This window comes from Lynx rufus, unplaced genomic scaffold (genome assembly GCF_022079265.1).
Source record: "Lynx rufus isolate CCGP_SWC_20201006 ecotype Redwood Valley unplaced genomic scaffold, mLynRuf1.p SCAF_7, whole genome shotgun sequence".
Lineage (NCBI taxonomy): Eukaryota > Metazoa > Chordata > Mammalia > Carnivora > Felidae > Lynx > Lynx rufus.
The window spans coordinates 44,165,192-44,309,370 of record NW_025814889.1 but is presented as its reverse complement, the minus strand read 5'-3'; the positions used below and the strand labels follow the sequence as shown (position 1 = coordinate 44,309,370).

At 40.5% G+C, this 144,179-nt stretch overlaps 4 protein-coding genes across 5 annotated transcripts in view; 1 reads left to right on the top strand and 3 right to left on the bottom strand.

The window, feature by feature from the left end:
- KLRD1 (killer cell lectin like receptor D1) overlaps window positions 1–2,925 on the bottom strand; it is a 5,698-nt gene extending 2,773 nt beyond the window's left edge. The window contains exons 1-3 of the mRNA XM_047067109.1: window positions 2,722–2,925; window positions 1,322–1,414; window positions 834–896 (exon numbers count right to left, since the gene is read on the bottom strand). Coding sequence (XP_046923065.1) covers window positions 834–896; window positions 1,322–1,414; window positions 2,722–2,728 — 163 coding nt within the window. The 5' untranslated portion in view covers window positions 2,729–2,925. The remainder of the gene's footprint in view (window positions 1–833; window positions 897–1,321; window positions 1,415–2,721) is intronic.
- Window positions 2,926–80,267: 77,342 nt separating this feature from the next.
- GABARAPL1 (GABA type A receptor associated protein like 1) lies at window positions 80,268–89,021 on the bottom strand. Its single transcript, XM_047066156.1, has 4 exons — window positions 88,677–89,021; window positions 83,609–83,687; window positions 82,466–82,584; window positions 80,268–81,591 (listed from the first exon to the last, which is right to left on the bottom strand). Exons 1-4 carry the CDS (start codon window positions 88,764–88,766, stop codon window positions 81,526–81,528), a joined length of 354 nt encoding a protein of 117 aa, XP_046922112.1. The 5' UTR covers window positions 88,767–89,021; the 3' UTR covers window positions 80,268–81,525.
- Window positions 89,022–102,797: 13,776 nt separating this feature from the next.
- On the bottom strand, window positions 102,798–114,113 carry TMEM52B (transmembrane protein 52B). 2 transcript variants are annotated; one of them, XM_047067048.1, is made up of 5 exons: window positions 113,825–114,113; window positions 111,682–111,725; window positions 109,069–109,107; window positions 108,364–108,530; window positions 102,798–106,910 (listed from the first exon to the last, which is right to left on the bottom strand). In XM_047067048.1, the coding sequence occupies exons 1-5, from the start codon at window positions 113,876–113,878 to the stop codon at window positions 106,669–106,671; spliced, it is 546 nt and encodes a 181-aa protein (XP_046923004.1). In that variant the 5' UTR covers window positions 113,879–114,113; the 3' UTR covers window positions 102,798–106,668. The 2 variants fall into 2 exon arrangements, with proteins under 2 accessions (XP_046923004.1, XP_046923003.1); XM_047067047.1 differs by lacking the exons at window positions 109,069–109,107; window positions 111,682–111,725; window positions 113,825–114,113 and having other exon boundaries at window positions 108,364–108,885.
- Window positions 114,114–122,778: 8,665 nt separating this feature from the next.
- On the top strand, window positions 122,779–135,378 carry OLR1 (oxidized low density lipoprotein receptor 1). Its single transcript, XM_047066484.1, has 6 exons — window positions 122,779–122,946; window positions 125,953–126,054; window positions 127,737–127,982; window positions 131,541–131,680; window positions 131,986–132,101; window positions 132,589–135,378. The coding sequence occupies exons 1-6, from the start codon at window positions 122,901–122,903 to the stop codon at window positions 132,731–132,733; spliced, it is 795 nt and encodes a 264-aa protein (XP_046922440.1). The 5' UTR covers window positions 122,779–122,900; the 3' UTR covers window positions 132,734–135,378.
- The last annotated feature ends 8,801 nt before the right edge of the window (window positions 135,379–144,179 follow it).

Genomic DNA, 144,179 nt, shown 5'->3' with positions numbered 1-144,179 from the left:
GGACAAACTTCCAGTTAGAAGGTGAATAAGTCCGGGGGATCTAATGCACAGAGTTAAGGTCATAGTTAGAAATACTGTATTATATACTTGTAAGTTGCTAAAAAAAAAAAAGTGCATTGTGAATGTTTTCGCCACAAAAAAAGAAATGGTAATTATGTGACATGATAGAGGTACTACTTAATGTTATGGTAGTAACATATTGCAACATATGTGTGTATCCGATCAATTTCTCCTATACTTTCACCTTACACAACGTGATATGTCAGAATCTCATTAGGGATGCAAAAATGCGAAGGGAAGAAAAAAAAAGGTAAATTAAGTGTTACATGATCACAGAAGATGGTGAGACAGTTTGGAGAGCGTTTGGAAAAAATACCTAAAAAATTGGATTTTGAGCTGGCTTTCCCTGGATCAGTAGGGACTAAAATTGCAGAAACATGTGCACTCTATTGTGAGTCAGGTAAGAAGCAGAAGCAAAGTCAAAGAGATGTAAAAGTATGGGTTATGAGCAAACCGGCAGGCGATTAGGATTAACTGTAGTATTTTCTGTAATCTAGTTTTGATTTGTTACAGCACTAATGTAACATGGGCACTTAAATAGGAAAAAAAATGTCATTTAGGTTAATATGTTCCTTATTGCTTAAATAGGTAAAGTATGCACATTCAATGTAATTTAACAGTTTTTACATTAGAGAATAATGAAATGTGACTATCCTACAATTATCAGGCGAACTCGTATTACTAAGTGTACATCATGTTCTGTGTGAGAAAAACAAGAAACTGCTTATTCTATCCTCTACCAACACTAAGGTTTTCCAAAGTATGAAACCTACCTTTCTGGATTTCTGTGGTTAGTCCTGGAGACATTATTGGCTGACTACTTTGTTTAGTAAGCACTGTAAGAAATGATTAGACATTTACTTCTTTAGATGCAAGTTTATGAAATAATGACATATTACACATTAATAAATGAATAAATAAAATTATTAATAAAATTTAAAAAATGAAGCCTTTTAGTTAAATGTTTCATCACAGTTGTGGTCTTTATAAAAACTTGTCTGGAAAAACTTACAATTTTTCAGGGCGCCTGGGTGGCTCAGTCAGTTAAGCATCCGACTTCAGCTCAGGTCATGATCTCATGGCTGGTGAGTTCCAGCCCCGCGTCAGGCTCTGTGCTGACAGCTCGATGCCTGGAGCCTGCTTCGGATTCTGTGTCTCCCCCTCTCTCGCTCTGCCCTTCCCCCACTCACACTCGCTCCCTCTCTCTCTCTCAAAAAAAAATAAACATTTAAAAAATTAATAAAAAAAAAAGAAAACTTACAATGTTTCAGCAAAATCCCCGTAGTAGCCATCAAGGAAAGGCAGATTACTCCTAAGATGCCGGAAATCAAATTCCATGGATTGATCTGAGAAGCTGTGGTAAAGGAGAGGTCCAATGATGACTCAAAAAACAAACCCGGGAGGTGAAGTTCTTAAAAGCAACACAGGGAGAGAGACTCCAAGAAGTTCTTTCATTTGGTAGCCCAATCATCTTGCCAATGAAACAGGAGAATGAGAATATCGCATTCAGAACTCCAGCCAATAGCAACAGCTTTACGTGGTGTAATTTATTCTTTAGCGAGATTATCTGTTAACTCTTCTCCTTTACCAGTCCTGTCTCAGTAAAGTGGATTTACAATTTATTTCCTAATTCAGCAAAGAAGCTTAGGCATTTGGGGTAAGAAGAAATCAAGTAGCATCACGTTGTGTTCTATGGGCTTACGTAACAGATGCTTGTGTTGCTTTTCTCGACAAAACCCACAAGATAATAGGAGTCCCGTTAAGTAGGTGAGAAAACTTAAGATCCATTAATAATGCTATTTGTCTCGAGGTATAAAAGCGGGTATGTATCTAAGTCAGAAAGCCAATGAAAGCTTGGCTAGACCCAGCGTCTTTTACCCAGCATACTTGATCACCCCCACCATAGGACTTGGAAATGTGCCCTTCTATTCATCTCAATGTGTTCTCTGCCGAAGAACTATCTGGCTGCTTGCAGCTTTGTAGAGATTTTTATAGGTAAGGGAACACAGGAGCCTTCTGGACCTAGGCTGGGGAAGGGGGTTCCCCAACCAATGCATGGGTAATACTTCAGTGACCTGGATTCACTTCACCGTACATTAAATTATGATATATAAACAACCATTTTTTTTTTTTTTGCAACAACATTACACTTTCTCCTACCAAAACTTACTTGCTTCTGGGCATTGTAGGCTAAAACAATTTAAAATTGGGAGACTTGGCATTAACATTAGCATCCTCTCGAAGAGTATTGTCACTAACAAACAGTCCAATGTGCCAAACTATTAATCTAGGTGATTTGAGGTGTCACAACCTCAACACTTTAACAAGTGTTAAAAGAACACTTGTAAGCATTGTCCTTAATATGTGGCATTTTCTAGTTACTTCTGCACCAGCGTTATGTGGCTCATAATTTATCAGTTCACATTAGAGTTTAGAGCTATCCCTGTCAGAAGCCACTCTTTAAACCTGCTGGAAAAGCTCCAAAAAAATCATTTCTAAGTTACAGGTGAAGAATCAGAACTGGAAAGTGCTGATACCTGGAAAGCCTAAAAACATCCACTTTTTTCCCTAAAAGCACTGCCCTGATATTAGCCATGTCCATGAGACACCCTTTCTGGCTAATTTCATTTTTAAAAATGCGATGACTTGGGCCTCACATACCTGCCATAAGGAATGTTCCAGTGTCGACGCTGGCAAAGCACAGTTTGTGCTTAATCAAGAAGAATGGTGTTGTGTTGGTTCACGGAGCCGAGCTGGAAGCTAAAGAATTCAAAAGTCATGTATGAAGAAACTTAACAGAAAAAAAGAAAAGAAAATGATATATTCGGGCAGTTCTTGAATCTTCTATTGGTGAATGCATAGTATGAACAAGAAGCAGTAAAGTCACCTCTAAAATGTTTCCGGAAACACAACACAGGAAATTCTCACCATACGCGTGTAATGCAAACGCTTTGACTATTAGAAAAGAAATGAGAGGGATTTTTTTCTAAACATATGAACATCAAAGACGTCTTTAAAAATCATTTGGAAAATGGGAAATCTGGGGTTTTCATCCTTTGAGCATACTGGTAATCTGGGTCCAGATGAATTGTTATACTGTTTCCTTTGTTTTCTTGTCTCAAATGTCATACCCTGAGGCTTTACCTTTAGTAAAATGCTATGAAATGCAAATTGCCTTGGTGTTACCTCAGGTTAAACTCAAAAAAAAGACTTCAGAAGAGCAGCAGAACCACCAGACATGTAACAGATTATGGGAGAAAACAGAGCCATCCTCCGGAAAACAGGTGCTAAGTGAATGTCTGACCTAAGACGGTAGGGAGTCCATAATGCGCTAGTTAGAAACACAGTCAAACGTGTAAAGTAAATCCCAGTCCCTGCGGCCCCAAATACACAAACTGTCACCTATTTATTTCTGCCTATCCAGCTCTGGGCACACCGCGTGTTGAGTAAAGTAAATGAATGCCACCAGACTCAGCTATTTAACCTCCTGCTCCCAGATCATTTTCTGTTGTAATAAATGAGTAATCACATGACTCATTTCTCTCCCTCTCCCTCTAACTCTCTCGCTCTCTTTGCCCATCCTCTTATGGATTATGAATCACTGCCAAACTGTACTCATCTTACGAGACATCAGCACACAAAGGTATTAAGCAATGCTTCCTAAGTCGTTAGACATCCCATCCTGGGACATCTGAATTCAACAGAACTTTGTGGGTGAAGCACTTGGGCATGTCCTACAGTTTGTATGGTCAGCACGAGTTTCAAATGAAGCCATAAGAAGAACTTCTTTCTTAAAAGGATGGACTATTTTTGCGTTCATACCTCTAATATGGTTCCACATGTTATTTCAGAGATGTCAAAAAACTACATTATTTTAAACAAATGGTAGAAATGAGTTAAAATTGTTCTGATTCAAACAAGAGTTTAACTGATTGTTGAATAAAACAATGGATGGGGATGAAATTCTCTTCTATTTTAAAGCCACGTAATAAAGTTATGATTGCCTATTTTATCTCCAATCACCTAAAATCCAAAACATGAACCTAATAACTTTATTTAAATGAAACATCACATGGTAAGAACATTGAATCCATGTTTTTGTTCATGATTAAAGCCATTTTATTTTCACAGAAACACAGGTGTGTGTATTTTATTATTTATTAAAGATCTATTTTTATTCGTTGTAAATTTTCCTGAGAGTTTCATAACCTGTCTCCAGAAACGTGAATTTTAGGCCATTCATGAAATTTGTTAAGATACCTTCTGTCAGTTTTATAATGAGTATTTTAGGGTACAATAAATAACCAGATAATTTATCCAAAAGTCCGTTCAGTGGGGCTCCTGGGTGGCTCAGTTGGTTCAGAATGTGACTCCTGATTTAGGCTCAGTGAGTGATCCCTGAGTTGTGGGATGAGTGCTGCATCTCAGCGGGGAGCCTCCTTAAGATTATCTCTCTCTTGGGGCGCCTGGGTGGCGCAGTCGGTTAAGCGTCCGACTTCAGTCAGGTCACGATCTCACGGTCCGTGAGTTCGAGCCCCGCGTCGGGCTCTGGGCTGATGGCTCAGAGCCTGGAGCCTGTTTCCGATTCTGTGTCTCCCTCTCTCTCTGCCCCTCCCCTGTTCATGCTCTGTCTCTCTCTGTCCCAAAAATAAATAAACGTTAAAAAAAAAAAAAAAAAAAAAAAAAAAAAAAAAGATTATCTCTCTCTATGGGATGCCTGGGTGGCTCAGTCGGTTAAGCATCCAACTCTTGACTTTGGCTCACGTCATGATCTCACCATTCTTAAGTTCAAGCCCTGAGTTGGGCTCTGCACTGACAGCACAGAGCCTGCTTGGGATTCTCTCTCCCTCTCTCTCTGCCCCTCCCTTGCTCATTCTCTCTCTCTCTCTCAAAATAAATAAATAAACATTAAAAAAGGCTTTATAGTCTCTGTCTCTCCCCCTCTGCCACTCTCCCTCCCTCGCACATTCTCTCTCTCTCTCTCTCAAATAAAAAAGAAAATAAAAAAGAACTTGAAAGTTCACTCAATGTCTAACAATCAAATTGAAAGTGTTCAGCTTAATTTTGAAGTATTCTTCAATATCTCCCAAAGGAAAATGTGTGATACTTCATTTGAGAAAATACTGATTCGTCTCACTCTCTAACTGAAATACACTAAGATTATGACAATCAGAGGAGACCCCAGTTCCCTCTCATTTGTGCTTCATTCTGAAGGAGGTAGCCCTTTAAATGTATTCCCAGTCCACTCTGGAACAGAACAGAGAAAGGAGACAACTTCAGAAAGAAAACACTCTTATCAAAATTGAAATTTGAGCATGATCTTGTAGGATAAATTGGACTTGGAAATACAGCACTGTGGCTACTGCAAAGTGAGAAATAGATAACAGACATGCCTCCAACCAAAACCCAAATAAGACAGAAAAAGTCCAACACACGTATTTTCTTCCCATCTTTTCAAAATAAAATTTAACATCCCTGTTGGAAAGAAATAAAAACAAAATTCCTAATTAAATATCAGTCGCTGCACCTGCAACTACAACCTCCATCAAGAAATAAAACATTTCCTCCACCCTCACGATCTTTCCTCACTTAGACTTGTTGCTACTCTCTTTATCCTTCCAGATATTACCACCAGCTTGACCTCCAAGACTATTTTGACCTCTAAGGTGAACTAACTGATCATTTGGTTTTTTTCTGGTTTTGAAATGTACATAACTGAACACTACAATCTAAACTCTTTTGTGTCTAGCTTGTTTTCCTCACGTTCTCGAGAGAGTCATCCAAGGACTCCTTTCCATCTTGTTGACACTGACTGGGCCAGGTGCAAACTACCCCAGCTAGTGGATAAGACACATCGGTTGATTTAAACCAGTTGGGGTCCAGTTTGAATACCGGAGTGGGGTCAACTTTACTCAAAACAAAATGAATAGTGGTGATTCATTTAAAGGAAATTTGAGAAGGTAAATTTCAAAAGATGAAATTTGGGAAATCGTTGTCCCCTGTCAATATGTTTTGTTGGTTTTTTGTTTCATTTCCTTCTTTTGCCCCTTGGAATAGGTCTTTGTGAATGAGTCCACCACTGATCAACACGTGAAAGTTCACTCTGAAGCCCAGTGAAAAGATGAGCGAACTTCTCATGTACTAATTGTAAGCAACTCAAGTCCAGATTTATCAAGAATCCGTGTTTACCAGATGAGTAATGACTTCGATGAGCTTTGATCGAAAACAGCACATCCACCATCTCTGAATTTACTGTTCCTTATATGTAATGAATGTTTTGTTCAAGAATATAACAGAATTTAACTTTAGTGAGAGGACAACGTAGCTGAGACCTAAGAAAGAAAGGGAAATGAAGGTGGCTAGTGCTAATATCAAAACAATAAATATACTATCTTCTCTTAACCTCTTTTTTTTTTTCACTTTTTATTTTGCAATGAATGTCGATTGACAAAAACTTGCCAAATTAATACAGTACAGCCAGTTCCCTTGGACCTTTGACTCAGTTTCCCCCATAACAATATCTCACATAATTAGAGTACAGTATCAAAGCCAAGGCATTGACATTCATGCAGTCCATAAACTATTCAGTTTTCACCAGTTTTATATGCACTTATTTGCGTCAGTGTGTGTGTATGGGTATAGCTGCATGCAATTTTGTCTTGTGTATAAATTTGTGCAACCACCATCATATAATCTCTGTTTTCATGTTTTAGAAAATAATTACCACCATTTATTTTGTTACTGTGAAGTTTGGTTGTTAAAGAAAAGGCAAGGTAAATGACTAGAACTTTTCCTTCGTTTACCAATTTTCATTTTTTTATTAAAGATTTTTTTAGCGTTGATTCTTTTTTTTTTTTTTTTTTTTTGAGAGGCAGAGAGAGACAGTATGAGTGGGGAAAGGACAGAGAAAGAGGGAGACACAGAATCCGAAGCAGGCTCCAGGCTCTGAGCTGTCAGCACAGAGCCTGACGTGGGGCTCGAACTCATGAACAGTGAGATCGTGACCTGAGCTGAAGTCGGACGCTCAACTGACTGAGCCACCCAGGCGCCCCAACCAATTTTCATTTTAATGAGTTGATTTAGTAGGGGAAAATTTTAACATTTATTGAGCACATATCACATGCCTATTCTAGTGTTTAATTGAATGTCTTATTAAGTGTATGAGGACACATTTACCAGGACCAGTATATTTAATCCTGGTGAAATATTTTGGCCTTCTACTATTTTATTGATGTAGAAATTTATTAATACATCAGAAATTCTGTTTTATCCAGTCTTTTCTTCAATGTAAAGATCACACAAGTATACCTAGAAATAGGAAATCATTTAAATTTCTCCCACCTTTGAATATTTTTGTCCTAGAGTTAAAGATTCTGACGTTTTTAAATTTGACTAGCCAGATTCTTACTGGTCATTCAGTTCTACTAATAGAAATTTCCTAAGAGTTGACCAAGATTATTCTTTATAGGGTCTTGCTCTGGCCTTCTCCAAGTAATAGAGATGATCATCTTGTAGCTCCATTAAGCGAGGAAATATTTGCCATTAGTAGAAATGATTATTTTCCAGTTATTATTTAATGCATTGTTTTCATTTGATCTCCGGTTTGTTACCTAGTATCTGTGCGATTATATTATGGATTTTAGATACTGTATTTATTGTTTTGACAGGTGAGTTATGATTTTACAGTTGCAATTTAACTGACAGTTACAAATCCAGTTACAGATATTGACCAAAGATGTTACACCAGAATGTTTCCCCTTTCTTCCCATGAAGTAAAAGAAATAGGGATGCCTGGGTGGCTCAGTCAGTTAAGTGTCTGACCCTTGATTTCAGCTCAGGTCATGGTCTCTTGGTTCTCGGGATCGAGCCCTGTGTCCAGTTCTGCATGGCTCTGCGCTGACCGCGTGGAGCCTGTTTGGGATTCTCTTTCTCCTCTCCCTCTGCCCCTCCCCGCTCTCAGAAATAAATAAATAAACATTTAAAAAATAGATAAACAAGCAACAAAACCAAAGCAGCAACCAACTCTGCATCTGGTTGAGGATGAGTTTACTCAGATTCAAATGAAAGAAACAGAACGCTGTTTTGGATATAGTGAAATTTTGGATATAGTGAAAGTTTTGGATATAGTGTTTAGATCTTTCTCTGCATTAGGCACTGCCTAATAGCTGTTTTATAAAGTAAGATGTCTACATGGGAGAAGCAGCATTCAGAATAATGTCCTATCTGGTAACATATATTTTGGATCAAACATCAGCATGCTGTGATTATTAAGGGCAGGGAGGGATTTGTGAAACCAGAATGAAAAAATATATACAATTTGTTGCCAAATTTCTTAATTTCCACCTTTAAAGTACATCTCTCTTATTAATAAGTCCCACCACCAGAGACTTGAGTGTAAGACCTCACGTGAAAGTTGCACGGAGCTTGTCGGCTGCAGCTGTGGCTTGTCAACCCTCATGTGGATGGAAATAGTTTCTCTGTGGTGAGCCTGTTGGGTGGGTCTTGAGGTTGTCTGAAGTAACACACCAAAGGCGACAAGTTGGTTACTTCTAAAGTCTAAAACTGAAGTATTTTTACAGGCAGGGAGCCTCCTTCTTGACCTTTAGACAAAAATATCTGCGTCGTTAAGCCCTATGGTCGGTATCTGTTGATGAAACTTGGTTATAAAAGAAAAGACAGGGGAAGTAAAAGAATCCCCTCAGAATAGTAAGACATATGAGTACCAGGCAGGGGATTACTCAGATGGGGACAAATCTGTCAGTCTGCAGACCTCACCTTGTAACTTTTGTAAAAATACCTACAGGTTTTAGATACTACAATGTTGTTTTGATAAGTAAGTTATCATTTTACAGTTGCAATTGAACTGATAGCTACAAATTAAATTATGCATATTGACCAAAGATGTGACACAAGAATGTCCCACAGTTTGTGAGATGAAGACGCCCATCCCCCACTGTCACGCAGCATGGGGTCTGCTTAAGATTCTCTCTCTCTCCTTCTCTGTCTGCCCCTCCCCTGCTCACTTTCTCTCTCTCTCTCTCAAAACAAAAACAAAAACAAGTACATAGTTTAGGTGGCATATAAATTCGGCAAGAAAAGAAAAGAAGAAAGGAAGAAAAGAAAGAAGAAAGGAAGAAAGAAAAATTATGGGGTTGGCACAGAAACTGTTACAGAAACTGTTAGACTCAGTCTCCAACCTTTCTAACATTCTGGTTTTTCTATTTGTATCATTTTCCTCATTCCTTAATAACACCAATGATTAGGATACCTAACACTTTAGTTTTCCTTCAAATTCGCAAAATTTTCATAATATGTTGCATATAATTTTTATATTTAATGATTATCCATAAAACAGTCAAATTTTTTTTCAATTTACTGTATGCCAGACTAGGTATTTTGCATCACCTATCATATTTAACCTTCATAAACCCTGTGTTATTGGTTGCATCATTTATTAAATTACATAGTTGAAAACACAGAGATTATCAAGGGAAATAGGTTCCAGGTTAATTAGCTGAGCTGAGATTCACTAAGCTTTGTGTACCTCGAATAGATCAAAATGTAGAGTCACTGCATAATTGTAAGATGATGTGTATTATTTTGCCTCGACTGTCCTAGTTATTTTGAATCTTCAATTTTTAGGTACCTAAATAACCACAGATGTATATATATTATATGTTATTATATAATGATAACATATGTTTGTGTATGTGTATAAATAATGTTTAATAATATATTTAATAACATTTATCAAATATAAAGATATGTAAATACATGCACGCACACATACTTGACTATGTACCGTTTTTTGTTTTTTGTTTTTTTGTTTTTTTTTCAACGTTTATTTATTTTTGGGACAGAGAGAGACAGAGCATGAACGGGGGAGGGGCAGAGAGAGAGGGAGACACAGAATCGGAAACAGGCTCCAGGCTCCGAGCCATCAGCCCAGAGCCTGATGCGGGGCTCGAACTCCCGGACCGCGAGATCGTGACCTGGCTGAAGTCGGACGCTTAACCGACTGCGCCACCCAGGCGCCCCTGTACCGTTTGTTTTTATGCAGGTAAAACCTAGATTTCAACAGATCATTAAACTAAGTTGTCACCAAAACATTGTGTAACCTTTTATAGCTTTTAGCTATATGTTTTGTTTTCTGGTTTCCCTTCTTTCATGCCTTCTATCTTCTAAGAAACATATATATTTATAATATATATATATATATACACACACTAATGTCCATTTGTGAATTTAATGATACTTTCAGATATAAATAATTCACTTGAAGGGAATATTGGTACCAAGGTGGATGGCTGTTTTTAAATCTTTTGAATTTGTTTGAAGTTAGATTTCAGAGGAAAAAAAAAAAAAAGATTTTACCCTGCTCCCTCTTTCTACTGTGTGTGTGTGTGTGTGTGTGTGTGTGTGTGTGTGGTGGGAGAGGTGACAAATATGATACGACCAAAAAGACATAAGTGCAAAGTAAACAGTATAACTTGTCAGTAACAGATATTCACTATATGTGAATATCATGTTTACAGTGTCCCAGGCAGACAGAGTGATGTGAATAGATCTTATCTCTAATTTTGAGATCTCTGTCTAATCAGAAGGGTAGAAAATTATAACACAACTTATTAATAACATAAGAAGATGCATCCAGCATGCTAAAAGACAGTAGAGTTTAGGTCTGGTAAGTCTGCTTCATGCCATGAACTAGAAAATATAAATTATGTCTCGGTTGAGAAAAACTTGATCAGTGATAAAGAATTTGATTTTTTTCCTGTAACCTTAAGATAATCAAGAATTCTTACATTATATATACTACATTTTACGATTTACTTGCGTAATACGAACTGTTCCTGGTTAAAGGCACATTCAGAGAGCTGGAAGTTTAAAAAGACACAGAAATGGCCTGTATTCTGTTTACTTTCTCCCAAGCCATTTAAATGTGGCTCATTCTCTTAGTCTCTGCAGTGGCTGTCAGGAGAAGAGAGGCCGTGTTCAGTGTTGTTATTCCGTTATGCAAACTGTAAGAATGTAGATCAACACGCTGAGGCACCCAAGAACAGTATGACATCTTAGCTGTTTACTTGATTGTATCTTTAAGATGGAGGTAGGGGTAGAGCGGTGTGGGAAGACGCCCCCTCCCCCCCTCCCTGCACTGAATACTCCCGGGCCTCCACAGTTGAGGTGTAACTATTCATTCGGCTCCTCTACTCAAATGGGCCTTGAGCTGTTACTAGGAAATGTGTGATCCAATCCCAGAAGGGCTTCCTTGTATTTAATACCTATACCGAGAATGCCTAAAATTCAGTCAAGAATCCTGAACTATTATTTTCATTAGAGAAGGCCAAGTAGATTTTAGTTTGTTCCCCAAACAGATGAGTCTACCTTTAATCAGAAAGATCCTGTGCTCAATCTTTCTGACAGGTACCCAAAAATTTTCTGATGTGTTACTTGTAACAAAGTATCAGTTACCAAAAACAAAAAAGGAATGATTTGGGGGGGAGGGTGGGCTATGATTGATATGTTTCTTAAGTTTTACATTAAGTTTTACATTAAGCTAAACAGACAAAATATCCTTCTAAGGAGCAAAAAATTGTAGCCACAAGGATGGCAAGGTTTCACTCAGGAGTATTTCCTATAGGGGCGCCTGGGTGGCGCAGTCAGTTGGGCGTCCGACTTCAGCCAGGTCACGATCTCGCGGTCCGTGAGTTCGAGCCCGGCGTCAGGCTCAGGACTGATGGCCCGGAGCCTGGAGCCTGTTTCCGATTCTGTGTCTCCCTCTCTCTCTGCCCCTCCCCCGTTCATGCTCTGTCTCTCTCTGTCCCAAAAATAAATTAAAAAACGTTGAAAAAAAATTTAAAAAAGAGTATTGCCTATAGGTATAGTAAAGAACTGATTAGGACAACCTATCCATACCTGAAATACAAAGAAAGGAAAAGTTACTCACACTTTAACCCCTCCCTGCTTCCCAGACTCAGATAAGTTCACATACTTCTAAAAGAGATCTATCAGGTCCCTCTGGAAAGGCCAGTCTTTGGTCTTTCACCCTAACTCTATGCTCAAGAAGAGCCTAGAAGTCACTATTGTAGCACTAAAAGAAATTTCAGGAAAGATAGGAGAATGTCTGCATATGAATAAGAACTGAGCCAGCATCCCATAATTTTAGAGCTGCAATACACTGAAAGCATAGAAAAACACGAGCAAAGAGTGGCTTTTCTGATATGTGTGAATACCAGACGCCATCTTAAAGCACAAAAATGTTCTCAAATTACTGTCCTTATAATTGTATATGGTGTTCATCCATCTTGCTGAGCTGTTCTTGGGAAGCATGCAGTGAAAAGCAGGCAATGTCTTTAGTAGGTGCCCCTTTTATTTTATTTTAACTTTTTAACGTTAGTTATTATTTTTTTTTTCAACGTTTATTTATTTTTGGGACAGAGAGAGACAGAGCATGAACGGGGGAGGGGCAGAGAGAGAGGGAGACACAGAATCAGAAACAGGCTCCAGGCACCGAGCCATCAGCCCAGAGCCTGACGCGGGGCTCGAACTCACGGACCACAAGATCGTGACCTGGCTGAAGTCGGACGCTTAACCGACTGCGCCACCCAGGCGCCCCAACGTTAGTTATTTTTGAGAGAGAGAGACAGAGACAGAGCGTGAGAGGGGGAAGAGCAGAGAGAGAGGGAGACACAGAATCCGAAGCAGGCTCAAGGCTCGGAACTGTCAGCATAGAGCCCGATGTGGGGCTCAAACCCACAAACTGTCAGATCATGACCTGAGCTGAACTTGGACGCTTAACCGACGGAGCCACCCAGCTCCACCCAGCACCTACTGGGGCGCCACTTTTCAATTTATCCACATCCTGGTGGTGACAACAATGCACTTAGTTCAGGTTGCAGTGGCCAGCCTAATTGGAGCCATGGTGGCCCCTTCTCATTGAGGACATGAAAGTCTTCAGTCAAGCAAAGAACACAGGAGTATTCAGTCAGGCACCAACTGAAGTCCTGAAGTAAACTTTCAGGATCCCCCTTTGTTCTACTTCTTCCCTTAAGACTTGTATGGTTTGAGAAGGATAAATCTGTCTGCTTGTGGATGTGGTATTTGTTGATTCCTCCAACTATTTCCATAGCTGAGATTTCAAGCAAATTTATTATCTCGAATCTCTACTTTTTTCAGTAGATCCTCTGCTTCATGATTTGTAGCCCCAAGTTATATTCCCATACTTATCTATCATTGGCCATCCCATTCCCATGAATGCTTACCATTTTTCACCCAAAGGAAGATGTACCCCACTTCCAAAGTGGATGCAAAACACTCGTTCCACTTCCAAAAGGCCGTATGTTGGAAACCAGTATTTTCCATCCCATGTTGGGCACCGATTGTGCAGTAATGAACAGACACCACAAGTGACACAAGATGCAACTCAAGGAATAGTAGGATGCACATGGTGGCCCAGACTCTGCTCATCCTATAGAGAGGCGTGCTTGACCCAGTACAACCAAAGCTGCTGTAGATAGGGCTACAGGAAAGCAATCGTGATCTCGTTCAGATTCATATGTTTATAAAGAGGTTGAAAATGTTGGGAAGAATTTGACTAAGCCAGAGTCACAAGATCCTACAGTAGGCTAACACTCAGAGAAATATTAATGCTAAGGGGATAAAAGTCAACAGTAAAACAAAACAAAACAAAACATCTTTTATCACAGATGCAAAACATATGCATTAAATAACTAAAGAAATGGGACAAAAGGTTCCAATAAAACATTTTGGGTAAACAAATTGGGATTGATTTTGATTATAGATTTCCTCTCACAGATCAAATTATGTCATTTTGAATATTTTTCAGTTCCAAATTTAACCTCCGATATGTAACAAACACTGATTTGGTCCTTAAAAAATTCCTGAAGGACTAAAGCAATAACTAGTTAATGAATTGTTTATAGACTAAAATGTTGGCTCTTGGGATACCCGAGTGCCTCAGTCAGTTGAGCGTCCAACTCTCGATTTCGGCTCAGGGCATGATCTTTCGGTTCCATGAGTTCGAGCCCTGCGTCGGGCTCTGCACTGACAGCGGGAAGCCTGCTTGGGATACTCTCCCTCTCTGTCCCTCCCCCATTCTCACTGTCTCTGTCTCTCTCAAGAAATAAATAAACTTAAAAAAAAAAACTCTATAAAAATATTGATTCTTAGGAGAAGGAAACATTAGAATTTTTCATGCGCAGGATCAAAATAAATTAATTAAACGCATTTGGATTCAGGAAGGAACAGTGAGGAAAATGCTAAAGGGCAAGTTAGAAGACAAGAACTTCACAGTTGCACAACCAACCATGACGTGATTCAACAAGCCGGCTCTCTAGGTATCAAATTGCGACACATCTAGAGCGAGGGTGAAATCGGAATCAGTGCTTTTCATGATAGTACCTTTTAGAGCAGAATGTTATATAAACCAAACCTTAGGTAGAGACGTAAACCAATAAAATGCACCAAACCCAGAAGTATTATTATTGAGGCCGGGGGTGGGGGGCCTCCCATCTCACTCTCCCCATCTTAGGTTGCTACCTTTAAAAAATTAGAAGCAAGTTATTTAGATGATCAAGCACCCATTCTAACATTCCAAGTCTATACCTTTCTTATTGAGGTATAATGAACATCCGGTGTTTATATTAGTTTCAGGTGTACAATATAGTGACTCAATGCTTGTATACATTTCTCAGTGCTGAATACAGTAAGCGTACTCTTAATCCCCTTCACCTGTTTCACCCATCCTCCCCCAGCTTCCCCTCCGACAATCCCTTGTTTGTTCTCTATATTTAAGAGTCTGCTGTTTGAGTTTGTCTCTCTTTTTTTTCTTTGTTTTGTTCCTTCAATTCTACCTGTGAGTGAAATTATTTATTGGTTTTAATACAATGTAGATCTGGGTGAGCTGTATTTCTATTGCCAGATTTTTCTTGATTTTTTTTTTCCTGAACCAGACCAATCCAGTAAAAGTAAAACCTTTTTTGACCGAGTTAAATTCTGTAAAAAAATCAGAACCCGTAAGATTATAAGCATCAAGCTTGGAATGGTTTACTATCTTTGCATCTCTGGAACCTAACATTAATGGGCCACAGCAGATGTTCAGTTTTAGTTTTCACATTTTTGACTCATGGCTGAATTGATTATTAATACGTGTGGCAGATTGTTATAATGTGACCTCTAAATTATATCTTCTTGTATCCGTTTCCTTGCGTTGTCCCCTTCCGTTTTGAATATGAACTGACCTTGTTAGTTGCTTTGACCAATCGAATGTGGTAGACAAGATGTTTCTCAAGGTCTCTAACCAAACTCTTAAGAGGCCCGGATTTTTTTCTCTCTTGTGAAGAACTGCGTTGCCATGTAAAGCAATCTGGGCTATCATGTTGGCAAGCCCACATGGTGAGAGTGGTTATGGAAGATGAATGACCGTGAAGGGAAAGAAGTCTTCAAGAATAAAGACCAAGGAGAGATAGGCCTCGGCTTTGCAGTCATCCTACGTGAAGGGCAAGACATGATTAACGCCATCATGGAGGCTTCCTCCCTCCTAATAGCAGCTCCATGAATGAGCCCCGCCAACATCATATAAAACATACAGAACAGAGAGAAAGGCAATCCCAGCTGGGACCTGCCCAGTCAACTCACAGGAACATGAGAAACAAAATATGTGTTGCTCTAAGTCATTAAATTTTAGTGTGGTTTTGCACACAGCAATAGATAACAGAAAGAGTATGAGACAAGCAAGAAGGTTCAAAGGCTCTCACAAAGAAAAAAAGAATTTACCTACTTCAAATCTTTGCATTGTTTCATTCCACTGTTTTCTCTAAGAGTTGTATGTTCTTTCATTCCTTCACATATATCATTTTTTTAAGTTTATTTCTTTATTTTGAGAGACAAGGAGAGACAGAGAGAGAGAGCGGGCGATTTGGGGAGGGACAGAGAGAGAGGGAGAGAGAATCCCAAGCAGGCTCCACACCGTCAGTGCAGAACCCGATGCAGGACTTGAACCCATGGAACTCGAGATCATGATCTGAGCCGAAATCAAGAGCCAGACGCTTACCCAACGGAGCCACCCAGGTGCCTCTCCTTTGCATATAACGCTCTTACCTATGTTACCTAAAACATTTCAAAGAGCTCTATCACCTTTTATCTAGTCAGGAAACTTGAGTTTTATTTCTATTTTAATTAAAATGTTAATTTTAGGACATCCTTAGTTTTCAGTCAAATCACACATATAAAAATATATTCAAAAAGTAGCCTTATTAAATTGTATGCAAAACCTAGTGAAATGTTAAATTTAAAACAAAGATTATGGGAGAAGTCATTATTTGGAATTGCTAACAGATCTGATTCATTAATCACAGATTTTCTTTAATTTATCTTCATATCTAAAATGTCTTCTTGATTATTAATTTCTTGATTATAATTATTAATTATAAATTTTCTTTCTTGATTATATAATTATTAATTATTAATTATTAATGTCCCCTTTAGTCCTGACTTTAGTATTTTCTTTGTCCTGTGTGATGTTTCATTTTCATACGATCACTATCATATATATATTTTCTTCTTTTTGTTTACAATTTTATTCTATTCTATCTCCCTTTATTTTATTTTTTACAATCTAATAAATTTTCTCTAAATTTCAATGGTAGATTGACTACTTGTTTAAAACTATATGAAAAATTAATGATTAGAAAAAGCATAGGTTAAAATCGGTTATGTTTAAAATGGCGGCAGTTTTCTAAAAATAACATTTCACATCCATTTTTCTTGGAAATGGAAAAGTAAAAGATGAATTTGGATGATTTTAAATTGTAATTTTTGTTTCTTTCCATCCCTCCTTTCACTGTTTTCAGACTTCATTAAAATTAAAAGATAATTGAATGACACAAGATAATGTATCACGACAGCTTGCATGGGCAATATGTACATTTTTTAATAGAAGAATAGAAACACTTTTATGATAACATGCGAGTTCTGACTAGAGAAACTATAGTTTGAGATAAAAGATTATTCTTCCCACATGATCTGTGTGTCAGTTTATAATTAATGAATCCAAGCTGTTTTTTCTTTTTTCTTAAATGAGGTACACTAATTACAGGTAAAATTCTGTATTCAAACTACTCGTTGAATTGGATTGGCCTAAGCCAACACAGCCAGTAGAACAGTGTGAATAACACAGATTCACAGGCTTAGCCTTGGAATATGAAAGATCTATATTCAAAGCTAAGCTCTATCACTTCCTAGCTTGGTGAGTTAAATAAATAGCAACTACTCAGCCAGAATTTCACAATTTCTAAAATTACGATGCTCAACTTACTGCTTTGGGGATGAGTAAATAAAATGATGAGTGTAAATTACAACATACAGAATAATTAATGCTGAACTACAGAAGATAGATGGTATCTTATGATTACTATTAATAGATGAAAAGGACAAGATAAATGCAGATATCATACAGAATATAAAATAGAAAGACCACTAATTCCTCCGTTCCATTGCAGAATGTGGAGTTCTGTAGATTGCTGTTATCACAAGATTTCTGCCTATCAGATAAAGAGTAGAGGTTTTCCCCCTGCATGCTGGTCATTTCCCTTTCTGCAACCGTCAACGGTCGTCTGGAAAACAAACCATTCTGGAGTCGTTCAAAGCGGATGTCATGTTGGATTTATGCTCACTGCTGTGAATACCATTTGTCATAACATATCTTGAAGTTGCAAGAAATACTGACAATAGAGAGGACACTAAACTATATGTAGGCAAAAAAAATAAGCAAGATTCTGAGCTGGTTCAGAGTCAGACAAGGAGGATTCAGAACGGGAGCTAGAGAATGAGAATCAAGGAGAAGGAGGAGGAGGAAAGCACAGTTCGCTTTTGTCACTCTAGCTGTTGTCTAGATTTGGAATCAGTCTTTTTTCTGGACACAAGAGAAGTAATAAGGAAACTCAAGGACCAGGATAGGAGCTTAGTATCTCCTACTTTTTTTGATTGAAAAGTGGCCCATTGATGTGGTTTGATTTTTGCTGTTATTGATATTTCCTCTAAATGGATTTAAAATTTGTTAAAATAAATGTTTATTTATAAAATAATAATGTCCATAACAAAAGTATAAATAATGCTTAGAAGTACTAAAAAACTGGGGCTCCTGGGTGGCCCAATCTGTTGGGCATCCAACTTTGGCTCGGGTCATGATCTCACAGTTGTGAGTTCAAGCCCCGTGTCGGTCTCTGTGCTGACAACTCAGAGCCTGGAACCTGCTTCGGATTCTGTGTCTCCCTCTCTCTCTGCTACTCCCCTGCTCATGCTCTGTCTCAAAAATGAATAAAAACCTTTAAAAAAATTTTTTAAGTACTAAAAAACTGAAACAAGCTAGAACAAAAGTATTCTGATAATTTCCTGATAATAACCCTCCTGTGGAGACTCATACGATGTTACAGTTTATTACTGATGATAGTTGGAGTTTGACAATATTCTATCAGTTTTCTATAGCTTCCAGAGTTGTGTAATAATTTGAAGACAGTGAAAGGCATATACATATTTTTAAATATTAAAATTATATTTATTTATGCTCTCTTAATTTACCTTTATCTCATCTTCATTATCTTATCCTATCTTACCTTATCCATATACTATAGATTTGTTCTAAACTATATGGCACATATAGATGTTTTTTAAAAATAAATATATTATGCTAACAAATGTGTTTATTTTTGTCACTTTAAAATAAAAAATGGATAAGTATGACCGTATAAAGTTGTGTTATACGTGTTCATGATCTCAACTGAAACTAATATATTATATATGCTTCAATAATAAAAATTTGAAGAAAAAGAAAATCCAATTTTTCTGAATACAATATAGATTAATAGCTGGTTGATTCTATAAACATCACCTCCAAAAACAAAAGTTTTGCTGGTAGAGGGAAGAAATAACATCCAAGTGGCACTACCAATTACTACAGTAGTATTTTTAGCAGTCTGGAGGTCAGTACATGTTACTGAAAGAAGGAAAGTCAAAAATCCAAGTATTTGACTGCAAAAGAGGGAGGTAGTCTGACTTATAGTCACATCACATTCAATTTATCAGCCATGACACATTTGAAGTACTGTGTAGAAAATAAAATTGATGATATAAAATAAAATAATAAAATAAAAATAAAATAAAATAAAAACACCAACAAACACTATGTGCCATGCACCCTTCTAAGTACTTCGTAAATAACTCATTTGATAACTGTATTGATCTCAGACATATTTTTCCATTCCCTCAGTAGCTCTTTGATCTAACTTCAAACTTGTGTCCTATCCTGCATTATCCATCGTAGTCTCTCCCGGGTTTTTAATCATCTATAAAAACCCATGAGGTTTATCATATGAACAGAACTGTACATAAACAGTTATGGCAGGCCTAGAACCTAAAATATACAAAAAGACAAATTATTTTCAATTAAGAAACCGCTATAGCTTCTTCTGTGTGACAGATTGTTAAATTCTGTTCATACAGTTCTAAGTATGCAGTAAAGGGGGTGAGGAAGGGAAGTTCACATGCATATTATTGAACTCTGACTCTAAAATAGTGCCTGCCTTGTCCCAGAAACAATGACATGAGAGCAGGGACTGTATCTGTTTTGGTCAGTTCTGTATCTACAGGTCCCAGAATTATGCCTAAGCCACAGCAGATTTCTTTTAAGTTTATTTTATTTATTTATTTGTTTGTTTGTTTATTTATTTATTTATTATTTATTTTGAGTGAGTGAGAGAGAGAAAACATGCAGAAGGGGTACAGAGAGAGAGAGAGAGAGAGAGAATTCCAAGCAGGCTCCCTCAGCATGGAGCCCGACGCAGGGCTCAAACTCAGGAACCATGAGATCATGACCTGAGCCAAAGTCTGCCGCTTAACTGACTGAGCCACCCGGGCTCCCATCACAGCAGACTTTTTAAAAGTAACTATCTGCTTAATAAACAAGTGTATGAATACAGAAATAGAATCAGGTGATAAGTAAATGTAGAAAAATTGCATGACATTTAACAATCAACTGAGGTCTGAATCAACAGAATCGTCTCAGCGTGGAAATTATGGCATCAGTGGAAGAATCTAATGTGAACAAGGGACCCAGAGAATCTGGAAAAATAACGCACAGCTAAATGAGGCGACAATACAAAGGTAGGATATTTAGCATTCAAAACCAATCTCTCATTGATCCCAGTCAGACGATCCTTTTCTTCCCTTCCTCAACCTGCTAAATGTTAAGGTGTCAAAAGTTAGTAGTTTCAAGTGTCTGGTTCTTTTTTTGTTTTTTTTGTTACACCTGTAAACTCGAATGGGTTATAGAACCCCTTTAATATTCATTTTCATCATCTGCAAAGGCAAAACGCAATGAAATCATTTATTAAAAATGTATTGTAAGAATGGCTTAGTGTATAAACATAAAAATACTTTTCACATCTAATAAGGGCTCAAAACTAGGATATACTTATATATTATCATATATAATATATGTAATATACAATATGTGTGTATATATAATGTATAATGTGTGTATATATATTTATACATATACATATACATATACATATACATATACATATACATATACATATAATGGACAGCGACCGTTAATTAGATTAAGTTTGGAGATCAAAGTTTATTGAGAAGGATGTCTGAATTCAGATATGACCCTGGCTCTTTTGGTCAGACTTCATCATCAGCTCAGTGTATTTACGGTGCAGAATATTTCCAACCGCAGACTTGCTGCTGCTTGAAATAACATTTAACGCCTACACTAGCCTCGATATGACCGTACAACCTTGGGGATGGTGAATGGATATTGGGCAGAAGAAATAGCCTGTCTGATAAAAAGAACAAGTAGGTACTACAAAAGATACTGGGAAATGAAACAGTGCAAGCCTGGGTATGGAGATTATTATCACATTAATGTCATTATCTGTGTCATTATCGTTTAGTCAATCGTGGCCACAGGAAATGGCACTAAATTCAGAATTATGACAGCATTTACCCCCTAAGAAAGGAGGAAGGAAGAGGAAAGGGCCAAACACAAAGAAAAATAACATGAAGATCAGAAATCATTTATTAGACTAAATACCGGGATTATATTGTACATGAAGTCTTTCTTTTTTTTTTTTAAACCTAGAATTTTCTTCTGATAGAATGCTACTGGTCGCATATATTGTAGATGGAAAAGGTGCATAAGTAAGGACACAAAAAACCAACACTTAAGCTGCTATGGAGAAATAATATGTTAAATAACACAGTACAAAATAAATAACAAAATTAAATAACAAAATTAAGTAACACAGTACAAAAGTTATTGGGGGGGCACCTGGGTGGCTCAGTTGGTTAAGCGTCCACCTTCAGCCTAGGTCATGATCTCGCCGTTCCAGAGTTCGAGCCCCATGTTGGGCTCTGTATTGACAACTCAGAGCCTGGAGCCTGTTTCAGATCTGTGTCTCCCTCTCTGTCTCTGTTCCTCCCCTGCTCGTACTCTTTCTCTCTTTCTCTCGCTCTCAAAAATCAATAAACATTAAAAAAAAGTCTAAAATTTGAAAAGAAGTTATTGGGGTGCCTGTTTATATAAAATTTTGTGGAAACAATTGTTTCTCTCTGAGTTCCTCCTGAACCATTATCACGACAAAACAGTGATTGGAACAGAAAGTTTCCAAACCAGATAGCCAATTTACATGAGAGGAAAAGAAAGTCAGTATATGGCAAAAAGAAGTCCAGGAGAAAAGGAAAATCTGTCATGATTTTGCCGAGTGTTTTAAGAAGAAGCAACCCATTCTTAGCAATCAGTAACAAGACATCGCACTTAAATGTCCATTTTAGCAAGGGCATGATCTAAAGGTAAATACTTATTTCATAAATGGTAATAAAATCTTTTTGAAAATGAGCAAAGGTCATTCTAATTCAGGTTAACACACGACATCACTCTCATGGTATACCGACAACACTAAAATAGCCAAAAGAGAGAGAGAGAGAGAGAGACAGAGAGACAGAGAGACAGAGAGACAGAGAGAAATCAAGCAGAATAGATCAAGGGTTGTTATTTTTTATACAGTAGCTTCTCACCGTGTCCTTAAAGCATTAGAACTGAAAATTAAGTGATGTGTAAAATACAAATGCAGTCCCTAATTCTGTATCCAAATTCCTTGGAAAGAAATGTATTTTAAGAGCCACGGTTTTGTCTTTTACAGTATAATTTGTGCATAAGCACATATAAAGTAGCAATACCAGTGGAATTTGGTGGTTCACAGCCAACATGTCCACAGCAAAACATATAAAACAAAAACCATAATCAACTTAGTTCAGGTTTGTGGGGCCAAACTAATAAAAAATATTTTGTTTGATAGATATTTGGTTTGTAGCCTTGTTGATAAATGAGTGGGAACTTGGATCTCTCATGTCAGCATACGCATTAAAGGCTGCTCAATTTTTTCCTCAAAAACTTTTTTTCTCAAATTCTTTCCCTTCTGGCGCCTGAATGGCTTAGTCGGTTGAGCATCTGACTCTCGATCTCAGCTCAGGTCATGATCTCACAGTGTGTGAGTTTGAGCCCCACATTGGACTCTGCTCTGATGGCCCGCTTAGGATTCTGTCTCTCCTTTTCTCTGCCCCTCCCCTGCTTGTGCGCGCATGCTCTCTCTCTCTCTCAAAATAACTAAACATAAAAAATAAAATAAAATAAATAAAATAAAATCCTTTCCCTTCTTACCAGACCCTGCCATATGCAGTTCCATAGTGATAATTTATCTGAGAGATCCTACCCACATGTTACAGTAAGGAGACTGACATAGATTGGACAAGATATACTTACTGTCTTTACAGAACATTGTGCTAACAAGTCCTACTGTTATTTGGATGTGAGAAGCCTCTGTCCCCAAATACTGTGATTCTATGCCTAGGTAGATCTGGTGTCATCCAGATCCGGGTCAATCATTTTCTTCTTTGTCCTCTTTGGCCTTTCCTTGCTGTGCTCATATCTCAGGGTGCTGATTCCTGAAGAATGCATGTCACAGTTCCATGGCTAACTCAGTTGCAGTTAGGTTCAGTCAATGGAAGAAACTGGCTTGATGTTGGGAAGGTAGGAAGGGGCGGGGGGGTGGGAAGAAGCCTGGTGTTTTCTTTCTTTTCTCTCAGGCTTTATCTCTTGCCATGGCTTCACTACATGTGCTATGTGGTTTTAACTTCTGCCAAACAACAATTGTCTCCTCTCCCCGGCTCCCACCAGGCACCGTCCACTGATGGAAGAATGGAAGCCACCAACCATGATGGCTTCCAGTTGTCCTCATGTGCCTCTGGGGAACCCTCCTCCTCTTTCGGTCCCTCCAGCTCTAGGAACAGTACCAGCTTTTTTGTTTTGATCATCTCTGTGTTGTCTTCTTTCTCCTGTTATCTTTTAGGCTCTCTGACTGCCGTGTAAATATTTGCCCTTATTAAATCCCCTCCATTTAACGATCTGGCCTAGGTTTCATTCACCTCCTGGACCGTCACCAGTGCACTGCCCAACTTCAAGTAAGATCCAAATGGGTTGCCGCACCTTCGCTTCCTGGACTGTTCCTCGGCTTTCCTTTCCTGCCTCATTCATTGGCTGCCCCAGTCACAGTGCCTTCTCGCTCTCCCTCAACGCACGCAATCTCACATCTCAGAGCCTCTACGTTGTTTGTATGGTTCCTTGCCCAAATATTTCAGAGATGCGCCCCTTGGTTTCCTTCAGGCCTACTCAAATGTCACCCCTGTAGGGTATGACCGCCTCTCTGACCACGCTTTCTAAATTTGTGCCTACGTCATTCCATATGATCTACAATATTTTTGCAGCAGCTAAATTAGCCAAAGTTCCTTCATTGGACCAACAACTGAAATTCAAAATCGAACGCCACTCACTGTTTTAAGTGCGTTCTTAGAGGTAAATTTTATGTTAAGTGTATTTTTATTGAATGTCTCTACCTCTGTAGACACTTTAGAGACAGGTAGTTCCTTGATTATGTAATACTGACATTTATGAAGATTATAGACAATGTTAGAGCAAATAGTTTGATTTTAATAAGCGTAATAAACAAAATGGGGACATAAAACCATCAGAGGAGTTGATTCTCGAATTGGCAGGAACGTGGGAAGATTAGAATCATAAGAGATTATAGATTGTTAATATTTTTAAAAATTGTTTAATGTCTATTTATTCTGGAAAGAGAGAGAGGGACAGACAGAGCATGAGCAGGGGAGGGACAGAGAGAGAGAGAGGGAGATACAGAATCTGAAGCAAGATCCAGGCTCTGAGCTGTCAGCACAGAGCCTGACGCAGGCTCAAACTCACAAACATAAAGATCATGACCCGAGCCAAAGTCAGACGCTTAACTGAATGAGCCACCCAGGCGCCCCTAGATTAGTAATATTTTTATAGCTAAAAAAGGCCCATATTTATGTGCTAATCAGTGTCACCCAGGGTTCCAAAATCCTGTTCATACAAGCAAAATAAGTAAAATAATACGGATGCTGCCTGTGTAAATTTAGGATCAAAGTTGCTCTCAATTTCCTTTAAACTTGATATGTAGTTTTGTTCTTTACCTGCTCCTTTGGCGTCTCCAATAATGTGAGAAATTCTCAGCTAATTGCATCTTGCAGTTATCATCAGTCACCAGAACATGCTATTTCAGCAATTCAAATTTTCATTTCTGTACAATAACAAAATTACAGAGGGGTGCCTGGATGGGTCAGTTGGTGAAGCGTCTGACTCTTGATCTTAGCTCAGGTCATGATCTCACGGTTCGTGAGTTCGAGCCCCACATAGGGCTTTGCCCTGACAGCGCGAAGCCTGCTTGGGATTTGCTCTCTCCCTCTCTCCCTGCTTCTCCTCCTCCACTTGTTATCTCTCTGTCTCTTTCTCTCTCTCTCTCTAAAATAAACAAATTCAAAAAAATTTTAATAACAAAATTATGGGATAGAATGCGAATTTAAAATTCCTCTCCTTACAGCTTCCACTAAACTCGACTGGAAAATCAGCACAGAATAAATGGTGTATCTGACTTCTCTCTTCGTCTCTAGCGCAGTCTCAGGGAGTTCCCAAAGAAACCCCCGTGAAGCCCTGTACTTGAGGCTCCTATGACATGGGCCATTAGCCTCCACTGCATTGTGGTCCCGTTCTGACTCTTCCCTGCAACTGAAGACACGGCTAGACATCCAAAGGAGTTTTATGGGGTTAATATCAAGGTTGCAGCAGGGCTGAGTGTATCTTGCCTCATGAAGCATCTCAAGTCTACTGGCATTTATGGCCTACAGTTGCACCCCTCCAATTTCTGCTTCTCTGATTACCTCGCCTTCCCTCCTGTACTCAAAACCCCCTCTGCCTCCCTCTTCTACAAATACTTGTGATTACATTTCACGCCCACCTGGAAAATCCAACATAGTCTCTCCGTCTCAAGATTCTTACCTGCATCACCTCTGCGCGGTCCTTTTGCCGTAGAAGGTGCTATTGATAGTTGGCAGTGATTGTGACCTGGAGATTTGGGGGGCCGTTATTCAGACTACCACCAAACCCAAGATGCCCCCAGGTTGCCTCCTGCCCCTCCCTGGGGTCTTTTAGCCCACAGAAAACACTCAGTTTGTCCCAGTATTGCAGACACGCCCCGTGTCCTCAATGGATCTGAAACATAGGCTACTCTATGTCACATAAGCTACTTCAGTGACATGATGCTAATATCTTTTATTCAAAACCTCACACCCACATCCATTCTCCATGGGTTTTTTTTTGGGGGGGGGGTTGTTTTTGCTTTTGCTTTTGTTTTTTGCTGCATTCTATGTTCCTAGGAGCTGAACCCTAACAACTGCATCACTCGGGCATCCTTGCCCTGGCTTCTGGCCAGTTTCAGTCACTGGAGACATTGGCAGGAGATCCGAAGGTGAGAGGAGACAGTAGACAAATTATTTAATTCTTCAGTTTCCTCCTTGGCTACTCAGGTCCTGGTTAATGGCTGACATCGGTTCTTGTGAACTCCTGGCATCCCTCTGACCCTCAAAAGTGAAGCCCCATGTGATCATTATCTGATGCCTACGCAGTATTGCCTAGGATATGCATAGGTAAAGAATCTATGTATTGATTCATTGAGGAAGCAAAACTGAGTCCTGATAAAGTGCTCTGTGGTAGTTTTCTAGAATATTGGCGGCTAAAAAACATTTTCCATATAATTACTACATAAATAAACAATCTGTCTTTTGATATGGCATATGTGGTGTTTCTTTTCTTCAGAAAGCATACGAGATCTTCTTTAGTGTTTAACCCAGTGGGTATTTTTAGTTTATGCACCATGCATCTGGTCAATACGCTGTAAACACTAAAGCCATTGATGACACATCTACTCAGTGTCCACTCCTGCGTACAGAACATTTCCAACCACAGTGTTGCTAGCACTTGACAAGGTATTTAGCACCTAAACCACGGCTGATGTTTTTGTAATGACTGTTGGGTATTTAGCACCTAAACCACAGTTGGTGTTTTTGTAATGACTCTTGGGGATCTTAAGGGAGATTATGGGAAAGAAGAATAAAATTTCTGTTGACAAATAAGATTCTGTGTAAAACCTGTGTAACTAGCCAAGAAGCAGTAGATTTAGCTTCAAGGAAGAGAAGGAAATCAAGACTGGGAGTTACAAGTTTCGATTGGGGATCACTACCACTGTAACTGTCATGTTAGCATCATTTTTTAAAAGTTTTTTTAATGTTTATTTTTCAGAGAAAGAGAGAGAGAGAGTGAGTGGGGGAGGGACAGAGAGAGAGGGAGACACAGAATCTGAAACAGGCTCCAGGCTCATCAGCACAGAGCCCGACGCGGGACTCGAACTCACAAACTGTGAGATCATGACCTGAGCCGAAGCCAGACGCTTAACCGACTGAGCCACCCAGGCGCCCCTCATGTTAGCATCATTATGAGTGAGATGCGCATCATCACATCTAACAACATTAGCCTCAGAATCATGGCATGATTTTTCTCTGAAAGAGACTGGAGGGAGGAATGAAGAGACACCAAAGTGAAATAACATGAGGCTAGAAAAATCTTTGATATAATGAGAATGAGATGTAACATGAAGATGAGAGAAATCTGTGATGCAAATCCTACATATGACAATGTAAATGTCAGAGTCATGGTCCAAATGTGTATTTCTTGGAAATCTCTTCTCACTTGGGGCTATTTAGGTAACATAGTTTGGAAACAGAAATAGCAAGCGAGAAAATGCATGTAAGAACCCGTCATACTCTCAATTTATATAAAGCCCTATCTTTTATCTTGAACTTTCTAAAAGAAAATAAATTGTGACGGATGAGAAAGTTTTCAGAAAATGAATTCAGGCTTTCATATTAGAGAAACAGGAAGCTAAGCTAGACGGTGATAAAAATAATTTCTGAAATAATAAGTAAACTAGCCATGGTTTGTTTAATATGTTGAAAGAAGCGATTCATTTTTAGCAATCAGTAACAATGGCAGTTTTAGGAAAAACATAATTTAAAACCAAGGACTTGCTTTGCCAATAGTGCTGAGAGTTTATAAACCCACGGTTGTCCCGAATGAAACACAGCCTGAATGGGATGCACAAGAGAAGCAACAATGTCAGAAAATAAAGAGGAATTAAAGCATCACCATTTCAGGCATTGTTCTTAAATGCCTATCATGTGGACCAAGAGGAGGTAAGAAAGATAGACTCAGGCATTTCCTTTGTGTATGTTTGAGGAGGACGTACCAACGTTTAATGGTACAGGATACCTGTGGAAGGTAGATAGCACGGAGATCTATCAAATACTTCAAATAGTAGTCATTCTGAATGACTTTACGATCAAGTGTGCACCGTGGTCAAATCGCAAATGGTCTGGAAAGCTAAAACCTTGACGCGGATTATTTTCAAATTTTAGCCCAAACCGGTGTGGCCAGAGTTGGCCAATCAGGCTGCAACAGTAACACTGTTGTCTAGAAAAGTGATGACAGCGACGAGGTACTACTGGTAAGTCCAACTGGAGGTCAGATACCCGAAGTAAGTTAATCTCCCAGGAGTGGGTGGGGCAATGCCCTTTGTGTTGCCGAGTCCTCCAACAGAAAGCAATAGGATCGATTTCGCCCCACGGGTTACCAGTCTGGCATAGCAAGAGTTGTCCATGCTTCGGAAACAGAGTCCTACACTTCGCGCCGGTCTGTGATGTCCCTATGTTGTATCCAGTATGAAGACGGATCGAGGCAGCAATGGCAGCAATCAGACAGTGCAGATTTAATCAACAGCTTGATTTTGATCATTCTTATCAGAAAATATGTGCATCTGCATGAGAGACCCAGACAATTAAATCAGTGGCTGTAGATTCTTTCTAGTTTATGGCCCGAAAGGAGGAATGACTTAAGGGTCCCCCAGGGGTATGTTTACAAATCTAGACCATACATATAGGCCACTGGCAACAATCCATCCATGAGTCAATAGAAAACAAAATAAAATTTGTCCAGAGGAATAGTAACTAGTACAAAGAGAATGACTTTGAATTCTGCCAACTGAGTGTAACGACCATGTCATTGAGTGTAACGACCATGTCAGCTTTCAGTTCTGTGTAGACCACACCATGCCAATATAGGCACATCGGTATCAGATTTCAAATAGCTAAGGCATCAGTGAGCGAGATCTAGTGTTTGGGGAACCTCTTGAGTGTGACTCAAGAGACACACTGAGTTCATCGCTTGTCTTCAGGTGATGAAGTTGGGGACAAATTTTCCACCAAAAAGCTAGGTGTAACTTTTTCAATTAAAGAGAAGACACTGGGGCGCCTAGGTGGCTCAGTCAGTTGAGCATGGGACTTCGGCTCAGGTCATGATCTCCCGGTTCGTGGGTTGAAGCCCCGCGGGGGGCTCTGTGATGACAGCTGGGAGCCTGGAGCCGGCTTCGGATTCTGTGTCTCTGTGTCTCTCTGCCCCTCCCCCGCTCACGCTCTGCCTTTCTATCTCTCGAAATAAACATTAAAAAAGAAAAGAAGAGAAGAGGGAAGAAAAAAGAAAAGAAAAGGAAAGAAAAGGAAAAAGAAGAAAAGGAAAGAAAAGGAAAGAAAAGAAAAGAAGAAAAGGAAAGAAAGGAAAAGGAAAGAAAAGAAAAGAAAAGAAAAAGAGAAGAGAAGAGAGAAGAGAAGGAAAGAAAAGAAAAGAAAAGAAGGAAAGAAAAGAAAAGGAAAGTAAAGAAAAGGAAAGAAAAGAAAAAAGAGAAGGAAAGAAAAGAAAAGAAAAAAGAAAAGAAAAGAAAAGAAAAGAAAAGAAAAGAAAAGAAAAGAAAAGAAAAGAAAAGAAAAGAAAAAAAGAAACGAATAAAGAGAAGACACTTCTGGAACCAGGCTATCTGTGTTCTTGAATATAACATTTCCATTTGAGAAGGAAGGCTTGTTGTGCTCTTCTCACACTGCTAGTGTTGAGTGACCCCAAAATAGGACTGTCAAGCCAAGGAGTCACAAGACCCCATGAATCAAATGTCCAATTTCCACGAGAAAAATTTATTTGAAGCAAATTAATAGCTGTTTTTCCAAAGGAATGCAAAGGGTAGCTATGCTAGGGAGACGATCACTCTACATTCACAAAGGACACCTTCAGATGGAGGCTTCCTCCTTTTGCTAAAAGGTTACGTTCAGCAAAACCATCGGTTGTAGAAAGTTGTTCTTCTACATTAAGGTCATGAGGCCATGAAGGCAGCATCCTACACCTGGCTGGATTGCTTCCGGCAAGCACTCAAAGCACGTTGAGATGCAGGGTAACCCATCAAGTAGAATGCCCAATACTTTCTCCAACCCAGGAAGATGTCGGGCCTTGTTATTGGAGGGGGGAGCAGAGATGAAGAGACGGCAACGTTTCTTTGACTTCTAGACAAATTAAGTATTGTGAACCAACCCACGTTGCCCCGAGAAACTTTGCTGAGCCAATTTTTGAATTTTCTGGGGGTTTATCGGTACCCCTTTCACTCCCCCAACGCTGGCAGAGGTATGAGACCACTGTAGCCAGGACTCTTTATGCCCAGTCTTCTGACTTGCCCACCGCGAGAGCATCATCTATGTGGTGGATGCTTTGGATGTTGATGGGTAAAGACATTCCTTATAGATCTTGATTTATACCTCACCCCCATACTCACTGATGCATACGCTAGGTGCCAGGGAGTCTGTCCCTCTAGGACATCTCTACAGCGGTCTCTTCCGCTCACAGGAATCCTTCTGGCAGTGACGGGATGGAGAAGTATAAGCGTAAAATACATCAATTCCCACTACGCCTTCACAAGGAGAAGCGACAAAAACAGTATATTGAATTGGCCCCAACGTCCCCACCTCCAAGATCTCGTTAACCTTGCTTTCCCACTGGGAATCCTGCCAAACTCCACCAGCTGCACCTAGGCTCTAGCCTTTCTAAGATCTGGTGTAATCGCATCTTTGAATGTTTAATTTTCTCATACATACAGGAATCCATAATGATTAGCGTTTGCTGCGGTTATGCATAGATATGTGAGGTTTTATTTTACTTACATATTTTTAAATTTTTTTCTTTTTACTTAGCTTACTGACTCTGTGCTTGTGCCTTCAACACTGTCACAATGATTTTTCTGCTCCTCCAAAAGCAAAGCCCACTTGATCCTGTCATGAACACTTTTAGCACAGCACATATGGAATCATCCAAGGCCATGCTGACATGTTTCTTTTTGCTGGTTTTTTTTTTTTTTTTTTTTGGTCTTGGTTTTGGTTTTTGAGAGAGAGGGAAAGCGTGAGCGGGGAGGGGCAGAGAGAGAGGGGGAGAGATAGAGAATCCCGAGAAGGCTCTATGCTCTCAGGCTGTCAGCACAGAGCCCAACATGGGGCTCAAACCCACAAACCATGAGATCATGGCCTGAGCCAAAACCAAGAGTCAGATGCTTAAGCAACTGAGCCACCCAGGTGTCCCGACATGTTTTTTTCATTCTAGACCACCTCATAAGAACTTTAGGTCCCACAGCACAAAATCTTCAAAGTCAGCCTTGGCACATGCCACAGGTGGATTTGGTGTTTTCCCAACCTTCTTGGTATAAAGGTAAATGACTCTATTCCCAGGGGTTTGGGACAGCCTAGTTTTGTTAGAGGCTGTATAGTCAGACAACCTCCTATGGTATGTCAAACACCGGACATGAATGCTGTAGGCACTGTCCCCTTTAATTTGTCTTCTTATTTGCTTTTAGTTTTGGTGTTTGTCTTCCTCTGACGGGTTTATTTCGCTTAGCGTTATACTGTCTAGACCCATCCACGTTGCTGCAAATGGCAAGATTTTACTCTTTCCTACAGCTGAATAATATTCTATTTTCTGTGTAAACCACATCCTCTTTATATTGCAAATGGCAATATTTCATTCTTTTCATTCTTTTTATGGCTAAAGAATAGTCCATTATATATATATGTGTATATATATATGTATATATATATACATATATATACATATATATATATTATATATATACGGTCATTATATGTGAAGGTCACCTGTTCTTTATCCATTCATCTAATGATGGATACTTGGGCTCTTTCCATAGTTTGGTTATTGTTGATCGTGCTGCTATAAACATAGGGATGCCTATATCCTCTCATATTAGTGTTTTTGGCTTCCTTGGGTAAATACCCAGTATTATAATTACTGGATCCTAGGGCAGTTCTATTTTTAATTTTTTAAGGAATCTCCATACTGTTTTCCACAGTGGCTGCACCAGTGCATTCCCACCAACAGTGCAAGAGGGTTCCTTGTTCTCCACTTCCTCACCAACACCTATTTTTTCTTGTTTTGGGGTTTTTTTTTAATTTATTTTTTATTTTTTTGTTTATTTTTTTTACTTTAGCCATTCTGGCAGGTGTGAGGTGATATCTCATTGTGGTTTTGATCTGCATTTCCCTGATGATGAGTGATGTTTAGGATCTTTTCATGCCTCTGTTGCCCATCTGTCTTCCTTGGAGAAATGTCTGTTCACGTCTCTGCCTGTCTTTTAATCAGATTATTTGTGTTTTGGGTGTTGAGGTTTAGAAGTTCTTTGCATATTTGGGACAAGAACCCTTTATTAGAGATGCCATTTGCATATATCTTCTCCCATTCAGTAGACTGTGTTTTAGGTTTGTTGTTTCTTTTGCTGTGCAGGAGCTTTTTACTTCGATGCAGTCCCAATAGTTTATTTCTGCTTTTTTTCCCTTGTCTCGAGAGACATATCTGAAAAGCTGTTGCTACAGCCGATGTCAAAGAAATTACTACCAGTGTCCTCTTTCAGGACTTTTATGGTGTTTTTTGTTTGTTTGTTTGTTTGTTTGTTTGTTTGTTTTTAGAAAGAGATAGAGTGCATGTGAGTAGGGGAGAAGGGCAGAGGGAGAGAGAGAATCCCAAGCAGGCTCCACACTGAGCATGGAGCCCAATGCATGGCTCAATCTCACGACCCTGGGATCATGACCTGAGCAGAAATCAAGAATCAGATGCACAACCGACTCGGCTACCCACGTGCTTCTAGAGTTCTCTGTGTGTAGTATGTCATCTGCAAATAGTGAAAGTTTTACTTCTTTCTTACCAGTTTGGAGACCTTTTACTTCTTTTTGTTGTCTGATTGCTGTGGCTATGACTTCCAGTACTATGTTGAATAAAAGTGGTGAGAGTAAACATCCTTGTCTCATTCCTGACCTCAGGGGAAAAGCCCCCCCTTTTTTTTCCTGTTGAGTATGATGTTCACTGTGCATTTTTCATAAAAGGTCTTTATTATATTGAGGTATATTTCCTCTAGACCCACTTTGTTGAGGGATTTACATCATGAATGGATGCTGTTCTTTGTCAAATGCTTTTTCTGCATCTATTGAAATGATCACATGGTTTTCATACTTTATGTTATTGATGTGATGCATCACATCGATTGATTTGCAAATATTGAACCACCTTGCACCCCAGGAAGAAATCCCACTTGATCGTGCTAAATGATTTTTTAAATGTATTGTGGGATTCAGTTTTCTAAAATTTTGTTGCGGATTTTTGCATCTATGCTCATCAGAGATATCGGCCTGTAGTCTTTTTTTCTTGTGGGGTCCTCATCTGGTTTTGGTATCAGGGTAATGTTGATTTCATAGAACAAATTTAGAACTTTTCTTTCCTCTTCTATTTTTTGGAAAAGTTTGAGAAGAATAGGTAGTAAGTCTTCTTTAAATGTTTGCTAAGATTTACCTGTAAAGTCATTTGTTTCTGGAATTTTGTTTGTTGGCAGTTTTTTTTTCATTACTGACTCAGTTTCGTTGCTGGCATTAAGTCTGTTCAAGTTCTCTATTTTTTCCTGTTTCTGTTTTGGTAGGTTTCTAGGAAGTTATCCATTCCTTTTACGTTGCTCAGTTTGTTGGCATATGATTTTTCATATGTTCTTACAAGCCTCTGTATTTCTGTGATGTTGATTGTTATTTCTCCTCTTTCAAGTCTCATTTTGTTTATTTCAGATCTCTCTGTCTCTCTCTCTCTCTGACTCTCTGTGTTTGTTTCTGTGTGCTAGGAAAGTCAGCTACGTCTGTTTGTTCTCAAAAGTAGTGGGCAGGGGCGCCTCGGTGGCTCGGTCGGTTAAGCGTCCAACTTCGGCTCAGGTCATGATCTCACGCGGTCCGTGAGTTTGAGCCCCGCGTCGGGCTCTGTGCTGACAGCTCAGAGCCTGGAGCCTGTTTCAGATTCTGTGTCTCCCTCTCTCTCTGCCCCTCCCCTGTTCATGCACTGTCTCTCTCTGTCTGAAAAAATAAATAAACGTTAAAAAAAACAAAATTTTAAAAGTAGTGGGCAGTACGCACTTTTAACAAGTTGGTGCCACTCCTTTGACAGAAGGAATGTGCCTCCACCTTCAATGCCAAGCTGGCGGGGGCACTCAACAAAGCACTTAGCAACGCAGTGCAGATCGAGCCCAGTTTTAACAAGGTGCACACATCCTCTGCAGGAGGGAACCAGCCACCCTCAGTGCCAGGACAAGGCCTCGCAAAGCGCGTGGTGGGAGAGGAGGTGTTGGCAAGATCCGAGATCTTCTGAGGGAGGGGATTCACATAACCAACCACACAGCAAACTTGTTTGACTGGGGCGGGTTTGGGTGCAAGCAAATTAGGTTTGGTTCCCCGCAGGTGGCTGTGGGCATACACTGGGGAGCAGGGGAAGGAAATGGCACTTACCAGCTCCTTTGTTCCCGGAGAAGTCTCCCAGCAAAATCTTTCCCTCTGGGACATGCTCTGTGATTGTACATATCTCTCCCTCCCATATCCCCGGGCTTTTATGCTCTTTCTCTGCTGACTGTTACGCTCTCTCTAAGGGTGAAGATTCACTTTCCTGTCCCCTTTTGGGCTCTCCCAGAGCACAACTTGCTGGTTTTTAAAGTTCCAGGCTCTAAGTCCCGTCTGTTGTAAGAACTCGTGGAATTCAGCTCTGGTTTTCAGAGCCAAACACTATAGAGAGTGTTTTGCCCGCGCAGACTCCCCAGTGTGCGGATCTGTTTTTCTTCCTTCTCTATGCCCATGAGTTCATTTAACTTCTCGCCTGGTCCCCATCCTTCCCACCCTCTTTGATATGGCCCCTTCTCTACATGTGAGCTTAGGGTCCTCCTACTCTGCTGTCTTCCCCAGAAGTTCTGTTGGGTTCTGATAAAAGCAAATGAGTCAGACATTAACAGACAATATTCCACTCTAAGTATAACTGTAAAAGATCATTTTAACAATTCCCATATATTTGTTTATCTACATTAGATTCTCAATTTAAATCCAATCCTTTTAAATCTAGTTTATCATTTAAAAAAAATCTTTAAGTCTCTTTCTTTAGAAGCTACAAATGATACATACTTCAGAGTGGTTATCAAAATTCATTGTATATTACAAAATATTGTAATTTGTACAATACAGAACAATTGCAAAAATTGTAATTAAGAAATGGACCTCAGCCTCTCGAAAAATGCAAACTAACGTTAGTGCTGGAGAGTTGACTAGGTAACACCTTGCAATCCAGAAGACATAGTTTTTGTTAAACAAATTCTGGATCAAGAATTATTCTTAGGAGGTGCCTAGGTGGCTCAATCGGTTAAGCGACCGACTTCTCCTCAGGTCATGATCTCATGGTTCATTTGTTCAAGCCTCAGGTCATGATCTCATGGTTCATTGGTTCAAGCCCCACATTGGGCTCTGTGCTGACAGCTCAGAGCCTGAAACCTGCTTTGGATTCTGTGTCTCCCTCTCTCTGCCCTTGCCCTACTCACACTCTGTCTCTCTCTCAAAAAATTAAAAAAAAAAAAATTTGTTTAAAGAATTATGCTTAGCTTGTGAAAAATGCTTCATGTCTGTTACTTCTCAGCCTGCTACCTTTAGTGAAAACATATTTTAAAATAACCAATAGTCACATCAATGATAGCTTTGAGATTATTGGCAAACTCATGATTTACATTATACTGAAGTTGTCAAAGTAACATTATATCAAAAAATATTTTTTTTAAAAAATGTTTTTTAATGTTTATTTATTTTTGAGAGAGACAGAGACAGACTGCAAGTGGGTTAGGGGCAGAGAGAGAGGGAGACACAGAATCCGAAGCAGGCTCCAGGCTCCGAGCTGTCAGCACAGAGCCCGACTCGGGGCTCGAACTCAGTGAACTGTGAGATCATGACCTGAGCCAAAGTCAGACGCTCAACCGACTGAACCACCCAGCCGCCCTTATTTTTTCAATTAAAAGCACAATTCTAGCTCTGCTTTGGATTCCATGTACCTGATGTATTTATTGTCTGCTATTGCCATGGAGGTTAACTAATTCTCTGAACCTCTAGTTGGTTGTCAGGAAAAATGATGTTCTAATATGCTGTGGCTTTTGGAAGGGAATTAAATTAGTGAATTTAGTAAGAGATCATATTTAGGAATCTAGTCGATGGGAATTAAGGATCTTCACTGTTTTGAAATGGGCATTTGTTTGCTAAATCTGGCAACCATAACTATGGTCTTAGGATAAGAGTGAATTTAAACTAAATCAGCTTCCCCCAGATCACCAAAAAGAAAACATCCTTTTAAAAAAAAAAAAAAGTTTATTTATTTTTGAGAGACAGAGAACGAGTAGAGGAGGGGCAGAGAGGGAGACACAGAATCTGAAGCAGGCTCCAGGCTCTGAGCCGTCAGCACAGAACCCGACAGGGGCTTGAACCGGCAAAACACGAGATCATGACCTGAGCCGAAGTTGGACTCCCACGTGCCCCAGAAAATTTCCTTCTTGAAATAGTTTCCCTGAAGCCAGGCTTCAGCACTTCTCTGGTCAAAAGGATCAGCAGGCCAAGACTTTCTCTTGTGTGTTTCTTTTTCTTTCTTTCTTTCTTTCTTTTTTCAGTTTATGAGATATAATTTATATATAACATCATATAAGTTTAAGATTTACAACATAATAATCATAGTAATTTGTTGTATGTATATTATGAAGTGACTACAGTAAGTTCAGCCAATATCAATCACTTCACACAGTTACAATTTTTTTGTCTTAGAATGAGAACTTTTAACATCTACTCTCCACAAATATATAATACAGCACTGTTAACTATAGTCATAATGGTATGCATTATATCCCCAGAATTTGTCTTATAACTGGAAGTTTATATATTTTGACCACTTCACCCATGATCCTACTCACAGCACCTCACTTTTGGCAACAGCAAACCTGATCTCTGTTTTCACGAATCTGCTTTTTGTGGTGTTGGTTGGTTGGTTTGTTAGATTTCACATATAAGTGAGATCACACAGTATTTGCCTTACACTCTTTGACTTATTTCACTCAGCATAACCCCTCCAGTTCCGTTCATGTTATCTCAGTTGGTGAGATTTTCTTCTTTCAAGTAGCTGAACAGTATTAGATTACAGATATATGCCACATTTTACTTATTGATGGATGTTGTTGTTCTATGTCTTAGTTATTGTAAATAAGGCTGCAATGAACGGGGAGATATCTCTTTAGGACAGTGATTTCATTCCCGTTAGAGAGATACCCAGAAGAAGAATTGCTGGATGATATGGTAGTTCTTTTTAATTTTTTGAAAAGTTTCCATACTGTTTTCCATAATGACTCTACCAATTTACATTACCAACAACAATGCAGAGGAGCTTTGTTTTCTCCACATTCTCAATTCTCCTCAGCATTTCTTATGGCTTATGGTTTTGATTATAGCCATTCTTATAGGTGTGAGGTGATATCTTGTGGTTTTGATTTGCCTTTCCCTGATAATGAATAATGGGGATCACTTTTTCACTTGCCTATTGTCCATTTGAATATTTTTTGGGGGGGAAATGTTCATTCAAGTCCTTTGTCCATTATTTAATTGAATTATTTGGGTTTGTTTGCTATTGAGTTCTATGAGTTCCTTATATATTTTGGGTAGTCACCCCTAATGAAGATATGTTTTGTTAATATTTTCTCCCATTCAATAGATTCTTTTTTCATTTGGGGGATTATTTCTTTTGCTGTGCAGAATCTTTATGGTTTGATGTAATCCCACTTATTTCCTTTTGCTTTTATTGATTCTGCTTTGTTGTCCTATCCAATCTTTGCCAAAATCCATGTAAAGTGTATTTTATCAGATATTAAGAGCCATAATTCCTTTAATTCGATTGCATGCATCATGCATTTTTTCATCTTTAATTTTCAACCATTTCATCTTTATCTATTAAATGGGGCTTTTATAAATAACACATATTTATTTATTTATTTTTTTAATTTGTCAGTGTTTATTTATTTTTGAGAGGGAGAGAGTGTGTGAGCAGGGGAGGGGCAGAGAGAGAGGGGGACACAGAATCTGAAGCAGGCTCCAGGCTCTGAGCTGTCAGCACAGACAGCACAGTCAGCATGGGGCTTAAAGTCTCCAGCAGGGAGATCATGACCTGAGCCAAAGTCCGAAGCTCAACCTACTGAGCCACCCAGGCGCCCCTAGTGTTTTGTTTTGTTTTTTTAAAGCCATGTGATAATCTTTATCTTTTTACTGGAGCATCTAGAACATTCACATTTATTGATGATATATTTTATTTTTATCAGTATCATAATTTTGTGCTTTCTACTTGTCCTATTTATTCCTGGGCTTCCCCCCTTCCCTTCTAGCTTATTTTGTACTTATTCATTTTTCTCAATCCACGTTTTATTCCGTAATTTCTGAAGTTATTTTTTCCATCCTGTCAGCATTTACTCTAGAACTTAATGCATGCATACTCAGATTATCAATGTCTGAAACTGATCATTATCTTTATACTCTTCCAAAACAATGTAAGACCCAAGAACAGTCTATGGTCTCCCAAATTATATGCTTTAGCTATGAAGTTTAGATCTATTTATCACAGATGAGGGCAGGGACCCTGTGGTTACTGTGGTATGAATATATCAGAACATACATTAGCTGAAAATAAAATTTCACGTATGCACACTATGTTTTTTTTTCCAATGACCAAAATAAAATATGTTCAACAGTAACACAAAAATGGAAAACCACATACGTAAACCAAAAATCTATCAAGTTAGTCACTTAAATATTATTACATTACAATCTTAAATTACCAGGTTAAGCACTTATTATTGTATTAGAAACACATGCATAACATTTATTTTCTTTAAATATAATATAAAATCATATTATGAAATATTTTGTGCCTCTTCCCCACTTACTATATTATGGAATATTGTCCATATCAGTTAGTGCAGAATTTTCTCATTTATATTTAATGACTACAAGCTTTACTGTAAAAATACATTATAATTTATTTAATTATTTAATTTATTGATAGTCAAATTATTCCTTTTACTTTTTTAAACAAACCTACGTTGGTCACTTGAAAAATTAGAGAGCTATGAATAATTATGTTAACAGTAGTTATATTGAGGAAACAAGGTTGGGTATTATTTTGTTTTTAAAATTTCTTAAACATTTTTTAATGTTTATTTATTTGTTTTGAGAGAGAGCAAGAGAGAGCAAACATGAGTGGGGGAGGGGCAGAGAGAGCGGAGAGGGAAAACTCCAGGCAGGCTCCACACTGTTCAGTGCAGAGCCCCATGCTGGTCTCAAACTCACGAACCATGAGATCATGACCTGAGGTCAAAGTCAGACACTTAACCCACTGAGCCAGTCCAGGCGTCCCTCATTTTCATTTTCTAGAGGATATGTTCTAATATCTTTTTCAATTATTTACAATGAGAATGGATACTTATAACTATAAAAAAGGTATTTCTAAAAATCAGTGTCTGTTACAATTGTATTCAAATACAATATATCACTTACTCACATAAATGTTTTAGTCTTTATTGTTTATCCATTGTTTTTGAAAAATAAGGCAGAGAAGAAATTATTATGGTTGATAGAATTTTAAACGTTATCTTTGGGAATGAAGAAGTGCTTCACAATACAAATAATAATAAAATAATTTAAAAGAATAAAATTACAAGGAAGTGCTTCATTATGCATAGAAGAATAACAAATTTAATCCATGGGGACTGGATTTACACTGCCTTTATTTTCTCAAGTGGAGAAAGTAGTTTACATATTAAGCTTTGAGTAAACATCCTGTTTGATGATGCAATATTAAGAGATCTGTTTTCTGGATTCTGTCTCATTCTAACCCTCTGCTCATCATCTGACCCATGCAATCTAATCTAAACTATGGAACCAGAGACATCGGCACAGTCCAGCCCCTGTCTTGGTGAAGATCATCCTTGGCCACTGGACTTTGATGAAATAAATACAGGTAAAATCAGATATGGCTGTTATTGCTAAGTAATCCCTTTATTTAATGAGAAAGTAATACTATAAACAACAAAGTTCCTAGCCAGAGACTTTCAGATGAAGAGTTGAAAATCTTTCTCTATATGAATCAACTTCAGATTTTCTAATTGGAGATGATTTAAATTTCAGACAATCATCATTTAGTAAGTCAATATTTGCTAGGGGGTGAGAGGTAGAAAAATGTTACTGACTTGGTGGCTGGTGCACTGAAGGAGTACACGCAATATACTGCTAAGAGAATTCATCTCCTTAATGAGAATTAGATGAGTTTTTTTTCATGCTCTTTTCATTAAGATTAAACGCAAGTATAGGAAGGGGCAAGATAGACATTTCAATTAAGTTTTATATTTCTACCGTAGCTTCTGCAACCAGTGTTACTCCTGATGCTATTGCCCATTATATTCTTACTATTACGACTTCTACAATAAGACCTATTAAATGATTATTGTTCTAGACACTATGCTATTGACTTTATATACACTAACTTAATCTCTGCAATATACCTGTGAATGAATACTGCTGTTAGCCTTATTTTATAAAGAAACTAAGACATAACAAAGGAAAAAGAACTTGTCATAGCTCACAAAGCAGTTACATGATTGAGCCAATTTTAAAACTTTCTCCTAAGCATAAAACAGGGCAAATTTTGTTAATAATTTTTGGCATATTTTCAGCTATATGTTTACATACAAACAGTCTTTATGCATTTTTCTTGCATATTTTCTAGGGTTTTGTGACCAAAGTGTAACTTACTCAGATGTCAAAGCTTATAGACCTTCAAATGTTGAGAAGAGAAAAACAACTAAGAATAAGAATTTGAAGACAAATGGTAAAAACAAAACCAAAAAAAAAAAACCATTTAAAATTCTAGATTTTCCTTTTTGCTTGAATATTTTAATGAATCAATCATACAACAAATCATCCTGGAAAAACCTCTGAATCAGAATTCATCTCTCACATCAACACCTTTTAAATGGTCCTAGTGACCAGAAGTGTTACATTAAGACCAAACAATAATGAACCGATGATGACCACAAAGGCTTAGAATGATGTACCATAGCCATAGAATATATATCTTCCCGATTTTCTTGCAGTGTCCCTTTTATAGTATTTCTATAAACAAAATAGAGCTTGTGAGATATCTCTGTCCAGGCCAACAGCTAACGTAGGAGTTTTATTCTTAACCTCGTTCTACTACAAAGGGAAAGAAGTTATTTTTTAAAAACTTTGGGTAGGGAGGCACCTGGATTTCTCACTCGGTTAAGTGCCAGACTCTTGATCTCAGCTCATGTCTTGATCTCGGATCATAAGTTCAAGACTTACATTGGGGCAAAAATAAATTTAAAATATAAAATATAAATAAATATAAAAAATAAAATTGGGGTGGGGTGATGAATAAAATCCCTAGTAGGATTTGTGAAGTACTCTTCTGTAGTCTTTAAAAGACTTCTTTAATAGTGCAACTTGTTAGTCCACAACTCGTTGCTACATAAATATAAATACATACATACATACATGCATACATACATAAATTCCTTGCTGTACCCAAATCTGCAAAATAATTTGGGGAGTTCCCCTCTCAGGCTGGGAAATAGTTTTCCACAATGCGGTGCTCTTATAAACTTCAATTTCAGTCCAAGTCAAGTGAATTGAATATTCCTGACCAAAATTCTTTCTGGTTCCAGAATCTTGTTTCCATTGATCATCATAGTAGCTTACTTCTCTCTCTTTGGACAGAGACTGCATGGTGCCTTGTTGCAATGTTATTTGTCTTCATTTATTTAATTTTTCTGGTATTAGCTGCGGTGATGACAGCTAAGGGTGAGTATGTTTCAGAATCATTTTTATTAATTTGTTTGAAATTACTAGAATATAATTTTTAAAGGCCTTTAAACTGATGGCAAGAATTTCCTGAAGGAATTTTACTATGTTGTATATTTTAATATATAAGAGTATTTTATCAATTCAGTAATTTATTGAATTATCAATAGCAAAGGCCCAAGTGATCTTATCAAAGATGTCAGTGGATAGCTGGGTATTTTAATAAGAATGGGAAATAATAGGGGCGCCTGGGTGGCTCAGTCGGTTGAGCGTCCGACTTCAGCTCAGGTCACGATCTCACGGTTCGTGAGTTCGAGCCCCGCGTCAGGCTCTGGGCTGATGGCTCAGAGCCTGGAGCCTGCTTCTGATTCTGTGTCTCCCTCTCTCTCTGCCCCTCCCCCATTCATGCTCTGTCTCTCTCTGTCTCAAAAATAAACATTAAAAAAAATTTTTTTTAAAAGAATGGGAAATAATAGCATCATTCTGCTAATGTTTAGATTATTATAGTCTTCATATTGTTATTGACATCAGATTCACCAACTGTGAGATGTAATAAAAAGTGAAAATAGCTATAGAATTTATCTGTCAAGGCAATTAAAAATGAACTGTAAGGGCATCAGGTCAAGTAATTTGAAAGAGAATTTAACATAGGAAAGAAACAATGGTGTGTAGGTATTCATCAAAAAATAAAGCAAAATGATCAGGATATTGGGCTTAGCTTACACATTTTTTGAAGTCAATGTCATTACATTATTATATATATATATATATAGCTTATATATATATATAGCTTATATATATATATAGCTTATATATATATATATATAACTTTTAAATATATATATATTATATATGTATCTTTTAAAAGAGTAAATCTAGGGGCACCTGGGTGGCTCAGTCGATTGAGCGTCTGACTTCAGCTCAGGTCATGATCTCGCGGTCTGTGGGTTCGAGCCCCGCGTCGGGCTCTGTGCTGACAGCTCAGAGCCTGGAGCCTGCTTCCGATTCTGTGTCTCCCTCTCTCTCTGACCCTCCCCCATTCATGCTCTGTCTCTCTCTGTCTCAAAAATAAATAAACATTAAAAAAATTTTTTTTAAATAATAAAAAAAAAATAATAAAAGAGTAAATCTATACAGCAGTACTGCTAGCAGACCAGAAATGTGAAAATTTTAATCAAATTAGGAAATAAAATGAATTAGATTTAAGTTAGAGAAAACAACAACTCAAAATGCCTATCAAATACATTTATTCAAAAACCATAATTACATCGAAAGCAATTATAATCTCAAAGTGAATTGTTTCAGAATAGAGCAGAATGTATACTTTTTAATAATAAACATTTAAAAACTTGTCTAAATGTACAATTTGCTGCAAAAACACATGGTGATAAAAAGACTCAAGACAATGTAGAGGAACTGAATAAAATAACTATATTCTAGAACTATATTCTATGTTCTATGGGTAAATAAATTAATCAAAGATGTACCTCCAAATAGATACCTGACTGACAATTTTCTAAGGATGAACTTGAAAATAATCTTAGTAACTAATCTAACTTCTAATCAAAGTGCTTGTAAACTAGCAAAAAAGAAAATTTTCACCCAAATCAGGAAGAGAAGCATAGCACATTCAGGAAGATATTTTAGGACAGCACCCTTTACAAACATAGAAGGAAAATCCTACATACAACAGCTAACATAGTACATTATTATACTAAAAGGATGCTACGCAGTGACCAAATTCTGGTTAAAATCAGGGATGGGTTTGTACATTTATCAAAAGATTTGTCATATTGAGGAGAAAAAGAAATAACTACAAGTAGAAGGAATTATATTTGACTTGGTTTATAAGGATCTTTAGCAAATAACATTTTTCAGAACAAGAAATTAGGCTCATTTGCAATAGAATCGGGAAGACAAGCATGACTGATAGAACTACTATTGCTCAACATTTCTCTGGATGTCCTGGCAAAAGAAGACCAATCATGCAGAAACACCTATTTAGGTATAATGTAAATGTTACCAATTAAATACCAAAATTATCTGCAGATGATGTGTTTTCTTGCCCCGATACTACAAGAAAATCTATTGACAAAAATCACAATAAAAGAACACTTCAATGAGGAAACTTGATACAACGTTAACGTAGTGTTACCGTGTGTACCAGCAAGAGTTAACATCCACTGTCTCGGTCCTTATTTAAATCTCTTTCTATCATTTCTTCTGAGGTATCTTTTTTAAAATAGCCTACCACAGGGTGCCTGGGTGGCTCAGTCGGTTAAGCAGCTGACTTCGGCTCAGGTCATGATCTCACAGTTCGTAAGTTCTAGCCCTGCGTCGGGCTCTGTGCTGACAGCTCAGAGCCTGGAGCCTGCTTCACATTCTGTGTCTCCCTCTCTCTCTGCCCCTTCCTTGCTCATGCTGTGTCTCTCTCTGTCTCAAAAATAAATAAACATTAAATTTTTTTTTTAATAAAATAAATAAATAAATAAATAAAATAGCCTACCACACTATATTTCCAAACAGGCTCTATCTTCCCAGCCTTGATTCTTACCAACGTCAAGGAAAAAGTCAGATGCTTTAATATTGTTGGCCTTTCTCAGCACTCAATGTTAATTATCTCAACTTAGTGAATTACACACTTGTCTACAATGGCATCACTACCTATCTCACCCAAAACTACCTCTGTCTCCCTCACTCCCTCTCCCTCCTCTCTTTCTACATTACTAGCCCCCAAGCGATCTTCTTCTAATTTCCAGAGTAACCTCCTCAAAATGTAAGTTTTATAAACTCATCCTATTTTTACTGTTAGCTTCTTAAAACCTTAAGTGCAATATAATTGAAAAACCCTTAACCTGGTTTATAAAGTCCTTTCTTACTCTATCCGTGGATCTCTACCCCAGCGAGTACCACATACTTTCTCACTCTCTAGGCTCCACAGTTCACTAAATGACTCCTGATTAAAGTTATCATCATACAGATAGGGATAATTTTAAGAATGGGAGCAGATGCTGTTAATAATTATTCTGGGACAACAAACATGAATCAGGACTTCTCTGGGCAAATTGATATGAATTGTAACTTTATCCAAGATCCCTCCGATTACAGAGGATATGCATAAACTATTCCATTTTATCCTAAACCCCCTTACTGCTACAGGTTGGTTTTTTTGGGGGGAGGGGGGCAGGTGGGGAGGGGGTAATCCAAGAGTAACCAATTATCTCAGAATAATAAATTTTCTTTTATAATTAGGCCAACTTTATTACAGTGTCTTACATACCACTCATTTGTAGCATCTTTCATAGTCTTACCTGTATATCTGTGTGGTTATTTATTCAACGTCTGTCCCACTAGATTGTTAGCTTCAGTAGAACAGAGCTCATGTCTGTATTTTCTTTACATTTTATCCTTTGCTTTTGAGTAGTATGTTAACACATTATAGGTACTTAGTGAATATTTCTGACTAAATAAATCTATACACCTAAAAATGTATATGGCTTATATGAAGAGATTATACCACTTCATTAAAAAGCATAAAGAAAAGCATTAGTAAATGTACCTTTGTAGGAAGACTAATACTGTGAAGATGATAATACTCTCCTAAATTCATCTAAGATTTATGTGATTCCAATGCAAGTATATTTTCATGATAAATAAATTAATTATAAATTATACGTAGAAGCAAAAATGTATGAGATTAACACAATACATACTGAAATATATTGGCAAGAGAAGCATGTATCTAGCCTTGTCAGGTGTCAAACGAGTCTATAAAGCTATAAAGTCTAAGTAACAATATAGTACTGGTAAAAAAAAATAAATATATCAAAATAAGAAAAAACAACCTAATAAAATCATATGCATGATAGTATCTGTGGTATATATCCATGGAATATAGTAGGCTCTTCAAATGACAGATGTTAAATAACAATAGGTTTGGGTTAATATATGGACAGCGAACACTATCATACCCATTTGTTGTATCAAATTATCAACTTTCTTTAAAAAACTAAGGATGAATTATATGTATATACATAGAAATACATACACATATATAAATTCACATAAGAAGCCAGAAATATAATCATCTGTTAACATGGAAACAATTGTTACTATAAAAGTGAGCAATAACCTGTTAATATGGAAGATGGTAACATAAAGAGTATTTAGACATGAAAATAATTTGAAAACAACCAGAAGGATATATATATAAAGCTATTTACAGCAATTCTCTTTGCTGAAGTAAGTGGCATTGGAGGGACTACGAAAGGGAATCTGTTCTACTTTTTACAGTGTATACACCCTTTTTTTTTTGTAAAATAAATAAATTCACATGTTATTTGTGTAAAAGAGAAAATAATTTTAAAAAAGCATTATATTCTAGAAATAAAGAAGCTGTATTTGTATATGGTAGACCTAGTAGTAAATATCAAAATAAAGTATAACCTACGATTCTGATGGGTACTCCTGTATGAGACTGTACTGTTACAGCCTATTTTAAAATTATCACTGGGGCACCTGGGTGGCTCAGTTGGTTAGGCGTCCGACTTCGGCTCAGGTCATGATCTCACGGTCCGTGAGTTCAAGCCCCGCGTCAGGCTTTGTGCTGACAGCTCAGAGCCTGGAGCCTGTTTCGGATTCTGTGTCTCCCTCTCTCTCTGACCCTCCCCCGTTCATGCTGTCTCTCCCTGTCTCAAAAATAAATAAACATTAAAAAAAAATTTTTTTTTTAAATAAAAATAAAATTATCACTAAGTACAGAAGACTAGTTTATTGCAAGGACCAAGCTGTGCTTTGTATCAATTACACATAGAATTTTGATTACCATACCCTGGAAAAGTCATGAAAACACCAATATAATTTACGTATAGAATACTTACTTGTGAATGAAATAAATAAAATAAATTGGTGAAATCTCCTAGAAATCACAAGCTTTTTCTTCTGTTTTACTATTAGCAAACTTTGTCTTAATAAGAGAGAAGAGAGAAGCAGTTGAACCAGTAAAAGCGTTTTCTTATGTCAAATAGCTAATCTTATCCGTGAATTACCCATCAGAAGGAAGATCTTCCTGGGTATTAAGGCTTTAGTATAAATGAACAAGGCAGGAATAAACATACGACAGAAATGGAGGGGAAACTTTGCAAACAAACAAGAAGGTGCTTGGCAGAAAATTTAGTTAAGCATGGTTTGCTTATTCAATGATATGTTAAAATTTAGCTTAATCATGTGACTTCTCATTTTAAACAAGATAGAAAAGCTGTAGGTCTGTATTCAACTAACATCAGATCAGTGATTAGCAGCATCCTTCACAGGAAAATATGTTTAAAATATGGAATAATCCAGTTCAGGAAACAAAGATGGAAGACGGAAGTTTGAGGGAATGAAAAGCTGATGCTAATGCTTTCTTCTTTACCATTAGTACAACAAAAATACTCAACTTCAATACTCTACGTGGTATGATGACGGAACGACCCAATAATATTTATTACATTGATTCCCATGAGTCCAGCAATACTTTTGGGATTCAGACTGGAGTGATACGGTCCGGAGAACTTAAAGTCATGGTGATATGAGTCTGAGCTGGACCAAGTCGAAATCCTATGTCCAACACGCTTCATGATTTTGTCACTGAACTGGGATCGGATCTTGGTAAAGCAGGCATGCAGAAAGATTTTCTCTACAATATGTGTGAAGTTTTCAAAATCTCTTAGAAGTAACCATAAGCCATTCAGACTAAAATGAATTTAAGCTAGGGACATTCCATTCACTCATTGTTTTTTTTTAAGTTTATTTATTTATTTTGAGGGAGAGAGAGAGAGAAAGGCGGGGAGGGGCAGAGGGAGAGGAGAGAAAATCCCAAGCAGGTTCCACGCTGTCAGGGTGGACAGGGGACTCAATTTCAGAACCATGAAATCATGACCTGAGCCAAGATCAAGAGTCAGATACTTGAGGCGGAGATGGAGACAGTGTGGAATATTATAATAGCTCAATATAAAAATAATGAAAATCTGAATAGGAAAAAAGATTATTGTACTGTAAAGAAGAGAACAGCTATATAGAGACCAATGGAGAGAGAGAATAGACAGTACTTTGTGATTGACAGGCTATGTACCATGTCGAAGGTGTTTGCTTTGAACACGGCTTAGTCATTGCATCCTGACTGTCCAGGTTTGCTAACTGCTTAGAATGGCATCAATCCGATGTCCAAACTTACGATTATCAAAGCACCAGTCGTTAACTCAGAAATATCTGTTGAAAGTAAAAGTTCATACTTAAAAACAAAAAGTTTACTTACCTACTTGAGAGCGAGAGAGCAAGCCTGAGCAGGGGAGGAGCAGAAACAGAGAATTCCAAGCAGGCTCCACGCTATAAGCGAACAGCCAGACGCAAGGCTCGATCTCAGGAACTGCAAGACCGTGACGTGAGCCGACCTCAAGTCAGTTGCTTACCTAACTGAGCCACCCAGGCACCCCTAAAAGTCCATACTTTAGTATCAGTTACTTGCCGATGATAATTTACAATTCATTCCTCAGCTGGCCATAAAAAATGAATGGAGAAGTTGTATTGAAGACATTTTAGGTTTCTCGTGCATTCGCGACCCTGTTTGAAAATGATAATAGTCTTAAAATATATTTTCCTTTGCCAATTTTATGAATTTCAGCTCGTTGTCTGGAAGAGGTTCTGATATCATATGAAAACGAAACTGCACATTGCAAAGTCATATAACAAAGCAGAGGTATGTATGTATCGGATTGCAATGGGAATCTTGGCATCACATAGAGCTGTTTAAATCTAGATGTACGTGCACAATTAATAAATATCAGATCAAAGTTAGATCGCTATGGCATACTTATCAGAAAAAAAAAATCTCCGCTAACTCTTGAAATTAAGGAAGATAATTGAAAACAATAATGCAAAAATTACAATCCATTCAGCGAGCATGGGTGATAATGTTATCTTCGTGCGTGTATTTTTTGCTTGTCAAGGTAACTGGTCTTTCTCTGAAGACAACTGGTATTTTACTTCTGCTGAAAATACCATCTTGGCAGCAGGGAAATTGTTCTGGAACATTGAGTGCCAATCTTACCGAGACAAATAGCAAGGAAGAGGCGGAAATGTATGGCATGATATTCATTCCCATGTTTTCTTAAGCAGAAGATAACTATAAATAGACTTTTTAATATCTTGTGTTCTTTCAAGCGTGCCAGACTCAACATATTATAAGCGGAGATCTCAATCAAACTGAAAACATTAAAAAATGGACTGAAGATGATTCTGTGATTTTAAAACTTTAAATATATTTGCATATCAAACTATGTACTGATGTACAAAAATTATTTAGTAAATAAAGGGGTGGAGGGGATCACATAAGACATACAAACTAAAGGGAGTCTGCTCAGAAATAGCTCATATTTATTGATTGCTCCTACTATTCCTGGTAATAGTTGCGTGATTACATATTGTTAAAGCATGTACTGCCCCAATAATCCTATGAGACAGTGCTATCATTGATGTTGTCATATTAATGAGGCCCAGAGAGGATGAGAAAAATTTCCAAGATTATGTAGCAAGTAAGAATTAGAAGCAAGATGTAAGCCATGAAAGTTTTACTCTGGAGATCATGAGCATTAACATTAGGCGATGCTAACCCCGGAACGGTAAATCATATTGAAGCAAGTTGGAAGACTATCACTTTTGTTGGCAACAGGCAGAGTCGCTCAAACAAGCAGATTTACATTTTTCTCCCCTGTATGTTATCTTTCAGAAAGAAACAAATAAGAAAAAGAACTTTCAAGAATAAAATATCATAACAGCTGCTCATGAGGAGTGACATTTTCAGGCTAATTATTCTTTGGAATTTTGAAGACCAAAGGCCTCGTAGAAGGGATTCTCCCTCTAGTAGACTCTAGCGAACCTAAAGAATACAGGTCTCCTTCATTTTTTATTCTCCTCTAATATGCTGTTGTTGCCTTTACATCGTGTCTCCTTTTGCCCTGCCTTCAAGTTGTTACTGCCTTTAATAAAGACTTCAATCGATATCTGTGGTGGTAAATTTGTGGCCTACACGCGGACAGTTTCTTTTTTAATTTTTTTTCTAATGTTTATTGATTTTTGAGACAGAGAGAGACAGAGCATGAACGGGGGAGGGTCAGAGAGAGAGGGAGACACAGAATCTGAAGCGGGTTCCAGACTCTGAGCTGTCAGCACAGAGCCTGACGCGGGGCTCGAACTCATGGACCGTGAGATCATGACCTGAGCTGAAGTCGGAAGCTTAACTGACTGAGCCACCCAGGCGCCCCCACGCTGACAGTTTCTATACGGCGCTCTTGGAAGGCACTCTCGGAACTGCAACACTCTTCCCTCCTGAGGCTGAACTCGACTTTGAGTGATTTTGGACAAGGCACACCTGGAAGCCTTCCCCAAGGGCATGGCACTCCCCTCCTCCACACACCATGCTTTACACCAAACGTGTATATGCAGATCATCAGCGCATCTTTTAGGAAAAGCATGTAAAACCAAACGTATGTAAAGATTAAGGAGTTTGCTAAGGTAATGTCTCCTAATGGTCTATTGCCTCACAGTTTGCTTTTTTTTTTTTAATTTTTTTTTTTCGACGTTTATTTATTTTTTTGGGACACAGAGAGACAGAGCATGAACGGGGGAGGGGCAGAGAGAGAGGGAGACACAGAATGGGAAACAGGCTCCAGGCTCCGAGCCATCAGCCCAGAGCCCGACGCGGGGCTCGAACTCACGGACCGCGAGATCGTGACCTGGCTGAAGTCGGACGCCCAACCGACTGCGCCACCCAGGCGCCCCTCACAGTTTGCTTTTTGTAAATCACAGTTTACCCGTAACTTAGCGTGGAAGAGATCACGTCTGGGAATGTTCCAGAACTGACAGAGGCCATCAAGTGACATACGGACAAAGCCTAATGAACCTCAGGAGGGTGAACAAAGTGAAAACCGAGTTATGTGTATCATGTGAATTCCTGAAAACCAAAACCAGGGAAAAGAAGTTGAAAGGCAGCCAGAGAAGAACAGAATTTACCTTCAAACGAGCAATTGATCACTAACCTATAAAAAGACAAAGAAAACATGAAAGCCATATATTTACTAAAAGACAATTGTCATACTAAAATTATATTCCCAGAGAAAATATGTTAAATATATAAGAATCATACGAGTGTTGGTGTGCCTGGGTGTCTCAGTTGGTTAAGCGTCCGACTTCAGCTCAGGTCATGATCTCACAGTCTGTGAGTTCAAGCCCCGTGTCAGGCTCTGTGCTGACAGCTCAGAGCCTGAAGCCTGCTTCAGATTCTGTGACTCCTTCTCTCTCTGCCCCTCCCCTGCCATGCTCTCTCTCTCTCTCTCTCTCTCTCTCAAAAATAAATAAACATTTAAAAAAAGAATCATATGAGCGCATAATCATATTTCATAGGTGAAAAGAAGATAATTAAAGATACATAGAGAAAAAAAGAATTTATTACCCTAGGTCTGCACTAAGGATATAAACTATAACGTTCATTAGGTGTAAGAAAATTATTCCAAATGGAACCTCAAAGATTCAAGATAAAGACCAATGAAATAGGTTCATGTGGGTATAGGTCAAAACAGTGTTTATATAAAACCATAATATTAAAGTCTATGGTTTAAAATTGTGTAAAATTACAGTACACTGTATGTGTAGCAATTAAACCAAAAGGGGGATAAAAAGAGTTGAAAGGCCCTAAGTTTATTACAATGTCCAGGAAGAGGTAAAGCAACTATTTATATTGGACATTAATAAGCCAAGGACGCATGTTGGGATTTTCAGGACAACCACTAAAACAACAAAATATTATGTAACTATGAATATAGTGAAGGAATATATCTCAATTAATGGAATAATAATTTAATGGAATAACTTCATTAGAATTATATTCAGTGAAGTCAGTAAAAGAAGAGATTTTTCATATGATTAATATCAGATTCATAGCAGATTAATGTTTCTGATACATTTTTAGACAAAGATGCAGGAGTTCAAACAAGAACTTCAGCCTTATTTCTTGGGTCCTTTCAGGGTATCCAGGGGCCCATAGAGTACTGAGGGTGGATATTGGAGAATGAGAATGAATGATGCCAAATGTTAAACCGAAAGCATCTTCAAGGGCCTCTGAGTCACAATTTTCTTATGTTTCCCTTTTGTTGTCAACTAGTCTGGCTCACAGACTGTTTATTTACCTCTGTTCATGGGGCCTTTTCCTGAAAACTATTTAGGTTTCCTTGACTTCTTTATAGTTCTTACTGAATCACTTATCCCAGGGCACTCTGAGATATTTTATATATATATTATATTATATTATATTATATATAATATATATTATATTTTATATATATATATATCATTTGGTAACCCATGACATTCTTTTCAATCTCTTTTTCTAGAAAAATAGTCATGTGGTTTTGTGAGGAAACCATATTAAGAAGCTTCATCTTTATGCTATTCGGTCTCAACTGAAGGCCTAAAATAAATTTCAAAGGTCTCTTTTGCCCTGTTGCCTCCCCTTGAGACATACCTGTTTCTGCAAAGTCTAGTTTGTCTCCATGTGGAAGGTAGTACAGTAAAACCTTGGATTGCGAGGAACCTGTGCTGTGAATGTTCTGCAAGACGAGCAAACATTTCTAATCAATTTTACTTGATCAACAAGCAATGTCTTGCAATGCAAGTAGCATGTAATGCCAAATGTCACATGATCACAACTGAGCCAATGGTTCTTGAAATTGGCTTTGCTATACAAGGCTTTGAATCACAAGCATGTTTCTGGAACGAATTAGGCTCGCAAACCAAGGTCTTACTGTAATTGATTCTTCCAACCATTTCAATAGCTGATATTTCAAGCGTATTTATTACCTCACTTTCTATTTTCAATAAATCCACTGCACCAGGATTCTGTAGTCCCCAGAGATAATCCCCATTATCACTTTATCATCAACTGTCTTATTTAGGCTGAATCTTCCCACCATTGTTCCCTCAAAAGAAGATGCTCTCACCCCAAAGTGGCTGGACACAATTTGCTCCGCTTTCAAAAGGTTATTATCTTGGGAAAGAGTAGTTTATGTCCAGTAATGGGGACAAACTGTCTAGTGATAGGACAAATATCACAAATGACACATGAAACCAGGCACAAGAAAACCAAGGGTAACACATGGTACCACAGACTTTGGCCAGACCAAAGAAAGATGAGCTTGGGCTGAGCATAACTGAACACACTATTGACTGCATAGCAGGGAAGGACTCCTGATTTCCTCAGGATTCATGTCAGGGACCATCTACCTGAGCTAAATTCACTAAGTCATCCAGCAAGTTAATAAGTTTGTCTCTCTACAGCCATAAAAATACTTGTCATGTAAGGTAGAGGAAGTGAAGATTTAAAAAGTATTTTGGTGACAGATACAAAACATATACCTCATAAAAAATGGGAAAGAGTTGGAGTGATGTCAACAAAATAGCAAGCTAGAAAGTTCCAGGCTCTTGTTTTCCCCATAAAAATAAATGAAAAAAAAATGGTTATAGACTGGCTAAAATAACTTTGTAGGTGCTCTGGGAAACAGTCAAAGATCCACAGCCGCCAACAGAATGTCCAATCAAGGAAAAGCCACATTCAAACCAGTAGGAAATTTTGTCCCCCAGTCTCCCTAACATGGCACGGCCTTGGTCTGGTGGAGATGGCAACCGAGATGTCGAGCTCAAAATTTGAACCCTTGGACTGCACAGTGGTTCAGTCAGTTGAGCATCTGACACTTGATTTCAGCTTAGGTCATAATCCCAGGATCATAGGATCGAGCCCCTCATCGGGCTCCATTCTGTGTGTGGAGTCTGCTTGGGATTCTCTCTCTCTCCCTCTCTGCCTCTTCCCCACTCATGTTCTCTCTCTCTCTCTCTCCCTCTCTCTCTCTTTCTTTCTCAAAATAAATAAATAAATATTGAAAAGGCAAAAGAAAGAAAGAAAGAAAGAAAGTGAGAGGAAGGAAGGAAGAAAGAGGAAGGAAGGAAGGAAGAAAGGAAGGAAGGAAAGAAGAGAGAGGAAGGAAGGAAGAAAGGAAGGAAGGAAGGAAGGAAGGGAGAGAGGGAGGGAGATGGACAAGAGATAGCAAGCATTGGCAAAGATATGGAGGACTTTGTTGGTGCACTGTTGGTGGGAATACAAATTGGTGCAGCCATTGTGGAAAATACTATGGAGTTTACTTTAAAAATTAAACATAAAACTATCAGGTGATCTATCAATTCCACTTCTGAGTATATATGTGAAGGAAATGAAATCACTACCTCAAAGAGATATATACAGGGGCGCCTGGGTGGCGCAGTCGGTTGAGCGTCCGACTTCAGCCAGGTCACGATCTCGCGGTCTGGGAGTTCGAGCCCCGCGTCAGGCTCTGGGCTGATGGCTCGGAGCCTGGAGCCTGTTTCCGATTCTGTGTCTCCCTCTCTCTCTGCCCTCCCCCGTTCATGCTCTGTCTCTCTCTGTCCCAAAAATGGAAAATAAACGTTGAAAAAAAAAAAATTTAAAAGAGATATATACATACAATGTGTGTGTGTATGTGTGTGTGTGTGTGTGTGTGTGTGTGTGTATATATATATATATACACACACACATACATGGTATATTCCATACAATGAAATATTGTTCAGCCTTTAAAATTTTGTTAATGTTTACTTATTTGGGGGGGGATGGTCAGATAGAGAGGGAGACACAGAATCCGAAGCAGGCTCCAGACTCTGAGCTGTCAGCACAGAGCCTGACTTGGAGCTCAAACTCATGAACCGCGAAATCATGATCTGAGCTGAAGTCAGATGCTTAACCGACTGAGCCACCCAGGCACCCTCACTGTTCAGCCTTTAAAAAAGGAGGAAATCTTGCCATACGCAAAAGCATGGATGAACCTGGAAGACATTGTGCTAAGGGAAGTAAGCCAGACACAAAAGGACAAATACCGCATGATTCCACTGATATAAGGCACATAAGAGTCAAGCTCATAGAAACAGAGAATAGAATGGTAGTCACCAAGGGCTGCACGGAGGGACAGATGGCGGGTTGCTATTCAACAGGTATGAGGTTTTAGTCACGCCATAAGAATAAGATCCAGAGATCTGCTGCACGACATTGTGCTATAGCTTAAACTTTGTCCAGAGGGTAGATATCATACTAAGTGTTCTTACCACAATAAAAAATATGAAGTAAAATAAAAATTTCCAGAGCAATTAAAAAAAGGATTGTGGAGGGGCGCCTGGGTGGCTCACTCAGTTAAGTGTCTGACTTCCATTCAGGTCATGATCTCGCACTCCGTGAGTTCGAGCCCCACGTCGGGCTCTGTGCTGACAGCTCAGAGCCTGGATCCTGCTTCAGATTGTGTGTCTCCTCTCTCTGCTCCTTCACCTCTCATGCTCTGTCTCTCTCTCTCTCAAAAATAAATAAACATTAAAAAAAATAATTTAAAAAAAGGATTGTGGCATTGTGGGTAAGGAATGAGCGGACTTGCAGCTCTCATTCAGCATACGGAATAAAGTATTCTTAATTCTTTCTTTATAATACATGAAAAGTAAAAGTGGCTACACTATATATATATATATATTATATATATATAATATATATAATATATAATATATATAATATATATAATATATAATATATATAATATATATATGGTAACACAACAATAATGGCATTCTAGTAGAGCTTGTGTTTCAAATAAAAGAAATTTGCCATCTTCAATAAGAAAATATATTTAAATATCATAATTCATTTCATACAATAAAATATACATACACAAAATAAAATCTTAAAATAGTTTGTTGCATCAGTAAAGTAAATGTCATCAGAATTGTTCTCAACACAACAGTGTCCTCTGTGCTGCTAAGAACAAAAGTCTTGCAGCATTTCTTAAAAGGGTGCCATCTACTGTCTCTAAAGATTTTCTTCCTAGCTTCTGATGCTCATTATGCAGGCTTTATGCCAATAATTCCTTGATCTGTGAAAATTATGTCAAAACTGTCTGTAAAAATTATACAGAAAGAAAGAAGTCTTACATTCCATTCTTGAATGATGCTTAAGCAGTCTGTTGACTAAAATATTCAGGGCACACAATGTACTTAAGTCCTCTGCAGGAAGGACACAATCGCCAGCAATGATGAAGGTCAGGTGTATGCACATAAACAAAGACAGGGCACCTGTCTTCTGACCCACAGTGATTATTAGACTCTGTATATTTTAAGAAGCATCCTGAAATGAGAGATGTTATCTTAGACTTACTGATACAGATTAATGAGAGGAAAATATGAACATGAAGCAAAATACATTATAAAAATAAATAAGTACAATAAATTTTAAAGAAGCAAAATACTATGTCAAGTCTAACATGTAAGTCAATTATCTAATAAAATTACACACAAATTGTGTTTTTGATGACAAGTGTGAGAAAGAGTAAACTTCGGTTTTTGAATTAATTGAACCATGAAATAGGGCAAAAGGAAGTGGGCACACCCACTTGGATAAGAAGTTTAAAAAAAAATGTGAACATTAGCTAGCTAACTGGCATTTCAATAAGTTGTTCTGATTCCTTAAATGACATTAGAAATATAAAAATCTCAGGAAGATAAGAGCTAAACAAATTTCAAATGCAGTTGCTATCAAATGCAACAGAAATATGTAAAAAATTATTATGGAAGATATTATTGACATAAAGAGATGATAATTCTCAACTTAATGAGCTATTGAAGATACATTTCAATCCAAGTCCCTGTTCCAATTCAGAGTCATACATATGTGAAATACAGTTAGATGCAGAAAAAAGAAACAAAGAAAAACTTTCATCAAGATTTTCTCTTTTTTTTGTTTAATGTGTATTTATTTTTGAGAGGCAGAGTGCGTGTGGGTGAGGGGCAGAGAGAGAGGGAGACAGAATTTGAAGCAGATTCCAGGATCTGAGCCCAAGAGCAGAGCCCAACACGGGGCTCGAACTCACAAGCTGTGAGATCGTGACCTGAGCCGAAGTTGGACGCTTAACTGACTGAGCCACCCAGGCACCCCATATCAACATTTTCTTTAAAAAAAATTTTGTACATTCTATGAATGATTTGATAAATGACATGCTCTTTCTGTATTCCATTTGGTGAGTAGTTTTATTACACACACTTGCAGAATAAAAGGAAATATAACTTTTTGATTTGTCTACTGAATAATATTGCACGCCAATATATATTCCTATGCCTATTGATAAATATTTTCGTATGACTCCCTTCATACTTGCAAGAAAGCATACACAACAAAGGCCCAATAAATTCCCAAAAGACAGAGAAGGCCTTAGTATTGTAGCCACTGTATGAAATCTAAACATGAAAGAAATAATAGCAGGGGTAACTGGTCTACTGGTCAAGCTGGATGACTGTTTGCATAATAGAGTTGGTTCCATAAGTGAATCCGCTGTATTTAAAGGGCCAAGGACAGCGTATATAGTATACAGATAGATAATTTCCAATTTTTCTTTCCTCTGTCCTTTTCTTTCTTTCTGTGTTTTTCTGTACTTTTACACGTTCTGTCATGAGACTATGTTCGTATTAACTTCACAAACTGTAATCTTCATTAAATACCACCAAATGTACTTTTTGGATATCTAAAACCTTTAGTGCAAATTCAACTTAGTACATGGCATGAAAGGCTTTTCTCAACAGGCCACAGATTGTTTCTACATTATTTTTGAAGCAGTCAGGGACAAGTTCAAGATGGTGGCATAGGAAGATCCTGAACTCACCTCCTCCCACAGACACACCAAATCTACAGCTACATATGGAACATTTCCCCCTGAAAAAGAACTAAAACTTAGCTGAGGGTCTGGCTTCCAATCAGCCAGAAACTAGGTACTAACTGAGATCCCTCCCCTGGGAACACTGACAGGTCTTAGCACCATCCTCAACAACAGGAACCTATCAAGAATAAATCAGGCTGGGGAAGCCTGGGTGGCTCAGTCAGTTAAGCGTCGGACTTCGGCTCAGATCATGATGTCACAGTTTGTGAGTTTGAGCCCCACATCGGGCCCTGTGCTGACAGCTCGGAGCCTGGAGCCTCCTTTAGATTCTGTGTCTCCTTCTCTCTCTGCCCCTCCCCAACTTGTGTTCTGTCTCTCTATGTCTCTTAAAAAATAAATAAACGTAAAAAAAATTTTTTTTTAAAAAAGAATAAATCAGGTTCTCAGAGAATCACAAAGTTTCGAGAGACAATCAAGAGCTAGGGTAAGGTTGAACAATAAGGTTCACTTCCTACTCAAGACCACTCCTTCCAGACTGGGAGAGTCTCGACTGGAGAGTGAAGACTGGGAAAGTTTCACCTAATATATGGAAACAAACACAGGGAATCAAACAAAATGAGGAAATGGGAATATGCCCCAAACAAAAGAACAAGACAAAACTTCGGAAAAGACCTCAGTGGAACAGAGATAAGTAATCTACATGATAAAGAATTCAAGGTTACGGTCATAAAGATGCTCACTGAACTTGGAAAAGAATGGATGAACACAGTGATAACTTCTACAAAGAGATAGAAAATATAAGAAAACACCAAACAGAAGTCACGGAGCTAAAGAATGTAATAACTGGGGCGCCTGGGTGGCTCAGTCAGTTGGGCATCCGACTTCAGCTCAGGTCATGACCTCGCGGTCTGTGAGTTCGAGCCCCATGTTGGACTCTGTGCTGACAGCTCGGAGCCTGGAGCCTGCTTTGGATTCTGTGTCCCCCTCGCTCGCTCTCCCTCCCCTGCTCACACTCTGTCTCTCTCTCTCTCTCTCAAAAATAAATTAACATAAATTAAAAAAAAAATTTTTTTAATTTTAAAGACTATAATAACTGAATTGAAAAAACTACACTACAGGGTTTCAACAGCAGACTAGATGAAGCAGGTCAGTATGAGGACGCAAGAGGGATGGTTTGAACACTCTAATAACTGCATGTTGTACACACCCCATCTATATCGTTTCACTGCAGTGCATTCTGATTGATGTGTGTTCATTAGCGTTTCCACTGTACTGAGCTCTTCAAAGAGAGAGACGATACAGTTTTATAATTTTACCCCCAGCTAAATTTTAGGTTTACCGGAACAACATAAGCATAAAACTCATCTATATTGAGTGGGAAAATCCCTTACAGTTTCTTCATTCAGACTAAAGCGACAACTTTGCAGTTACAGCTTTCCTGTGACAGCTTCCTCCTCACACGCTCGTACACGCACAGAAGGAGAACTAAAAAAGGAGGGGGCCACGTACACTGCGGGCAAAAGAAACAAAAAAGTTAACTTCAAGTCAATTCTAAGGACACCGCAAAGTTGGCCCACTCAAGGGCAATACGATAATCAGGTGGAATGTGTTATGTCAAAAAGGATCACAAAATTCTACTATAGACAAAGGGAGAGTTGGTGATTTTTTTAAATAGATATATGCTCCTCAAACACATGGAACACACGGAAAGAAAGAAACTTGGAAATGAGGCACATGATGAAAGCATGTCAACACTCCTGAAACCACTTTGATTATAGCAGAAGTTTCATCATATGCCAAAATTGATATTTTTGGCCCAATGAGGAGGTAGACAGGTATCTGTATAGCAACTGATGATTAAATCATCAATCTCCACATAATACGTGCGTGTTTGTTTACACAGCTAAATTCAACCAGAGCGCTACCAAATCCCTGGGATAACTGGGGTGAAAAATTGGATTTTCATGTAATTATGCATCTTGTCTTTCTGTGTGCTGATCAATCTGGAGTGACACAAACCTTTCTTAGATGATGAACGCTTGCCATTTACTAGCCTGGTGAACTTGAGCACACTAATTTTTTAAGTTTATTTATTTTGAAAGAGAGAGAGAGAGAGTGAGCATGAGCAGGTGAGCAGACCAGGGGCAGAGAGAGAGGAAGAGAGATAGAGAATCCCAGGCAGGCTCCACGGTGTCGGTGCAGAGCCAGACATGGGACTCAAGCTCACAGACTGTGAGATTGTGACCTGAGCCGAAATCCAGAATCGATACTTAACCGACTGAGCCACCCAGGTGCCCCAAACCCACTGATTTTTAATCCTCAGTGTCTTCATCTGTAAAATAGAGCAATGGGATCTAGCTCATTGTGTTACGACAAAGATCCCATGAACTAACGCATGCAAATGCTTACTATGAAGCCAGGCATGCAGTGAACATCAAATAAACATTATCGCTGGAGGTTATATTTGAATTAAATCAATAGTAGATTAACACGTTGTTGGAAGAGCATGGGTTCCTTCAATGCAATTGAGTTTCTTGGTAATCAGTCCTTTTTCATCATCTTTATTACTGGCTTTGTTTATTTCTGGTTTCTGGGGCTGGAAACCTCATCAACTAATAATGAGTAAATAGGTGTATTGGTTACAAATGCTGGCTTGTCAGTCGTTGAGCCTGATGGGTATTTAGTAACTGAATAATTAATTTCTGGTTTTCAGTCCTGAACCCCTTCCTTGGCCTTTATTTTTCAATGCAAAAAAGCATCTGTATGTCTTTTTTGTCTTGTTTTTAGGCTTAGGTTTTAACAGTGACATTGTAGATTACGAAGCTTTATGACACATAAATTTGCCCCTCAGTCCCCTGGTTAGGGGAGTTCAGAACCATTTCACTGATCCTTTAGAAAATTGCCCGAGCTTTTGGCCACCAAGAAGCGACTTATTTGCCACTGTTGTTTGTCTATTTCAGGGTGAGAAACCTGAAACCCACTGACAGTTCACACAGAACAATGGTTTTCTACCGCACTGATGCAGGGAGCGAAGGTGGCAGTCAAGCTCTTTGAAGCTCTTGCAGGAGCTATTAACACCTTATTTTAGTCCCACATGCTTGCTGTAATTTATTAGTTAATCATAGGTTTAGCGAAATAAACATGGAAACGTTGTATTTTGAAATCACGTTCTTCTCAACTCTGGTTTATAAAACCTCTTGCAATGAGAGTTCCTAACAAGATCAATGTTCCGGGCCATAGCGTCTATATTGGCACATCTCTTTCCCTAGGGAGATGTCTCACTCCATAACATTGTCATAGACAGTGTCAAGCACAGACCAGGAAAATAACAGCACCCAGATCTTACACAGTGGTCCAATATCCTTCATTTTCAGGTGAATAAACCATTCATTTTCCACTAGATAGTGGAGCGGATAATGTCTCGGTTGTTTTGTGAGAGGAGGGAATTGAAAGTGTTTTCTTGTTCATGTCCAAACTCAAGGTTGGGGCACGTGAAGACGGCTCTGTGTAATGTGTTTTAGTTAACGTTTATGGATGATTTTATTAATGTCACCATAAAACATAAAAGCATATACTTATTCTACACTAGTAAAAGGCGGTCAGCACAGTGCTGACAATCGAAGTGCCACTGCAAAGATCATGGTCAACACTTTCGAGAGAATAACAAACTGGAGACTTGAGGAAGGAATTAACATCATCACTTGTCTCCCATTTTCTCATTACTTCCCTTTGACTAGACGTTGCGAGACGGTCACCCTGCCAGACTACAGGCTTCTGACCTCCCCATTTTCTTACAGCATTTATTTTAGAAAATGTGCAAGTGTAGGGTCTTTCTCTGCTCCTTTGAGATATAATTCTTCTCCTAGTCTCTTGCTATGTCCTAATTGACTTAGGAGGCATCCCTTTGAAATGTAATCGTCGGAAAGATTGCAGTCTACTGCCCTACATCCAGTCTCTGAGAGGGTAGGAGCTTAGTTCAGTAAAGCCAATGAACAAACCCAGATAACCTAATCACAGTGACCAACACCCCCCCCCCCCATCCCCAATGTCCTCCAGTACTTTTGCTGCAGCTCACCTCAGCATTTAAAAACTCTTCCACTTTCTATTTCTCTGGGACTGAATTTAATCACTCTCTCCTATTGCAATAGCTTTGAGTAAAGTCTTCCTGGCCCGTTTGAGTCTGCCCAGTTAACGTTTGAGGAATCCGTGTTAAGGCTCCCCCACTAATTCTTTGCATCATTCTTGCAACTTTTTCCGTAAGTCCGAATTTTCTTTTTTGATTATATAACAGTAAAAAAACCCTCCACCCCTGAGCTTACTCATTAGCTAAAAAGACTGGTAAAGAAATGATCAAGTATTTCTCCAGCAATCTGTTTCCTATATCAACCATGACATAAATTAACCTCATAACTGATGAGCCAAAATTACTATTTATAGAAATATTTAAGCCAATAAATGGAGAGTTGTTGCTAACATTATAAAAATGAAACACTGGATATTGAATACCTCTGAGTGGAAGTGCACAACTTTTATAATAAGGTGGTAGGGCTTTTTTCTCCCAAAATAAGTCCAATCTGAGTCTAATCAAGTATTTATCTATCGACATACGAGAAATAGAGAAAACAGAAGAGAATACGTCCTACAACCATACGGAAGTGCCATCAGCCCAGCTAGGATTGGAGAAAACCCAATCCAGTCTCCCCGGCAACAGTAAGGATTGTTAAATTAAGACTAATAAAGTTATAATTATAATAAAGAATAATAAACAAAATTTAGAGACATATCAACCAGTCTCACAAATGAATCCCAATTTAATTTGCTTAAAAATATAAAACACAGGAGAATGTGAACACTAATATAAAAGCTGACATTAAGAACTTATTGTTGGGGCGCCTGGGTGGCGCAGTCGGTTGAGCGTCCGACTTCAGCCAGGTCACGATCTCGCGGTCCGTGAGTTCGAGCCCCGCGTCGGGCTCTGGGCTGATGGCTCAGAGCCTGGAGCCTGTTTCCGATTCTGTGTCTCCCTCTCTCTCTGCCCCTCCCCAATTCATGCTCTGTCTCTCTCTGTCCCAAAAATAAATAAACGTTGAAAAAAAAAATTAAAAAAAAAAAAAGAACTTATTGTTGAATAGAGATTATGATATAATAAATGCATTTGCTTTTAGAGATTCATACTGAAATTTTACAGATGGAATCATATGATATCTGGGACTTTAAACTCATCTGGACTAAAGAATTAATATCTGTTGAACCTGAGTGATGAGAGAACAAGGCAATTTACCAAACTATTGCCTCTGCACAACTTAACATTTAAATTGTTTTCCACAACAGAAAGTTAAAGAATACAAAAACACGTTCCTCTCCATTGGTCACTGGGCACAGAGAACATGTCTGAAGGACTGATCTACTGAGCAAATCATAGTAAATAATAGGATCATGACGTGAATCTGACCAATACACGTAGTGGGTGGGAAAGACATTCAGAAAGCAGAGGTGAGTGTCCTAGAACATCTTGAAGGGTCACCCTTGATCATTTCCTTCTAAAGCAAATTACAGTGGTGAACCTACACAAAGAAATTTAGCATTAGGCAGAACAGTTTACGAAAGAGAAGACATAGCAAAAGGTTCCAATTAAAAGTGGGCTCCATTAAAATATATTTAGTGGGACGCCTGGGTGGCTCAGTTAGTTAGGCGACCGATTTCGGCTCAGGTCATGATCTCACAGTTTGTGAGTTCAAGCCCTGCGTCGGGCTCTGTGCTGACAGCTCAGAGCCTGGAGCCTGCTTCGGATTCTGTTCTCCCCTCTCTCTACCCCTCCCCTGCTCACTCTCTGTATCTCTCTGTCTCTCAATAATAAATAAACGTTAAAAATTTTTTTAAATATATTTATTGTGTATTTTCCAAGTGCCACTTTTCATGTAGTAAAACATTTAACACCCACAACTGCTCTACGAAGTAGATGCTATAGTTATCCCCATTTGTCAAATGGCACCCTAAATGCAGGGAGCATGTTTATTTTGCCCAAAGTTTTACAGCCAGCAGGTGTAGGAGCTGGGATTTGAACACAAGCAGCCTGCCTTTGGAACCTATCTGCGTAACCTCAACTCTACCAGTCAGTGGCCATCACAGTAGAGGGTGGGTCCAGCTGGCAGATCCTTCCATACTTAAACACTCCTCTCTGACTATGTGATTACTATTCCAGAGCCTTGGATCAGGGTGTCTAATTGCACATACATACTTTTTTTCCCCCAAAATTTTTTTAATGTTTATTTATTTTTGAGAGAGGAGAGAGAGAGAGAAAGAGCACGAGCAAGGGAGAGGCAGAGAAGGAGACACAGAATCCGAAGCAGGCTCCAGGCTCCGAGCTGTCAGCACAGAGCCCGATGCCGGGGCTCGAACCCACGAACTTGGAGATCATGACCTGAGGCGAAGTCTGACACTCAACTGACTGAGCCACTCAGGTGCCCCGCATGTACATACTTGATGTTAAATCACAGAGCCTCCATGGTCACTTTCCGGGATGGATAAATGATGCACAAGAAACACCTCCAGCATATTGCATACATGACTATGATTTCATAATTTTAGAGGAAGCAAATTAATTCACTTAAAACTGACAAAATTAAAATACAAGTTTTACAGAGAAGGAGGGAGGCAAACCACAAGAGACTCTTAAATACAGAGAACAAACTGAGGCTAGATGGAGGGGGGGTGGGGGAGAGGGGAAAATGGGTGATGGGCATTGAGGAGGGCAGTTGTTGGGATGAGCACTGGGTGTTGTATGTACGCCAATTCGACAATAAATTATATTCATTAAAAAAATAAAACGGGGGCGCCTGGATGGCTCAGTCAGTTAGGTGTCCGACTTCGGCTCAGGTCATGATCTCACTGTTTGTGAGTTCGAGCCCCGCGTCGGACTCTGTGCTGACAGCTCAGAGCCTGGAGCCTGCTTCCGATTCTGTGTCTCTCCATCTCGTGGCCCCTCCCCTGCTCCTGCTCTGTGTCTCTCTGTCTCTCAATAATGAATAAAAAAAAGTTAAAAAAATCAAATAGTCATTAGAAATAAACATAAATAAATAAACAGTAAATAAAATAGAAGTTTTATTACAAAAGCTGCATTACAATAATGCTAGAAGGATGGAGAGACAGCGGGTCAGCTGTGAAGGTCAGAACCCATGATCACACTACCAAATAGACCCGAAATGGTGGAGCTGAACTGGTATCACCCCCAGAGAGCGGGTTATACCTTTAGAATCTTTTGCCTCCACAGAGAAAGCCATTTTCCCATTATGTTCATAGTCCCTGGGGTTCTTAGAACTCATACGCCTAGAGATTAGTTATATAGGTGCCTCTGTTTAGTCCCAAGCTTGCCTGCTATATAATAGATGCTCTTTGAATAGTTAGCTGTCCTGTATTCCCCTGCCTATCCTTGGCCATTGGCCCGGTAGGAGTCTACTTTAGGCGCAGGATACTGACTACACATCTTTGGATCTTGTTAAATTATGCTAAAACAGTCAAGTGACTAGCTATGGCAGAAACAACAGGAGTAAGGTAACAGGAAAGGCTCTGGCAGAGGCTAGTCTCCCTAGTTAGGCATTCCAGAAGTCCTGAGCTTCTTAGACAACTCAGCAATACTTAGGTGAGGACCCAAGACTCGCTTTCAAAGTTTTGAAGGCCTACGCAGGTGAATGAACCGGAAAAATCTTAGGCCCAGAGCCCACAAATGTGATTTTCAAACTGCTCATTGTTATCCTTTTGTCAGATCAGATTCTCGCCACTGTAATGACAGGAAAGGTCACTATAATCACATGTTCAGACTGGAATATCCCCCTAAGTTAGATCCCAAATGGACTGACTCTGTCTTATCTCACCAAATTTCAATTCATCACTGTATTTGTTAAACTAACATTGTATGCTAGATTATTTCGGTTCTAGGCTAGGATGTTTCCAGTTCTGTGGTATTTGCTCCACAAATATAAATCATTAGGTCAATTAATTGTTCTCTTTTTTTTCATATATACTGCTTATTTAATAGGCATATCTATCAAATTTTAGATTTTTCTTTTTTTAATAGAATCTTTTTAAGTTTATTTATTCTTGAGCGAGAGAGCATGCACAGTGGGGGAGGGGCAGAGAAAGAGAGGGAGACACAGAATCTGAAGCAGGCCCCAGGCTCTGAGCTGTCAGCACAGAGGCAGATGTGGGGCTTGAACCGGTGAACTGTGGAGATCTTGACCGGAGTGGAAGTCGGATGCTTAACTGACTGAGGCACCAGGCACCCCTCAAATTTCTTTCTCATTGAGCTTCAAGTGAAATTATCTGCTTAGGTTAAATTCAAGAGTGTCAACTCTTTTTTTTTTTTTTCTTTTTTTAATGTTTATTTTTGAGACAGAGACAGAGCATGAAGGGGGGAGGGTCAGAGAAAGAAGGAGACACAGAATCCGAAACAGGCTCCAGGCTCTGAGCTGTCAGAACAGAGCCCGATGCAGGGCTCGAACCCATGAACCGTGAGATAATGACCTGAGCCAAAGTCGGACGCTTAACCGACTGAGCCACCAGGCACCCAAGAGTGTCAACTCTTACTATTTACTTCTCAATTCATAGATAGAAAATTTTACAAGAGGGAATTCCTTCTAAAGAGATGCTGTTACTTTTTAATAAATATTTACTGCTTGGTTAATGGCATAATAACACTTCATACATAAAAATTAAATAGTCAAGTGGCAAAATGTATGAATGAAAGACGTGATCTCTGTCTTCATGGAGACTATATTCTTCCAAACAAAAGAAATTACAAAATTTAAGTAAAAAGGCAAATTTAAAAAAAAATACAAGTTCCAAATAGTGTCATAAATGAAATAAAAAAGGGGCTTGGGATTCAGAGCAGCAGTGGAGGGAACAATCACTAATTGGGTGATCAGAGATTGCAGCATTTAAGCTAAGACAAAGTGTAAGAATGAGCAGGACATACAGAGAGCTGAGGGGCAATTTAGCAAACCATACCAGCATGTGAAGAGCCCTGAGGCAGGAAATTGCTTAGCATAGTTCCAGAAACAGATGCAAGACCAGTGTGGTTCAAGATGAATTAGTGAGAGGCAATTGACATACAATGCATGTGGTTAGAGAGATAAGCAGAGGGCTACTCTTGTATATATGCAATCTCTTTAGATCTGGACATTATAAACGTTACTTAGGTATATATTTTATGGCTTCAGAGGATTTTTTTTATTAAAAAAATTTTTTTACATTTATTTATTTTTTGAGAGACATAGAGAGACAGAGCACAAGTTGGGGAGGGGCAGAGAGAGAAGGAGACACAGAATCAGCAGCAGGCTCCAGGCTCTGAGCTGGCAGCCTAGAGCCCGATGCGGAGCTCGAACTCACAAACCGTGAGATCATGACCTGAGCCGAAGTCGGATGCCCAACCGACTGAGCCACCCAGGTGCCCCTTTATGTTTTAATTTTTATTTTGCTTCCCTTTTTTCTTGCTTTCTTTCTTTTTTTTTTTTTTTTTTTTTACAAAAACACTGGATATATTTTAATTACTGAGAGCTCTTTTACAGGTTTCTTTTTTTAAAAAATATAATTTATTGTCAAATTGGCTCACATACAGTGTGTAAAGTGTGCTCTTGGTTTCGGGGGTAGATTCCCGTGGTTCGTCACTTACATACAACACCCAGTGCTCCCATTTCCCCCTCCCCCCCCATAAACCCTCAGTTTGTTATCTGTATTTAAGAGTCTCTTAGGGTTTGCCTCCCTCTCTCTCTGTTTGTAACTGTTTTTTTACCCTTCCCTTCCCCCCATGGTCTTCTGGTAAGTTTCTTAAGCTCCACATAGGAGTGAAAACATATGTTATCTGTCTTTCTCTTGACTACGGAAAGAGCCGTTTATTATTATTATTTTTTTTTCTATTTTAAGGCAATACCAAGATGCGGTTTTGGTCCTCGTATCCTTATACAGAAGCCTAATCTCTAAACAAAGGAGTAGAGCACATTTGGGAAAAAGATGCTGAAAATGTTTATTTCTTTTTCTTTTCCCTTCTTTCTCTGTCTCACCCTCTGCTAGCCACCTTAGCCTAAGGGTGTTCTTCATTATTAACCTCTAAGCCTGCATAGGTGGAAGAAATGAGAGCAAAATCAGTTTGGGAAACATTTCCGAGAATTTATCACTGGTACCTGCTTTTTGAATTGCCACAATAGGCCACGAATAAAACTTCGCCTCTTACAGAGGGAAATATTTTCAGAGGTGCAAAAGTCAGAGAGGAAACAAAGCATTTTAATTTTTATAAATCTTTGGTCTTCCGCTTTTTTTTCCTACCTTTTAAGATCTTAAACAAAACAAATGAGGGAACAGATTTATGTTACATTGTTTCCTCTTATCTATACTTCTATTTCCTTCAGCAACTGAGTTCTTAGATATACATCACTGTTAATTTTTTCCAGAAGGAACGTTTCCATGCGTTTGAGATAAGAATGTTAGCATTTATCTAGATTCTGAAAGAGACACCAGAATTGGAATAGCAATTAAAAAGGTGTAATGCATCTCCCCTTTAGGAAAATATTTTTTTTTAAAAAAAGAAAGTTGACAGTAAATAAACAAGATGATCTCTCATATTTCTTACGATGCTCATATATGATTATGTGGTCTTTGGTTACAGATAGGCAACACACTCTTTTATTAGTGACAAATGGGAAAATGATAGCTACCACCTTTGGCTTCTGACCGACGGCCTTGAGTTACTAAGTGGATCTGGCCCGCCACCTTGTGGCCACAAGTGTAATAAACATAATTGTTTCAGAAACGTGGCCCCCTTAGCTCTGACAGAGCTGGGGCACAGGGATGCCTTGCAATTTAGTCCCTCAGTCTTCCAGTCAGATGAAAATAGCATCAAAGGCACTGCTGACAGAAGAGGGGTGGCTTATTTCCTTAAATATTTGCAAGAAGCGTCAGGCTATATACTCCCTACTTGTCTGTAGCAGAAATCGAATTCACCGACTAGGGTTGTCTTAGGGTCTGCAGCGCAGTAAGACTTGATGGAGAAGGAAGTGTGGATCTGGCAAGAATTATCCCATGTCTGCCACACAGAAGGAAAAATTAAGCAAATTCAAGAGAGACGATCCTCGTTCCAGACCTGATACGGATGTGTTGTTCAACAACAGCAACCAAATGAATTGTTCACAACCCTGGTTACACACAGATCCCTTGAAGGGATGGTAAAAAGTAAAGATGCTTAGGCCCTTCCCCTGTCCTTCCCAGGAGTGACACTGAAGTGGGACCCGGGTATTAGTGGTTTTTAAAAACTCCTCATTTATGTGCAGCCAGGAATGAACATACCGTATCCCTTCACCCCATTCGGTAGGATGGATGGTGATTTTACTTAAACGTGGTAACAAAGCCCCAGGTTATTTTGCTCAGTGATGCACAAACAAATCCCCCTACGTGACGGCAGATTACAACACTCCAATAGTATCTAAGTTTTAAAAGATGATTAGGAGGGGTGCCTGGGTGGCTAGGTCGGTTGAGCACCCGACTCTTGATTTTGGCTCAGGTCATGATCTCATGGTTTGGGAGATCGAGCTCCGTGTTGGGATTCTCTCTCTCTGCTCCTCCCCCCTCTCAACATAAAGATATAAAAAATAATATTAAAAGACTAAGAGAAACCTAAAATAGAAATTTTAAAAATTCCCTTGGACAGGCTCCAATAAATCTGATCTAAAAAAAAAAAATAACAAAAAAACAAAAAAACATCCCAAATGAGTCTCCTGGTCTTCATTTTCCTTTTAGGGTCTAGATACATTACTACACTAATTGTGAATTCCTCTCATACTCTGGCAAGGATGACACTTTACCTAGTGTTTCTCGAGATTCCAACTGCATACATAAAACCTGGCTTAAAATGCAGTTTTCGGTATTTGCCCCTCAGAAAGTCACACTAGTAAGTTTGGAGTAATGAGCAGTAATCTCCCAATTCAACACGTAACCCAGACAAATCTGATGCAGGTAGTTTCATGCATCTCAGAGAAGCATTGTTTAGCCATATTGCAACTTGCTAATTCACGGAGGGTTGGGCGTGTGCTTTATGTAAGGGATGGTCTCATATTTGATTTCTGCTACGGTAGTTTCCAAAGTGTGGTCCTTGCACCGGTTGCATCAGCATCCTCTGGGAACTTCTTACAGAAATGCAAATTCTAGCCCCTCTCTAGACTTACGGAATCAGAAACTCTGATGGGGCCCCCAAGAGTATTTTAACGAGCCTTCTAGGTGATTCTGATGCACTCTTAAACTTGAGAACCACTAGTCAAACCATTCCATCCTCCTTGATGACTTTTTGGTGTAGCTTCTCCTTAGAATTTTTTTTCTCATCCTCCTAACACATCTTTAGGAAGGAAGCATGCCCTATGCCTATATATCAATAAAAGGGAAAATGCACGGTATTTGAAAATACAAGCTCTGGATGGGAATCCCTCCTCTTGTCAATTACTAGGACTAAAACCATGCATAAATCGTTTTACTCTCTTGAGATGTCCCCATTAGACATTAGAAACTAAGTGGATCCGTCCTGCCACCTTGTGGTCGGAAGTGTAATTAACATCGCTTGAAGCGACTCCTAATTGATAGATGACAAAACAGAGACACAGAAGATTCAGAAAGGTGAGCATGCTTGCCTGTCCCAGACCCATGGGACACAAACCCTTTGACAGTGTTTCCTTATCTGCAAAATGTGGAATGTGGACTCCGTGAGTTTGTTGCAAGGGTTAAATAAGGCCCCGGGATTGTAAAAGATTTGTCAAAGGCGAACATTATGTGTGTGTTTATTATCAGCGGAGAAAAATCAATAGCTAAATAAAGAGAGGGCGAAGCCAGAGACTCTATCCAGGTGAGTCGGTGATTTGATGGCTCAGGACTCCGGCATCGCAGGGGGCCCGGAGTGGAACAGGTGCAGCTCTGCCAAAGGGGGAGGGTAGAGACCCTGCCCAGACAGGAGCACAGAGACGTTCCTGTCTTTTGCCGGGAAGGGCCTAGAACAACCGATAGTTACAAAGAACGGCCTTCGATTTTCAGATGAGCCTTGCTCACGAGAATCTTGCAGCTATTTTCAGGAGCTTTGCAAAAAAAAAAAAAAAAAAAAAAAAAATCTCTGCCTGCTGCTCTCTCTGCTGAATGTCATGCTCTACCAAAGCAGAGGAGTGCTAAGACAGTAGACAGGCCGGCCCTGCCTGCGGGACGTGTGACATCTGTGTCCCCTGGGACTGCGGTTGAGTGGATTGGCTCCCGGCGAGACATGCTTGCAGATGTGGCTCAGCAGAAAACGCCAAGCGTCTTCTCTAAGAGGAAATGCAGATCAGCACAAACTTCTGCCTTCGCTACTGCAGACGCTACTTTTGTTTTTCCTTTTTCCTCCTGTTGGGTGTTCCCCGATATACGTCTCTTGCCAAATAACTGCATTTTTAATGTTAGGCTTCAAGCAGAAGACGATGCATAAAAACTGATGATAGAACCCGGGTTACTATTTCGACTGTTCACGTTTGTTCCAGGGACAGGGTATGAAGAACAAGAGGGATCAGGGTAGCTACTTCTGTATCCTGTAAGGAAACATTGTCTCTCTCTCGATAATCTAACTAGGTCTGCTTCTCTGGGGAACCTTGGCTACTATACAGGGACACATACTCTAGATAAATCTTCAGAAGGTCTTGACGTCGTGGGACCCTTGGTGAGTTTGAGGAACTAAAGCCACGGAAGCTACAGCATAGGCTGCGAGGGGCAGAGTGACATGAGCTGGAGCTGGAGTGAGAAGCAAGGAGGAAGTAAGGAGGAAGTAACTTACCGAGGTACCCTTGGTTCTGGTTGGCTTTGAAGATGTAATTTTGCTTCCAAGGAAGCCTCACCCGCTAGCTGGAGAATTCTGCGATGTGTATTTAATATTGAGGATATGAAAAAAGCCCAATCTGCTTCAGCCTGTATTGCTGAAGTCTGCCACCATTCCAGATACAACAAAAAGGCACTCCGAGCCAGGTACTGAGATCCAAAGATGAATTCAACCTAATCCGGGTCTTAAGGAGGGAGAGGAGCCATTAAAGAAAAAGTGACAGGATTCGGGGAACGTTAGTTATAGAATTGTGTGATTCTGAGAGGCAGGCATCATTAGTTCTGATTTTCCAATGAGGAAATTGAAATTCACAGAGGTTAAAGTCACTAGCATATTTCTGCAGATTTGCAGGTAGGGCAGGAAAATCTAATCTTTATTTTGCATGGCCGTGTTCCTAAGACACCTGTCACTAGGGAAGAAGAGGAAATGGATTCTGGGGGACCACAGCTGTCTCGGCCACATCTCTCAAAACTCAACTCTTGGGGCACCTGGGTGGCTCAGTGGGTTAAGCGTCCGATTCCTGGTTTCGGTTCAGGTCATGATCTCGAACCCCTGCGTAGAGCTCAGCGCCAACAATGTAGGGCTACTTTGGATCCTGCCTCCCTCTCCCTCGGCCTTTCTCTCTCTCTCTCTCTCTCAAAATAAATAAACACTATTTAAAAAAAAAACAAAACTCAACTCTTAAGATTATATATACTTTTAAAATTCTTTCAAACTTAAGATTCTTTCTAACACTTTACTCTTTAGTTACTTGTGCTAGTCCCTGTGGTAGGTTTAAATATATAGTTGCATTTTAAAAAAATTACACAGGGGCGCCTGGGTGGCTCAGTCGGTTGAGCGTCCAACTTTGGCTCAGGTCATGATCTCGGGGTCCGTGAGTTCCATCCAGCCCCGCGTGGGACTCTGTGCTGGCAGAGAGCCTGGAGCCTGTTTCAGATTCTGTGTCTCCCTCTCTCTCTGACCCTCCCCCATTCATGCTCTGTCTCTCTCTGTCTCAAAAATAAATAAACATTAAAAAGGATTTTTTTTAAATAAAAAAATTACACAAATATGCACACAAAGTATAAATGACTTTCCAAAACAGGTTGGAAATTATTAACACAGGGAACACTGAAATCACTTAACCTCTGTCTCAAATTCCTTATAAACAAAAGAAAGGATCAAGACAAAGATTCAAAGTACTAATCTCGGGGCGCCTGGGTGGCTCAGTCGGTTGAGCGGCCGACTTCGGCTCAGGTCATGATCTCACGGTCCGTGAGTTCGAGCCCCGCGTCGGGCTCTGTGCTGACAGCTCAGAGCCTGGAGCCTGTTTCAGATTCTGTGTCTCCCTCTCTCTCTGACCCTCCCCTGTTCATGCTGTCTCTCTCTGTCTCAAAAATAAATAAACGTTAAAAAAAATTAAAAAAAAACAAAGTACTAATCTTAATACCTACCCACCACTAAGCCCATGGCTTTTTTAGTCAAGGTGGAAAAAAAGAAAGTGGGGTATTAACTTTATGTTCATGAAAATAACTCAATCTTTATTATGCTACTAATAAAATGGACTCTGGGAATTTAAGAATGTTAATGCTTTTTTATTCCTATGTAGTTATTAAACACATTCATTAATTCTTAATTACATCACAATGATACATTTTAAATTTGTCTTATAGTATGTCTCCCATATAATTTTACTGAAAATCATGTCATTAATGAGATAAAAGGATTCCTAGTTGCTTGGTTAAGCAATTAATGCCAGAAGTGTCTACATTAAATGGAACAGCTCAGATGCTTTAAGAGTTAATAGGTAAATCTTCATTTTCTTGGTATAAGCATCCATATGCTTATGTATTCATTCCTTCATTTAACAATCATTAACTCCTAGTCGGTTGTTGGTTACCAGGTACAAAAGCCAAGTACAAAGGTATGATTCCAGCCCTTGAGGGACTAAAAATACAATCTGGGAAGCAAGATATGTTTAAAACAAAATACATGCAAAACTAATACAATAAAATGTATGGATGTTTTAACAAGAGTACAGCAATAGAGGATACAGTAACTGCACCAAGAATCACAGTGGAGGACACCCGGGTGGCTTAGCCCGTTGAGGGTCTGACTTCGGTTCAGATCACGATCTCAGAGTTCTTTGAGTTCGAGTCCCGCATCAGGCTCGCTACTGTCTGCCCAGAGCCTGCTTTGGATCGTTTGGGCCCCACGCTCTCTGCCCCTCCCCTACTTGTGGTGCTCTCTCTCAAAAATAAACAAACCTTAAAAAAAAATAATTATGTTGCCAAATTTTCCAAGAGAATGTTGAAGGTAGTACTAGGAGCTGGTTCAGAGAGGAGTATACATTGTGTTTTCTTCAATAGTGATGAAATTTTGAGCCAGGCAGATGGTCACCTAGGATAAAGACTGAATTTTCCAATTCCATTTGCAAGTAGGTGTGACCGGGCTGCTAAGCTACTGGGCTCTAGCCAGTAGAATTTCGTGGATCATCCTTAATATCTTCAGGGAACCTTCCTTGATAAGCTGACCTGTATGTTACGGCCTCTTCTGGATATTAACTTCCACCCGATTGCAGAGATGTTGCCTTTGACTTTAATGATGAGTAGCACACCCAACTGATAAGGAACAGAGGGTTTAGGAAAGCCTGGGCCTCAGGAGACAGCACCAGTATCCCAAACCTGGACTTTTTTCACACGAGAATGGAAGGAATATCTTGTTCACGCCACTGTTAGTTTAGTTTTAGGATTACTTGGCCTTGTACCTAATCTACTCTTCACATAGGTACTACTCCTGGACAGAGCTCAGGAGGCAGATAGGACAGGAGGAATGTAAGGAGAGAGCCTGAGGTGTAAAATTACCTGGTGTGTTTGTAAAAATGCAAGCAGAAACAATTCAGTTATAGGACAGGGGACCATCACAGATAGAAACTGAAATGCTTTATAGCTTCAGTCTTTAATCTGATCAAACTTCACATGAAATTACTAATAGGCTCTAATCTGCTTTGACCATGGTGAGAACCCGTACATGAGATTTGCAATTAGACCTGAGTTTGAATCTAGCTATATAGCTCCACATTAGCTATTGGATCTTGGAAAAATTAACCTTTATTCTTCCTGTCGGGCAGTCCAGTTGAATTAAAATATTCACCCTAGAGTTTTCTTTCCAAGATTCAGTGGGAAAACGTGAAGTATGTGGCACTGTGATTCATGCATAATTACTGGCTGCTAAAGGTTTGTTCTCTTTCCCTCCTCCTCTCCTTCAACTCTCCTTCTTGGTCACTTACATTTAAGAAGTGTGGGTGCTGCAGGGACGTTCCATTTGGGGATTATAAAGTTAACCAAAAGAAAACGAAGACAAAAGACACGTCACGTGCCATCCCCCCCGGAACTAGTTGTGCGGGGCAGTGGGTCGCACTCGGAAGGGAGGAAGCGCTTCTGGTGCACCCCACAGCACTTCCGGCTGCCAGACCCGGGAGCCGAGGGCCTCCTTGGAAGACCGACGTTTAAAATTCTGCGTTGGGTGGCCCAAAAACTAATGAATGGGAGTTTGTTAACTTGTGTAGACCGTGATGGATTTTTGTCTGGACATTTCATAATTGTGTAGCAAAAAAATAAATATTCATACACACACACACACACACACACACACACACATAATGATATTGGTTCCAGCCTGATAAAGCTGAAAAATGGTCTAGCTATTCTGTCCCATGTCTCGATTTTAGTGGCTACCGAGGAGAAGGAGACCAACATTACTGAGGATAAATGGTCAGTATCACCAACAAATAAAACAATGAAAACCTACACTGTTCTCCCAGCTAGCCTGCTATTGTCACTTTCAATGAAACTTACTCCTCATAGGCAATAATGCCACTGAATGGTTTGCCAAGGATTGAGCAGTCACCACAACCTAAGATCCAATTGTTACTCTGAGAGGAAAGGGAATCAGAATTTCATTTGAACAGGAGACAAAGTGGCCTGTGTCACAGAGCTAGTGAAGTGACAGCAGGGAGACTGGAGCCCTATTTCCTGCCTCGAGATCCAGTAAGCTCCGAGGGGTTCCCAGAGTTCCCCGAGGGGCCCTTTTCTAATCTGCGCTTTTGGGGATAATTCAGTTCTTAATAGAATTACCTAGTCCTTGAACCGAAACCCTCTGTCCTATCAGAGCCTTTCGCTATTTTTGAGCACAAACTATGTCAGGCACGGTTCTGACCGGTCTGTGTAAATCAGCGAACGACACGAAGTTTCTGCCTTTGTGGAACTTACTCTCTGGTGAGAAGACTCGAGAAGGCGTGAGAAGGTGATCCGTGGTAAGCGGAAAAGACAAGTGTGGTAGGAACGAGTGGGAAAGCAGTGAGCGGGTGCCGGTTGAAACACCGAAGAGGGTGTGCAGGGTGGTTCTGAGATGCAGCAAAGCAACGACTTGGGAGGGCGGTAGCCAAGCCGGCACCTAAAAGAGGGCTTCTTGTTACTCTTGGTCTTTAAATACCAAGCAAGAGGCAATCAGCGCGCTTTCTCTGAACGATGTGAGGGAACTTTGAACCTACTCGGAAGTGCAAAAATAAGCAAATGCATTTCATCCCTCCGCCCAAGAGCTCAACATCACTTTATGCAAGTTTTAGGTGCTTAAGTACCTCTCTACCAAAATCCTAAAGGTCCAAAACGAACAGCCTTACCATGTCAAAAAGAGAACTGTCAAAACAAACGGTCCAACACATCGTTGGACATACACCAGAACGACTGAGGCCTTTCGTTAGCCACTGTTGAAATATATGCACACCTACACGATGGCATATTGAAATGTCACCTACTGCTAGCGGGGATCACCTCCTGCTACTTCGAACTATGAAAAGAATCTGCACGTCTATATTTATAAAGTACCTGAGGCCCGTAGTGTAAGAATAATCATTTTATTTTTTTTTTTAATTTTTTTTTCAACGTTTATTTTATTTTTGGGACAGAGAGAGACAGAGCATGAACGGGGGAGGGTCAGTGAGAGAGGGAGACACAGAATCGGAAGCAGGCTCCAGGCTCTGAGCTGTCAGCACAGAGCCCGACGCGGGGCTCGAACTCACGGACCGCGAGATCGTGACCTGGCTGAAGTCGGGCGCTTAACCGACTGCGCCACCCAGGCGCCCCTAAGAATAATCATTTTAAAAGGTGGGCAAAAAAAAAAAAAAAAAAAAATGGTCCTGGGACCTAACAGGGTAATTAGGCTGACAGGAACCACAGTCTCTCACAGCTTTTGAGACAGGGACGCCTATGTTTGTGTTTCTGGGGTTTGGGTTTGTTTTTTTTTTTTTTTTGGAGCATGTATCCAAAGAGCTGAGAAAGTTCCAGAGCGCTGAGTCAGCCGCAAGGGAGCGTGCCACAGGCTACAGGTGACCAAACTGCAGACCTAACACAGTAATCTCCAGGTAAGACAGCAAGGCGGGTGAGGAGGTGGGTAGCACACAAGGGCTAGGCACAGCTGAGTTACTCAGGGTTACACTGAAGTGACAACCCGGGGCTCAGAGCCACCCGAGGCCAGTTTCGGAAAACAATTTGTGGTTTTATGCAGGAGAAGGGGGATAAAAAAAAAAAAAAAAAGGAAGGCTTGGAGCCTGCGCAGAACTGTCAGAGTAATAAATATTCAAAAGAAAACACGAATAGCATATTAAGTTTCATAGCGTCGAGGCGCCTGGGTGGCTCAGTTGGTTGAGCCTCCGGTTGCGGCTCAGGTCCTGATCTCGCGGTTCGCGTGTTCGAGCCCCACCCTGGGCTCTCTGCTGTTAGCTCCAAGCCCACTTCAGATCCTCTGTCTCCCTCTCTCTCTGCCCCTCCCCCACTCGCACTCTCTCTCCCGCTCTCAAAAATAAACACTAAAAAAATAAATTTTATTGAAAAACAAAAATAAGTTTCGCCAACACTGGATGGAATCAACTGCTCGGCTGGTTTATTTTCCAGAAGTGAAGAATCTGTTCACTACAGCAAAGGGAAAAAAAAAAAACAATTCTGCCCTACGGGGGGGGGGGGGGGAATGCTATGAAGCAGTGCAGTCTGCCACTCAGAAGTGGTGTTTTTTGTTTTTCTAGTTGCTACCCACACAGGGTAAGAGCCGTACTGGGTCATGCTGTACCTGGATGGCACAGACATTATCTGGTGACGGGGGGAATAAACCTCCATTTTTTTTTCTTTTCTTTTTTTTTTTTACTTTGTATAAGGAGAATTGACTGTATATTTTGTCCACTGGGAAACCTGCAACAGTGAAGTAAGAAACCATTAATAAATCAGGACGATGCACGTAAATCAGGGCTATCCTTGCGAAACCCACGGCGCGGCTCACCGGACATGCTAGGATTTGAGATCTTCCAAAACACAGGGCAAAAGCAAAGGACTCCCTCGTCTCTGATGCTAACGCCATCCTGGTCTCCAAGGGAAGAATGGGCTTTTTGACACACCATTCAACCTTGGTCTCCAGAAAAAAAGCATCAGGGTAAGTCAATCTTACCTGGGACAGGAGGCCAAGGGTAATGAGAAGACATTTCCTGAACTGTTTTCAGTTCAAGACCGACAGGACAGCCTGAGGGGCCCAGAGCAGCTTTAAAGCTTTGCTGGCAGGGAAACACTGGAGGCACCTTGAGAGATACTCTTCGGGAAACAGCATCACACCCAATCACGGCACTGCAACGCCTCTGAACCTAGCTACGATTCAACTTTACGGAACTATAAAATCAGAGAGTTGGTCCAAAATGGTATGTAATGGGGGCGCCTGGGTGGCTCAGTCAGTTAAGCGTCCGATTTCAGCTCAGGTCACGATCTCGCGGTTCAGGAGTTCGAGCCCCGCGTCGGGCTCTGTGCTGACAGCTCGGAGCTCGGAGCCTGGAGCCTGTTTCGGATTTTGTGTCTCCCTCTCTCTCTGACCCTCGCCTGCTTGCACTCTGTGTCTCTCAAAAATAAACATTAAAAAAAAATTTTTTTTTAATGGTATGTAATGGCCCAAATATCTTCCACCAGGCATATCCAGGTAAACAGACTGAACTAAAAGGCCACCTCCGGAAGAACCTCCAAACTTAACTACTACTTTGGTTTAGCAATGGCCCGAGTCTCCTGCAGTACAGGAACTATTCCCAATGGACTATTCCCAATGGGTATGGGGAACTGGGGTCTGACACGTATTTCCTTGCTTTTAAGCATTCACCTTAGGGGCGCCTGGGTGGCTCAGTCGGTTAAGTGTCTGACTTTGGCTCAGGTCATGATCTCACGGTTTGTTCCAGCACCTCGTCAGGCTCTGTGCTGACAGCACGAGTTCTGCTTCTCTCTCTCTCCGACCCTCCCTCGCTCATGCTCTATTTCTCTACCTCAAAAATAAACGTTAAAAAAATGTTTTTAAACACTCACCTAATCTCATTCCTAGATAGTGGGTTCAGTCTATTAATTTCAAAATACAGGTTGTGTGTTAAATCAAGTATTAGCTGCCATCTGACTTGATCACAAACACCACCCTGATATTTTTCTGTCAGTAGTGACAGGTGTCCATTTTTAAGGCTCCAATGTCAAAATCAAAATTCCTTAGAGCTTTCCATAATTCCCTACATAACTGTGCTTGCTGGGTTGGCCTTCTTCGTTTCCTGTCAATCCAGACTTAACTTTCTCAATCAATACACCAGGTATGGCTTGGGGGTGGGTGGAATCCTGCCATGGATCTTTTGTAACCACCTACTTCCATTTCCTTTCTGGTGGCTGCAATACAGCCCATAAAAGTCTACAGGTGTAGGGGCGCCTGGGTGGCTCAGTCGGGTACGCATCTGACTTCAGCCCAGGTCACGATCTCACGGTTTGTGAGTTCAAGCCCCGCGTCGGGCTGTGTGCTGACAGCTCAGAGCCTGGAGCCTGCTTGATTCTGGGTTTCCCTCTCTCTCTCTCTGCCCCTCTCCCACTCGGTCGCTGTCTCAAAAATAAATAAACATTAAAAAAATTTTTTTTTAAAGTCAACAGAGGTAGACATGACTTGGAGACAGAGAGAGAATGGGTTTGGTTGGGACTTAGAACAAAACGAGGTACAGAGAGCAAGCCTCTCCATCGGTGTGCCACAGAATCACGAGGGGCTGATTAACAACACAGACGCCTACGCGGAGCTTCTGAGTCAGCGAAATCTGGGACAAGGCCTAGACATCTGCATTTTTAAATTTTTTTTTTTTCAACGTTTATTTATTTTTGGGACAGAGAGAGACAGAGCATGAACGGGGGAGGGGCAGAGAGAGAGGGAGACACAGAATCAGAAACAGGCTCCAGGCTCCGAGCCATTAGCCCAGAGTGTGACGCGGGGCTCGAACTCACGGACTGCGAGATCGTGACCTGGCTGAAGTCGGACGCTTAACCGACTGCGCCACCCAGGCGCCCCGACATCTGCATTTTTAATAAGCACACCCCGACCGCCTCTATTCTCATGCAGGCGGCGTGCCAGCATCAGCTTTGGGAGACACGTAAAGCACTAACACCGCAGTTACCTGCAGGGGAGAAAATCATGCACACGGTCACCGATGCAGCCTGCATCGCTGGCCACCACAACTGCCGTAGAACAGTAACTCACGGTCCCTGGAAAGCTGAGCAAACCTGTCTATGCGTGGCCCTGTGCAAGCACTCATTTTTTTTTTTTAATGTTTTTAACGTTTATTCATTTTGAGAGAGACAGAAAGAGAGAAAGCGAGTGGAGGAGGGGCAGAGAGAGAGCGAAACCCAGAATCTGCAGCAGGCTCCAGGCTCTGAGCTGTCAGCGCAGAGCGTGATGTGGGGCTCGAACCCACGAACCAGGAGATCATGAGTTGAGCAGAAGTCAGAAGCTCAACCGACGGACCCACGCAGGCACCCCTGGGAGCATTCATTTCCAGCACCCGCCCTCACTCAGACTTTCCTGCTCACAGACCACACGCCATCTGTTCTAATACACACTCAATAAAAGCAACATTTCTGAACTCGTGGTTGGTTTTCAAGGTATGCAATTATTTTATTTCCTTGGCCTGACAGCATAAACTTCATTACACAAGAATCTGCAGCTGACAGAACTGATACAGATTTCACCCACAGGAAGGACCCTTTGCATTAGCAGAGATGAACTGAAATGTCATGACTGGGTGCCACTCCTGCTCCCCACCCCCACCCATATAATCCCCAAAGTGAAAATACTCAGAATCAATAGAATCCCCATGAATTACTAAATCATCCCCTCAAACTTTCCTAACTAGCAGCTGCAGTCAATGAAAACCAAAGTAAGGAAGCAGCTGGCCATCACTTAGCATTTCGGTGTGCATGGGACTAAAGGGACAGCAACAAGGGAGCAAGAATCCTGGCTGAGTGGGAGGTGTGGCCCATCGGTCTCACCTCATACCTGCCCCTTCCATCCTAAAGACAACTCTGTCCCCTATACGTGGAGCCAAGTTTGGGAGACGCTGAAGGAGTGGTTCTAGCCCGTAACTGGAAATGGTTGTGGCTCATTAATGTCCAAGGTAGGTATGGGATAAGGGGCACCAGAGAGAGAGCAGGTTAGACAGAGATGCCCAACTTCGTCAATTCCAGTTTAATGCTATTGAAACCATATTCATAACCATAACATCCCTCATGGCTGGCCCCCGTTTTCCAGTGGTGAGAACGTGCATCTAAATGTCTGCCCCATGTCTATCAGCACGCTGTGGGATAACGACTGGGATGGGGGAGGTGTGGAGACGGGAGATCAGGGTCACAATGTTTTAACTACAATGGGTCTCTTTTGGTCCCTAGGAATGACCTACTACCAGAAGTCCTAAAACATCCGCAGCCCCTTTCTCTACCTATCTTGTGCAAGTGTCAAAAATAGAACCTCTGCCCAAAGAGGAGGGAGAGCAGGAAGTCACTGGTGGTCCCCAATCATCTCTGGCCCCAACTTGCCCGCCTCCTGCCTCTTCTGCGAGGTGACACGAAAGTTTATTCCGAAATGTGAAAATTAAATCATCTCCGTTCTTCTATCCAAGCCAAGCCAACAGCTCTGTCCTGACATGCTTTCCCCCTGGGCCGAGGAAGCAGCGAAAAAATATCAATTGGGCATGTGAAAATACGATGACGGTGTGCGTGGTGTAGTGTTTCCAGAGGTCTTCCCCTTCTGTCTCCTCCACCGTGGGAGCCCTCCCTCTCCTTCCCCAAGTCCCACACACGCCCCTCCCCCTACCCCCGAGTCCGCGTGCTCCCATCTGCCGGCTTCCGCCACTCACTTCCCATAGACACTCTCGTCACTGTAGGCCACGTACAGAAAATAGTCTTCCTCGTGGTTGTCCTGAGGGAAGAGACAAGAGGACTGTTGGAAAACATCACATTCGTTACTTAGGATTCTGAGCCTCACACACCCTGGTAAGGGAGGTACGGGAGGCGTCGTCAGACTCCACGAAAAGAAGAATAAATAACAAACAAAAGTGACTGGAATTCGGCTTCTGAGTTCAAAAAAAGCCTTCAGGGAGAGCATCGACACGTAGAAGTATCGGGAGAAGAACACAACCCTTAAGAAAGCTTACTCTAGCCAGGGAAACACAGATACAAAAATATACATACACCAGAATATACGCTAACAGGGAATATATGCTCCGGGATAAAAATGAGATTAAGAGATTGTTGGAGAAGTTGACACAACTCGCTAACTGAGCACAGAAAGGAGGCAGTACCATATGAAATCATTTAAGGAATACAGGTACATAACTGGGTGATACAGCAGGACAAAGTGTTTTTCTACAGGTTTCTCATTAGATTCTGACACTTTACCAATTCAAGCAAACGGAATCACATAAATTGTTCCCTCCAACCGAGTTTGTCTGTTAAGACGAATGAATCGATTTAAAGGCTTGGCCTTAGAATTTTGAATTTCACTTGGAATTTGCAATCAGAAACCATTGCTTGCGGTTTCAATCGAGACAATCCAAGACGACCACACCAGAATAAGGCAAAACTGAGAATTCAACGACAATGAATCTAGTAGGCTGCTCAATCCCTAAAGGACAAGTGACATCGAATCTCCCAGTGCCTTACACCGCTGTGTGTAAGGCGATACAGGTAAGTAACACCTCTTGCCCCACTTCCCGGGTGTGTTATCAGCGGACACTGGAACAAAGGCTAGAAAACAGCAGACTGCACAGTATTGTTGTGACCGGGACGCTTACCTCATACAGCTGGCCCATGGTGGCGCTGGTGGGAGGGATAGTGTTGTTGACAAAGAAGAATAAGGCGTCCTCAGGCCTCAGGTGGATCCTCTTCCGGATTAAGAAGTAGAACTGGCCAACTAGATAAAGGAAGAAGGAAAGAAGGCAATTAGGGAAAATAAGGGATTACGAGAAAGGTAATTCCCAGGGGAAAAAAAAAAAAATTCTGCACTGGTTCCCTTTAAGTACCAGATTTAGATCAAATCTCAGCAGAACCAAATACTGTCCTACAGCTTTAGAAATAGAAAGCGCAACTCGAAGGAGCCTCCATATTCCCTGACAGGTCACAGAGAAGCTTATTCAAAACCCTTCTCCTCTTTACTCAATTCCAGATGCTTTACTTGATTTCAGAAGTAATGTCAGCATCTTCATTCAAAGCCGGAGGACGACTTTCAGGGAATGCTATGTGCATCTAGACCGAAATAGTCTATCATTGTCTAACCGGAATCTGAAACACACTTCTATCCCAGTTGCACCCTATGACAAACCAGTGCTGGGGGAGAGGTCTACTGGACTCCAGTAATCTCAGTATGATCATTCATCCCAAAGTTGGGGTAACAAGTGGGGTTCAATGCTGTACCTTCTATTAAACATACCGAAAAAGTTCTAGAAGGCTGGCAAACGCACCTACAAAATGTTCCCAGTGTTTCCCGGATTCACTGGTTCTTCCATTAAGGATCATTAGGGTGAAGAATTAATACATTCTTTGTAATCCCAGTGTCTACACAACGTATTACCAAAAACCGTAGCTGGAAGAGACCAAGTCTTCAGCTGAGACTCTCTAAAATGTGATCTTCCCTCTGATTTTCCTTTTGGAATAAATGGAATAGCACAAGAACAAAGCTGACTGTAAGTGGTTTAAGTGAGAGGCATCTGGTCTTTGCTTTCAATGTCATGCCTTCTGCTGTGTCCAAATCACACAAGACACGTGACGGGACATGCGTAAGGGAACCAGCAATGACTCCTGTTTGAGTTCCCCAACTATCTGGAGAATCCCACCCGCCTTCTTCAACTCTACCCTCTCTCAACCCCACAATCTCAGGCACGCACGCAGGACCAAAAAGGCCATGGGAAAGGAGCATGTGGAGAGGGAAAAGGCATTACCGGTGAGGTCAGAGGGCACTAGGTACTTCCTCTTGTCCAGATCGGGCACCCTGGCCTTAGGAGCCTTCTCCACAATCACCTGGTGGGGAGGAGAGAAGAAAGAACAGAATCTAGTCTTTTTTCTTCCACATCCTACAGTTCTCCTATTTGAAGTGAGTTTGTCTAGACCCATTAAAACGTTCCCATTTCTTATTCCCCCTTACCTCTTACAAAAACCTATGGGGGCGTGGGCTTCCTCAGTGAGGTTATAGTTCATTTTACTACAGTAAGAAGAGAATAGAGGCACGTGATGGAAAGTAAAGAGAACCTTGATTTTAAGTGATTACACGTTACCTGTCAGGCACAGGATCTATACTTCCTGGTATTTAATAAGAGCAGTGAGAGGACTGCTCATCCCTCAGATGGCCCTGAGTAACTATTAGTTTTATTCTTTCCTATGAATGCCATTTATTCAAGGTATAGGTAATGTGCTTTAAGTGTTATACTTTGTCAAAATTTTCAAGAAGGACTGCCAAAAAACACGTTCGAGGCATGGTTTTATTCTACCAAAGAAGTACTAAATAGTTCTTATAGTAAGACATCCTGTAATAGGAAGTCACTACAATAACCCATTTATCAATATTGATTGTTTATTTTACGGGATTTTTCAACGTCCACATCAAATATTTCTAGAGTACTTCAAATTTTATAAAGATCACATGGTCCTGTAATGAAGAGAAAAAAATGAATATATATAAAAATTAAAGACTCTATGCATAAAATTTTAAATAGAAATTTAAATAATATATTTAAGTTTATGTAATTATAAGAATACATTTACAATTTTTTAATGCTTATTTATTTATTTTGAGAGAGAGAGAGCACACACACGCGGGCTCATGAGCAGGTGAAGGGCAGAGAGAGAGGGAGAGAATCCCAGGGCAGAACCCAACAGGGCCCAATCTCCACGACCTCAAGATCACGACCTGAGCCGCTATCAAGAGTTGGACACCTAACCGACTAAGCCACCCAGGCGCCCCTATTTAGTATTTACATCTGTTGTATGATTTAATTAAAATTACAAACATTTAAAATCTATTGTAGAGCCATCACTTTAGATTTTTACTTTAGAAAATACAATCATTCCTGACTAAAGATATGGCAAGTACGGAAAAGTTCTAGAAGTAGAAGTAACAGAATCCCTAGGAACTGTGTGATCAAAGGTCACTCCTCTCAGCCACAGTATTCCAGTGACTTTTAAAGGAAGAGAACTTTCCAACACCTCTTTTACAGTCGTGGTACTGATACAATAAACTTGAGTAATCCATCAAATATGTGAAGATTTGTTTCTAAATACAAGGATGGACTTAAAGGGAGGGACTTGGTGCCTGAAGCTATTAAATGAAATATTTTTTTTTTTCAACGTTTATTTATTTTTGGGACAGAGAGAGACAGAGCATGAACAGGGGAGGGGCAGAGAGAGAGGGAGACACAGAATCGGAAACAGACTCCAGGCTCCGAGCCATCAGCCCAGAGCCTGACGCGGGGCTCGAACTCACGGACCGCGAGATCGTGACCTGGCTGAAGTCGGACGCTTAACCGACTGCGCCACCCAGGCACCCCTAAATGAAATATTTAATATTAAATGAAATGAATATTTCACATTAAAATAGTGAAAAACACCTGGGTGGCTCAGTCAGTTGAGTGTCTGACTCTTGGTTTTGGCTTGGGTCATGATCTCAAGGCTCATGGGTTCGAGCCCCACATGGGCCTCTGCACTGATGCGGCGGAGCCTACTTGGGATTTTCTTTCTCTCTCTCTCTCTCTCTGTCCTTCCACTGCTGGTACTCTCAAAATTAATAAACTTTTAAAAAAATAGTGAAAAACAGGGGCTCCTGGGTGACTCGGTCGGTTAAGCGTCCAACTTCCGCTCGGGTCATGATCTCACTGCTCGTGAGCTCAAGCCCTGTGTCCGGTTCTGGGCTGACAGCTTAGAGCTTGGAACCTGCTTCGGATTCTGTGACTCCCTCTCTCTCTCTCTGCCCCTCCCCTGCTCATGCTTTCTCTCTGTCTCTCAAAAAATGAATAAATGTTAAAAAAAAATAGTGAAAAACATCATTCTGTGTTTCTGGAGAAAAAGAATCTGGTCGTACCAGAAGGATACAGTTCCACTAAAAAACTTAAAAACAGAAACCGGAGGAAAGAAAAATACATGAATCAGAAATTTTAAAGAAAAAGTAGCAAGAGGTTCAGGGAGAGACCGGTGAAGGCCCAACAATGAGGACAGACAGGAGGCAAGACAAGGCTAAGGAAATCAAAGGGAAAGAGAGGGAGCCTAGCACTGTCTCTCCAAGGAACCCTGAGACCTGTCAGCTCCCATCAGTAAGAAGTGATGGAAAGCACGAGAGCAGAAAAAGAGGACAATAAAATAGACTGCAAATAAGACATCGGGACAGGAGGCTGGGATCTGGAGAGGAAAAAGAGGGGTAATCGCTAAGGCCAGGGCTTACCAGAAAAGATTCTAGGTTTCCAAGAATCCCAACCCTACTCATGGGCCCTGGGCTAGATGCTTTTCCTCTCTGGTTGTCAGTTTCTTTTTTTCTTCTTCTGTGCAACCTGCCTGATATTCCACAGGGCCCTTCACAAATTTTTAAAAACCAGACCATCTGTTCCCGAAGATTTCCTACAATGTTGCAGGTTTTCGATACACTGTAGCTATGAAGATAATTTAAGATCTCCAGAAACCCTGCCCTCTCAAGGCATGAGCACATCTATTCCTTTGGATGGTAGCTAAGAAATAAGGCCGGGCCTTATTTCAGTTATGTGAGCAGTCAGGGTACGTGATTGCTTTGGTAACACCAACGGTTCCGCGAGAAGGGGCTTTAGAAATCACTTACCCTAACCCTCTTTTCTGTAAACAGCAAGATTAAGGCTTCTGCCCAGAACCAGAATCGAATCTCACAACTCAGAAAGCAGAGCTTGTCTTCCTGCATCACAACTGCAGAGACAGTCACAGCCTGGGCACCTAAGGAGCAGCTGGGAGGCCTATAAACTGGTGAAAACCCAACTGGAGGAGCCATGAGATCTGAGTAATGGTTCTAAGAGCTTACAAATTATCACAGAGGTGAAACATTTCACACCAAACAATGAGCTGGAGAAGAACAGGGAGGATTAGTCGAAATATTCTGGGTGAACGCACGTAAATGATTGAAATGGGAAGTGCTCAGTTTGGAAGAAATACATGGGAATTTTAACTGGAGGTAGGAACAGGGCCATTTCAGAGTCTGTCCCTGTCCCTCTTAGGCAGAGCTACTGGAACAGAGCTTTGTAAGAGAGTTCTGAATAAAACGGTAGTCATTTTGCTCCACGGGTTACCTTTCTGGCATCATTAGGACTCTGATTGTGAGGGCCACAATGTTTTTTTTCTTGATTTCCAACACCTAACAGTGCAAGGCACACAGGGCATGCTTGCTTAATTCTGTTGAATAGAACTGTACCAGAAGTTGAGAAACCAGAGATAGAATCTCAGCTTTGCCACACACCAGCCACAGGAAACCTTCGGGAATACTTAATCTCTGGGTGCTTCAGATCTTTCCTCTGTAGAATGCGATCGCAACCGTGTGAGGATTAAGAGAATAAAGTCAGAGCGTGTAACACATTGCCAGGTACAGAGTACATGACCAGTCAATGAGAGTCAGTTGTCATTTGAAAATATTATAAGAGAGTACGATCGCTATGACCACAAAATTGGGGGAAACTTTTAAAGCAGTCATCCAAGGTCCAGGGAGCATAACAAATAATTTGTGAAGGATCCTTTACTGGGTGGGTGACAGGGCTAGCTTCCCCTTTGAGCCAAAAACTCTTGTGTGCAATTCCTGGGGGAATGGAACAGCCCTAATGTCTTGCTTCCTCGTAAGAAAAGGACCGTAAGGGGTTTCTACTGCTGACATAAGGCCCAAGTTGCTTCCAGAAGCTGTAACGCGACGAAAGTTAGGGAAGGTTTGGAGAAGAGTCCCAAAGAGCACCTGCAGGTCAAGAAGGCATATCAGATTATCACAATCACTTTACCTGTACATAGCATGTAATATTTATCCCGATGTCCCTGCCTGAAATTAAAAAGTACAATGCGCCTCCATCTCCCAAACCCAACGGGGGTTGCTTTATCACACTTCAAAGTCTTCTGCCTTGCAATCAGGCTGCGCAGCCCACATTGGAGAAAAACCAGGCAAGTGGCGGGGGAGGGGATGATAGAAAAAACGCCCGGATGCAGAAAGCTACCTCAATGTTTCTTCTTTTCCTCCTCACTGCCTGCGCTAATTTTAGCCACATAAATCAGCTTCCAAAACCGAAAAAAAAAAAAAAAAAGCCAAACAAACAAAAAAACCAGCCTCAGTCCTTCCGCATTGTGTCCAGGTACAATCTGATCGAATAAGCACCGGGTCGAGGCTGGCTGCCCCCACACATGCCCCTGGAGCCAAGAACTATGAGGCAATCGGGCCGTGGCGCAGAGAACGTGACCTTGTTTTCTGGGCCAGGCCTGTCTTGTGGTGCGCACCCCACCCCCCGCCTCTTTCTAATTCTTACGGAATAAAAGGAAGAATCCACTGGCTTCCGAACCTTTCCCTCCCAAACCCAACGTTATAAGGGCCAAAGCCAACTTAAGGGAGAAGCATCTAAGGCCAGAAATCGAGGGGCGCAGACCTCGCTGCATCAAATGATTTCCAGAACGACTTCCCTGCGATCTCAAAGGGAGATGTGTGGTCCCAACCCGATCCTCCTCTCACAAAAGGGCCGCATTTTGAACACATCCCAATCTGAACATCTCTGAATCCTGCTGAGTCACTCAAACGTAGGCTCCGCTCTAAAGATGCGGTCAGCTCTAAAGATGACGGGCCCCGGGGAGATGGGTTTCAAAAGCTCCGCAACCAGGTCCATTCCACCGGCTCTCCTTGCAGTGAAGGGCGTACAGGGCTCAGTAACCGTAGGGGCCACCCTTCTTCTGTGCCTGAGGGCTGCCATCACACTCCCTCGTCCCCACGATCCCCGCTAATCGCCTTCCCCTCCCCCTCCCCGTTCCCATTACACTCACAGGGACCCTGTCCGGATATTTCTTCCGGATCTTTTCTCCTTCCTTTTTCCGATACTCAAAGGGATGGTCCTCCTTATATTGGAACTTCATGATGGACCGCAGTGTTTCCAAGATCCCCGGACGGGGCCTGCCGCCGTCGCTGATGGCTGCGTCCCTCCGGTCGCGCTTCCCTCTGCCCAACTCCGATAGGTATCAGAACTGCCTCAGAAATGTCAGCTCCCGTCGCTGCGCAGCTTGGCAGAGCTTTCGGAAGGGATGTCGGGTCCCCTCGGACGCAGGTAGGGGCCGGCCAGGTAGAGAAATCCCAGCGGTTTTTCCCTAGAGCTGGGAACACAAAAACAACTCGGCAGCGCTTTGGTATTGTGACGTCATGACGTCCCGCCTCCCCGCCCCGCCCCCCGGCGTTCGGACCGCGCGGGGAAGGGGGGGGTGGAGGGAGAAACGCGGCAGATTGCCGGGTGTTCTTTTCAAGCCAGACTCTCCTGAGCAGTTCTTTGCAACCAGGAAAATCCTGTACTTCGAATTCTATTGGGATTGTGACATTAAGAATGGCTTGAAGGGGGAAAAAATGTTCTAGAGATCCCGTTCTTCCCTCTTTGTCGCTGTTTCTTGGTTTGGTCCAAAAACAAACACAGAGGGCAAAAATCCAGCTTTTTCCACCTGATCGGGGATCTGGAGTCCAGGGAAAGGAAGAACGGGGCTCCTGGGTTCCTTTGGCCACTGCAGAAGTGCGCGATCTTGCATGTTGCCCTTTGCGCCTTCAGCTGCTCCGCGGGCTCCGCGATGGCTAGGCTGGCTCCCTCCGACCGTGACCCCTCCTTCACCACGCTGGCGTCATTCATTTTGTTTGGGTCCTTGCCGCAATTTGCTCCTAGAGCAGCGGCATAAACAGAGCATGACTCAGGAATTTGAGGAGATGTATAAGGTGAAGGGCATGAGATGTAATCAAGGTCCAGAGAAGTGATGTCAGTCATGACTGCTAAGGGGCTTCACTCATGTTCCAACATAGAAATGATTCGCTTTCTCCTATTAACTCAGAAGTTGGGCCTGACTTCTGGAAAAGAAAATACGGAGCAAGTCAGGTGATTAACTCAGTATTTCTCAAACACTTCTTTTTTTACTCGGCAAAAATTCACCAGAGGATAGTGCCGCTTGTTAAGCGTCCCTAAGGTGAAAAGAAAGTGCCACCCGAATAGGCAGGTGGAAGACTGGTGGACCAGGTGCCATTGTCGCGCCCCTGTGCCCCTGCCCTTTCCCCACTAAGAATCAAAGGACGGGGGCGGCGGGGGGGGGGGGCGGGGGGGGGGCTTTCCAACCGCCTCTAAGGGCAGTGATTCCAGGGACCTGTATGGGGAGGGCAGCGAAAATGGTGAAAGGTGCAGAAGAGACAGGAAGGGCTGCTTTGCTGTGACCAAGCCCAGGGAGCTCTGAAATATACAAGGGCAGTCCCTGTCGCCTATCTTTTATTAAGGTCTCAGTGTCTTTGGTTTAAAAAACCCCACAAAATAAAGAAATTAAGTTTCATTGTTGAAAAAAGGAAAATGAAGAGCATAGTCTTACTTCTTGGTATTAATTATTTTTCTCCATGGCATCCTTCAGTCCTTTGTATAAAGATCCAGGAATTATCACATTACATGTTTATAATTTTCAGTCTTTATTTTGAAAATGAAATTTTTAGCTCATTTTAGCTTTGACCCAATATAGCTAAGATCTCTGAAAGGAAGTACTTTACAACCAGTTGAGAAAAATAATCATGATGGAGATTAATATTTTAAGAGGGTTGTTGCCTGATCACATCATAGCTACTTAAAATGCTGATTTTAGCTTTTATTTTAAAAATACCTAACTAAGCATAGTGGCAATTTATATATGAAAAATAATCTGAAGATAAAATCTCAGGTTAATATTTCTACCTCAAGCCTTTTATAAAATCCACAATCTGTCGTGTTCCAAAATTTACTCTCTACCTTTATTCTCAGCATAACATTTAAAATATTATGCAGAGGGTAATTTTGTAAATTAACACATTTAATCAGATAAAATATCCAAAAAATTTGTTTTCAATGTTTGCTTATTTGTGTGTGTGTGTGTGTGTGTGTGAGAGAGAGAGAGAGAGAGAGGAAATGCAGGTGGGAGAAGGGCAGAGAAAGGGAGACAGAGACTCCCAAGCAGACTCCACAATGTCAGTACAGAGCCCAACATGGGGTTGGAACCCATGTACCATGAGATCATAACCTGAGCTGAAAGCAAGAGTTGGACCCTTAACCAACTGAGCCACCCAGGTGCCCCCAAAATTCATTTTGTTGCCAAAGACAAAATACTATATTAAAAAGCTCACATTTCAGGAATTCTCATGCATTACTAAGGGGAATGGAAATTGGCCTAGCCACGTTGGAAGACAGATTGGTGGTTTCTTAGAAAACTAAACATATTCTTACAATATGATCCAACAATCATCCTCCTTAGTATTTACCCAAAGAATCTTTGAAAGTCTGTCCACATAAAAACCTGCACATGGATGTTTATAGCAGCTTTATTCGTAATTGCCAAAACTTGGAAGCAATCAAGATGTCTTTTGGTAGGCCAATGGATAAATTGTGGTTCATCCAGACAATAGAATATGGTCAGTGCTAAAAGGAAATGAGCTGTCAAGCCATGAAAATACCTTAAATGCATATTAGTAAGTGAAAGAAGCCAATCTAAAAGGCTAAACACCATATGATCCCAACTGTATAGGATACGACAAAAAAAAAGGCAAAACTATGGAGACAGTAAAAATTCGGTGGTTGCCAGGGTTTGGGGGTGGGGGGGATAACTAGGTGGAGGATAGTGAAAATTCTCTGTATGATAGTATAATGATGGATACATACCAGTAAACATTTGTCCAAACCAGTAAACTGTATCACACCAAAACTGAACCCTAACGTAAACTATGGATTCCTGATGATTATGATGTGTCAGTATAAGATTCCCCAGTTGTCACAAATGTACCACTCTGGTGGGGAATACTGATAATGGTGGAGGCTATGCATATGTGGAGGGCAGTAGGTATATGGGAAATCTCTGTACCTAAAACTGCCCCCAAAATAATGTCTTAAGAAAAAAAAAAAAAAAAAAAGAAAAAGGCTTACGTTTTCTAAAATATACATTTCAAAATTTTCTTGTAATCTTCTAATTTTTTTTTATGTTCTCAAGGGTTAGAATGTTTTCAATCTGTTGTGAACATTTTCAAATATGTAAAAAATTTCAAAAAATAGTATGATGAACATGTATACACCCACCACCTGGATTTCTTTCATTTGGAAGTAAATACAGGGGTGTCTGGGTGGCTAGATCTCTCTGCCCCTCCCCAGTTCACGCTCTCCCCCTCGAAATAAATAAATAAACATTAAAAAAGGAAAGTGAATACAAACATCATGACACTTCACCCCCAAATACTCCATATTGCCCTGCTGAGAATAACAACGTGCTCCTACATAATCATGATACTGCTATTCCACCTAAAAAATTACCCATATTTTCAACATTATCTAATATAGAGTTAATATGCATATTTTCTCAATTGCTTTTAAAGTACCTTTTATAAGATTCCCCCCTAGTCAATCATTAAAATAGGAAAACAGCTGTAATTGACCATATAGACAGGTCTGGCTTCTTTTTTTTTTTTTTTTTAATTTTTTTAACGTTTATTTATTTTTGAGACAGAGAGAGACAGAGCATGAACAGGGAAGGGGCAGAGAGAGAGGGAGACACAGAATGGGAAGCAGGCTCCAGGCTCTGAGCCATCAGCCCAGAGCCCGACGCGGGGCTCGAACTCACGGACCACGAGATCGTGACCTGAGCTGAAGTCGGACGCTTAACCGACTGAGCCACCCAGGCACCCCATGGCTTCTTTTTTATTCAGGATATTTTTATATTATCACATTTGAATTAATATGTAACAACAAACACATGAAAAGATTCTCAACATCACCCATCATCAGGGAAATGCAAATCAAAACCACAGTGACATGGCATCTTACACCTGTCAGAAGGGCTAGCTACCAAAAGACAAGAAATAACAAGTGCTGGTGAGGATGTGGAGAAAAGGGACCCTCGTGCATCACTGGTGGGAATGTCAATTGGTGCAGCCACTGTGGAAAACAGTATTGAGTTTTCTCCAAAAATGAAATATAGCAATACCACATGATCCGATAATTCAACTACTGGCTATCTACCCCAAGAAAATGAAAACAATAATTCAAAAAGATATATACACCCCACTATTTTTTGCAGCATTATTTACAATAGACAAGTAATGGAAACAACTTAAGCGTTGCTTAAGTGTACATACATATACACATATACGTAGAATGGAATGTTACTCGGTCGTAAGAAAGAATGAGATCTTGCCATTTATGACGGCGTGGGTAGACCTAGAAAGTATTACGCTAAATGGATGAAGTCAGGCAGAGAAAGACAAATATCGTGTGATTTCACTTATGTATGGAATCTAAAAAATAAAACAAACAAATAAGAACAGAAACAGATTTATAAATACAGAGAACAAACTAGCAGTTGCCAGAGGGGAAACATCAGGGACATGGACAAAACATGTGAAAGGGATTAAGAGGTACAAACTTCCAGTTGTAAAATAACTAAGTCACAGGGATGAGAAGTATAGCATAGGGAATATGGGCAAAAATACCGTAATAATGCTGCATGGTGACAGGTGGTGACTATACTTACTGTGACGAGCATAGCGTAGTGGAAAGAATTGTCAAATCACTATGTTGGACACCTGAAACTAATAGAACATTGTATGTCCACTATAATTTAATAAAAAATAATGTGTAAAACCAGAATATCAATGTATTGATCTCCAGTGAGAAATGTATCAATGAGGTTCAGCTACTTACAGCCATTTGCTAAACTCACTTGATAAGCTTGAGATTTAAACAAAGGAGTTAGTTGATTCAAATATGCCAACTGTCAGGAGGATGAGACTGACAGACTCTAGGACCCGGAATCTTCCTTGCCCCGGGACCGTGCATTGGTAGATCTTCCTTCGTAATAGTTTGAATGTGCCCACTCTGCTCTGTCCCAACTGTCACTATCTTAGTTTAGTTTTATGAAAAAACAAAACTCAGCTGAGTACATTTAAAGATCTTATTGGCTTTATTCAATGCTCTATGAATTGGGCACCTAACAGACGTGAAGGCACTCTGAAAGGCTGGACAAAATGGAAGACAGAAGGCGGAAGGGGAAGGGGCAAAAAAGTTACTAGCCACCAGTGGATTGTTTGTGGCCAAGTCACTTTCCTTTAGGGGATGTGTATGAACCAGACTAAAGCTATCTTGGACAAATCTGCCATGATGATGTTCTGCGATCTGCAGCCTTCTTGAACCTGCCCCCTCCTTCTTCCTTTTTGTTTAACCACACTCTTAAGGACATCCTGGGGGCATAACATCTGCTTTATCTGCTTTGGGGATTCGCAAGACTTTTCCTCCAGGATGGCCTCCCCGCACATACTCCCAGCCTCTTGGGTTATAAAACAGGTTCCCTGTCACGGCATCCACTCTCTTGGGCCTGTCTAGTTTGATCTGGCTTCTTGTGGAGTGCTGCCAGGACAGGCCTCTCACTTTCCTGATCGCTGGCCATGGCTTCCACTATGCTGGCCTCTAGGTACTCTGTTAGAACCAAACTGCTTACTCTAACATTACTTACGGTTATGTCCTGAGTGCTTGGATACAAAATAATGACCAAAAAAATGCGCAGTATGTCATAGTCATAGACAAGTGCATTTGTCATAGTCAAAAGAACAAAGGGATTTTTAAACTTAAGTTGGTAGATTAAAAAAAGATGTATTTGTTTTCTACTAAAACGACTGTGTCATAGATTGAATTGTATCCTCCCAAAAGGTATTGAATTTCTAACCCACAGTAACCGTGAATGTAACTTTGGAAATAGGGTCTTTGTGGATGACCAAATTAAGATGAGGCCATTAGGATGGGCCTTACTCCAATATGACTGGTGTCCTAAAAAGAGAGAAATTTGAATATAGGGACAGACGTGCATCAAGGAAAAAGTATGTGAAGTCACAGAAATAATGCCACCTGCAAGCCAAAATGCAGGAAACTACCAGAAGGTAGGAGAGAGGCATGCAACATTTTCTCGTACAGCCCTCGAAAGGAACCAACTGTGTCAATACCTTGATTTCAGGTGTCTGGCCCCCAGAACTGAGGGACAATACCTTTCTGTTGCTTAAGCCATCCAGTCTATGGTACTTAGTTATGGCAGTCTGTGATATTGTGATTTATCATGATAAATATATGTTTGGTCTTTTAACCAGTTCCTGGCAGAGCTCCTAAAAGCCTTGGAACTTCCTAAGTGATGAAAACAATAAAGGTGTATTTTGTTGTGTTAATAAGTGACTTTTGGAATGCCCCAACGTAACCTAAGGATGGGGCTGGTCACCAGAGGAGACAACCAAGTTGTTAGAGAATTGGAACTTTTTGTTCAACCCTACCCTCGACTTCCAAGGAGGGGAAAGGGGCTGGAAACTGAGTTCAGTCACCAATGGCCAATGACTTCATCAGTCATGCTTATGTAATGAAGATTCCATAAAAACCTAAAACGACGGGGTTCTCAGAGCCTCTGGACTGATAGAGCTTCTGGAGGTTCTGGATGAGTGGTATGTTTGGAAAGGGCACAGAAGCTCTGCATCCCTTCCCATATATATTTTGCCCTATGCATCAATTCTACAAGTAAAATGTTTCTCTGAGCTGTAGGAGCCAGTGGAGCAAATTAACCACCCAAGGAGGTCTTCAGAACGTCTGAACTATAGAAGCTCAAATGACAATCTGGGTTTGTTTTTTTTTTTAAGTTAGTTTGTTTGCTTGTTTATAGACAGGGAGAGAGAGGGAATCCCAAGCAGGATCTGCACTATCAGCACAGAGCCCGATGTGGGGCTAGATCTCAGGAACCGTGAGGTCATGACCTGAGCCGAGATCAAGAGTTGGAGGCTTAATCAACAGAGCCACCCAGGGGCACTGGTGACAATCTGGATTTGCAATTGTCATCTGAAGGAGGGGGTGGGAGAGCAATCCTGTAGAACTGAGCTCTTAACCTGTGGGATCCGACATCATCTCCGGGTAGAGAAAAGAAACTTGTATGAAACTTGGAACACGAGAGACTCCATTTTGAGAAAAGCTCCATTCCCCTCTCTAAAACAAATGGCTAATGAACTCTTGAACTGGGCAAAAAGACTCTTGAACTGGGCCAGAAGCAACAATTCTTTTACAAGCAATCTTTCTCAGAAGTCAACAGGACAAGAGGTATCTTGATCATAAGACTTGATTCTAGACTTTCTGAAGAGAGGCTACTTAGCTAATGCATACCAGGAATAATTTCATTTGTTAACACCAGTAGAATAGTCAATCGTTGTGTAACCAAAAGCAGCTCAGCCTATTAGTACAATTTGACTTTTTTTTTCTTTTTTTACCCAGGTCATATAATTGTTCCCTTTCGTCTTTCTCATAAACCCCCCTTGCTTTTGTAACCAGACTAACGTGAGTTTCCTTCTTGGTGAGCCACAGATCCGCCAGATGAGTTGTTGCATAGAGTAAGCTTTATTTGCAGCAAATAAGGAGATCCCAAGGAATAACTTCCAAAGTCATGACTCCCTAAGGAAAGGTGAATGGGTTCCTTTTATTGAAGGTTAGGATGAATATTTAGACGGGGAAGCCTTGTCACCTTTTGTAGAAGGCATAAGTTTGTGCAGGTGCCGTAAGGAAAAAATACTTACACATACATTGTATGCTATGTACATGAGGCTGAGGCTCCTCTTTGGGTGGAGATTTCATTTTATTTTTTTCATTTTTTATCTTATATTATTATTATTATTATTATTATTATTATTATTATTAGTGGCAGTGGTAGTAATAGTATAATCAGGTCAAGGTAATTGTCAGTCATTCCAAGGATTACTCCATCATCCATCTGCACAGGGGGGGAGTCAGATTTAGCTCGAAAGGTCCGGTGGTCTGGGCTGAGAGAAGTCTTGTTGGGGTAGTTGACATCACCTGAGGGGTGGTTTCCAGTTTCATTCACCTGAGTTAGGCGATAAGCCAGAAAGAGGAGCTCAAGGAAAAATGGAAGACAAAGGTCATTGAAAGTCAGATCTTGGGATGGAGCTGGTGACACTTTCACCCCATGAGTGGGACACTATTTGGGTTTCTATCTGAATCTGTGCTCTCCAAATTGCAATTTTGAGACTCCAAATGAAGGCTTTTGTTCTTGGGGCGCCTGGGTATCTCGGTTGAGTGTCCAACTTCAGCTCAGGTCATGCATGATCTCACGGTTAGTGAGTTCAAGCCCCGTGTCAGGCTCTGTGCTAACAGCTCAGAGCCTGGAGCCTGCTTCAGATTCTGTGTCTCCCTCACTCTCTGCACTCTCCCCTGTCCCCATCCCCACCCCCCACCCCGCCTCTCATTCTGTCTCTCTCTCTCTCTCTCTCTCTCTCAAAAATAAACATTAAGAAAGAAAAAAAGCACCTTTGTTCTTTTCCCGTCTTGCCTCTCTTCTCAGATGACAATAATGTCAGAATTGAGTTGAACTGCAGGATGCCCAGTTGGTGTCAGAGAATTGCTTGGTGTGGGGAAAAAAAAATCCACGTGTGAGAACGGGTGTCTGAATCCTACAGCCCAAAGAAACAAACACAGACTGTAAAAGAAAAAAAGGAAGTCAAGAAACTCACAAAGTCAAAAAGAAGAAGAAGAAGAAGAAGAAGAAGAAGAAGAAGAGAAAACAGAAAACTGAAAAGAAGTCTGAAAAGAAGAGATGACAAATGACAAATAACTGACAGGGGAGACTTGAGAAAGAGAATCCTGAACTGACAGAAGGGAAAATCTAAAGTGGCCCATTATTCATTACAGAACTTAGAGAGAAAGTTTCAGGCATTTTTGCCCCCAGTGTACCTCCTTTGCCCCAAACAGCCATGCGATTGTCTCTCCCCATTCCTGTACAGAGAGGAGATTTATCCCTTGTATGGGATAGACAAGGTCTATGAACTGCGGCAGATAGAGGAAGCAGGTTCAGTCAAAGATGACACATTGAGAACAGGGAGATTGAGAATTTACACACAGTCTCTTGAATCCCCAACCTTTTTCCTCCTAAATCTGTGCTCAGAATTCTGGTAGCCCAGCTGGGTTTGCATGCATACAGAATGCAAATGAGCCTTTTAGTGCTCTGTTCTTAAACAGGAGCAGACAGTAAGGAGTCAGGATTTGAAAGAAAGATCTGATATGAAACAAACAATGAACAACTACTTCAAGGAAAAAAAAAGACTACTTAGGGAGATTAGAACCTCAAAAAAGTATCATTAATATCCTCAGAAACAAGAGAAAATATTGCGTCCATGAAACAAAAAGAGTTACAACCAAAGAATATTCAGGCCCAAATACATATATTTAGACAGAGAGAGAGAGAGAGCAAGAGAGAGAGAGAGAGAGAGAGAGAATGAGAAAGGTAAAATTTAATAAAAGGATTAGAAGACAGTTGAGATTTTTTTAGAAAGTAAAGTAACAGGACAAAAAGATGAAGAAGGGGGCCAGGATAGGTAAATTAGAGGTCCGACATTCGAAACTAGGAGACTCAGAGAATACAGAAAATGTGGGAGGGAGGTCAGATTTTATTTAAAGCTAGTTACGCCTTTAAAATCCTAAGGGAGGGGTGCCTGGGTGGCTCAATCAGTTGAGTGCCGTACTCTTGGTTTCAGCTCAGGTCATGATCCCAGGGTCATGGGATGGAGCCATTCTTAAGATTCTTAAGATTCTCCCTCTCTCCCTCTGCCCCTCTCCCACAGTCACACACACACACACACACACACACACACACACACACTCTTTCTCTCTCTCTCATAAATAAATGAATACATAAATAAATAAGTAAGTATTCCTAAGGGAAATTATTTTCTTCCTAGAATTTTATGTCAAACTACTATTTAAGTATGAGGATAGCGCAAGACATCACTTAGACACAGAAGCTCTCCAAAAATTTACTTCTTATGTGTCTGTTTTCGGAAAGCACTCCCCAAAGGAGGAAGTAAACCAAGAAGGGAAGAGATGTGGGATGTAGGAAACTGTATTTAACGTGAGAGAGATAATCTACAAGATAGTAAAAGTGCTTAATGTATAACATACGTGTTTTATATATAGGATGTACATGTGTATTAACCCTCACAATCCTCACATAATAATATAATGTATATGTACTCATCTTATCATCATTTTACAGGTGAGGAAATTGAAACATAGAATGATGAAGTGACTACAACCAGATTGGTCAGGGAGTAAAGAACAGAACCGGAATTTTAACCTATGAAACCCTGATTTCAGGCACTTAGTCATTAATAGTCTTTTTCCTGCTTCCCGATAAACGCATTTAATCAAAATTATGATATAACTATATTTGGAAGATGGGGGAGGGCAACGAGAAATGTTCCAATGTGTTTTGGTAGCCAAGGTGGAGCTGGTGGTGATGAAAAACAGCTACACTTTCCTCTTCCTTAACGGCAAGTCAGTGCGTGATACACCAAACTGAAAATAAAAATCAAGAATAGCAACATATGCATAAGTATTTGGAGAAATGTAGGTTTCAAAAGATGAGCTACCAAGTAGGGAGTAGAAAAAGTGTGCATGGTGAGGAGGTACTGTTTCTCTTCATGAGCCTTGCAAAGCCGTTTGACTTTTTAATCTGCATGAAAGTCTACATTTGATTAAAAAGAATAAAGCTTAAATATTAAAAATAAGAGCAAAAGGGTTTTCAGGTTGGAGTCTGAGACCCAAAGAAGTTGAGTCCAAGGTCCAGCTCAGTCACTCACTCCCTGCAGAGTATTTCACTTCTCTGCAGTTCAGCCTCCAAAGCTGATCATTAATGGAGAATTAAATGACTATGATTGCTTATCACTTTTTTGACTCCTGAGGGACTTCTGTCCCCGTTGAATTGAATTTCCATGAGCCACTTTGGAATTCATTGAGTTGTATTTATGACCCTTTTGGAAGAGGGAGAGGGCAATATTCAACTTGGCCCCCTATGGTGATTAGTATTAACATTGTGGAGTGGGGGAAAGCAGGTTCTAACTTTAGTGCAAGAAGAAAGTACAGGGGAGATCCTATATAAGGCAACTCTGACATATAAACTGGGATTCAAGAAAGGTCTAGACACTTGGAACACTGCTAACATTTGTCAAACAAGGACAGCAATAACCAAAGGGCAACAGAAACAATTAAAAAATAAGTATCGAGAAGCTGAAATATAGAAAAGAGACATTATACTTAAATTGGCTTTCTTTCATAACTTTGTTGACAAGTAAGCTTTTATGAGAGACACGGGAGAAATATTGTCTTCGGAGTAGCTCAGTACAATAATGGTCTCCTTGTATTCCAGATCTCACCTCTTACTCATGCTCTGGTAACGGCCAAAGCATCTTCCAAGTGACATGACCTCTTTTCTCTCTTCAGAACTTCACAATGGCTTTCATAGAATGCAGGATAAAGATCAATCTGCAAAGATCGCATGCAAAGATGCTAACCTGTCTTTCCAGATTCATTCCTATTATATCACTCTTGGAATGTTTAGCATTCTCCGTGATTCACATTCTCAGCTTTTCTCAACTCACAGACAAGAAAAAAGAATGCTTTTATACTGTGTACTTGACGCTTAAAATTCTATCATCCTTTAGAGTTCAACTCAAGTGTTACCATGTTCATGATACTCTTTCCAAACTCTTCAAATTATGAGGAATTCGGAGATGGGAAATAGTGCAATTGTAGGTTAACTAAGGTAAAGGTGCCAAGAGGGACACTGGCCAACATTATTCAGAGACAGCATGTAAAATATTTCCCATAATTGAAGTCTCAGTGTATCCTGGGCAATCCATATATCACTGTAATTGTCTTCCCAGTCAGTCTGCCAGCTCAAGGGCAAACTTCCCATCCTGGCCTCCTTATTGCCTTCCAGACAATCTGCTTACCCAAGGAAAAGAAAATAAGACTTGCCATTTTCAGACTTCGCAATTTTTCTCCTCAGCCTCCTCAATTTGTTACGTAAATCCCGTTTTTGCTTTATTTCCATACCCTCGTATACAAGTTTACCCTTAATGTATAAGCTAATCAGACCCTCTAATAAAGGTCTTATAGACCACACCTATAAGGCCAACTCAATAAGATTCAATACTGTACTTCATGGTCTAGATGTGGACTGGAAGCAGGTGAAAGGTGGTAGAATTGCCACCTCAAAATATGTCTCTTTGGCTTAAGGATTGTCCTAAGCCGGTTGCTTTTAAGAGACAGCAGACACGGGATAACTCTGAAAACTGAGTAAAAGTTTTGTAAGAGACATTTACATTTATAAGGTAAATGTACAGGTGTACCGGTGTTTTTCCCTTTCCGTATCAGGAAGAGGCAGATGACTAAATCCTGAGAGATTCTCATCAGTGGAGAAGACAGTGACATAAATCTGCTTAACAACCGTACTTTTGTTTAACTGGGCTTTTCCTGGTGACTTCTCATACCCCCCCCCCACCCCACCCAGTCTTCTTTTGTCTTTAGCTGGAGATGATATTTAAGGTGGTGGTTGGGCCATTTCAGGGAGTTACTCAATCTTCCTGGGTCTCTTTCATGTGTACAGGAGGTATACATGTTATTAGGTTTCTACCTTTGCCTTCGTTAATTTCTCTTTTTAATACTGAGGTGTCTCAGCCAAGAACCTAGAAAGGTGAAGGGACAATTGTTTGTCCTCTCCTACACAGTCATCCTGTACTGTTTTATTTGCCTCCGAACCACAGATAAAACTAGTCATCGTTGCCCAGTCAATCTTTCTCCGACCCATCTTCCCCCAGGAAGGAGAGCCTGTATGGTCCTTGTGTCCTTGTGTAAATCAATATACGTCTGCCTTTCAGGTCTCCCTCTTGGATTAAGAGATTTGCGCTGTCGGAGACAACTCCTCCTCCCACTATGTAGGGACAGACACCTCCTTTCAGATACTGATATCCCACTAGACACTGTCCCTTGTATAAGTTTCAGCTGGGGCAAGTGAAAAGCGATGGAAAAAGTTGGGGAGGGGAGGGGTTGTGGAGTGTAATCACTCCAAGAAACCTAAAGTAAGCTGTAGAGGACGGACAGTTGCAGCTTCATTGCAGGGTGCAGAAGGTTTATAAATGTTGTGTCATTTGGGCTAAAAAGGGGGTGGGAGAGAATCTCTACTGCTTGAAGTCAGAAGGACGATCTAGAGAAAGACCGAAAGAACCTGGAATTCTGCTGACAAGAAGATAAAACTATAGTCCCTTTCATCACCACCCCCAGTGTTCCTTTTCAGACTCTGACCACCTTTCACTGGGATTTTTACAATACGTTCCTGGCTGAAATGAAGACCTGACTTGCTTACGTTTCAGCTAAGACCTCAAACTTTCACTGAGATATCTTTTTAAATGTTGATCACATTATGGAACTCTCCTGCTAATAAAACATTAAGTAACCCTCATTGTCTTCAAGTTCAGTATCTGAATTACTTAGTGTAAGCCTTAACCCTGTGACATTTTTCTTCAAACCTAGGCCCTCCTCATTTTAAAATGTATGATTCATATTCAAGTATTACAATGAAGGAAAGAAACCAGTAAAAAGTAAGACCAAGAAAGAGGAAGAAGAAGGATGACGGTAAGAAGGAGGAGTTAATTATCTCATTTATACCTATATACAGTAGACCCTTGAACAGTGTGGGAGGTGAGGGAGGGGTTAGCGGTGCTGACCCCCACGCAGTCAAAAATCCACACATAACTTTTCATTTTCCCGAAATGTAATTACTGATAGCCTACTATTGACTGGAAGCCTTATCAGTAACATAAACAGTTGATTAACACATATTTCCCATGCTACATATATATATTATATATATGCTATATATATTATATGTATACTTTATTTCTACAATAAAGCACGCTAGAGAAAAAAATGTTATTGAGAAAATCATAAGAAAGCAAAATACATTTATTGTATTGTATTGTATTGTGTTGTATTGTATTGTATTGTATTGTATTGAAACAAATCCGTGTATAAGTGGATCCACTCAACTCCAATTGGGGTTTAAGGGTCAACCATATATTATTAACTTTAAACATAGCAAAGAGAATTTTATTTAAGTAAAAAACTGAGTTTATTTGGGTACAGAGGAGGAATTGCAGTTCAGAACAGGAAGCTATGGTGAATCACAGGTAAGTCCAAAGAGACAAAAGGAAGGTCAGCTTTTATCAGATTTTAGGAGGAAACTGGGAATGTTTGTTGGAACAAAAGTTTATTGGGAGGATAAGAGTTTGAGGTTGTAGCAGTTTCTCATCCGCAAGCGATGGTTAGTGGGTTTTTGTTTGTTTGTTTGTTTCTTGCAGGGGTAGGCAGGGGTCTCCCTTCTTTTTCTAAAAATCAGGAGCTATAATGTCCTACTTGCTAAAATAATCCTTATCTTCCTTTTTCCTGCTGGTTATGTAGGCTACAATGAGGGGTACACTCAAGAGAGCTCCCCTTCCAAGACTTCCTGATTCCATTTGGAATTATTTCCACAATATAAATAGACATTTTAACTGGATGGGTTCTGAACTTTTATCTTCCTATTCAGACCCCTCTGTCCCAGATAGGCATATCCAAAAATCTCTGCCATTTACAGTGGATTATCTTACAAATACTGCAAATTATAAAGGCCTCATATGGAATTTCTTTTTCTCTTCTTGTTTTACAAATTAAGACTTTCCTCATTCAATCTCAAAGAAAACTTTTGATTTTTCTCATTGGCACATCTGTGCTTTTTTGCTGCTTTAGTGAAGTAGGCATTGCCTTAGATTAACTTGGGATATATTTTGTCAATAAAATGCCTCTTCCCCATTTTAGAAATCAGTAACTTGAGTTTTCCCCTAAACCTGGTTTTGCCCAATCTTTCCCATCCTAATAAACAGCTACACCTTCCATGTATTGGCTCAGGTCAATGATCTAGGAATTATTTTTCACTCTTTTCCCTTACTACATTTCCCTACTCAATCCATCAGCAAGTATTGATGATCTTACCTCCAACGTATCTTTCAAATCCCTACGTTTATCTCTATTTCCACCTCCAACATCACCATGTTAGTCCACAGTCATGGGCTATCCACAATCACAATCCCTAGCCACAGTCACATCTTGTCTACTCTTCTTCAATACCTCCCATCTAGTCTTCATGCTTTCATACTTGTCCTCCTCCAGTCCATTCTCCTATAGCATCAAGAGTCATTGTCTTAAAATTCAAATTGCATCAAGTGACTCACTGTTTAAAATTTTCAATGGTTTCTCAATGCATGTAAAATACAGTCTAGACTCCTTGCCCCCAAGACTCCTTTTCCCTCTCAGACTCCGTTTTCTGCTTACTATAATCAGTTACTCTTTTTTCAGTTCCTCACACGTATCAAACTTTTCACCATCTTTGAAAATGTTCTTCCCTCATTCTGCCTTTTCATGCAGGTTCTCTGCACTATTCGTGCTTGCTACCATTGTATTTTCGACTTTTTCTTAAGCTCTATGAGCTTAAGTCAAGTCAGAGTCAAGGTCAGATTCAAGCTTCAGTCAAGGGAGGGGAAGGTGGGTGATGGGCATTGAGGAGGTCACCTGTTGGGATGAGCACTGGGTGTTGTATGGAAACCAATTTGACAACAAGTTTCATATTAAAAAAAATAAAAATAAAGAAATAAAATAAAGAAACTCTAGAAGAAATGGTAGATGACTCAAGTGGTGTTGGAGACCATGACCTTATCATGACCTCTCTCACTAGTGTTGGGTTTTCTGCAGCACTGCTCGGCAGTGTGGGCTTTGGGAAGAAATCCGCTCGCTTCCTTGAACCAATGTTTAAAGTTTGAAGGAAAGGTGCGAGAAAAGTAAGAAGGGGGTTAAACAAAACTGAGAACAGTGGTGAAAGTGATTACACTGATCAACAGGTAGATTGAGTAGAGAAGGAAGTAGAGCCAAGCGGGTGTTAATATTCTGACAAAATGGGAGGGTTACAGGAATGGAAGATTCCGCCTGTCTGAGGAGAGGGAAGAGGGGAGAGGGAGAGGGGAGAGGTAGGGCTGAGAGATCTCTTTAGAATAAGATACTTATAGGCAGGATTTCTGCCAAGATTTTTTTCTACCGGATGATATTTTAATTTCTTCAAGACTGTGGTATCTTGAAGGACGAAGGAGCCTAGAATATTTTATGGAATGTGTAATAATGAAGTGATGCCTTTGGCAGTAGCAAAACAAGGCCACCTCGGGGTCTATTAAAAATTCATGCATTTTAACAATTTCCAGAGGCAATGTGATAAATGACTCAGGATAAATTCAGATCTCCAGCAGGTTATACTCAATTAGAACAGTTTTCCCCTTGGGCTGAGTGAACATTCCAAGGGTGTATTTAATGAGGTGCTATCCTAATCAGCTCTTCCCTGGTTATGACTTCCCCCCAGTGAGGAAGCTAATTGCCAAATAAATGAGTTTTCTCAAACATCCCTTCCCTCTACACAGACTATTTTAAAAGGAATCACATATCATTGGTCGTTAACCTCAATCGACAGATATTTATTGACGAATAAAAGTGACTTCCAGCGTGACTTAGCGGTAACCTAACAAGCTGGGTGGCCAAAGAACAAATGAGAGCACAATTCTCAGAATCACAGTAGCCAGGTGAAAATTAGATGTCAATATTAAGAGCAGCAAATCCATGTGCATAATACTTTACAAATCTTGTCATTTGTATCTAGCTTATTTGAGCCTCGCAACAATCCTTGGAGGTGTTATTATCCCCTATTTTACAGATGAGGAAACTCCTTTAAAGATTTTCAATGATTTATCTAAGGTCACTGGCAAGTAATTTTTCCCCAATACACTTTACTTTCTCAGTTGTCCAGTAACAATACATCATATCCCCAATTGTCCAGTAGTATTTCAGGCGGACAGCTTAGCACGACACGTTAGGATGCCATCCGGGCTGAGTTCAGTTAGTTACTCCCAAGAACTGGAGAGGGGTGCAGATCGGCTCAAATAGGAGACGACATTTTCTACCATGGCCACGAGGTGGCAGTGAAGGCCACTCCTAGAGACTAGTGTGGGCCACTATAGATAACCTGGCTTTAAGGGGTAAGCCAGAAAGAGAACGCGAAACAATGCCATTCTTTTAGAGAAAAGACTGCGTGTGTCTGTGGCAGGCGTGCACGTGCGTGCGTGTGCGTGCATGTGTTTGCAAGGCAGAAACACTGAGAAATTAATAGAAAGTGTTACTGCACTCCATGAAGTTTCTCATACTGCTAGAGAGTAGGACCAGGGTGGAGGAAAGACCTTGATATTCAGCACTTGGATACCGTATGTACTCTGTTCCCTTAGCCCGTGTCTGCAATCCTACCCCTGGATCCTGAACGTCCACTTAGGTATTACGATTACCTGGGTCCACTTAGGTATTAGGTATTATGATGCCAAGAGTGTCACTGGCATTCAGTAGAAAAGTGAATGTTCTCTCAAGAGGAAGAATTCACGGCTTCAGTGCATTCATGCCTATGGCTGTGCCTACACTCTTGTCTTTCTCCTCAAATGTGCCACAATCTACTCTTGCGTTACAGCTGGCAGAAAGAAAAACCACCTGCAGTATCCCATAGGCAAAGGAACTCAATAGCTATAGGCATTCAAGGTACTTTTGATGCTTTCTTGGTTCAGGAGTAGTCAGCATTACTAGAGGTTAGTTGCAAATTCTGGCCACTGGATAAAGAATTAGAGTTCCCAGTTAGAGCATTCCGTGTTAGAAAATACACGTGGCTGGAAACGAAGAGTGGGAAGCCATCCTTCCCACTGAATAATGTATAGTCGTCATCCTAAATCTTCCAAAAGTTAGGGGGAAAAATGTCCCATTGTCTGTCTGTGGCTACCCTGGGGATCCCCCCCACCCCATTTATAAAATCAGAATTCCCATCAGTTGGAAGAGGGTCCTGCTCGAGGAGACTCGTCCACTGGAGACAGCTGCTTTTCTTCTCGCACTGGGGGAAGGTCAGGTGTTTTCGGCCAACACCTTGCAACGGTGAAGCGACTCATGTGAAGAGCTTCTTCATACCCTGGGAGGGTGTCCAAAGAGGGAGGCAGTTGGCCCAGGGGGCTGTGGGAGTGAGCCACAGCCAGGATTCTTCGAGCTGCAGGGCCAAATACCGACTGCAAGGCTGGCGAGAAAAGAAGGAATAGAGCTAAAGAAAATGCGGCATCCTCAGAAATCAGGGACTTACAACACACTTAATTTCCCTTCGTTTTTAGCAAGTGTCCAAACTCATTGTCACTCTCGGCCACAGATGTTATGAAAATCCCGCGAGGGCTGTTTAGAAACCAGCTTCACTCTGCTAAAAGAGCCTGTCTTCTCCGGGGTCCTCGGCTCATCTAAATTGTGTTCCCATATCTCACAGCCCCGTCCTTTCCCTTTTATAGACTTTACACCAATGCACTGATAAATTTTTCTCTTTTCAACGTTTATTTATTTTTGGGACAGAGAGAGACAGAGCATGAACGGGGGAGGGGCAGACAGAGGGAGACACAGAATCGGAAACAGGCTCCAGGCTCTGAGCCATCAGCCCAGAGCCTGACGCGGGGCTCGAACTCCCGGACCGCGAGATCGTGACCTGGCTGAAGTCGGACGCTTAACCGACTGCGCCACCCAGGCGCCCCATCCAATGCACTGATAATGCAGACTCCTTAGAAATATTTATTTCTGTCTTATTTCTCTGTTCTCTAAAATGACCATAAGAAAAGCAGGAAAGGTGAACAGCAAACATATTTTTTTTCAAAATAAATATCACAATGTTGGGCCACCGGCTTTTATATAAATATAATATAAAGAAGAGAACCGAAGGAGATAAAGGAAAGTGTTTTATGATCCTCAAGGGAATAGTAAGCCACTCCTTAAGTATATCCATAGATACTCTACAGAACAAAGGGTTGAAAGCACTCGTGGCTAATTTCTCCAGAGAGATAAAATAAATATATATTGGTAATAGAAGATACAAGTTCTCACAAAATCCAAGACATTTTTGAAAAAAGGGATACACTCATGGTTTAAAATTGTTTTATCAAAATAAGTTTATAGACTGGGTAACTCTTCCTATGAAACATTCCCAATGTTTTCTCCAACGTTCTACTTCTTCACTCTATCATGAGTCCGACTACTACTGGAGAAGACAGCATCAGCATGAGCCCAGGTCACCACACCATCAGGTTCCCTGAAATTAGAATGGTCCTGAATTCTAGAATCTTCAGTACTCTTCAGCGGTGCCTGAGTGGCTCAGCCGGCTAAGCATCTCACTTTGGCTCAGGTCAGGGTCTCATGGCTCAAGTTATGATTTCGCAGTTTGTGAGTTGGAGCCCTACGTCAGGCTCTGTGCTGACAGTGCGGAGCCTGTTTCGTACTCTCTCTCTCTTTTTCTCTCTCTCTCTCTGCCCCTCCCTGGCTCATGCTCTCTCTGTCTCTCGAAAAAAAAAATTATATATATATATATATATATATAATTTTTTTTTAATTTCAAACAGTTTCTAAAAAATATGATTCAGTCCTTGTTTCTATATCCGTTGCTCTGTCCTGATGGTTCTTTTAATCCCCGTCCAGTGTTATAATGTCACAGTACTCACAAGTGATAGTGCTCTGGAGAGTGCTGTCATGATCAAAAGCCAGGACTGTCACTTCATAGGGAGGCCGGCCCTCCTCTTCCCCGTTTTGCTGGCGACTCAGACAGCAGCGGAAGCACACAGAAGTCAGGCCACACAGAAGCAGCAGCCCGCCAATGACCACCAGCAACCTGCAAGATGACCACGGGGCAGTGACCGCCCTGGGGTCTGGTGTGTTTCCCAGCCCTGGGAAATAATCGGCCTTCAGTGTCTGCACTCTGACTTTGTTTGAATATTTTATGGAATGACCATAATACTTCTTTATACACATACACGTATTCGTCAGCAAGACTGAATCGGTTCGTTAAAACAAGAAGAGATTTAATGCGGTGTGGAGGGTCTGTTTCTACCGTAGAAAGTATCCTCCTTCCTGTAGAAATTTCTGGAGCTAACGCTGAGAAAATACACAATAACCTTTCGATGTTGACCGAGGAGAAGGTATTGAAATAGGAAATCCTGGCATATTGTCACATAGTTAACAATGAGGTAAAGAAACTTGACTCCGTGGGATGCAAGGTTAAGTACACTGGGTGTCTCATACGTTTTTTTTTTTTCCTGCCATCAGTATATTTAAAAACTAAAAAATAAATAGATAAAAAAAAACAAATGCCCTTGAGAAAAAGAAAGTTCCTTTGAGATGTCTTTCTGGGTATTAGAGTTGGAACTTACCATATATACCAGAGATGTACCCAATCTGTGGTCAGGCAACTATGGAGAAAGAATAAAGGTGTTTGGAGTTTTTTTTTTCTGTAATAAAAATATAGTCAATGCCTACTGTAGTTCCAGAATCATAAATATGAGTTACAATGCGATAATGTTACCTTGTTATAATAAAAGCATCACAACATATATATGTGTGTGTGTGTATGTGTGTGTGTGTGTGTGTATACTTTTTTTTTAAGTTTGTGTTTTAATTCCAGTTAGTTAACATACAAGTTATAGTGACTTCAGTATAACCAGCGGAACATATTACAAAATGGGACGCCTTAAGAAGAATTTTATATTACAGATGGCATGGTGTAAATACTTTTGTAAAGCACTATAAGACCGACTAGAGTAGTGATTATGAAAACAGCGTTTATAGAAAGGGTAGTCGTGACCACTATAAACTGTTACGAGGACAATTATCAGGGAAGAGCCTGGAATGTGAGTTTACAAAGTTTGAAAATGGATATAAAAGTTGACGTTTGGATACATTAGCGATCAGTAAAATTTAAACAGAAAGAAAATTTTAGTTATAAGACGAAAGCGGTGCAGTGAAGTTTGTAATTTACGTGCTGTCAATTGTCGCAAGGGCCACCAGAAAAACTCTCACCATAAAAGAAAAAAACCTGAACTTTCACATCCACGATCAAAACTGATATGCACACCCACTGAAGCCAAACGGGAAGGGACAAAACTGTCAAGCCCAACTTCGCTGTGTCGGAAGTTAATTAAATTAACTGAAGTAATAATGGCAATTATAAATTTTCTCTCTAGGGATGAAAAATATATGGATTGCAGGGGAGAAGGAATTGTGGGGTAAGCTCAGGAGTACAAAGGGGATAGAGAGGAACTATTTATCTTTGAAGAGGAACAAATTTTTTTTTAAGATAAACAAATTTAATTATACTTTCTGATACACTGAGCTATTGAAACCCATTGAAATTCACTTCTACCTCCTCTTTTCGGTTGTACATTTGTAACATATAGTTTGCTTTTTCAATAAATAGTGTCTCCTGTAGGTTTTCTCACATTCCCCATTTATTTAAAGCCTCTTCTTGCTCTACAATGTTACAATTCTCACTGTGTTAAAAATGATTCTTCCATGTGGTATACACACACACACACACACACACACACACCTACAGTGGAGTATTACCTGGCAATCAAAAAGAATGAAATCTTGCCATTCACAACTATGTGGATGGAATTAGAGGGTATAATGCTAAGCGAAAGTAGTCAGTCAGAGAAAGACAGATATATAATTTCACTCTTATGAGGACTTTAAGAGACAAAACAGACGAACATAAGGGAAGGGAAGCAAAAATCATATAAAAACAGGGAGGGGGTCAAAACATAAGAGACTCTTAAATATGGAGAACAAACAGAGGGTTACTGGAGGGGGTGTGGGAGGGGGAATGGGCTCAATGGGTAAAGGGCATTAAGGAATCTACTCCTGAAATTGTTGTTGCACTCTGTGCTAACTAACTTGGATACAAATTTAAAAAATAAGTTAAATAAAAATGGAAAAAATAATAATAAAGAACATAACAGCTAAAAACAAAAACGGACTCTTCCTATACTGGTAGGTGTCTAAAACCTCAGACAGTGTGACAAGCAGTCAAGGCCACCACCACCATTTCCCCTGGGTTTAACAGACTTAGCTATTGAGAAACCCTTCCCATGGCTAAATATGTGTTTTCCTTCACGCTGAGCAACTGTTTTGTTCCAACTGGCCCTGCTTCTTTTTTTTTTTTTTAAGTAATTTACCTCCAAATGAAATGAATCTCTTCCCCTTGTGTGTCCTCTGTGTCTATGTAAGACCTAATCGTGATAGTTTTAGATTAAGGGATAATGACCTCAGAGTCATAGCTAAATGACATGTGCATTAAATAGTGATATGCCCGGGGCGCCTGGGTGGCTCAGTTGGTTGAGCGTCCGACTTCGGCTCAGATCATGATCTCACGGTTCATGGGTTCGGGCCCCGCATCGGGCTCTGTGCTGACAGCTCAGAACCTGGAGCCTGCTTCTGATTCTGTGTCTCCCTCTCTCTCTGCTCCCCTGCCCCACATACGCTCTGGCTCTGTCTCTCTCTGCTTCTCAAAAATAAAGAAAACTAATAAAGAAAAATTTAGAAAAAAAAAATAGTGATATGCCCTAAAATACGGAAAATGCTTTTCATACCTCAGGTGGTGATGCTACTTTGGAATTACCCAAACTTATCTGCCCAGGATGAGATTTTTGAACCCAGTCTGTCTTGATGAGTCACGAAGAAGCATGGGCGAGAAAACCTTTTGCAAATCTCTGTGACTATATAAACGGAGGTTAATTCCGATGTTTTAAGGGGAAGATTGGCCGTGGGGGGGGAAATGCTGTCAGTGATTTTATTTTAAGTACTTAGGACGACACCCTGGTGCGTGTCTTTATTTTTGGATAACCCTGTCTGTGATTAGTGGGCTGATGGCCATGTAAGTAAAGATAAAGGGAAGTCACAGATATCTGATGACCCTTTGACCCTGTTTTGGGTACTAATGTTTTTGTCTGTTTCTCCTGCTTCCCAGTCGGGTCTCAGATACTTACTGTTCAGGACTCACACAGTTCTCCTCACATCTTGCCCGAGGAAGCTGTAGGAAGGGAAATAGTCTCAGACAGGGAAATGTCTCATTGCTCTGCTCAGCAGCCTATCGACTGTTCCTCATGACTCTGCGTTGTTAGATTGCATGGTGACAGCCGGGAAAATATGAGGACGAGGTCAGAGGGTCAGGCAGGTTGAGGATTGTTGGTTTTCATTGCTCCCATGCCCGCTGATTATTAGATTTGAAATGGGAGAACCTGGAGGAACAAATATCTTGGCTTTGGGCGGGGGGAGGTTATGGTTTTGTTTTGCTTTTTGGAGGTGGGTGAGCATTACACCTTAGGCAGCATTTAAATCAATTTGTTTGTCCTAGAAATTTCCTGATCTGTCCCTCAGGATGTTGTTATTGTCTTCCTAATTCTCTCCCAGTTACAAATTGCATTCTAGACCACTCCTCTTTTTTATTCCCTTAGTGCATCAATAACACACTATAGGAAAAAAGAGAAGGGGACAAAGGAAGGGAACAATTTTATTTATTCAGTGGCTACGATACGCCAGTCAGCTAAGAATGTCTTAACATTTCATTGCAATAATCATGTAGGTGGGTATACTTAACCTTATTTTGAAAGATTAAGTGACGGAGGCAAAGGAATTTAAGTTAACATGACCAACTGTGTGCTCCCACTGAGGTAGCCAGAATTCAGATCAGTCTTTATCCTATACACGCGTTGAATGAATTAATAGAACAAGGGATAAATCTGCTCTAACGACTCCTCGGTATTGCTAGCAAGTCCCTTCTGCTAACAATAATGAAAGCTTCTACTCCTTTTTTACCTTGTATCTCAGTTGACTTTCTCCCCAAATAGAGAAACTTGCATTCAGAGACTGTATCTCTCTTCCTGTAACTTGAATGACTTAATATTTCCAGGAAATCAACAACAAAACCACAAAGGCCCTCAACAAGGAACAGAGAGTTGTGCTCATTGCGAGTTTATGGAAGCGAGAGGGGACACACACTATCACGATACATCAGGCAAAAAGGGTTTGTAAAAGGATTAACCAGGTGTCTTCTGCAGACAACATTTGAGAATCTCTCTCTCTGTCTCTTTTTTTATTTTAAAATGGTTGGTCACTAAGGGTGACAAAGTGTATTTTCTCAGCCCAGCCCTGGTTCTGTGTTTCTTTTTCCTGACTAAAGGTAAGAAAAGTTTAACGTGCCAAACAGATAAAATACTTCGTTTGGGTATTATTGCAAGAAGGAGAAGGAGGAGAAGGAAGAGGAGGAGGAAGAGGAGGAGGAGGAAAAGGAGGAGGAGAAGAAGAAGGAGGAGGAGGAGGAGGAAAAGGAAAAGAGGAAGAAGAAGGAGGAGGAGAAGGAGAAGAAGAAAGAAGGGGAAAGAAGAAGAGGAAAGAAAAAGGAGAGAAAAAAAGAAGAGGCAAGAAGGAAAGGGAAAAGCAAGGAAATGAAGAGGAAGCAAAAGGAAAATACAAGAAGAAAGAAATGGATTTGCAGACATTATTTTAACGAGGACATAGAAATCAAAACAGACAGTCCATCCCTTGCTAGCTATGCAAACTTCCCCTTGACAGTTGTCCAGGATCATCAGTCTAATGACCCTTTTTTCAGCTAATGAGTTACTTAGGGCCTTCTGATTTTTAGTGGCGAGAAATAAAAAGTCCAAAGTATTTCGAAAGAGTTTTTCCTCTGTTAACTGATTTCTGATCCGGAGGCACCTAAGCTGTTAGAACTGTACCAGTGCTGATGTGGAAACTCCATTCAGGGAAACTGTGTCATTCTTTTTGAGAATACATTTGGGATTTTGAGGGATGGGTGATACGATGCTAAAAGAAATATCGATAAGTGGCCCTTCCGAATTACCATAGCTATTCTGCATGTATCTCCGGTTACCCTAATTTCTGCCACTACTCCCCCCCCCCCCGCCCCCATTTCACTGATGTCATTAGCCACTCACGGACCGTGAAACACTATAACACTAAGGAAACATTCGAGTCATTCTTTCCCCACGACCCCTTTGGTCCAATATGTGTCTTTCCTCTCATCCATTTCCCCCAAAGGTCTTCTGAGAGTCGATTTATCTGAGAAACAAACAAACAAACAAAGGTTTACTTTTGTGTTTTCACACTCACCTGGATGAAATACACCAGGGCAGAGGCTGTCACGGCCTGGGCTTGCATCACCATGGGGGCTGAACCGCTTCTCCAGGATCACGGACTGGGTGTCTGTTGCCTCCTTTCCATGCTCTGTGCTAGGTCTGACTTCCGGACCTAGAGGACTTAAGGAGACAAACTTTTCTCAGCAGTAAATCAGTTTTCTTCTTCTCGCGCGCGTGCTCTTTCTCACTCTCTTTTGTTCTGTCCTCTTATTCCTTTGGGCTTTTATTTTCTGTGGTCTTTCTCTCCCCTTTCATCCTGGCTTCTTTCTCTATTTCTACTCTGTTTTTATGTTATCTACATTCGCTTCCCCCTGCCTTCCTTCCTTCCCTATTAGTAATCCTTTCTGTAGGTCTTTAACTTTCTCCCACTGTCCCCAAAAGGAAGACACTCAGGGAGGACACATCAGTCCTCAGAATTATGTATTTCTCTAGGCAGTGGTGAGAAACTTAACTTTAGGAGGCTCAAAGGCAGATTGCTGGTGATCAAACAAGTTCTCGTCTCCATCAGAAAAAGAGTAATATTCTTGGTCCTTCACCAGCACATTTCAGGGCGACTGTTGAATAATTGCCAACCTCCATTCACTCCCCTTCTCCATGTGATTAACCCTCCTCTCCTGCTCTCTGAAACCCTCCCCTTTACTATGTTGATAATCAACTCTCCTGGTTCTGGGTCATTTATTCTTAACCATTGCAGTAGGACTGAGAGGTTGACAAATGGACTGGAAAACTCTCCCATCTTTGAGGAAAGCAGGTTTGGAGATTAGAATGTTTGGGTGGTGACCACGAAATTCCCCTCTACCCTGACTTCAGTTCTCATTGAAACAGATAAGTCAGACAGACACATACAAAAAATGTTTTAGCTGGGTTCCAAGATCTATAGGTCTTTAGGTTTCTGTCTCTGTCTCTCTCTCTTAAATAAAATCTAAAGTCGGAATAAAAATAAGCACACATCGGGGCGTCTGGGTGGCTCAGTCGGTTAAGCATCTGACTTTAGCTCAGGTCATGATCTCGCAGTTTGTGAGTTCAAGCCCCGCGTCGGGCTCTGTGCTGCCAGCTCGGAGCCTGGAGCCTGTTTCAGATTCTGTGGCTCCTTCTCTCTCTCTGCCCCTCCACTGCTCACGCTCTATGTCTCTCTCTCTCTCTCAAAAATAAATAAACATCAAAAATTTTAAAATGAGCAAACATGGCAAGGGAATAGTTGTAAAGAAACATATCTATAGGAACAAATGAATGCTGTATAAGTGATTTATACTTAAGTCAGAAATACTTTACTTCATAAAGTATCTCAAAAAAAACTTCAATGTGCAAAGTATTTCATAAGAAAATTAGACATTAGTTTACATACATATATCTGTCTCGTAAGAATTGAATAAAACCACCTTTTAGATCGTATCTAATTTTACTGAGTGATTGTTGAGGGCAACTGTGGGGTGGGATTGATTCAAAGAGTCCCCACACAGCATTAAATGAGCATGGAGAATATAACTTTTTTTTCTCTTTCTCTCTTAGCTAAGGAAATCAAATAGTGACAGAAAAGCCTGGTGATTAGATAACATTAAGTTCCAAAACTAAATGATCATTGCGTTATTTTTTAAAAAGTAAGGAGGACGGAGCTAAGATGAAGAGTATTTTTCAAATCTCAGCAGAAAACTTGGCAAGGTGGGAAGTATTTCATAGGACCGGGAGACCAGAAAATCCCTGGCTCTCTACTAAATTATTATGTCGTTTCTCCAAGCCTTAATTTTCCCTTTTACAAAAAGGAGAGGAATGCTCACTTGACTTGCCCTAGATGTTGTTTCATAGAGAAAATACCACCAAAGACATGAAGGATTTTTATTGGAATATTTCTATTTCTATTTAGAGTGCCCTGCACATGATAACATCACTAATCTTTCCCTTCTCTCTCTCTTGTCAGAGATACAATAGAGTATCATGGCTAAGAACCTAGCTAGGTTATCTGGGATTAAATACCTGCTTTCTCACTTAATAGCTGTGTAATCTTGGGCAAGTTATTATATCCCTGTTGGGTCAGCTTCATTCTATCTAAAGTGGGGTAATAATAATAATGTTACTTCATAGACTTATAGAGATTCAGTAAGGTAATGTGTGTGAAATGCACATAATTGTCCTGATGTAACCAGTATTTTAGAAGTGTTAACTAGGATTCTCTTTATTTCCATTCAGTTTTACCAGTGACCTTCACCTTCAATATGCTGAATAACTGATGTCCTGTCAGTGTTTTATTACCATGGCCATGTTTTAGCTTTCCTGGTATTCCAATTTTGAATATTTCCCCTTGATGTTCTGGCCATCTCTTCCCCGATCATGCCAGCCAAACCTGAGTGAACAGGTTTGCCCATTACCATGATCTTTGCCCCCACTGCACTTTCCTGCATGTGATTGCCATCACCTTTTTGCCCTCCAGCTTTCTAACAGGTTTGAACAAAACACGATTCTTTTAATGACCTCCTTGTTAATATTCTTTCTTAGAATAACTACTGCCATTTTTTTTTTCCCTCACTGGATTATTCTTCAGAGAAGTAGAACTTCTTGTTTATCCTAATGAGAGTGATTATGCCTTGTGGCAATTTTAACGCCCAGTTCTGTCCCTGTCAAAACCTCTACATCCTGAATGTTGAGAGAGGAGAGAGGATCCGTGTAGGAAGACGAAACAGGGTACAGACTGGAAGGGAAGGTGGCTGAGATGGAGGGGAACGACCTCATTTCAATCCTACACAATCTTGTAGTTCTATTAAGTTTGTGAATCATTAGCTTTTGACCAGGTTGTTAAAGACTTGGAGTGGAACCAATGGAGGGTACATGTACATAGAGGCCTTTCACTTATGCCTCAGGAAATTGTTATACAAAACTTGTAACAAGTGGAGCTAAAAAATTACTTGTTTCTGGCCCCTTTGATTATTCTCCTTTTGACCTTGCCTATGTCAGATGACCAACCATGAATTCCCTTCCTTTCTGTGCCTCAGTGAAATAGAGTCCAGGACTATCTTTACTGTGAGTCACCAAGCATGAGTTATAAAGTGTTGAGCAGTGAGTTGGGCCCCACCCGTAGCTTCAAAAATAGATAATAAAGCAGAAGACATCAGTTTCATCTTGCAACGACTCCACCAGGAAGTGCTCTATCTTATGAATCAAGATTGCAATGTAAGCATTGAGTGACAACCTCAGAGGCATTGACACTCAGGATTAGATTTAAGGGCATTTAACAAAATAGAAGGGATTAAGTTTATCAAAGTATTATTAGTTTTATATACCATATAACACATTACCACAAATTTTATGAGCACACATTTTATATATATATATATATATATATATATATATATATATCTCACAGTGTCTGTGGATCAGAAGTATGAGCACAGATTGGTTGGGTCTTCTACTTAGGGTCTCACAGGCTGAGGTCAAGATGTCTTCTGGGTTGTATTCCCATCAGAAGACTCAACTGGGGAAGGATATGCTTCCAAGCTACCTCAGGCGGGAATTCATTTCTTTGTTTTTTAATGTTTCATGTATTTGTTTTGGAAAGGGGAGAGAGAAAGAATGGAAAGGGCAGAGAGAGAAGGAGAGAGAGAGAATCCCAGGCAGGCTCCTCGCTGCCAGTACAGAGGGCGCTGAGCTCGATGTGGGGCTCAAACTCACAAACTGAGATCCTGACCTGAGCCAAAATCAAGAGTCAGATGCTTAACTGATTGAGCCACCCAGGCACCCCAGGAATTCATTTCTTTGTGGTTATAGGATTTCTGTAAGCTTGCTTCTTTAAATCTGGCCACGAGGAGGGAGAGAAACTTTAGCAAAATAAACACTATAACTTATGTAATCACAAATACATAATCATATACATTCTATCACTTTGGCACATCTAAACCATGGATACCACCCACACTGAAGGGGAGAAGATTACACAAGGGCATGAACACCATCAGGGGGCAGGAAATGAGAACTAGTTAAAGTCTGTAAATTTCGTCTAGCTATCTGCCACAAAAAGATTGTAGAAATTATCCCACAGGTTTTGAAACCCAAACGTCCATCAATGGATGAACGGATAAACAAAATGTGGTATATACATACAATGGGATATTATTCACCCTTAAAGAAAATTCATGGGGCGCCTGGGTTGCTCGGTCGGTAAAGCGTCCAACTTCGGCTCAGGTCATGAACTCACAGCTCGTGGGTTCCAGCCCCACGTCGGGCTCTGTGCTGACAGCTCAGAGCCTGGAGCCTGTTTCAGATTCTGTGTCTTCCTCTCTCTCTGGCCCTCCTCTGCTGGTGCTCTGTGTCTTTGTCTCTCAAAAATAAACATCAGAAAAAATAAAAAGAAACTTCTGAGACGTACTACAGCACAGACAGATCGTGAAGCCCTAATCTAAGTGAAATAAGCCAGACACAAAAGGACAGATATTGTATGTTTCCACTTATATGAGGTACCTGGAGTAGTCAAGTTCATAGAAAGAGAAAATAGAATGGTGGTTTCCAGGAACGGGGAGAAGGAAGAAATGAGGAGTTATGTTAGTCATGGTCCTCTAGAGAAACAGGACCAATAAGAGGGTGCATATTTATAGAGAAAGATGTATGGTAAGAAACTGACTCATGCAATTATGGAGACCGGCAAGCCCGAATCTGTAATGTGGAGCAGCAGGCTTGAGACCCAAGAGAGCCAAGGTGAAGTTCCAACCCAAAGGCTGGCTGCTGGAGAATATTTTCTTATTTGGAGGAAGATTAGTGTCTTTGTTCTATGCAGGCCTTCAACAGATCGAACGAGGCCATGCGCATTATGGAGGGAAATCTTTACCCCACTGACTAAGATGGGAATCTCATCCAAAAACATTCTCAGGGAAGCTCAGAAAAATGTTTGACCAGATATCTTGGCACCCTGTGGCCCAGACAAGTTGACGCATATTACGCACCATCACTGGAGTCACTGTTCGAAGATTACAGAATTTGGGGCACCTGGGTGGCTCAGTTGGTCAAGGGTTAAGCGTCTGACATCGGCTCCATGATCTCAGGCTCTGTGCTGACAGCTCGGAGCCTGGAGCCTGCTTCGGATTCTGTGTCTCCCTCTCTCTCTCTCTGCCCTCCCCCACTCGCACTCTGTCTCTCTTTCAAAAATAAATAAACATTAAAAAAATGAAAGAAAAAAGTAAAATTACAGAGTTTCGGGGCACCTGGGTGACTCAGTCGGTTAAGTGTCTGACTTCGGCTCAGGTCATGATCTCATATAGTTCGTGAGTTCGAGCCTCGTATCTGTCAGCACACAGCCTGCTTGGGATTCTCTCTCCTTCTTTCTCTGTTCCTCCCCTGCTCTCACTCTCTCTCTCTCTCAAAATAAATAAATAAACTTAAACAAAATTTTTTAAAATTAAAAAAATGAAAATTACAGAGCATTAAGTTGGAGAAGAAGAATAGTGAGCTGAGTTCTTGTCTGGCTTCAGGTAGAAAAGAGACGTTTAGTAAATCTCTTACATTTTCTGGGCATTAGCTCCACTTTCTCAAAATAAAGAACAAAGACATATTTTCCTTAAATGCCTTTGTATTTTCAAAATCCAGCTTATGCTGGTGATGTTTTAGTAGCTAAGAATCTCAAGTATTAACTGCCTACTGTTTGCAGAATATTATAACCTATATGGTATTCCAGGGCAATAGGAAAGAATAAGCTTTTCTTAATAGGAGGGGATCCAACTTTACTCATAAAGAGCTTGTAATTTGTTGGAGAGAGGGAATAACTTTAATGGAATGGAAAATCAATAGAGTACTCTATTAGAGTATATAAAATGAGGGCGGGGGGGGAACTGATGATGTAGCAGGATTCTTGCACAGAGAATCGTGACACAGAGGCTTTTCTTTCCAGGAAGCAATTTTATTCCTGTGGGCACCCCTCAGTTGGGTTTGCACCCGAAGAACTGAGCCCCGAACACCATGTGGTATAGTTTTTAAAATATATTTTCTACTTCCTTGTCTCCCATAAACGGTAACACACAAATATGTAGTCTGATTAAGTGGTCTTATGTTACAAGATCGTGAAGGATGTTGTCATATACAGCCTGGTTGCCTTGAGGTTTTTGTTTTTGTTTTCTTTCCTTAGGAAGGGGACTCTACCACAGTGATGGCAATCTTACCTATAGATATTAAGTGCAGAGGATTTTTTAAGAAAAAAAAAATGTATTTGAAGAGAGTACAGGATTTGTAGAGCTCATCACCAGGTCCCAGACTGCTTAGGGAGCATCTTATGAGTATTGACCCCAAGCACAATGGATGATTATTTGGTCCTTGGTTTCGTGGGTGGGGTGTGAAGGTGAATATCTGAAGTCTGAGAAATCTACCTCAATCTTAGGCCTCCTTCAAAGAATGTTGTTCTTTCTAGTCCTGGGTGTATCTTTGGGTGTTTTAGCTACACGGTCACATATGTCTTTCCAAGACACTTCTTCCTAGGACAATCCATAAAAGGTTACTAGCTCACAAGAAAAATGTGCTATGTCCAGATGCCTGGGTGGCTTAGTTCGTTAAGCGTCCGACTTCCGTTTAGGTCATGATCTCACAATCTGTGGGTTCGAAGCCCGCATCGGGCTCTGGGCTGACAGCTCAGAGCCTGGAGCCTGCCTCAGATTCTGTGTCTCCCTCTCTCTCTGCCCCTCCCCCCCTCAAAAATAAATAAACATTAAAAAAGGAAAAATGTGCCATGTCAACAAGTATACATCTGTATCTCATCTTAATCCACTAGAATGTTGATGGCATACAAAATAATTGAGTCACTGTGGGGAATGATAAAGTGTCCTCTTCCTTGAGATGTAATTTCAGCATTTATTAATTCATTATCAAAAACACTTTCCTGAGATTCTATTTATGTGAAAGTCACCATGGTGAATTCAGGCAGCAATCTTGGTTTCTGGCACTTACAGTCAAGGGACGTTGGGTAGCGCTTGCGTGATAAAGGTAAGTAGCATTGATTTGTTACAAGCTGATTTGACCAGGATATATTTGCTACATGCTGAGCTTTTCTGGTGAACTGTATCACAAAGCAAAACTTTAAGTGACAGATGAACTATGTTCAGTTTGGTCTCAGATACCTGGCACAGAAAAAGGGAAAATAAAAAATCCAAGGAGGAGGAGGGAAACGGAATCCTAATTAGGCTGTCAATATCAGTGATTTTTCTTCATAGTTTCCTAGATATTTTATTTATGTATGCATATTTTTTCAACGTTCTTTTATGTATCCCCTCCTTTTATTTTTTTCCCTGGCATAGTTTAAAGCAAATTCCAGATATCCCATCATTCGGCCCATAAATACTTCAGAAAATATCTCTAGTAAATAAGAACTTTTTTTTTTTTAATTTTTTTTTTCAACGTTTATTTATTTTTGGGACAGAGAGAGACAGAGCATGAACGGGGGAGGGTCAGAGAGAGAGGGAGACACAGAATCGGAAACAGGCTCCAGGCTCTGAGCCATCAGCCCAGAGCCCGACGCGGGGCTCGAACTCACGGACCGCGAGATCGTGACCTGGCTGAAGTCGGACGCCCAACCGACTGCGCCACCCAGGCGCCCCTAGTAAATAAGAACTTTTAAAAAAGCATGTAGAGGCGTCTGGGTGGCTCAGTCAGTTGAGCATCCGACTTCAGCTCAGGTCATGATCTCATGAGTTCAAGCCCCGCGTCAGGCTTGCGACTGTCATCTCAGAGCCCACTTCGATCCTCTGTCCCTCTCTCTCTTTGCCCCTCCCTTATTCATGCTCTCTCTCAAAAACGAAAAATGTTTTTAAAAGTATGCATAACTGCAGTAAGACATTTCTTCTCTGGTTAGGAGGTTGTAAAGGAAAAATAGGTGAGAATTCTATCAATGAATTCATATAGTCATCCTTACGGCGAGATCAATGAAGAGTCTTGTGACTCCAATTATGTGTAAAATGTATTCTTTTCTGGGTAATTCAACCATGCTAAATATTACTACTACTAATATTATAACTGTAATTTATTGAGTTCTTATGTTTGAAGTACAGTACTTAGCATTTTCAGCCAATATTTCACATGAATCCTTATAGCAACATTATCAACATCATCCAGTGGACATTCCAGTGTCCCAATTTATAGACAAAGACATAGATCCAAGGGCTCCTGGTTGGCTGAGTCACTTAAGTGTCTGACTTCGGCTCAGGTCAAGATCTCATGGTTCAAGAGTTCAAGCTCTGCCTCAGGCTCTGTGCTGACAGCTCAGAGCCTGGAGCCAGATTCAGATTCTGTGTCTCCTTCTCTCTCCGCCCTTCCCTGGCTCACGCTCTGCCTGTCTCTCTCCCCTTTGGAAAAAAAATAAATAAACATTAAAAAGAAGAAGAAAAGAGACAATTCTCTAAAAAGCAAACAAACAAAAAAAAACCCACATAGGTTCAGAATGTTAAGTAATTCTCGAAGATTATAGATCAAGGGCTTAGCAAAGGAAAGATTTGAAACTAGCTCCCTCCGGCTCCAGTGTTCTCACTGGTGCGATGTTATACTGCCACTGTATGAAATAGTGCTTCGAATTAAGTTCTAAAATTATCATGGTCATCATGGCTAGAGATGAATCCTGTGATTACCTCAAAAATTTCTGATCTATTGCTGATTGAAACAGTCAGAATTAAAAGAGACTTATGAAAGTTACAATATAGAGAAAGTCTGCTACAGTGAAATAAACAAATAGGGACACGGGAATTATGGACAGAGGAAACTGGCTCTCCTCTAATGCTCACGGAAAATACAGTTTTCCCTTTCATAAATTACCTAGTGAAACATCCTGAAATACTTAGCAGAATCGCCACTTTCCCCGCTTGCAATAGACATAACCCAAGAATTTGCGTCAGCCGACTTCCCAGTGTGAAGCAAAGCCTCTTCTTCCTCCTACCAATGATTGAGTCATTCTTCAATTAGATAGATAGCAGTAGCTATTTAAACACTCCAGCAGGAGCTCACCAATTTTTACTTTATGCAGAAGTCCTTGACTGCTTCACTCTCTCATTCTTGGAGTGAATTTGGAAATAATTTTTGATGACCTTAAGAGTACGACTATGAAAGACCAACCCGACCAGAAGCCAAATGGAGAGAAAGCTAAAGGTACTAGGGGTGGGTGAACGTACATAGGGACAGAATTCCAGGATTAGCTCAACATGTAAAGGAACTGAATAGAGGATCAGACAGTTTATTTTTTTTATTTTTTTTTTAATTTATTTTTTTTTTCAACGTTTTATTTATTTTTGGGACAGAGAGAGACAGAGCATGAACGAGGGAGGGGCAGAGAGAGAGGGAGACACAGAATCGGAAACAGGCTCCAGGCTCTGAGCCATCAGCCCAGAGCCTGACGCGGGGCTCGAACTCACGGACCACGAGACCGTGACCTGGCTGAAGTCGGACGCTTAACCGACTGCGCCACCCAGGCGCCCCGAGGATCAGACAGTTTAAACACCAGAGTGTGGAAAAACAGTGTAGAATTAGTAACACTTGCTTAAAAGAAAGAAAAATTAGATGTGAATGAACTAACTTGCTTTGAATGATGATGTAGCAGATACTAATAATTTTTATGGAACATTTATCATAGGCTGTGTTCTCTGATATCCTCTCTACGTGCATTACTTCTCTGAATCTTTACATCTTGAAATTAGGACTATTATAATCCCCCCTTTTACAGAGGACTAATTGGGGATCAGGGGAATTAACAAAACCACTCATTTTCAGGCAGCTAGAATTGTATCACAACCTCCTCTTTATCAAGAATCCAATCCATCAGAAGGTTAGGGAGATGCTGAATTCACCCCGTGTATACAATGATACTTTTTATAATAAGTCTTCTTGAGGCATTGCAAAAACAGGATATCTTTTTATGAATTATCCAAAGCAGATGAAATGGTATTCAGTATAGTTGAGCGCAAATCACGTCTTATTGTGTACCACTGCCTTGAAAATTGTAATTTTTTGATATATACGGTAAGTTAAACTCCTTAAATGTAAATTAATTCATAATCCCAATTCCACAGACAGTCTGAGTAAATTGCCTTTTATCTTATACCCATTCCCAGAGAAAGGAATAAAATACAAATAGGGGAAGTTGTATTTGTACAATACAAGTGTTGTCAGGAATTTGGATAAAGACATTCCAGGTCATGTTCCCATAAACAAGATAGAAATTTCCCTCAACAGGGAAAATAAGTTTGAACATGGAATGATTGAACATTTGAGTTGCTGAACTTAACTTGGTATGAAAACAGTGCTGTCATTTACAGGTAAACCTACAAGTCAACAATAGTCATTTGTTCATTCATTCATTCATTCATTCACTCATTCTTCATGTAGTAAATAGGCCTGAATTTTATTACCATTATGAAGCTAAATCTTCATAATTTGATCAATCACCTACTACAAGGAATCCAATTGTTTTCTGATCAGAAAATCACTACAGGGAGCCGAGATTGGGTTAATGGTCTCTACCTACCCAGGAAATGGGACAAAGGGTGACCTGTAGAAAATGGGAGTATGTGCCTTCCCCACACAGGTGTGGATCCTGTGATTTCTTCTAAAAATTCAAGAGTTTCATCGCTCAAGAGTGGTAGACATATTTGGTCTTCTATAGTATAGAATGAATACGGACCAAAGGGAAATATTGGTTGAAAGATTTACACAGATATCTACCCCCAAGCTAGGATTAGGCAATTATTTGCAAGAGACACAACTATCTCCTACTTCTCTGCCAATTTGCCATATACACTCTAGGAGCTTAACAACTTTTTTTTTTTTAATTTTTTTTTTCAACGTTTATTTATTTTTGGGACAGAGAGAGACAGAGCATGAACGGGCGAGGGGCAGAGAGAGAGGGAGACACAGAATCGGAAACAGGCTCCAGGCTCTGAGCCATCAGCCCAGAGCCTGACGCGGGGCTCGAACTCACGGAACGCGAGATCGTGACCTGGCTGAAGTCGGACGCTTAACCGACTGCGCCACCAAGGCGCCCCTAGGAGCTTAACAACTTTTGAACCTGTTACAATTCTATTGTGTCTGTCCATCTCTAAAGTCTAACAGAAGTGCTTTTGACATAATGAGAACTCTGTGAATATATTCGACCATTGATTGATTTGGATCATTGCACATTCACACTGGAAATTTGTGATGCAGTGTTCTAAGCTGCATAGCGGCTAACAGATTAAAGGCCTATGTTTGGATCTTAACATCTGTGTGATCTTGCACAATTCACTGAAACTTTGGGTTTCCTTGTCTACATATAAAGGATAACATGACCAGTGCCTTATTTGTGTATTGTACAGGGTGAGAAGTCCAGATGCGTTATGTGAGATATTTTCCTGCTGAACCAAAATATCTGGGCTTTTTTTAGTGGTGGAACACGTAATTAGGCATTCATATACCTGGGAGCTGCATGATTTATTTTTATCTATAATAATGATGAACTTTCCTCTTGCAACTACAGGGCCACAGCTGGTGTGAGTATAGGACATGACATTAATATGAGTCAGAGTAGTATTGAAGTTTCATTCCTATTTTTGTTTGGTCAATAACCTCAGTTCCAAGATGTAATTTCAGTAGAATAAAAATTGAAAGCACAAAAACTATTCTTTGAGGCAATCTGTTGATTAACTGACTAAAGCTTATTTGCTTGGTATCTGACCTTCTTTTATGGTATGCTACTTATAAAACACACTGTATGTGAGGTGTGTGTGTGTGTGTGTGTGTGTGTGTGTGTGTGTGCGTGTACATGCGCACACACGATCTATACTAAAAATATAAAGTTGATCGAACAAAGTTGGACTGAGGGTTTCTTGGAAAGTCACTGTAGGGAGAATAGATGAGTATAAGCTTTAGAATCGGATACCTAACATCACATACCTGGTATTGAATCCTGGCTCTTAAACAGCGTCAAATGTGTGACCATGGGTAAATTACTTATATTATCTGTATTTTTCATCTATAAATATGGGTAATGAACTATTGGCAGAGCCCTTGGGAGGACTAGAGGTAAGGAGTGCAAAGTACCAGGTACAGACAGTTTCCAAAGAATTGCTTGACGTCTTGCTTACATCGTTTATGTCCTTCTGATTCAATCCTCTATCATTCTAGGTCTTTATTTTCTTTCTTCTCGGTGGTGGTGCCCTGCCGCTGTGCTTCTAGGGGTCCTTTGCTTGGGATTACTGGTGACTCTTATCATGCTGATAATGCAAGGTAAGTACTAGCACAGGGAAATGATGGAGGACAAAGTGAGAACTTGCAAATGTGGTTAATTCATTTGTTTCATAACAACTACAAACATCCTTGATTTGGATGCGATTTAGGCAACTGTTTTTAGAATGAGCTGGAAGATGAGTAAGTGTATTGTACTTATCCCTCAAGTTGACTGGGACATGGAATGAAGATTATGAATGGTGGGTTTTTGTTTTGTTTTGTTTTGTTTTTATAACTTCATGGGTAAAGTCTGTTTAAATCCTGGAATGATGAGAAAGAAAATAATTGGAAGCAATTAAGCCACGAGATCCCCTAAGATACCCAGTAGGAAAAGAAATGTCATACAGTTCACACTGAGTTTTAATAGAGGTGATTAAATACCAATTTAAAGTTAAGAATCAGAGGGGCATCTGGGTGGCTCAGTCAGTTACGCATCTGTCTCGTGATTTCGGCTCAGGTCATGATCTCATGATTGGTTTGTGAGTTTGAACTCTGCATCGGGCTTCGTGAGGATGGCACGGAGGCTGCTTGGGATTCATTCTCTCTCTCTCTCTCTCTCTCTCTCTCTCTCTCTCAAAAATAAATAAATAAAGTTAAAAAAATAAATTTAAGAATCAGAAACACCCTCTTAATAAATGAAACACTTAAATGTAATTCGAATTTATAATATGGCCATTCAGAAAAGAGGATGTTGACAGGAAAAGAAGTGATAAGAAGAATGAGAATGCCCAAGAAGGAATGAAAATGGTACAGATCACCCGCCTCATCTGCCTGTGTATTTAAGTTGTAGATCTGGGTTATTTCATCTATCTAGAATCTAGATGATTACAGCCTTTGAAGTGCTATTTGTCTCTCAGTTGGTTAAGATCACAAACTATTTCTTCGATCTGTTAACACTTAAGGCTTTCCCTAATGACTAGAAGAAGTGCCCTTGACTCAGTGGTGGTGACTGGATGAGTCTTCCTGTGAGAAGAATCACTTTACAACAGAGTCAGATCTGGCCTTCAAGCCAAGGGGTCTGTTTTGTACCGAGCCATCAAGCTTCCAGAACTGAGACATTTGACCCTTAATATTAGTTGCCTGTTAGATTTCACAAACTTTATGCTCTCCTCACCCTTCCTAAAATGTGCTGAAGAAAAGGCAAAAAAAAAAAAAAAATCCTAAGAAACAAAAAACGTTTGAAACTGTTCTGACATAGCAACTTAAAATCTTTGTCTCCAATAAAAGGGTGTCACAGTTTTTAAATAAAATTAGGAAGTTCAAAAGGGTAGTGAGTTAGCAGAAGAATAAAGAAACAAACAGTAGATCATTAATGACAATTGCTCATGATAATGAGTCTGGTTAGCATCTATTTCAGACTGTCTGTATTTTATTTATGTCACTGATATACCACTTATGATTGCTTTTAAACTTGTCTGTAACCATCAATAATAAGTAAAATCCTATTTTGTTTTGTTTGATCAAAAGTGCTCATGACAGTTCCTGATATTTAGACAAAATACTGCAGAAATACCCAATAACTTTTTAATCCATAATTTCTGAGTAAATTTGGGTCATTTTCCAGCAGTTTCTTTGCTGTCAAAATAGATTATTTGATTTGATTCTTTGGTTTCCTCAAAATCCAGTGGAGGGATTTTTACTGGGGATTGGTTAATGGAGTTCTTATTTCAGCTCTGATTTAGTATCACAGGTGTCTGGTCTCCTAAAGCAACATCAAGCAAACCTTACCCACCAGGAAATTATACTGGAGGGACAGATTTTAGCACAGCAGCAGGCAGAAAAAGCTTCCCAGGAGTCAGAAAAGGAACTCAAGGAGATGATAAAAAACCTTACCCAGAAGCTGGATGAAAAATCAAAGAAACAGATGGAACTTCATCACCAGAACCTGAATCTCCAAGAAGCTCTGAGGGAAGCAGCAAACTTTTCAGGTATGGAGGGTGGAGAGGGATCTCTTCTTTACTTAAAAAAAAAAAAAAAAAAAAAAAATTTAAGTATTTATTTTTGGGAAAGCGCAAGCAGGGGAGGGGCAGAGAGAGGGTTAGAGGATCTGAAGCCGACTCTGTGCTGACAGGCTGCAACAGTGAGCCCATTGTGGGGCTCCCGCTCAGGAACCCAGGAGATCATGACCTGAGCCCAAGTCAGGTGCTCAACCGATTGAGTCACCCAGGAGCCCCGAACTCTTCTCAATTTTTAAGATTCTAGTTTTGAGACTTTTCTGGAAGAATGCTCCCACCCCTACCCTTTGCCACAGATTCTTACTCCTTTCCATTCTAATGTATCTGAATCATTGATTTCTTTTCCTACGGGGTTTCCTTTGTCCCTGGGTAGCTCTACATTAACTTTATGCTATAACACTATTTCTTAAAATACGCTACATCTGTTTAAATTAAATCAGCGGAGGCAGGCTGACCTGAAGTGTTGGGTGGGTACTTTAGATAAAAAAAAAAAAAAAAAAAAAATACGAAGGGCCCAGAAAGCCAGTTTATCTAAGAAGATTGATTTAATCTCAGAATCTAGGAGGCAGGTAGAAACAGCATCTATAAGAAGGGGATGATGATGTGAATTCTGCTGTTATTACAGAGTTATCTGTGTCATTTAGTCTTTCTACAACACGCAATTAAATCAGGCATATGCTTTTCATCATAGGGAGATTTAAGGGACGTGAGACGGAGATCCTTTCAGAGATGCATTGCTTCCTTGAAGGTGTATGAAGGAGTGCCCTATTCTCAGCATTAGTAACTAACTACCACTAGTAAACAAAGATTTCTCCAGTATCTTGCTTGTACATGTCAGTGGATCTCAACGATGTAATTTATTTGAAAAAGGATTATGTGATAACAGTTCGCAAACACCCACAGATCGCTTTGTTTTAAGGATGAGAAAAATTGATAGCCAGATAAGTTAAATGATAATAATAACGATACATAGTTTTTATAAAGTTTTGAAGTTAATAAAGCCCTTCAATATTTAGAGGGTTATTTAACTTTCCAAAAGAAGAGAGATTTTTAGATAAATTGATCTTTAGCAAGTGTCAAACATGTCATTTCATCTTTTTATTTTTTTAAGTAATTTTTTTAAGTTTATTTTTATTTGAGAGAGAGCTAGAGAGCAAGCAGAGGAGGAACAGAGAGAGAGGGAGACAGAATCCCAAGCCCAATGCGGGGCTCGAACCCACAAACCGTGAGATCATGACCTGAGCTGAAGTCGAGTCAGACGTTTAACCAACTGAGCCACCCAGGCGCCCCTCAACTCTTTATTGAAGAGGGAGCTATCGAGGAAACGAAAGACTACATCATCTCTAATAAGGTGTAAGGAAGGAGACTAATACATCAAGGACAGGAATGTTTACATAAGCAGACATAGCCACATACTAACCAAATGATTTATTCCCCAGGTGGGGCTGTGAAACCATTTTTTTTAATCAGTTGTGTGAGATTAAATCTACATCACGACCATCCGGAACCATCTCCCAGAGATTCCAGGCATGGACAACCAATCAAAAATATAAGCAATGTGTTTTTCACTGGTAGATAGCCCAGGTAAAACATTCCATTCCTTGACCGCGTCAGATAAAGGCCAATTAGCAGATAAAGTACCGCTTTTCACCAAGCAGAAGATTCTCAAAAACATTAATAGTAAAATACCACATGCAAACAAACAACCAGCTTTCTCAAGTTTGAGACAAGTTTTGAGTACGAAATTAGCGGTGGCTGTCAACCTTTGGCGTGCAACATTGCCACTCCGGTAGCTCTTAAGAAATGGCCATGTCCACGTTTACCCCAAGATTCTGTATCAAAATGTCTCGAAGGGCACCAAGAAATATTTCTTCAATTGATTCAAAGTCAGGAGTTTGAGAGGTAGTGCCATGTAGCGATTCAACACGCGGTTCCTCGAGGGACCTGCCAAGGTTCCCATTCCCATACATTCCCATTTCCTCCGTGTGCCCAACAAAGAACAGGAATGAAACCTATTTGGCCGTGTTGTCATGAGGATGAAACGAGTTAACATGTGGAAAGAACTGCCAACATTTTGGGGCCCATAGTGATGTTGCCTTTGTTAAATAAAACAAAAAGCTTTTTTTTAATTGAACGAGGGGTGCTTGGCTGGCTCAGGTGGTGGAGTGTGTGACTCTTGACCTTGGAGTTGTGAGCTGAAGTCCCACCTTGGAGGTAGGATTTACTTTAAAAAAATTAAAAGAAATACAGGTGGTTCGAATGCCACATATGGCTATGTATTGAACAGCACGTGTCTAGAAACAGGAAGCTCAGTAATTTTTTTCACGTTTATTTATTTTGAGGGAGAGAACGTGCAGGCACGCCGTGTGCGAAGAGTTGGGGGAGGGGAAGAGAGAAAGGGAAAGAAAGAATCCCAAGCAGGCTCCATGCTGAACATGGAGGGGCTCAATCGCACAAAGGTGAGATCATGAGTGTGAGATCATGACCTAAGCCGAAATCAGTCGGACGCTTAACTGACTGATGCCACCCAGATGCCCCCAGTAAGCACAGTATTGAAGCCTAAATTCATTATTTGAAAAACCGAAGTTTTTAAATGCATAAGCATACTTTTTTTATATAAAGATTTTATTTCTAAATTATCTCTACGATCAGCGTGGGGTTCAAACCCACAACTCTGAGATCAGGAGTTAGCCTTCCACCGACTGAGCCAGCGAGGTGCCCCCGGTGTATCTTTTTATAGCAGAATTGCTATTATGTATCCATTCCCCAAAGTTTTACTTCCATTACTCCAAACAGAACTTTAAAAAAATAGATCAGAGGGGCGCCTGGGTGGCTCAGTCGGTTGGGCGACCGACTTCGGCTCAGGTCATGATCTCGTGGTCTGTGAGTTCGAGCCCCGCATCGGGCTCGGTGCTGACAGCTCAGAGCCTGGAGCCTGTTTCAGATTCTGTGTCTCCCTCTCTCTCTGACCCTCCCCTGTTCATGCTCTGTCTCTCTCTGTCTCAGAAATAAATAAACGTAAAAAAATAAAAATAAAAAAAAATAGATCAGATTCTCAAGTTACATGTCAGCTCAATTTTGCTTTTCAACAGCCTTGCTTTTAATTTAGTGTACTAAAATCAGAATACTTTAAGAGAAATAAAGACTGTGAGTCTCTTGAGGGATTTGCAGAGTCTGGGTATAATTCTAATTAAGAAGAGATGATAGGTGGTGTGCCTGGATGGCTCAGTTGGTTAAACATCGGACTCTTGATTTTGGCTCAGATCATGATCTCGTGGTTTGTGAGTTCGAGCCCTGTGTCAGGCTCTGTGCTGACAGTGCGAAACCTGCGTGAGATTCTCTCTCTCTGTCTCTCTCTGCCTCCCCTCTCCCTCTTTCTCTCAAAATAAATAAATAAACTTAAGAGAAGAGGAAGAAGAGGAGGAGGAAATGATATACATGTGACTGTCCTGAGGGAAGACTTGATTTAAGAATTGTAGACATATTTTTTACTCAGGCATCACTCACTGATTAGATATGCTATCTTCCTAGCTCCTTGTCCCCAAGACTGGCTCTGGCATGAAGCAAACTGTTACCTATACTCCTCTGGCCCATTTAATTGGGAAAAAAGCCAGAACCATTGCTTGTCTTTGGATGCCCACATGCTGAAAATTAACAGCACAGATGATCTGGTGAGTTTTTATGGTTGTATGTTGGGCTGGAGTATTGCCTTATGGGAAACAAACCTGGTTTACACCCTTGGGGGAAGAGCACTTGTTTGAGTATCAGAATACTTATTTTCTGGCCTCATCTGGCCACTAAGTACACACATGACCCGGGATAGAGAGGTTACATAGTATCTTCAGCTTTGTAAACATTCCTGTAAAACTACAGAAAGGATGTCAAAGATCTCTTTTGGTTCTGCAGTTCTGTGACTCTAATCTAAAACGACCACACTGACTTTATCATCAATTTCGATCACTATCACTCCCCACAGGAATTCATCCAGCGAGCAAGCGCCCATTCCAGTTTCCCGTTCTGGATAGGGTTGTCTCTGAGGAAGCCGAGCAGCTCATGGCTCTGGGAGGATGGCTCTCCTTTGATGCCCCACTTGTAAGTATCCTGTTCTTTGCTGACCCTGTGAGTGAAGCGGCTTCCACATTCCATACACTGTCTTCTTCTTGCCAGGGAGAAGCTGGGGGAATTTCTGAACCCCTCCTTCCCCACCTCTGTCAGACAGAGACTTGCCCATTTAATCATTCCGACCTTCTCTTGAGTTTTCCTTCCCGCATTTACTACTGATTGGAAGCTTTAAGGCAAGGTTAGGGGCACCTGGGTGGCTGAGCTGGTTACGCATCCAACTCTTGATCTCAGTTCAGGTGGTGAGTTCAAGCCCCGCATTGGGTTCCGTGCTGATAGTGTAAAGCCTGTTTGGCGTTTTCTCTCTCTCTCTCTCTCTCTCTCCCCATTCCCCGCTCATGCTCGCTCTCACTCTCTTTCAAAATAAATTAAAACCAACCAAACAAACAAACAAGGTTAAATTTCTGACCACAAGGTGGCAGTAAATCTACTTTTTTTGTTCTTTCTTCCCCATCTGCAGGTTTCGATTCCAGGGATCTCTTTCCCAGAGGTATCCTTCAGGCACTTGTGCCTATATACAAAGGGGAGCTGTTTTTGCTGACAACTGCATTTTAACTGCATTTACTATATGTCAGAAGAAGGCGAATCTAGTGAGAGCACGGTGAATTTGAAGGCTCTGGAAGCAAAGGAAAAGACTTTTCTTCTGGAATTGAAGCTGTACTTTATCATTTAGGTGCAAAACGAGAGAGCCCTGCGAACTGCCTGTTATTAGCTGACTGCAGAATTCCTTAGCAGAGACTAGGTCTGCAGATGCCTGGCTGGAGATATCCAAAATGTTGATTCTATGTCTCTTTCTCTCGTTTTTCGCCTGGTTTCCCCAATCCCCCTGCCAGCCTTCAAACCTTCTCCCCTTTTTATGTTTTAAAGTTTTACTCCTCTTCAAGTCTTGGCAGCCCTCTGTACTCAGTCCTCTACCTCAGTGCCATCTGCCCCCTCACCCTCCTAAACCGCATAGAAAATGGAAAATGGAGAACTTGACCCCCCTGCAAGCAGAAGGCGAAAAAGGGGAAATCTGCATGGGAACAGAGCTGGTGAAGAAACAGAAAAGAGGAAAAGCCCATAATGGAATCAAGGAACTTGAGTTCTTGACCTTAAAAGCTGCCACTTGTTCGTCTTTTAAGTTGCAATCTGTCTCCACACTCCACCACTTACACACGTGCACACCCAAAACACACACACACACACCCAACACACACACACACACACACACACACACCCAGAACATCACATTTTGGTGTGATTGAGATGTTCCGGGAGGTAATTATAAATAGAATCATCTTTTCAGTGACCCAAATACAATTCCTTATTGGTCTCTGAATCTGTTCTGACTTCTTCATCCTTTCTCTATCAAAGGACAGCTCAATATAGCTTTACTCCTTCAGGAGAGTATTTGTTAGAATCATGGTGCCGGGGGCAAAAATAGTTTTTGTGTTTTTTTTTTCTCCCTAAAGTACACACCATTTATAGATGACCTCTTCTCAACTCTGTTATGCTGTGCTAATGTGGAAACATACCGGGCCAACCAGTGAAGACACTCGGTTAAGGAGCAAACTGAGCCAGCCGTGGAAACATTGCTGAACAGAAACAGACGGAATTTGAAGTATTCCTTCTATTTTCAGTGTTTCTAGTCCCCGGCTACCTCCCCTCCCAGGTTTTCCTACTTTAAAGGAAGCCTTTCCATTTCATTGCACATAATGTAGCACCAACTGTATCCAAAAAAGAAAAGCTGGACCATTCCTAGGAAGACAGATATTCATCTGCCTTGTTGTTTGCATCAATTTTTCCCCCTTTTAAAATATTCAATGTGATTCCCTTGTATGAGTATACCCCAATTTGTGGATAAATTACCTGTTGATGATCTTTTGAGTTGTTTTCGGTATTTGTCTATCACAAAATAAGGTGCTATAAACATTTGTGTACCAGCCTTTGTATGCACATAGCATTTCTCTTCTCGTGAGTAAATGCGTAGGAGTTTAATGTCAGAACCATTCAGTAGGTGTATGTTCAGCTAGCTGAGAAATTGCGAAACGTTTCGCCCCAAACTGGTACCATTTGGTATTCCCACCAGCAGTGTATGAATGTTCCGATTCCACTTCATCCTTGCTGATGCTTGGTATGGTCAGTCTTGTCACTTTACCCATTCTGATAGGCGCATGGTGGTATATTACTCTGGTTTAATTTGCATTTCCTAAATGAAAAATAATCTTGAGATCTTTTTATTTACTTATTGTGCTTATTTACTCTCTACATATTTTCTTTGATAAAGCGCTGTACCGATCTTCTGAGAAGTTTTGAGTTCTTTGTTTTTATACTGTTACATTTCGAGAGCCCTTTGTACATGCTGGGTAAAAGTCCTTTATCAGATGTCGTTTTGGTGATTTTTTTTTTCAGTTTATGACTTCTCAGTCTCTGGAAAAGCAGAAAATTTTAATTTTTGATGAAGTCCATTTTCACGTTTCTACTGCTGTCTCTAAGAACTTGTTGCCAAACTCAAGGTCACAAAACTTTCTGCTGTTTTCTTCTAGACATTTTATAGTTTCAGGCTTTACACAGAAACCTGTAATGTATTTTGAGTTAATTTGTGAACCAGGTATTAAAGCACTTTCTCTTTCTGCCTTATTTTTCTTTTTTCATAAGTATGTTCGCTTGTCTTAGCGACATTCGTTGAAAAGACTGTTCTTTTTTCACTACATTGCCTTTGCACTTTTGTCCACAGTTACCCATATGTGCATGGGTCTATTTCTGGCTCTCTGTTATGTTCCCTTGGTCTGCTTATATATTTTTACAACACCACCATGAATATTGCAGTTTCTTGAAATCTTGTAGTGGTTGTTCAATGTCGTTCTTTTCCAACGTTGTTTTGGCTAATCTATGCCTTTGTATTTTCATGTTAACTTTTGAATTGGCTTGTCAATTTCTAAAAAACCAAGCAAACCCTATTGAAAGTTTGAATGTGATTGCATTGAATCTATTAGCTACATTTAGGGGCAATTGAAATTTTAAAAATACTTATGTGTTTGAATCATAAACAAGGCATATCTCTCCATTTCTGTATGTGTTCCTTAATTTCTCTAAGCAATGTTTTGTAACTTTCTCTGTATAGATGTCCCACATATTTTCTTAGACTGTCATCATATATTTCATATTTTTGATGCTACTAGAAATGGTATTGGTGTCATTTGTAATTTTAATTTCCAAATGTCTTTTGCTAGTATATAGAATTATAATAAACTTTTTTATATTAACCTTATATCCTGACCTGAAACATTTATTTTTTCTAGTAGTTTTGTTTGTGGATTCCATCGGAGTTTCACATAGATAATCATGTCGTCTGCAAATGAAAACACTTTTATTTCTACCTTTCTAGATGGTCTTTATTTCTTTCCCTTGCTAGATTTCGTAGACTAGGCCTCTAGTACAGCACTGAATGAAAGTGGTGAGAATGAGCGTCCTTATTTTGTTCCTGATTTGGAAGAAATCGTACAGTGTTAGTACCATTACGTATGGTGTTAACTGTATATTTTGCACAGATGTTCTTTATTCGTTTGAACACGTTCCCTTTTATTTATTTATTTATTTTTTTACCTTTATTTATTTTTGATAGAGGGAGACAGAGCACAAGTGGGGGAGGGGCAGAGAGAGAAGGAGACACAGCATCCGGAGCAGGCTCCAGGCTCCCAGAGGTCAGCACAGAGCCCGACGCGGGGCTCGAACTGGTCTCTTTTTATTTGTAGAATGCTGAGAGATTTTATCAGGAATGGGTATTGATTCACCTACATCTACTTTCTCTACATCTATAAAGATGATCGTATATTTCAATTTTTTTTTCTTTTTAGTTTTTTAATATGATGACTTACATTGAATAGGAATAAAAGGTTAAACCAACCTTGGTTTGTTGGGATTTATTATCATTTTAATACGTGGCAGATTAATCCTGCTAAAATTTGGCTTAGGAATTTTGCAACTATGTGTATGAAAGATATTGTTATGTAATTTGCTTTTTGTGTAAAGGCTTTGTCTGGTTTAGTTTCGGAGAATTCCTCCCCTGTGTTAATTTTCTGGAAGGTTTTGTGTGGAATTGGTACTATTTGTTCATTACGTGTTTGGTACAGTTTATCATCACTGAGGTCATCTGGGCATGGGTTTTCTTTTTTTTTTTTTTTTATAGTTTTTTAACTATAGATTCAGTTTCTTTAATGGATGTAATGCCATCCAAATGATTCTTTCTTGCAGGTGGTTTGTTGGTTAGTGTCTTTCAAGGAATTTGTCCATTGTATCTAAATGTTTAATTTTTTGGTCTAACATTTTTCTTTATATTTTCTTCTTTTCATTTTATTTTATTTTTTAATGTTTATTTACTCTGAGAGAGGGAGAGAGCCCGCGCACATGTGTGCCCAAGTGGGAAGGGGCAGAAAGAGAGGGGGGAAAGAGAGACTCTCAAGCAGGCTTTGTGTTGTCAGCACGAGTCCGATAGGGGCTTGATCTCACGAACTGTGAGGTCATGACCTGAGCCGAAATAAAGAGTCAAGAATCGGATGCTTAACCAACTGAGCCACCCACGCTATCCTTTTTTAATATCTCTAGAATGCATATTAATGCAATCTCATTCCTGAAATTCTTAATTTTTTGTCCATTTTTTAGAATAAGTTTGGTTTAGAAGAAAAAGTTCATTTTTCTTCTTGTTGAAAATATGTTTTTTTCATTGAATTTGGTTGTTTTTTTTTTTAAAGTCTATTACTTTTTTGTTTTATATTTTATTAACTTCTACTTCAACTGATTTTTTTTCCTTTCTTGTGCTTAATTACATTTTCAATTTGTCCTTCTTTTTCTAGTTGAAGATGAAATCTCACTTCATCGATTTCGGATCTTTTTTTCTTTTTAAATATAGGCGTGTCGTGCTACGCATTTCCCCTTAAGCACTGCTCTATTGGTATGCAACAAATTCTGATCCCCCCCCCCCACCATTCTCTCAATTCAAAAGGAAATTGCTTCCTAATTTCCCTTTAATTTCTGTTGTCTGGTACCGTTCTTGGGAGCCTCCTGGATGAAATCTGAAGTTGCCCCCACACCCGTCAGAGGGCAAGGGGAGACCAAAGAAAGAGGCAGGCCATTCTAGGTCAATAGGTGGCAGGTTCGATAAGCAAAGGAAACTTACATACAACCCTTGTCTCGGGTGGCAGCAAGACTGGTTAATTTCCCACCCACCCTCCCAATGTTAAAGATTTATGCAGGGGACTTAACTAGGCTCAACCATGTACGTAGTGTAGGTGTTTTCATCACCACATCACTATCTCAAGGCTATGTCCTTGGAGCAGCTCTTGGGAGCAGGAAAGCCAAGCAGAACCCACATTTGAAGGACTGGGGAAGGAATGAGGAAACTCTGATTGCCAATCCAGCTCGCGGGGCTAATTGTAGGTCGTGTCTTTTTGATGACCTTCCCCAAAACTCCACCCTTCATGACTGGCTCTTACAATCTCATGTGCCCCCCTCTTCCACAATGTGCCCTGAGCAGTCAACAAAGAGTTTCACCAGTATGGAGGCAGCTCCTTTGGTGGCCAGCTGGCTACATTGGAGGCAGATGCTATAGCAATAATCCAGGTACACGCAAGAGAAAACATAGATTAAGACAATGATTCCAGGGTGCTTGGGTGGCTCAGTCAGTTAGGCACCCGATTTTTGATTTCAGCTCAGGTCATGATCCCATGGTTTGTGAGAACGAACCCCTCTTCAGGGTCTGCATCAACAGCGTGGAACCTGCTTGGGATTCTCTCTTTCCCTCTCTTCCCCTGCCCCACTCACGCTCGCTCTCTATCTCAAAATAAATAAAAACATTTAAAAAATCTTAAAAACAAAACAATGCTTTCAAGAATCAGTGACACATTTTTCTACCAAGAGACTCATGATCCAAACCATTGATTTATTAAGTCCCCTGAGCTGGGGGGAGAGATCACTCAGGTTATTTACTTGTGTTGTTTTGTGACTTAATAAAGATGATACATTAGCAGATTTATTAGGTATGGACACATAGCATTCTGTTTGGATAATGGCGTAGGTGCCTCCGTGAGAGGCAGTAATAATGTCTAAGGCCATTCTATTTTGGAAGATAGCTCTTCTCATTAGAGTCTTGTTGGGTGAGTTTAGCAAGGGCTTCTATATGTGCTATAACATCCTCTAAAACAATGCGGGAACAAAGACAGCAGCCAAATGTTGAACCAATGGAAAACAGAATGTGCCCACCTGGCCTTGAGGAGAGGGAGGTTGGTGGTTTTAGGAACTTGACCTGGTTGTGCATATCATGTATGTTCACTGGGGAAGGCAGTGCTCTCAGACCTGAGGAGAAGGACTGGGGACAGGACCCACATCTTCTCTCTTCCGATGGTGCACATTCCATTCCGTGTATAGTGCATTTCAACAGGTCCATCTTGCAGCAAGACAACAGAATTTCAGTGGAGATTGAATAGTTTCCCCTCACCCAGATGGTGCAAACTAACCCACCCATCTTGGGGGAATGTCCCATTGCAAATTCCAGTAGATCATTTTTTTTTTCCCCAGTAACGATCAGGAGCTTTGTGCTCTCAACAGCATGGAACATTGATCCTGAGTGACAGTCAGGTCACGGCTGCTTCCCAAGACCTCCAGCAGGGAGGATTTGTGCCTCAGCAGGGGTCCTCAGTCTGGCATGTGAGCAACGGGCCCTTGAGGTTGATCATTCAAATGTATCAAAGCCTGGGATAGTACTTTAGTTGATCCAGTCAAGATGGTTTTACCTCTTAATAATTTAATTTGCTGCTTATCCGTTTATAGAGGCGATGGGACACCCAATGTCAGTTCTTTTGCCCAGTCTTATACATCATGACCTTTGACTTGTGACCCCTCACCACTGTCTATGGTACTCAGCTTCTCTCAAACCTTAATGGTGGCAGCCTGGTTTGCACAGTGACACGGGAAAGTTTGGGTTAGGTCAGACGCAGGGTCCACACAAACCATGGCATATTTAGAACCCTCACTCAGAGAAAAAGGGCCAATATAATCAATTTGCCAATCCATTACTGGCTGGGAACTTCAGTGGATGGTCCCAGATTCTTTTGGCAGTTGTCTTGGACATTGCTTAGAACACACAGGACATACTATTACCGCATTTAACCAAGTCACTGTACTTCAAGGGCAGTCCAGCGTCCTTGGCGATATGCTATCCCCCCAGGCACTATGGTGGTCCCTGTTTCTACGCACCCAATCAGCTGTCATCTATTGAAAGGTCAGTAGATAGGGCTTGTAACTAGGCTGGAGCTTCACTTTCTGACTGCCAGGGAGGGTTAGGCATTACGAGCTGGGACGTAGGAGACAGTGTGTAGAAGGCAACGAGGACTGCTTCAGGCTCTTGCAGAAGGACCCAGATGTCTATCTGCATATCCTCTCCTTGCAAGGGCTTATTTATGGCCAGAGCCCCTTGGCTTCCCGTTGTCCGAGCCATAGGGTTAATCCCTCTAGAACAGCCCAACTGTCAGAGCAAAAGGTTAATACCCAGGACTCATGAGTGATCACTAAGACAGACTGCTTTGAACTTAGCCCACTGGCTGCTATACTGGCTGCTGTGTGAGAGGCTCCACTTGGAGGAACACTGTGTACCCCGCCAGGAGCTGTTGCTCTATGGGAGTATATTGGGGTTCTACCCCCTTCCAGAGCTGGGACCAAGATCCTAGGGGCCTCTTCCCTTCTGTCTTGTCTCTTCCACAGTGCTCAACCCGTCCCTTCCGGAGTCACGCACACATGAAACTCGAATGGTAGCCCTGCTTGAGAGCTGCCCAAAGCTTTCGTTTGTTCAACTAGAACTTCTGCCTTTCATGCTGCTCTGATCCCCAGTCCCATACACACTCTTTCTGTACCAGGCAGTATAAGGAATGGTGGCACGGTGTCAGGTGGAGAACAAAAGTCCCCCAGAATCCCTTTAGTCGATCCAGTCAAGATGGGATTCTCTCTTTCTCTCTCTTCCCCTTAGGGTACAAGGCTTGTACCCTAAAAAGCACAGCTTTTGGGATAACATGGGTTTCACCCAACCAGGCAACACCCAAAACCTTACAGTAGGGCCTAGGCCTTGGATTTTCTGTAGATCCATTACCCATCTTCTTCTCCATTACAGATGTTCCAGCAAAGCCAGCAGGGCGCCCTGGGGCAGAGACAAGTCTCCCCACGTTAACATTGCATCATCCACGTAATGGGCCCGTTATACTGATGTGGGGAAGGAGAACAGGGACAGGTCGCAGCTACCATCCCATGACATATGGTGGGACTATGTCGGTAACCTTGGGGAAGTACTTGAAAAGGTCATCACTGTCCCTCTTACACGTAGGCAAATTTACCTTAGTTATCAGATACCTGTGCTCATCAAAGACTTTTCCGTAAATCTCCTTGAAGATAAAGCACTTTTAAGGGATTTTTTTTTTTTTTTGGCCAAAGCATCAGAGTAAAACAATAAGCAATAACTAATAACTATCTGCAAATGACAAAAGACTTAAAAATGGCCTTGGCTCAAGATTTGATGGGAGTATATCATAGTGAAATTGACAAGGCAATTTGGTTATTTCTATGACATACATTTTACAATTGTGATTGGTAACATTATGCCCGGGCATTATCAGATATTAGGAATGTTATGTAAACATATCCTAAAGAAAGTTTAGCATCACTTCTTATTTGACGATGTTTCTCATGAAATTTAACATAGACAAAAAGTCATACAGTTGTAAAAAAAAAACAAACAAAAAAAAAAAACTTGTCTCTTTTAATAGAGAAGACTCAGTTTCTTAAGTAATAAAAAACCTAGTAAAGACAAGACGCAGAATCTTTATTTCCTAGGCAAATTACAATAAACATAAAGGAAAACCTTTGTTTACAATTTATTATTAAGATCAAGCTAATAATCTAAGGAAACTTTGTCCTCATAATGGAGAGAAAACTAAATTTTCATTTTATTATAGTGTACTTTTGATATCAAAACTCTCCTTTAAAAAAAAAAAAACCCTCACATAAATCCTTTCCAATCTTAGCTTGACTATAAGTAAAATTCTTTTCTCAACATTCCTCTTCCACAAACCTTTGGAACTTTCTATAACCATTCAGGTTTCATTCCAAAACTCCAGCCGTGAATTGGGTACCCACTGCCATGGCTAAAGTTTTCACTGATACTTGGGATCTTTTGGAGACCGTAGACTAGATCTGGGGCAAGGTCATGTCTACAGCACAGTGTATTATTTTCTAAATTTTTTAATTTTTTAAATTAATTACTTAATTTATTAATTTATTTAATGTTTATTTCTTTTTTGAGAGAGAGACAAGGTGTGAGCAGGGGACGGGCACAGAGAGAGAGACGCAGAATCAGAAGCAGGCTTCAGGCTCTGAGCCATCAGGTCAGAATCCAACGGGTGGGCTTGAATTCACAGACTGTGAGATCATGACCTGAGCCGAAGATAGACGCTTAACCGACTGAGCCACTCAGGCGCCCCATTGTGTATTTTTTTTTTAAGTTTATTTATTTATTTTGAGAGAGACAGAGACAGAGAGAGCGCGTGCAAGTTGGGGAGGGGCAGAGAGAGAGAGAGAGGGAGAGAGAGAATCCCAAGCAGGCTGCATGGGCCTGACGCCTATGAGGGACTCCTTCTCAGGACCATGAGATCATGACCTGAGCCGAAATCAAGAGTCAGAGGCTTAAAGGACTGAGCCACCAAGGTGCCCTCCAGGGATTCCACCTCTCAATCAGGCATTGCCACAAATGCCCGGATCTTCATCAGTGGCAGCTTGCACCCTCCTAGCTTTGCACCCAGCACCCTAGGGTCTCCAACGGACTACCCTGCTCTCCCGCCCTGTCTGCCAGCCTTGAAACTAGCAGACTGGTGGACACCCCCACATCCCTCTCTAACCTCAGCTCTATCACCTTCTAAGCCGAGCTTCGGCCTCTGGTTGGGCCTGGGGGCCAGTGAGTTGCCCACAGTAGAGGCCAGCCCACCGCGGCAACGACGTGCTTCCCTCCTCCCTCACAGTGTGCCCTGTGCGGCTTCACCAAGTGCATTATAGCAACCTGTGTTTTGGGGGTGTCCCTGGAGTCACGCGGTGGTCCACAAGCATCTAACACGTGGGCCACTCCTCCCCACAGAGAGGTTAATAACCAACTCAGGATTTCCCTCAAGGATCCGCTTTTCCTAACTTAAGAGGCTTGTGTGGACCGCCCCTCCCCACATAGAAGTCAATGGCCAAGGTGGGATTTCTCCTGAGGATCCCTCTTTCCCATGGCTAGTTTCTTCAGTCTCTTGGCTGGCTTGCCAGATGTTGGTTCACAAACCTCCTGGCAGTTTCCTGGGTGTAACCAGCCCCATACTCACAGGGGAGGGCAGAGATGGATGAAGGAAAGAGGCAGGCCTTTCCAGATCGGTAGGTGGCAGGTTTAAGAAGCAAAGGGAACTTAGATGTGAAATGTGACTTGGGTGGCCCAAAGACAGTGAATTCCCACACCCACCTATTTTGAAATGTACGTAGACGCCTTCACCGGGTTCAGTCACCTACGCTATGCAGGTGTTCTCAACACCACATCACTATCTCAAGCCTTTGTCCTTGGAGCAACCGTTGGGAGTGGGAAAGGCAGGAGGAACCCACATTCTGAAAACAGAGGAAGGGGTGAGGAGCCTCCCAGGGGTTAGCTCACAGGCCAATTGGCAGTTCCTTTTTTTTCAGTAACCTTGCCCAACAACTTCTTCCTTGATCTATTGGTGATGTAGAAGCGTGTTATTCAGTTTGCAACTGAAACTGAATATTTGGGGATTTTGCAGAGATCATTGGGCTATAGGTTTTCAATTTAATTCCACTGTGAGCAGAGAACAGACTTTTTGTGACTTGCTCTTTTGATTTTATTGAGACTTAAATTTTTCACGAATACTTAAGGAGAATGCATATTTTTTTAAATTTTATTTAAGTAATCTCTACACCCAAAGTGGGGCTTGAACTCATGACCCCAAGAGCACGAGTCACATGCTCCTCTAACTGAGCCAGCCAGGCACCCCATGGAGAATCGGTATTCTGCTGTTGTTAAATGGAAGGTTCCAAAAATGTACATCAGATGAAAGTGATCGATAAGTTGGTTCAAGCCTACTATATCCTTGATGATTTTGGGGGATTCTATTAGGCTATCAATTATTGAAAGAGAAATATCTAAAATTCTGATGGTGATTATAGTTTTGTCTGCTTCTCTTATAGTTCTATCAGTTTCTGCTTCATATAATAGAAGCATAAAAATTGTGGATTGTTGGGGCGCCTGGGTGGCTCGGTCGGCTAAGCGTCCGACTTCGGCTCAGGTCATGATCTCGTGGTCCTTGAGTTCGAGCCCCGCATCGGGCTCTGTGCTGACAGCTCAGAGCCTGGAGCCTGTTTCAGATTCTGTGTCCCTCTCTCTCTCTGCCCCTCCCCTGTTCATGCTCTGTCTCTCTCTGTCTCAGAAATAAATAAACGTTTAAAAAAAAATTAAAACAAAAATTGTGGATTGTTATTCCCTCTTGAAAAATCAACCCTAAATTAGTATGAAATGCACTTTTTTATCTCTGTTAATAATGTTTGCTATGTATCCATTTGTGTGAAATTAATATAGTCACTCCTGGTTGTCTCTGAGTAATGTTAACATATATTGTTTTCAATCCTTTCACATTTAGCATATATATTTTTATACTTAGAATGTGTTTCTTTTATGTAACATTTAGTTGAGTCTTGCTATTTTATATGATTTGACAATTTCAGTCTTTTGGGCATTTAAACCGTTTACATTTAATGTGATTTTGATATAATTAGATATAAGTATTTTTGATGTTTGTTTTCGATTTGTCTCAAATTACCTTTGTTCCTTTTTTTCTTTCCCTGCCTCCTTTTGTGTTAATTAACTATCTCATTTTATCTTCCCTGTTGGCTTATCAGCTATTTCTCTTGATTTTGTTACTTTTATAGTTCTTGCAGGATTTATAATACACATCATAACTTATTGTAGTCTACCTTGAAGTGATATTATACAACTTCATG

Coding starts and splice junctions, on each gene's coding strand:
- GABARAPL1 (XM_047066156.1), bottom strand. CDS start 88,766: ATGAAGTTCCAATATAAGGAGGACCATCCCTTTGAGTATCGGAAAAAG. Junction 82,585..83,608: donor AGTGCCCTCTGACCTCACCG/GTAATGCCTTTT, acceptor TCCTTTATCTAG/TTGGCCAGTTCTACTTCTTA. Junction 81,592..82,465: donor CCATGGGCCAGCTGTATGAG/GTAAGCGTCCCG, acceptor CTCTTCCCTCAG/GACAACCACGAGGAAGACTA.
- TMEM52B (XM_047067047.1), bottom strand. CDS start 108,670: ATGTGTATAAAGAAGTATTATGGTCATTCCATAAAATATTCAAACAAA. Junction 106,911..108,363: donor TCTCCAGAGCACTATCACTT/GTGAGTACTGTG, acceptor TTTTCTCGCCAG/CCTTGCAGTCGGTATTTGGC.
- OLR1 (XM_047066484.1), top strand. CDS start 122,901: ATGAAAGACCAACCCGACCAGAAGCCAAATGGAGAGAAAGCTAAAG. Junction 126,055..127,736: donor TATCATGCTGATAATGCAAG/GTAAGTACTAGC, acceptor GCTCTGATTTAG/TATCACAGGTGTCTGGTCTC. Junction 127,983..131,540: donor GGAAGCAGCAAACTTTTCAG/GTATGGAGGGTG, acceptor CTATCTTCCTAG/CTCCTTGTCCCCAAGACTGG.